The 143743-nt window shown below is 48.9% G+C and overlaps 3 protein-coding genes across 4 annotated transcripts; 1 reads left to right on the top strand and 2 right to left on the bottom strand.

Annotated features, from left to right (window-relative positions):
• Positions 1 to 24120: 24120 nt before the first annotated feature.
• TEKT5 (tektin 5) lies at positions 24121 to 62501 on the bottom strand (the record flags this gene model as incomplete). Its single annotated transcript, XM_082856795.1, has 7 exons — positions 24121 to 24334; positions 28342 to 28496; positions 48429 to 48651; positions 52471 to 52614; positions 58209 to 58279; positions 58932 to 59015; positions 61926 to 62501. 7 exons carry the CDS (start codon positions 62499 to 62501, stop codon positions 24121 to 24123), a joined length of 1467 nt encoding a protein of 488 aa, XP_082712921.1.
• Positions 62502 to 79659: 17158 nt separating this feature from the next.
• NUBP1 (NUBP iron-sulfur cluster assembly factor 1, cytosolic) lies at positions 79660 to 98377 on the top strand. 2 transcript variants are annotated; one of them, XM_082856169.1, is made up of 11 exons: positions 79660 to 79687; positions 79766 to 79870; positions 81776 to 81903; positions 88024 to 88092; positions 90249 to 90281; positions 90873 to 90963; positions 91619 to 91773; positions 93552 to 93662; positions 93911 to 94013; positions 97131 to 97214; positions 97953 to 98377. In XM_082856169.1, exons 1-11 carry the CDS (start codon positions 79669 to 79671, stop codon positions 98009 to 98011), a joined length of 957 nt encoding a protein of 318 aa, XP_082712295.1. In that variant the 5' UTR covers positions 79660 to 79668; the 3' UTR covers positions 98012 to 98377. The 2 variants fall into 2 exon arrangements, with proteins under 2 accessions (XP_082712295.1, XP_082712294.1); XM_082856168.1 differs by having other exon boundaries at positions 81770 to 81903.
• A 639-nt stretch (positions 98378 to 99016) lies between these two features.
• TVP23A (trans-golgi network vesicle protein 23 homolog A) lies at positions 99017 to 136761 on the bottom strand (the record flags this gene model as incomplete). The annotated part of the gene is made up of 10 exons (XM_082856794.1): positions 99017 to 99076; positions 100122 to 100250; positions 101492 to 101620; positions 101853 to 101942; positions 103035 to 103179; positions 129867 to 129976; positions 130240 to 130462; positions 136109 to 136221; positions 136521 to 136610; positions 136717 to 136761. The coding sequence occupies 10 exons, from the start codon at positions 136759 to 136761 to the stop codon at positions 99017 to 99019; spliced, it is 1134 nt and encodes a 377-aa protein (XP_082712920.1).
• Between the last annotated feature and the right edge of the window lie 6982 nt (positions 136762 to 143743).

The raw sequence follows: 143743 nt of genomic DNA, 5'->3' as shown, positions 1-143743 counted from the left end.
AGCGCCACCCCCTGCGGGGCCTCTGATGAGCTCTGAGCCTCCACTTCCTCCTCATGAGATGAGGCTAACTGCACTATCTCAGGATGTTTACGTGGGGATTAGGATTAGGTGAAACTTGGGTATTGAGCACTAAAGAGCAGAACAGATGTAGTTTATTTGTGGTGGGATTTATGTTTGATAATGCAGAGCAGCCAGAGCAAGAGAAGCGATAAGGAGAGGTGGCCCTATGACATCGTCATTCTCCTTCGCAGCTGGTGGCCAAGACACATGCCCGGGAGAGCACCTCCTCATCCACAGAGGCTTTTCTCCTGGTGACGCATGGTGATCACATGCCGGGACCTTGATGCCGAGGCTGATTTGCACCTTTAGGGAGCGCACTGTGTGTGAGAGCCCTGCTTGACCTCTCAGGGAGTTGGCAGTACGCGACCCCTTGGGTCACGTGCCCAATTTGACTCCTTGTTGTAAACGCAGTGTGTTTTGTCCAAGGGTGAATGGGACAATTCCCTCACCCATGGGTTTTCCTCCACCCACCCACCCACCCCCGTCTGGAGGCTCAGCCAGAGGAGACCCTTCTTCCTGACCCACCGCCACAGTAGCATTTGTGGGGAGCCCAGCAAGGCATGTGCAGTCCTTGTAAAGATAGAGATTACATCCAGCTTTCAGTGTGGTCAGGACACAGCCTTCCCAGACTCTGTGCCCAAAAGTTGTGTTTGCAAAGCGATTGTTCAAGACTAATGATTGGGAGGCTGAACTGTTCAGAGTGGTTTAGGCTAAACAATAGATGAGAGGGCCCCTGGCTTCCTAGAGGAAGGGAAGAAAGGACTGTGAGTGAGTTAGAGGCATGGCAAGGACCAGAGAGTGGGCTTGGCCTGGAGCCCACTGGCCATTGTGGTGAATATAGTAAATCATCCTTCCACTCCCTTGCTTGGCATCATTCAATAACTACTGGAGCACTCAGGTTAAGTCCACATTCCTTAGCATTCAGGACCTTCCTGGACTGCTATCTCCTTTCTCTTGCCACTTCTATCCCCTGGCTTTGAACTTGACACTTAGAGCCCCCATCACAAGACACCCCATTTCATGATGCCCACCAGCTTGCACCTCCTGTTCTCTCTGCTTGGAAAGCTCTTCCCCAACCTCTCCACCTGGCTAGGATTCTTGTCCTCCTTACCATGCCTCCTCCAGGAAGCCTTCCTGACCCTCCCCAGTGAGGTCAGCACTCTTCTATGATGAGCAGACAGTTTCTGTTCACATGGCCATTTCCCCCATCTAGGCCATCAGCACTACATGGGGTACTGTCAGGGTGGACCTGGAGGGCCCTGAGGGGCATCTTCCATCCTCTACTCCCCAGTCATCACACTTTACCAAAGGTTATCTGAGGATCTCTGTTGTGAGCCAAGCCTGTGAGAGGTACGGGGGAGAGGGTCTTCCTGCCTTTGAGTGGTGTTATGAGCTGAATTGTGGCCCCCCAAATTCCTAACCCCCAGTACCTCAAATGTGACTGTATTTGGAGATGGGGTCTTTGAAGAGGTGATTAAGTTCAAATGAGGTCATGTGGGTGGGTCCTAATTCCAATATGACTAGTGTCTTTATGAGAAGAGGAAGTCAGGACACAGACACATACAGAGGGAAGACCATGTGAAGACACAGGGAGAAGACACCACCTGCAAGGCAAGGAGAGAGGCCTCAGAAGAAACCAACCCTGACGACCCCTTGATCTTGCACTTCCAGCCTCCAGAGCTTGAGAAGATAAATTTCTCTTGTTTAAGCCTCCCAGCCTGTGATACTTTGTTGCGGCAGCTCCAACAGACTAATACAAGGGGCTTATAGTTCTGCTTCTGCCTTCATAAAATGGAGATAATAATGGTCCCTGCCTCATAAGGTAGTTGGGAGGACTGAATAAGTTCAATGCATGTGAAGCAGAAATCGACAAATGCTAGCTTGTTGATTGTTGCTATCACCATCGTCATCCAGTTGGGACAGACAGGACTTAGCAGTGAGAAACAGGAGGATGCCAGAGCCAGGGAGAAGCAAAGGATTCCTGAATGTAAAAATCTGGAAAGGCCACTTGGTGTCCCCCTCCCTTGTTTGATGAATAAGGAAACCCCAAAGAGAGAAGGAACTTGCCTAAGGTCTCATGTTAATGGGAAAACATCATGACTAGAACAGAGCCTCCAGGCTATACTGTCCTGCTGGTTGTAGGTTTCAATTATTAAGCAAAATTCACGCCAGTTCTTGGTTGCCCAGTACTTGGTAGCCGGGCTTGCATCAGGCCAGCCCACTCTGGGGTACAGGATTGATCCTTCCCCGATGAGACACAGGCCTTGAGGAGGAAGCTGTCTGGCCACTGGGGCAAAGGAAATAGCTGCTCCCAGCTTTCGCATCTGCTAAGATACTTAATTCCAAGGGCCTCTCCATGCATCCAGGAACCAAGAGCTCCCGCTCACATGGGAGCTTTGCCCAGGATCTGGGGCTGAGCTGAGAGCCTGAGGGGGCCTCCCTCTAGACAGTGTCTGGGAGCAGGGAGAAAAGGGGACCTCATGGGCTGACCTTGAGCTGGTCCAAGCCACAAGGATGCAGAAGGCAGGCAGGGCCCAGTCCTTCCTCTGGCCAGTGGCTGCCCCTGAGCCAACAGAGTGTCCTGCTGGCCTCCTGTTTGCAAGAGCTGAGCCCTGCAGTGTGGGAGTGACGGCTGCTTTCCAGGCCACGTCCAGACAGACGGTCGGCTGCCTGCCAGCCAGGCGCCAAGCTGCAGCCCCAGAAGCCCCTCGGTTGACTAGGAGACTCAGGCTGCAGAAACCCTCAAGTCCCCAACTCTGAAGTTATGGTGTGCCGCCCCTACTTCCCCATCACCCATCCTCAGCTTGAATCCCTCTCAGGACGGGAAACTCACTACGCGACCAAGCATTGTATCCCACTGTTGCAGAGTTCTAAATCAGTGCTATCCAACAGAAATATAACATGAGCACATTCATATTATTTTAAAAAGCAAAAATAATAATAATTTTAATCATATATTTCCTTTAACTCAATACATCCAAATATGATATCAGCATGTAATCAACATTAAACAATTTAGTGAGATTTTTATATTCTTTTTTTTTTTTTTGCACTAAGTCCTGGAAATCCAGTGTGTATTTTACACTTCACCATTTCTCGGTCGGACTAGCTACTTCCATGCTCCATGGCCACATGGGGCTAGTGGCTATAGGATTAAACAGTGCAGCTCTTAACCCTGGAGTTTTTTCTTATGCTGAATTCAAATCCAACACCCTGCCATTTATTTATTTATTACTATTTTATTTATTTATTTATTTTTGTCTGCGTTGGGTCTTCGTTGCGGTGCGCGGGCTTCTCATTACAGTGGCTTCTCTTTTTGCGGGGCATGGGCACTAGGCCCGTGGGCTTCAGTAGTTGTGGCTCGCGGGCTCTAGAGCGCAGGGTCGGTAGTTGTGGTGCACGGGCTTAGTTGCTCCGAGACATGTGGGGACTTCCCAGACCAGGGCTCGAACCAGTGTCCCCTGCCCTGGCAGGCGGATTCTTAACCACTGCGCCACCAGGGAAGTCCCCACCCTGCCATTTTTACACATTGGCTTTTGTTATGTCCACTGTGCTTACAGACTTATCAGCTATTGGTTAATAATTAGTAACTACAAGGGAGCCGCAAGAGGGAGGAAGATAATGGGGATATATATAAATGTATAGCTGATTCACTGTTATAAAGCAATTATACTCCAATAAAGATGTTAAAAAAAAGAAAAAATAATAATTAGTAACTACAAATAAACAACTTTGTTATGCTCTTAACTCTGAGCCAGCCAGTGAGCCGAATGCCTTATGTGGATTCCTTTTAAAACCCACACAGCCCGTAGTGCCATTCTTCAAATGAAGACAGGGGAGATCAAAAAGTTCACACAGCTAGCAAATGAGAAAACCAGGACGTGGCCCGAAGCCTGCGGCCCATTCTCTCAGCCTCTAACACTGTGCTGTTCAATATGGTAGCTGCCAACCATTTGTAACTATCGAGCACTTGAAATGTGGCTGGCTGGAGCAGAGGTGCACTGCACAAGCATCCCTCAGAGATGTGGCAGGTTCAGTTCCAGACCATCACAATAAAGCGAGTCACACAAATTTTTGGTTTCCTAGTGCATGTAAAAATTATATTCACACGACACTGTACTCTATGTAATGTGCAATGGCATATGCCTAAAAAAGCAATTTAATACCTTAGTTTAAAACACACTTAATTGCTAAAAAAAATGTTAACCATCCTCTGAGCCTTCAGTGAATTGTGGGAGTGACATCAAAGATCATCCGTCACAGATCACCGCAACAAATAAAATTGTAGTGAAAGAGTTTGAAGCACTGTTAAGAATTACCAAAATGTGACAGAGACAAAAAGTGAGCAAATGCTGTGGAAAAGTGGCACCAAATTTGCTTACCGCAGGGTGGCCCCAAACCTCCAATCTGTTAAACACACACACACACACACACACACACACACACACAATAACTGCAAAGCACAATAAAATGAGGTATGCCTATAAGTGTAAGATACATACCAGATTTCTAAGACTTAGTACCAAAAATCAATAAATAATTTTTATCTTGATTACATGTTGAAATGACACTATTTTGGTTAAGTAAAATACATTATTCAAATAATTTCACCTGTTTCTTTTTGCTTTTTTAAAAGTGGCTATTGAAAATTTTAACTTTCATATGCAGCTGGCATTATATTTTATTGGACTGTGCTGCTCTCACCTATTTCCTTCTGGGCTGAATACTCACCCTGCCTTCAACCGTTCGCGCATGATGTCACTTCTAACCCCTTCCGGGAGGTGCTCCTTTTGATCAGTGCTTCTAGGAGTGAACACTGTCTGGCTGACTGTTCTTCTGTGATTTGCTTGCATGTGTCCTCTACCCGGTTTGGGTTTGAGTGGTTTTTCCTTTTGTCCCACTGTCAGACCTCTTTGCACTTAGAGGTGTTTATATATATTTGTTGCAATGTTGCAAATATCTTCTCTCCGTCATTGTCAGTCTTTCAACTTTTTCTGTTGTATCTTTGACTACACAGGCTCTGTTTTCAGGCAGCCAATCCACAAACGGTTTCCTTTTGGGGTTTCTGGATTTTGTGTCACGCTAAGGAAGATCTTGCCCACTCCCAAATGTCTGAAAAAGCATTATCTTGCATTTTCTTCCACTACATTCATTTTTTAATACCTTCTTATTTCATCCAACTGGCATCTGTTTCTGTCTGTGATATGCGGAAAGGATCTGATTTAATGTTCCCCGAAATGTGTAGCCAATTGTCCCATTTAGTGAACAACTCATTCTTTCCGCACCACTTTGAAACGCCATTTAAAAAATCATCTTTAGGCTCTGTTTTCCCTCTGTTGGCTGGCAACTCAGCCACCAGCAGGTCCAAACTTACATCTGCCCAGCTCAAGAAGCTCAGTATTGGGCGATTGGGATTGACATGTATACACTGATGTGTATAAAATTGATGACTAATAAGAATCTGATGTATAAAAAAATAAATAAAATAAAATTCAAAAATTCAAAAAAAAAAAAAAAGAAGCTCAGTATATAGGGGTCTCCACTTCTCCACCTGTCCCAGGAAAACCCCAGGGCTGACTCTCAGTGGACAGCTTGAACCAACATGGCAGCAGGGAGTACGCTGACTGGCCAGGGCTGACCCACTTGTCTCCTTCTGGAAGAGAGGGGTACAGTCACTTGAGAAAGTGGGGAGGGTGTTTCCTCAAAGGGAAATTGGAATGCTAGTTGCCTACCATAGTGTATACCCTCCTAGCCTGTCCCTGGGTGACCCACAGCTCCAGCTCTGTAGGCATTTGGGAAGAGAGGTCCTCAATCCCCTCTGTTCTAGCCTGCTTCCCCCTCAAAAGACCAGCTAGGGTTGTGTCTGCCCCGGGAATTCAGATCTGACCCCAGGTGCCCTTGTAGGGGGATTCCCGGTGGCCTGGAAAATCAGCCCAGCAAGGCTGGGGAGGACTGTCCTGCCCACTGCTACCCCAGGACCCTTGGCCAGATTTCACCTCCCTGCCAAAGGAGGGAGAGCTGGGGGGCGGGGTTGGAGGAGGAAGGAAGGATGCCCGCAGGGCGTAGCTGCTGTTTACAAACAGAAAATGCTCCTTCCTGCCCGCCCCTGAGAATGGGGCTATCTGGGCTGGCTCGCACAATGGAGCTCCTGCAGGGAGGGTCCCCAAAATGCCTCTTCTGGCCTCCCTCTAAAGGCCACCAGGGAACAGCCTGAGAATCCAGAGACTAGGCTCTTCTGTGAAGAGGTTTTGCAACACAAACCAGAATATTGACCTTGGGGAGCTGATGCCCATGTTTCTACATAAGGTGCCCCAGCCCTCGCACCTCACGCCACAAGGCGGCACTGCAAGCCCCTCCCTCTCGCTCTAAGCCTGCGGGGAGCGGGGTGAGATTTGTGGTGGAGTCAACGGATAAGGCCTGAACCCCAGTTCTCTTTTGGTGGCTCTCCATCTCCATCAGCCCTTCCAAAACCACCCATAATAATAATACACTGACCAGAACAATAGTAAATGAAAACTCCATAGCAAACAAGAATAAACGTCTCTTTAGAAAACTTGGCTCCATTGTTTGACATGGAATAGAATAACTAAAGGAAAGCAGGCTGCTTGCCACATACAGCGAGGATGGCTGTGTTCAAAGCTCAGCTCTGCCGCTCACTGGCTGTGACCTGGGCAACTGTAAACATTTGTGCCTTTGTCAACACCTCTGTATAATGTGGCTGAGGACACTCCTCACCACACCTTACAAAGTCATTATGAGGATTCAAGAAACAAATGACTGCAATAAGTGCCCAATAACAGAAGCAACGTGTTCGGTGATTGTAGCACGTGGATCAGGGAAATGGGTGGCAGCCACATTGTAAAGGAGAGGAGGGAGAAATTGGGAAAACTCTCTGAAGTAGTGTAGTGCTATTTGAAAGTGGACTTAGATTAGTTGTGATGGATACTGTAAAGCCTCAAGGGCAACCACTAAATTTTTAAAAAATATAATTGATCGACTAATAGAGGAGAAGAAATAGAATCATATAAAACATTTAAAAGCAGAAGGCATAAAGAGAGGGGGAGATTTTTTTTTAAAAGGAACAAGTATGCTGAATACAGTTATAAACATGGTAGATATCAATGCAACTGTACCATTATATTAAATGTGAAAGGTATAAATACACCAATGAAAAAACAGAGACTGCCAGAATAGACTCAACCACATGTCTGTCAACAAGACTCAACCACATGTCTACGAGAAACCCACTTTAAATATGAACGAGTGGGAGCTCTAGCAGAAAGTGAAAGGCTGTGGAGCCAAACTGCCCAGGACTGATTGGGCTGCTGCTTTAACCTTGCTGAGACTCAGTTTTTTCTTCTGTAAAATGGGGACAGTATTAGTTATGATTGTGTAGAGGTGTTGTGAGAATTCAATGAGCTAATTCATATAAAGCATTCAGAATAGTGACTGGCACACAGTAAGCACTATAAGAGCATGCTGTTTTTGTTGTTGTTATTATTATCAATTGTAGCTTCAGGACAAGTTGCTCAGCTCTCACTACCAACCAGCTTTTCACTTCCAAGCTTCCCCTAAATAGAAACTCCAGAACCACCACTTTTTCCTTGAGTTTTAAGCCAAGATCGCCTACATAATTTTTAAGGTCCAGTGCAAAATGAAAGTGCAGGACCCCCTATTCAAAATATTTAGGAACTCCAAGTAGGTCCTGGCAGAGCATTAAATCAAAGGCAGGGCACGTCTGTGTGACCGCACAGGCCTCATGCCCATGAAGCTGGCTCTGCGGAAGACCCACAGACCGAGAGGGCTAGGTCAGAATCCAGGAGGCCAACCATGCAGCCCCTCCCCCTCCCCCTCCCCTGCCCCAATCTGCTCCACCTGACAGGTCAGAGACACTGTGACCTCCTGGCTGTGAGCATACCTCACTCCTCCAGACCGATGGAACCCTGGCCCAGATGTGCTCCTTGCCAAAGAAACACTTTGCTGCCTGCTTTCTTTTGAAATCCTAAACCCAGGACTCTTAAGGGGCCTCCTTCCTAGACCCACTGGAGCAGAACTGGGGCCCAGGTTTGGGAAGGGGGATTGGGGAGCTAATACTGATTCTGGGAAGCCTTGCTCAGGGGTGGGCTGAGTGTTCCTGGTTTCAGGGGGACGTCTGCTCCAGGGAGCCCTGGGAAGGAACAAGTCCTGGCCTGTCCACGCACTCCCCACCCCCCAGTCGCCCAGCTGGGCGTGCACAGCCCCCTGCCCTCTCCAGGGGGGTGAGGCTGGTGGAGACTTCGGAGATTTTTGCCTCTCAGGGGCTCTGTTTACCAGGCCTGGTAAAGTCCATGGGCTCCAGCTCACTCTGGTCCTTGCCTATCCTGCCCCCAGGGTCACCACCCAGAGGCCCTTGCCCTCTGGGGCACTTGAAGCTGCCCCCAGAGATGCAGGGGTTCAGGCAGGGCAGGGGAGGAGGAGCCACTGGCACAGGCAGCGCGTAAGTTGCCCCGGGGTGCCCAGTCATGCAGGCGATTCCCAGCCAGTGTGGGCAGCAGGCAAACAAGCCTTCAGTGTCAGCGCAGCCCACCCAGCTCTGAAACACGTCTTTCTGTCTTCTGGGGGTGGGGCCTGATAGTAACCCCTCAGGGCCCAGGGACTGGAGGGTACTCGCCACCTCCCACCCCTATTTTACATACCCATCCATCCTCTCCTTCATCAAGGGGGAGGGACTCCCCGCAGACCTGGGTGCAGGCCAGCTGGTTCTTTATCTCAAAGATCCTGTCCATCCCAGCTTGGGCAGGGCCTGGGGAAAGCCTCTGGCTCCTCCCACCCTCTCTTTCCATTTCCTGCCCCCTCAGAAATGAACCTCGCAGGAGTCCTGCCAAACTCAAAATCTTGAACTGAAAGCCGCTGCCTCCTGGGTGCCCGGCTTCGGGATGGGAAGAGCTGGGGTGAGGCTGGCTCCCCCTGCGGCACCCAATCCCTCCTCCCCTAACCCCTACACTGTCCACCCTTGCATCTCTCCCCACCACGACCCACACCCCGACTCTAGGGCGGTGGCAATGTTTTCAGAACCCAAAAGCAAGAGCATGGTGTAAGAGGCAGTCATGCTTGCATGGAAAGATGGCGGTGGGGGAGGGGGGCTGTTTGAAACCCAGGACCCAGCAGGGTGGAAGGAGGGACGATGGATCTCTTCCAATTCAGAGCTTAACACTTGGTGGGAGTTGAGGGGGAGGAAAGGGAGAGGAAGAGGGTGCAGGGCGGGAAATTAAGGTACTATCTCTGCCCAAACAGCTACCAGATTGCATGAGCTAACTTGTGTAATCTCAGAGCAGGGCTAGCGTTACAGGGATGCCAAACATGCGTGTCTTACTTATTATTATTATTATTGCTGCTGTTCTTGTTGTCACCCTGTCCTCTCTCTGGGGCCTCAGTTCCCCACAGGTGTACACAGTGTCTCTGCCTCCACCTGTACTGGGGGGACGTTGCCTTCCCAGAGAAGGGGGTGGGTTTAGCTGCCTTAAGAAGGTCTCCAGGACACTTCTGTCCTCTGCTTGGGGCTCACAGCACAGGCAGGGTCCCCAGCTTGGGTTTATTCTTATCCTGTTCACTCAGTTGAGGGACATGTCAATCCATCTTGGGATTCTCCTAGTGTGCTGGTCTTGTGTAGGCAGGGAAATAAATACACTTGGAATTGAATTAAAGTTAGTCACTGAAACTAATTCTATTCATTCTATAGTCATCCATTCATTTAAAAACTATTTCTTGAGGCCTATCGTGCGCCAGATGCCGAGCTGGGGGTAGGGTTGCAAGAGTAAAGAGGACGGTGCCCACTTCCAGGCACTCGGAGCCGAGCAGGGGTGGGTGCACATCTATCAGCCACCCACCCACCCATGGTGAGGGAAGAACACCTGAGGGGCTCATTAAACAGCGCCCAGGCCCCTCTCCTGGCGTTTCTGACTCTAAGGCTGGGAAGTGCCCAGGAACTTGCATTTTTAAAAAGAACTTCACATAGTTCTTATTATCAAGGGAGTTTGGAAACATTGCCCTAAGGAATAGGATTTACACCCAGAGCCAGGAAGGAAAGGAAGCTGATAGGATCCTTCTGAGAGATCAGGTAAGGCCTTCCTAGGGAACTGACTGAGAGCTGTGAACTAAAGCACAAGGCTGTTAACTGGGAGCAGAAGGGACTCATGTTCCTGGGACAAGAACAGCACGTGCAGCGGTCCTGCAGCGGGAAGTGAAAGTCCAGTGTGGCTGGAGAGCAGGAGAGAAGGGAGCTGGAGAGGTGGGTCAGAGTTTAAATCGGGGTGGAGGCTGCCCTAGGAGCCAGGGCCCTGGGGAGCCCTGGAAGGGTTTTGTGCAAGAGGGGCTGTCATGACTGCTGCTTTGAAAAGATTTTTCATCTTCAGATACACACACTGAGCCTTACAGGTCCATCCAGCTCCTGGCAGAATGAGGTTTCTCACCCAGCTGCCTCCTTCCTGGGGCCCTGGCAGAGGGAGGAGAGGGACACAGGTAGCCTGGAGGCCCACCTCGGCAGACAGGAGGCTCTGGACTTGGTTTCTGCTCTCACGAGCTGTGCCCACCTCTGCATCCCCTAGGGCCCAGCAGCCAGGGGCAGCTCCGGAGGGAGGGAAGCTGTTTGCCAGTCCCATTGCCAAGATCCACCTCTGGCTTCCTTGCCCCTCAGAATGCGGTACCAGGACCAATTCTTCCCCCCTGCCCACCATTCCACCCACCTCCTCTGCCCTCTGGGGTCACCTGCCAAGGTGCTAACGGATGGGAGCAAGAGAGTGCAGAAGAGCAGACATTCAGGCCCTCAGGGGACTCTCCTCCCCTCGCCAGCCCCTGAGTGAGCCGTTCTCCCACCACCCACACGCCCTGAAGTCTGGCTGGCAGAGGAGGAGAGGAGGGTTCTCAGCCTCTCTTCAGTCCGCAGAGGTTGTGGGTAAAAGGCAGTGGGAGAAGGTAGGCAGCGCCCACAGGGGTTGAGCTGCCAATCACGCTTGGCACGGAGTTGGCCTGGTGCCCTGACATCAGCTCAGGGGCTTGGGGGTCGGGGCGCGGCTCACGGGGTGGGGCTACAAACTGGGCCTTATTTGTATGCAGCCATGAGGAGTGGGGCAAGGCAGCTGGCATAATTCTCGATGCCATCTCCCCACCTCCACAGTGGCCAAGCCCACTGCCCCCATAACCTGGGGGACACTGTCCCCCACCCACCCAGTGTCTTTATCTCCTCTTTGACTGGATTTAAAGCTCCTGGACCAGTTCCTGGGATCCAGGGAGGGTGGAGGGGAGAAAAGACTCACATCCTTCAAACTGATGAAAATGCCCCTGGGAAGGCTTCTGGGGAAAATTGAGCCCACTGGGGTTTATGAGAAGCCAGGATGGAGAGGCGGGGTGAGGCTGAGCCAGGCTTTTCTGCGTCATTCCATTCCAAGGGTGATGCGTCTCCTTCATGTCCCTCCTGGGTGCCGCATGTTCTGGGGCAGCGTGGGGACCCCAGTCACCAAGCTCACTTCACGATTTCCTAAGTCGGCGTGTGGATCAGCGAGTCCGAGGCTAGCCAGGCCTCTGAAGGGTCTCCCTGGCCTGCAGCTCTCTGCCTGGCTGAGGTCCCTAACAGGTACTGGGCAAGCAGGACCCCCTTAACGATCCCCACCAGCTAGGTGTCCCTGCTGTGCTCCAGTCTCTGTGGCCTGCATTTCATAGACGTTACCCCAGATAACTCACTAAGCCCCCCATAAGTAGAAACTATTATTGTTGTTCCCATTTTACAGATGAGAAAACCGAGGCTCAGAACAGTTAAGTGAGTTGTCCACAGTCACCTAGAGAGTGAGTTGCAGTGCCTGGATTTAAACCCCTGCAGAGGGGCTTCAGACCCCTTACAATGGGTGATTTTAACCCTCAGGCTGACCCACAAAGAAGGTTAAAGTTGTCCTCCTCACCTGTACCCAAAGGGAAAAGTGTTGACAGGAGACAGAAGCCCAGAGCACCTCAGGAAGTGACTGGGGGTGAGAGCAGGACAGGTAAGGCAAGCGAGGAGCAAACATGAGGAAGCCCTTGGGCCCCTGGGAGTGTGGGCCTTGTACTTGCAGGCACCTGAGTGGGAGGGTCCCCTTACATGCCTGTGTATTGAGTTATTCTGTAAGATTTCAAGATATTTTCCAATTTTTCAATTAATATGTTTTCTTGTAGATAAAGGAAATGTTCCAGAGTCCACACAGATATTTACTTAGGTACGAGAATAAGGTTGGAAGAAGGAGGGAATGGGTTGGGCCACGCCAGCTGTAGCTGATTTGCTTTTTCTTTTCTTTTCTTTTCCTTTTTTAAATTGAGGTGAAATTCACCTAACATAAAATTAACCATTTAAAGGTGTACAATTCAGTGGTGTTTAGTACATTTACAATGTTGTGTAGCCATCACTTTCCTAGTTTCAAAAAGGAGGACGTATAACCATTAAGCACTCACTCACTCCCCTTCCCTCCTCCCCCCGGACCCTTAAAGAGTAAGGTGAACCTGAGCGGTACACCTCCTTGTAGCCCCGTCCTGCTAGGGCATGAGAGCTCACTGGCCTGCTTGCGGTTCCCTATCAGGATGGCCCCTTATCAGGACAGGAGGCCAGACACCCTTTGGAAAGGCCAGTTCTCTGACTCACATCCTCCGCTGATGGGTCTCCCTCATCTTCTGAGACCACCAACAGCCTGGGGCTGAGCTGTGGGCGCTGCAGAGACCCCCTCCCAAGACACACACACACACACACACACACACACACTGCCGGGCTCAAACCCACTAAGCATGTGGCAGGGGAGGGGCCATGCCAGCAGCCTCTCGGACACGCCCAACCCAGGCTATCCTGGGCTCTACTCCCCATGGGTGCCCACACCCGGGCCTGCCCGCGGAGGAGCGCCAGGAATCCCAAGCAGCATAGCTGGGCGGGGAGGAGGGAAGGACCAGCTGTCTCTGGGACACAGAGAATTCCTCCACGGAGCCTGTCTGCAGTCACAAGGGACCCAAGAAGGTGCAGCAAAAGGCTCAAAGCCCAGCTCCCAGCCCAATATAGAGACCAAGAATGTTTTTTGTGTTTTCAGGGGAGGAATAGAAGGACTCTTCATAGTTCCTTAGGAATTTGAATTGTATGCCTTGAACCTGCCTCCCATTCCTGCCCCGCCCCCCTCAGCCTGTGTGAGGGGACACTTGTCAAGAGCGCCCGGGGAACCACAGGAGCAAACAGCCAGGACTTTGTGTGATGGTGACGCACTGACATTTCTGGGCAAGGCAAAAAATGCAGCCGCCTCCCTCCCAGCGCCTTGTGGCCTGACACTGGCTGGGGGAGAGCGGGGGATGGGGGGAGCCACCTGGGGGTCAATGCCAGCTCATCCTAGCTGTGCCACTGTGGACCCTCCGTAACAATGTGGTTGGAAGTATGAACTCTGAGCCTACTGCCTGGGTGTGAATCCGGGTTCCACCATCTCTGTAACCTCAGACAACCTCCTAAGCCTCCCCGTGCCTCAGTTTCCTCATCTGTAAAATGGGGATAGGCGCAGCAGCTACTTCAGAGGAGGAGTGTGGGATCACCTGAGAAAGAGGGTAAAGCACTTGGCATCTCACAAGCTTTCAAGATGTTATCTCCTGTTATTATTATTATTATTATTGCCTTTTGCTAGCAGAGAACAAAGAAATGCTGTCCCCCCAGGTCAGCTGCTTGGTGAGTAAGGCTATGGGGTCCTCTGTTCCTTTAGACTACCCTGAGGCGGGGGACTTGCTGATGGATTAAATGTAGGGTGTGAGAGAGGAGGAGCCAAAGATGACCCCCAGGTTGGGGGCAGTGAGTGGGGGTGGTTTACTTAGAGAAGGACCGGTGGTCGCACTATTTCTGGACAAATGAACCTGGAGATGTTGTCAGGCAGGGACACAGGAGTCTGGGGTTGGGAGACAGGAATCTGGGGGTCAGTAGGGGGTGAATGGAATTAAAGGAGGGATGTAGGTGAGACTGCCACAGAAAAGGTGCGTAAGAGGGAGGAGACAGCAGCCCCAGGGCCTGCTGCTGTCAGAGCTGGGAAATTGTCTGAACAGACTCTAGATATCTGGGGTCCCTGTTCCCCCAGTGGTTGGCTTCGGCCCCCAGAGTGGGAAGTGAGTCTTTTCACGTTGATTGACACCTGTGTGGGCCACGAGGTGGGCATCAACAAGTCTACAACTGAGGGAGAGTTGCGGGGGTGAGGTTCCAAGGAAACGGATCCTGGGGGCACAAGGGTCATATTTCTGGGATCATCTCAATGGAATGAAGCCAGGCCTTTTGAGTATAAGATGGCTAGCAGTGGGAGTGAATAAAGCCCTAGAGCTGGGTTTGAGTCTGAGGAGGGTTCTGCTCTCTAGTTATTGCTTCCTGAAGTGGGAATTAAATGCACTACCTGACTCAAGCCTGGACATCTAAGTAGATGTTCTCAGGTTTCTTCAAACTCTGTAGTTGATGGATAATTTCGTCTTTGTCTGGAGTTTTTAACCTACACCTAAGCATCATGACAGAAATGGGTTGTTTATAGTTTCATTCATTCATTCATCCTGCTCTTGTGGATTTCAGGTGGTGATAAGTTCTGTGAAGTATGTAAAACAAGGTAACGGGACAGTCACAGAGATGGGAGGTGAGGTAGAGTAGTCACGGCAGGCTTCACGGAGGAGGTGGTATTTGGGTTCAGACCTGAACGACAAGCTGGAGCCACACACACACAGAGTATTCCAGGAAGTGGGGACAGTGAGTGCAAAGGCCCTGCGGCAGGCAGAGCTGGGTGTGTTAAGGGATGGAGAAAAATAGAGGACGGTCAGCACATAGTGAGTGGAGAAATGAGGAGGAGCTGAGGCTGTGGAGGGGAGCAGAGGGCAGATGGTGCAGGTTTGTGGAACGCCAGTCAGAGGCCTGAGTTTTATTCAAATCACAATGGGAAAGACAGTGGACTACTCAACAATAAAATGAACCAACTATTGATGCCTGAGACAACATGGACGAGTCTCAGAACAAATATGCTGAGTGTAAGAAGCAAGACGAAAAAGGGGCGCACGGTGTATGAGTCCATTTATATGAAATTCTAGAAACCACGAACTAATCAGTGTGTGCCTGGTTGAGGGAGGGATGACCAAGGGGGTGAGGAAATTTTGGGGTGATGGATTCATTCACTATCTTGATTAGTGGTTGCGGTTTCTTGGGTGGACACAAATCTTAAACTGATCATACTGTACTTCTTAAATATGTCGTTTACATGTCAATGAAGCTGGGAAAGATTGCGTGGGAAGCCGCAAGTGGATTTCAGCGGTGAGGGGACATGATGTGGTTCAGCGAACAGACCTGGGGCAGAAGCCCGGGTTGCAGCAGGGCCTGGGGATGCTGCTCAGGCAGAGAGGAGGGTGGAGGGGTCCCCGTGGAGCAGGCGGAGCTCAGCTTCAGGGAATTCAGACCCCGGTGCCCCTTCTGATCCAGCTGTTGAGTAAAAGAAGACCTTGCAAATTCACCTTTTCAAGAGATGAGTGTACATTTGAAGCCCATTTATTAAAATCTCATTTGACTCCTCAGTGAAACAGAACTGTTTTCCCTGGGTTGTTTGACAGACAGCTGTGGCTGTGAGTTCTGTGAAGGCAGGACTCAGTCAGGCGGAATCCCTGCTGGGGCCACAGTGCCCAGCACACGTGTTGGCACGTGCCAGGTGCTCGGTGAATATTTCAAATGAAGACATGAATGAATGAATGAATGAAAGCTTATATCGAGTAAGGCAGCTTCAAAGGGCAACCCTCCCGTGTGTCCTAATCCATAGCCACCTTCATTCCCAGACCAGATGGTACAACTCTCGGCCCTTCAAAGTCATCAACAGCAAAGACAGGCTCAGTGTGACCCCTCAGCTCTCCTTAACCAGGGGGAGAAAGTGGGCTGAGGGTTTCCTGCAACAGGTCTGGAAGTTCTGAAGAGAACAGGGTACCCGCTCCACCTCTAACTTGCTGTGTGACTGTGAGCAAGTCACTGTGCCTCTCTGGGCCTTCTCTTCTGAAAAAATGGGTGGTTGAAAGTTTCACCTCCTGAGGCCCTCATGAGCTCCATCTATTCCTTCATCCATTCACTCAAGAAACATCCTGTGATTCTAAAGGTTAAAACCATAAAAAAAAAAAAAAAAAAAAGGACCTCCAGATCACCCTTTTTAACCAGAAAGTAAAAAATCCCCAATGCTTTCGCAGTCCTAGAGCATTCCTGTTGAGGTTTTACTATACTTTTCCTGGACTCAGTTTTGCTGAATTAGTGAAATGGAATTGGGAAAGAGAATACAATAGCATTCAAATTAATAAGTGTCCTGGCCCCCAATGGCTCCAGCCTTTATGTCTCATACCCTATGCCCCTTCTTTTATTTTTAAATTTTTTGTTTTTGCCCCTTGTTTTAGTGCACCCCTACCGGGGAGTAGACTGACAGCAAGGTCAGAGAGTCACTTTTGGTGTTAGGCATGATAATAAATTCTGAACAATTCACACAAGGAGAAGCCTGTGGTCATAGGAAGTCAACCAGAGAGGAGTCAAGCAAACTGGTCCCCACCCCAAATCTGCCTGCTCTGTAGTCATGTGACCCCACTTGAAATGTGACCCCTTCTCCTCCGCAACCCCTGAGCCTCAATTTTCTAGGCTGGATCTTCTAGAGGGTCTTTCAGGAGCCTCAACAAGGCAGAGTGACAAAATCAGCTGCCTAAAGGGTCAGCAGGCATTATTTGTGAATGAAGCAGGACTAGTGTGAGACAATAGGGAGCGGTGGGGACTGTGGCAAAATGAATGCTGCAAGCTCAGTATAACAGCTACAGGGGGAGTGTGCACGCAGGGTAGCCAGATAATCCCATCTTTAAGAGAAGCCAAATGTGTGTGTGTGTGTGTGTGTGTGTGTGTGTGTGTGTGCGCGCGCAGAATGTATTATTTAGTTGTCAGCAATTAATTCAATTCAATACATTTTTGAAGGCTTCCTACTAATCAAGACTCTGGTCCATGCCCATCAGTCTTACATTTTCAACTCTATCTCCTTTCTTGTGGTTTCTCACTTTGTCTCCAAAGCCTGCTGGATTTCTAGCACAGGTCTGGTCTTCTGAGAAATGCTAAAATGCTGGGTGAGGCCATGGAGACAGGAAAGGATACAAGTGTGAGCACATGCTTCCACACGCGTGCACACACACACACACACACGCACACCCTGCTTAGGGAGTGGTGTGTTCCCTGGAGCCAGCTGGACAGCATCCCTCGTGAGCCCACAGGGAGAGCAAGTCAACTGGGAGATCCTCCAACTTCTCCCAATTTGTTCTCAGGCCTGGCAGGGAACCAGCACTTGGGGTTGTCTCTAGGATTTCCTGCCTGGGCTGCAGCAGGGGAGACATCCTGTAAGGCTGTGGTCAGCGTGCCAGCTTCTGAGAGCCACAGTGGGAATCACACACTGGTCCCTCAGTTGTAAACAGCAGATAGGAGGCTTACCTTCCCCACATCATAAAGCAACTACACCCTTTTCCTCCTAAAACTCAGAAATCATCCCTCCTGTCCAAGATGGATATACATGCATTTGTATATATTTGTTTGCCTATTTACTATGTGCCCAATAAAGTGTTTATGGGACACCCACTGTGTACAGGGACTGAGGGTACAGAGCTGACTAAAATCTCAGGGCATCCCCATTCCCTCCACTTTGCTTTCCTCCCCCATCACTCTGCCAAAACCTATTCTTACAGTTCATCCAAAGCCTCCTGGGGACTAAACCCAATAATCTGTTTTTCTTCTTAAAGTTTTTTCTTAGCAATGAGCACATCCAATATCATTAGGGAAATGCAAATCAAAACTACCATCTCACAGACACCATCTCACACCCATTAGGATGGCTACTATAAAAAAGAAAAAACAGAAAATAACAAGTTTTGACAAGCATATAAAGAAATAGGACCCCTTTTTGGTGGGAATAGTATGGTGGTTCCTCAAAAATTTACAAACAGAATTATCATATTATCTAGTAATTCCTCTTCTGGGTATATGCTCAAAATATTTGAAAGTAGGGTCTCAAAGAGATATTTGTATGCCTGTGTTCATTGTAGGATTATTCATAGTAACTAAAATGTGGAAGCAAACTGAGTGCCCATTAATAGATGAATGGATAAGCAAAATGCAGTACAATGGAATATTATTCAGCTTTAAAAAGGGAAAGAGGGGGCTTCCCTGGTGGCGCAGAGGTTGAGAGTCAGCGTGCCGATGCAGGGGACACGGGTTCGTGCCCCGGTCCGGGAAGATCCCACATGCCGTGGAGCGGCTGGGCCCGTGAGCCGTGGCCGCTGAGCCTGCGCGTCCGGAGCCTGTGCTCCGCAACGGGAGAGGCCACAACAGTGAGAGGTCCGCGTACCGCAAAAAAAAAAAAAAAAAAAGGGAAAGGGTTTTGCAATATACTACAACATGGATGAGCCTTGAGGACATTATGCTAAGTGAAATAAGCCAGTCACAAAGAGAAGAGGCAACTACTGTGTGATTCCCCTTATATGAGGTACTTAGAAGACTCAAAAATCATAGAGACAGAAAGTAGAATGGAGTTGGCATGGGGAAATATGGGGAGTTATTGTTTAATGGATACAGACTTTTAGTTTTATAAGATGAAGAGAATTATGGTGATGGGTGGTGGCGATGGCTGCACAATATTATGAATGTATTTATTACCAATGAACTGTACACCTAAAAATGGTTAAGACGATACATTTTACATTACGTGGATTTTACCACAATAAGAAAAACTGAAAAAAAATCTTATTAATGAGCACCCCCAGCACCCAGACTTCGGTTTCTAAATGCCATTCTCCAATAAAAGGAAACAGGGCTCCTTGGAGAAATGGCTGATTCTAAGGCTGGAGCAAAAAAAAATTCAAGATGAGGCTTGAATTTTATCTGGCATCTTATAGGGCCAGAAAGTAAGGAAGTACTCAAAAAACAAAAGGATGGGGGGTGTCAAAGAGACACAGGAACCAACCCAAAAGAGCTCCCAATGCCCAAAGCTGGAACAATTTGAGCAACACAAGAAATAATGTAGTATTTTTCTTATAGAAGAATTACAAAATACTCCCCTTCTAAGAGGTGGAGCTTAATCCCCCCATCCTTGAGTGTGAGCTGGACTAATGACTCACTTCTAAAGAATGAAGTATGGAAAGGGGAGAGCAATAACTGTACAAGGGAGAAGGCTGGCAGATGCCACCTTAACCACGTGATCAGTTTTACATCAGCAGGGATGTCATGCAGACATCATGAATGCCCTCATAGGAGGGGACGAGAAGGGTACTGCACCTCCGGTCTTCCCTGCCAAAACTGTAACCCCAGACTAGTCATGAGAAAAACATCAGACAAACCCAAGTTCAGGGACATTTAACAAACACCAACAAATACAGGGACTCTTCAAAACTGTCAAGGTCATGAAAAACAAGGAAATATGGAGAAATGGTCATAGACAGAGGAGGCTGATAACTAAGTGCAGCGTGGTACCCTGGATTGGACCTTAGAACAGATCAAGGTAAACAGGAAAAACAAATTCTGGAGTTTAGTTAATAGTAATGCACAAATGTTAATTTCTTAGTTTTGACAAATGCACCATAACAAACAGTTATATAAGATGTTAACATTAGGGGGAGGTGGGTGAAGGGTACGTGGGAACTCTCTGTGTTGTCTTTGCAACTTTTCTGTGAATCTAAACCTATTGCACAATAAAAAGTCTATTTAAAAAAGCATTTCCTGGGCTTCCCTGGTGGCGCAGTGGTTGAGAGTCAGCCTGCCGATGCAGGGGACACGGGTTTGTGCCCCGGTCCGGGAAGATCCCACATGCCGTGGAGCGGCTGGGCCCGTGAGCCATGGCTGCTGAGCCTGCGTGTCCGGAGCCTGTGCTCCGCAACAGGAGAGGCCACAACAGTGAGAGGCCTACGTAATGCAAAAAAAAAAAAAGCATTTCCTCCTGATTAAAAAGGAACACAGGTTCACTGTAGATAATTCTTAATATAAACAAATAAGAAACCAGTAGTTACTTACCATCAACTCCGTTAACATTCCAGTGTATTTCAATGCAATCTTTTTTCCTGTGCACAATTTTGTTCTCTGCACTTTTTTCTAAAATTGAAGTATAGTTGATTTACAATGTGGTGCTAATTTCTGTTGTACAACAAAGTGATTCAGTTATACATGTATGTACATTCTTTTTAATATTCTTTTCCATTATGGTTTATCACAGGATATGGAATGTACAGTAGGACCTTGCTGTTTATCCATTCTATATATACTAGTTTGCATCTGCTAACCCCAAATTCCCACTCCATCCCTCCTCCATCCCCCTCCCCCTTGACAACCACAGGTCTGTTCTCTTTGTGAGTCTGTTTCTGTTTTGTAGATAAGTTCATTTGTGCCCTATTTTAGATTCCACATGTAAGTGATATCACATGGTATTTGTCTTTCTCTTTCTGACTTGCTTCACTTAGTGTGATGATCTCTACTTCCATCCATGTTGCTGCAAATGGCATTATTTTGTTCTCTTTTATGCCTGGCGTACTCCGCACTTCTAGCCTTGCAAGCATATTCCCTCAGCACTCAAGCATTCGGCGAGCTTCATTTTGGTAGCTACTTAATATTCCATGACTTGGTTGCGCTGCATTTTACTTAGCTGCTCTCTCTGCTGTTGGACGTATCTTTCAGAGGTTTCCTATGATAACTAACTCTTTAGTGCTTAATCTGAGCCTGCATCTGGGATAGTTTTCTAATGATAGAGTCTTAAGGAAGACATTTATAAGTTGAAGGGTGTGGGTATTTTTAAAGCTCTTGACACTTATTGCCAATTTACTTTCCAAAAGTGTACACCCATGGGTACCCAGGTCCATGGTGTGTTTAGGATGCCTGCTTCCAAAGGGCTTTCCTTATTCTTCATCTGAATACCCTCACTCTTGCACCTCTTTCTGCAGTCCCCTTGACGTTGCTTCTTCTGGGCTGTTTGCCTCTCTCTGTGCTCACTCTGTTCCCTCCTTGGTCCTCTGTTCACTCCAGCATCACATTCCTCCAGTGAACCTCTTTCATGCTTTAGCATCTCCTGCACCAGTCCATCTATCCCTGAGGCTTCGGATATCTCCTGCATCCCCAGGCACAGCCTCACTAGCCTCTCTCTTGAGCTCTAAGTTTACATTTCCACTCTCCTTTCAGATAGTTACACCAGGACATCCCTTAGGCGATGATTCAAACTCCACGCATGAAAGGGAAGTTGTCTACATTTTCTCTGCCTCTATCCATCACCCCACTCACTCCACTGCTCAAGGGCACAGCATCCCCAAGCATCAGCTACTCAAGCCAGCCATCTCTGCCCCATCCCAGTCTCCCACTTGCCCTCTTCAGTCCATACTCTAAGGATTTGGGCCTCAACCACATGAGTGCTCCTCACGCACCTGTCCTGATCCAGAACTTCTGCCTCTTGTGCCTGAAATTCTAACAGCTTGGTCTCCCCACCTCCCTCCATCATCCCTCTGCTCCTCATGAGGAATTATTTCTGAAACACTAACCTGGTAATTTTCACATCCCCACTTTAAAGATCCTATGGGCTCCCTACTGCCCATCGCCATGACTCCTTGGGTGCAATGCATTCAAGTCACCCAATAGCATTGCCACTCATTTGTAGGAAAACTGACTCTTCTATCCTCTTTCAAGCGAAATTTCCTCAAGCACGGAGGTTCTATTGGATGCTAAGTAGCCTTTCACACCTCTTTAAGACTCTCTGATCTCCTTTTTGAACCAAAGAAGACTTCAGACAATATTACCTTGGGCAGACAATATTACCTAAACAGACACCATTAGCAGTATTTTGTTTTTTCAACTCCTGGCAAAGCAGGTTTCCTGTTTGCAGTCATGCTATAAATCTGCCTTTTAAAATAAATTTGTCTTTTTTTAAAGTGCAACAATCTAAAAGATTGAGTGAATAACAGTAAAGATGGTACAGACATACCTCGGAGATACCATGCGTTCAGTTCCAGACGATTGCAATGAAGCCAATATCGCAATAAAGCGAGTCATATGAATTTTTCTGGTTTCCCAGTGCATATCAAAGTTATGTTCACATTATACTGTAGTTTATTAAGTGTGTGAGTGCTATGTCTTTTAAAAAGTATATACCTTATTTTAAAAACACCTTATTGCTAAAAAATGCTAACCATCATCTACGCCTTCAGCAAGTCGTAGTAGTAACGTCAAAGATCACTGATCACAGGTCACCGTAACAAATACAATAATGATGAACAAGTTTGAAGTATTGTGAGAATTACTACAGTGTGACACAGAGACACAAAGTGAGCAAATGCTATTGGAAAAATGGCACCAAGAGACTTGCTCAATGCAGGGTGGCCACAAACCCTCGATTTATAAAAAACGTATTATCGGCGAATCACAGTAAAGCAAAGTGTGATAAAACAAGAGATGCCTGGACTTGGTCATGGCAAAAATTGTGGAGGTGTTATTTGCTACTCAGAGTCTGGTCCCTAGACTATCAGCATCGTCAGGGAGCTTGTTAGAAGTTCAGAATCTCAGGCTCCACCCGAGACCTACTGACTCAGAATCTGCATTTTAACAGGATCGCCAGGTGATCCGCACATGCTTTTAAAGGGTTGGGAAGCACCGATGTGAATAATGAACCAGGAAGAAGTCAAAGCTATTTGTCCTTCACGACCTGGCCTCATCCAGTCCTTCTAGATGATTCACAGCCTTTCCAAGGGCCTCTCCATCCCGGGCGCAACTTTCTGCCTCAACCCATGCCATTCCTCTCACCAGAAATACTGTCCTTTTCTCCCTCAACCTTCTCATCATTCAGGACTCAGCTCTAATAGTAAGTTCTTTTTTCTGTTGTTTGAGATGAATTTCACGTAACATAAAGTTAACCACCTAAAGTGGACCATTCTATGGCATTTAGCCCATTGACAATGTTGTCCAGCCACTTCTACCTAGTCCCAAACGTTCTCGCCACCTCAAAATAAAACTCTGTACCCGCTAAGCAGTCACTTCAATCCCCTCTCCCTGGCAACCACCCATCTGCTAGTTCTATGGAGGTGCGTATTCTGGGCATTTCATATCAATGGAATCATACAATATGTGTCTGGTTTCTTTCACTGAGTATGATGTCTTCAGGGTTTATCCGGGTTGTAGCAGGTATCAGTGCTTTGTTCATTTTTAACGGCTGAATAATATTCTATTGTGTGGGTAGACCACATTTTGTTTATCTGTGAACCCACTGATGGACATTTGGGTTGTTTCTACCTTGTAACTATTGTGATTAGAGTTGCTATGAACTTTCGTGGACAAGTATTTATCTGTTTTCAATGCTCTTGGTTGTATAACCAGGAGTAGAATTGCTGGGTCGTGTTTAACTTTCTGAAGCAATGTCCCTTCTTCACAGAGCTTTCCCTCAACCCTGACCTGCTTCCTCCTGCCCCAACACGGAATGAATTTTGCTGCCCCCTTCTCCCACTGCAATTTCTAAAAATGTCTAGCAAGGCCAGGATCCAAACCCAGGACTTTTAACTCCAAATCCTATTTTTTTTTGCACTGCCCTACATGGCTGACAGTTACTTCCACCTCAGACTGACCTCGTTTTATAGAACAGGCTCAGTCTGGGAGCTTGTTCAAGGCCACTCGGCTCCTGAGTGACAGCTGGTCTCTGGACTCTCAGCTCTGATGTCCAATCTTTGGACACCATGGTCTATACTGTGCTCCTAAATGGACAAACAGGTTTAGAAAAGGTGGCCTCTTCCATTCCTGGCAAGGCTGACAACCTTACAATGCTCCGTCACCGAGAGGGGGTCACAGTCTGTCTCCTCCTGGGATCAGCCAGAAAGGTGGTGCTGCAGCAAGGAACGAGCTCCAGGATTCCTGGCATGGCACATTTATTTTAGCTCTTTATATATATATATTTTTTCCCATGATAGGAGGAAAGGAAGAAAATGACTCTTTTGTTTTTCTGACTTTGCAAATTCTATGCTGTGTAAGGAACGTGCATGGAGCGGGGCACCAGGGGCGCCAGGAGCAGCGGTGGCTCAGGGGCAGATCCCCAGGCAGGGGGCGCTGGGGAAGGTCTTCCTCATGCCCATGCACTTCTTGTCAATGCACAGGGTGTTGGCCTTCATGGCCAGCTCGTGTTCCAGTCGGCACTTGGTCATGACCAGCAGCTGCTGCGTGTCCTGCGTCTCCCGCAGCCTCAGCTTGAGGGTCTGCACGGTGTCGTTGATGGTGCACACCTCGCTCATGAGCCTGGGGAGAAAGCAGAGGGGAAGGCACGGTTCAGCCAGCCGGGCGGCACAGGTCTCCCTTGTGTCAGGAGCCAGGTGGGAGGGGCTCGGCTGGCAGAGAAGACAGAGGGGGAGCAAGCCGACAGGTGAACACACAGCAGAGCTGCTGAGGGCAATGAGTGCAAAGGGAGAAGTAGGTGAGATGTTCAGGAAAACAAACTGGCAGTTCCTCAGTTAAACACAGACTCGCCAAAGGACACAGCAATTCCACTCCTGAGTATGTACCCACAAGACCTAAAAACAGACACTCAAATACTTGCACAAATACTCGTGGGGCACTAATAACAAGAGTCAACAGGTAGACACAGCCCAAATGTCCATCGACAGATGAATGCATACACAAAATATGGTCTATCCCCACACTAGGATATTGTTGAGATGTAATGAAAAGAAATGGAGCAGCGGTACGAGCTACAACATGGATGGACCTTGAAGACATGATGCTGAGTGAAAGATACCGACACCAAAGCTTATATATTGTCCGATCCCATTTATACGAAATGATCAGAATAGGCAAATCCATAACAAGAGGTAGTAGATTAGGGGTTGCCAGGGGCTGAAGGGAGAGGGATAGGGAGTGACTGCTAATGAGGATAGGACTTCCTTTTGGGTCAAATGAATGAAAACGTTCTGGAGCTAGCTGCACATTGTAAATGTACTAGGTGCCACTAATGGTATGTTACTTTATGTTGTACGTATTTTATCACAGTTTTTAAAAAAACCCAGATAACAGGGCCAGCCTCATGTAACTAAGATGGTCAGGTGTGATGTCTGCTCTTGGCATCCATCTCAGGTCCCACCTGTGCCCCAGCTGCCGGGAGTGTTGGCTGTTGATGGCTCCTAGGTCCACATGTCTCCAGGGAAGCCAATGGCTCACCAACGGCAGTGGGTACAAAAGGCCATCCCCTGCCTCAGGGTGGAACCAGCTCCGTGGTATAATTCACGCTCCAGAGTTCCCCGTGGGATCAGGCTGAAGCGGGGCTCCCCTATCCTGAAGCTCTGCTCCTGTGGGACCTTCCCAAGGCACCAGGAAAAGCCTTTCTGAGGAGGGAACGTTTGAGCGAATGAGCTGGCTGTGTAAAGATCAAGAGGGAAGCACTCTACAGCCGCTGATCTAGAGAACTCTGTGCGATGCTAGTAATGTTCTATATCCGCACTGCTGGATCCGGCGGCCACTAGCCACGCGGAGCTCACGAGTAATCGCAATGAAGCAAGATCAACTGAGGAGCTGGATTTTTCATCGTTTTTCATTTTAAATCACTTACATGTAAATGGAAGAGCCACACCCGGCTGGTGGCTACTGAATTGGACCGTGTGGCTCTACAGAGAAGAGCACATGCAAAGTCGATTGGTCTGGATTTTGTTCTCAGGGCAACGGGAAGGCACTGGTGAGGCAGTGGGCGCTGAAATGGGGAATGATGTGCTGATTCAGATTTAGGACAACCTCCAGGCTGCTGGGTAAAGATTAGATTGGACGGGGATAAGAGTGGAGGCGGGAGAGAGATTAGGGTTATTTCAATATCCAGATTGAGTGGGTTGAATAGTGTCCCCCAAAAGATATGTCCAAGTCTGAACCCCAGTACCTGTGAATGTGATGCTCTTTGGAAGAAGGGGTTTTTGTAGATGTAATTGAGTTAAGGATCTTGAGAAGAAATCATCCTCGATTTAGGATGGGCCCTAAATCCAACGACTGGTCTTGTAAGAGAAAGGAGGGGGAGATTTGAGACACAGAGACACACAGGGAAGAAGGTCATGTGAAGACGGATGCAGATGCAGTGATGCAGCTACTAGCCAAGGACCGCCAGCCACCACCAGAAGCCAGTTGAGGGGCCGGGAAAGGATGCTCTCTCAGAGGCCCCAGAGAGAACCAACCCTGTCGATACCTTGATTTCAGATGCTTGGCCTCCGCAAGTTTGAAAAAATAAATTTCTGTTGTAAGCCACCCAGTTTCTGGTAATTGGTCAGAGCAGCCCTAAGACAGGAATATACCTGGTGAGCTGTGACGGTGGGTTGGTTTTGGGGCTGTGCCCTGGGACCCACCTTGGGGGTGGTGGGGAGGGACAGTGAAACTGTGCTCAGGACTGGAGGACACGCTGCTGGGAGGACTTGGGTTGATATCCCAAGGATGAGCACCCCCATGACAAGCCTGAGCTAGAGAGAGGCGACAGAAGCAGCCTGGAGATCCTTCTTTCCTGGGGGCTCTCTTGAGCAGTGCTGTCCAGCGATGGAAATATTCTGTTCCGTGGCCCCGGCCACACGTGGCTCCTGACCACTTGATATGCAGTTTGTGTGAATCAGGACCTGAATTTTAAATTTTATTTCATTTTAACTAATTGAAATGCAAATCTAAAGGGACTTTCAGTCTGAGGAATGGAGGGATGGACAAGGAAGGGACCTGCATGCTCAGAGAGGGCCAGGAGAAGAGGGGCCACCTGTGGGAGGTAGAGGAGAAAGACCCAGAGGTGGTAAGGGAGGGGATGGAGGGACAAAGAATGTAATGCATGGACGGGGCAATTAAGCTGCTGCAGAAGGCAGACAGCTTGAGTGCTGTTGTCCGCTCAGTTCCCAACACACGTGCATATAGTTGTGCACACACACACACACACACATACACACACACATGCGCACACACACACATACACATACACTGCCCAGGACTCTTGAGCCAAACACGCCTCATCCATGTTCTCTGTCTACACCCCTTGGTGACACAGTTGGTGGACGGGGAGGCAGGGAGTGTGTCCCAGAGCAGTAAGTCCCCCGGGACAACATCTGGTCCCTCCCCTTAAAGCTCGGTTGTGTGTAAGCCTCCCTGGGGTGGACAAATGGGTGATCAGAGCCTCTGCACCAGGGCTGCTGGAGCCCAACCTGAGCTGATGCAGGGGCAGGTGGAGGAGGGGTCAGGAGAGCTTCCCCAACCCCTCACCCAGGACCTGGACCCCACCCAGCCCAGGTGGGGCAGGACCCTGGCCACACGGCACCCGCTTCTGGGGTGAAGACTTTCCAGGGCAGCAGCGGGCTGAGGAGCAGGTAGCCAGGCCTTCAAGCTCAAAGCCAGGCGTCGCTTTGCACCCCACCCCCGACACAGCCAGCTTTTCTGTGTCCCACAAGATTATCTCAGGCAGTAACCGAGGCCGTGCAAACCTCAGCACATGGAACCACCTGGCGTTTTCTCTCCAAATACTTTCCCTCCTCCTTACTTCTCCAGCGCTCTTCTCCACATCTCAGCTCGGAAGGAAGACAAGCCACTGAGTTGTGGGGGCATTTGTTATGCAGCAATAGAGAACGAAGACAGTGCCCCTAGCATGGAGGGAACAGAGCAGCCAAGTGACCAGCCCCAAGTCACACAGCATGTTCATGGGAAACGAATCCCCCATGGCCAATGACCACTTCCTTCCTTGCCTGGTCATCATCCCATTCCAAACCCCTCCTCCAGACTCACAAATCCTGTCTCTGGGGCTGCATGAGTGTTTTGCCCCTCTCCTGTGAGGAGGCCCTTTGTCAACAGAAGCAGCCCTCCTTAGCTAAGCGGCACAGGCAGGGTTAGGCTATTCCGAGGGCTCTCAGCTGAGAACTTCACAGAAAGGGCGGTGGAGGATGACTGAGGTGTGGGCTGGGCGCCTCTTTCATGGGAGCCTGGAGAGAGAGAGAGTGACGCCCGCAAGGGCAAGGGCCACATCTCTGGGCTGGGTGGTTCCCTCTTGTTGGCTTTTAGGGGACAGCTGGAGGGTTCCCAGAGCAGAACAGAGCTACAAAACCATCCTCACTTAGATGAGAGGGCTGCAGTGCAGGGGGGCGGTCTCCGCGGTGGGGAGGCCATCAAGGGCACCCCAGAGCCCCAGGCCCCCACCCAGTGCCCTGTGGAGTTGTGGGCCTGGACGTCCTGATTGGTGGAGGGTCCGTTTTCCAGACCCAGGCTTCCTGGCAGCTCCAGAGACCCACCCCTCCCCTCTGGCCTCCACCACTCACTTGAACTGGGGCATGTCCCTGCACAGCTCCACACTGGGCCGCCGGGTCCGGCACTCCAGCCTTGTCTGCGCCACCTTCAGCGGGCTCTCCTTGGCCATGATGGACCTTTCCAGCAGCATGATGGTGTTCTCCGTCTGGAAGATCTCCTGCAGCGTCTGCAGAGAACATTTGCGGTATCAGAAGGAACCTGATCTTGAACTTAGCCAGCCATGAGTACCCCCAGAACCGAGTGTTCTCAACAGATGTCACCTCACTGTGGGTGAAACATGCATTCTCCTCCTATCATCACTGGATGCCCTAGATCTGCGAGCAGTTCTAGTTTTCATGGGGCCCCTCCCCTGCGAGAAGGCTCTTTGCGGGTGGGCTGTGCTAACACCCCTCTCAGACTCAGCAGGTCCCAATGGCGAGGTGACATGTGCTCTGTTCCTGACAAGCCTAGAAGCTGTACCCTGCCATGGTGCCCCCCAACATCCTTCCTTTGGCTAATCTATTCGTTTGCTGTCTGTCTCCCTCACTAGCACGTAAGCTCCCAGAGGTCAGGGGCTTTGCCTCGTCCGTTGCTGTATCCCCCATTGCCAGGAACAGAGCTTGGTGAGAGCGAGGGCTATCAGATAAAATACAGGACACCCAGTTCAACGTGAATTTCAGACTCACGACAAAGCGTTTTTTATCATATGTCTCAACTACTGCATGAGACATAGTTCCACTAAAAAACCACTTGTCGTTGATTTTGAAATTCAAGTTTAACTGGACATCCTGCATTTTTATTTGCTAAATCTGGCAACTCATAGTAGGAGCTCAATAAATATTCATTGAGCGAATGAATGAATGAAGGAATGAATCACAGTGGGATCCAGGAGTGTAGATTTTTAGCTAGCTCCCCAATGGTCCTTGTGCACACTGAAGTTTGGGAACAGTGTGCCCTGAAATTTATCTGGTCCTGTCCATCTCAGATTTTAATGTGGGGAGCAGTACTTACACGTGAGTATGCCAGCACTCCTGAATGCAGTGGGGACTGCAAGTCTAAGACCCCGTCTCACCTTCAGGGACTTTACAGTCATGTTGTCTTTCTCTTTGCCATGAGCTATGAAACATTCACAAATTATAACAGGTACTGGGATGACTATTTTAGCTGGGTTGGGCCCATATTCTATGGGCAACAAGAAACTGCTTAAAAGATGATTTTTTTCCAAAGAATTAAAGTCCTGGCTTCCCTACTACCTTAAGAAAAAAAGCCTACAAAGAGAGCATTTCTCTACTTCAAGAGAACAAAAGGATGTCCTTTTCCTCCTGGGGGTGAGATGGAGGCAGAGTCGTCTGAGGGCAGGGGGCGGCACTGCCTCTTTCAAAGCCCACCGAGGAGGAAGACTGACCCCTCACCTGGTCCTCAGTGAGCCACCCAGACCAGAGCGACGCCAACCACACGCTGGTTAAACATTATCCCATGAATGTTCTGTGCCCAACACGTGGGAAGGTAAACACTCCAGTAAGTGGGGGGAACACCTCTCCTAGAAGCCCTGGGGATTTCCCTCAGAAACCTGCCCTTTGGGTATGCAGATATGCAGAGCTCAGAAAACACCACCCCAGTGTCCTGTGGAAGAAAATTGAGCCCTTCTAAACAGGAGAAATGCTTCTCGGCACCACAGTGCCCCGACCTACTACCTAGATGGCCCTATTGGGGGGTACCTACTGCTGGCGTGCAGTGAGGGGGACATTACTGAGGTTTGGGCTGCTGGCGGTGCCCAGCCCGGGATGCTTCTCTCTCGCCAGAAGGCTGCTGCTGGTGGAACCAAAGCCAGTGGCCTGTGGCTGCGCCTACCTTGGCTTCTCCTCTTTGTTCCCTCTCCTGCCCCTCTGGCCCCCAGCTTGGGGCCTGAAATGTTACAAGAGGCCTATCGCTCTGTTTTTAAAAAAAATTTTATTGTAGTACAGTTGATTTACAATGTTGTGTTAGTCTCAGGTCTGCAGCAAAGCGATTTAGTTAAGTATATTCTTTTCCATTATGGTTTATTACAGGATATTGAATATAGTGTCCTGTGCATACAATAGGACCTTGTTGTTTATCTATTTTACATATAGTAGTGTGTATCTGCTAATCCCAAGCTCCTTATTTATCCCTCCCCCACTCCCTTTCCCCTCTGGTAACCATAAGTTTGTTTTCTATGCCTATGAGTCGGTTTCTCTTTTGTAAATAAGTTCATTTGTGTCATATTTTAGATTCCACATATAAGTGATATCATATGGTATTTGTCTTTCTCTGTCTGGCCTACTTCACTTAGTATGATAATCTCTAGGTCCATCCATGTTGCTGCAAATGGCATTATTTCATTCTTTTTTATGGCTGAGTAGTATTCCACTGTATATATGTACCACATCTTCTTTATCCACTCATCTGTTGATGGACATTTCGGTTGCTTCCATGTCTTGACTATTGTGAATAGTGCTGCTATGAACATAGGGGTGCATGTATCTTTTTGAATTAGAGTTTTCTCTGGGTATATGCTCAGGATTGGGATTGCTGGATCATATGGTAACTCCATGTTTAGTTTTTTAAGGAACCTCCATACTGTTCTCCACAGTGACTGCACCAATTTACATTCCCACCAACAGTGCAGGAGGGTTCCCTTTTCTCCACACACTCTCCAGCATGTATTACTTGTAGACTTTTTAATGATGAAAAGGCCTATCTCTTGAGTCTAAAAAAAGGGCTGACATTCATTCACGTGTTCAATCATTTCTTCATTCACTCATTAATTTACAGATTCATTGATTCGCTTGTTGACTTAACTGCTGTCTCGGCACCTACTGGGTGCTAAGCACTGTTCTAGGCAGTGGACACAGCAGTGCACAGAACAGGCAGAAAGACCCATCTTCACAGAGTTACATGCTAGTGGATTATTCACCCATTCCTTTGCTCCTGTATGCAACATTTATTCAGCACCCACAAGCCGTTACTGCTGTACAACTGCAACCATCTTTACCAGCACAGAAGTTCAAGTTCCTTTCTGTCTGTTAAAAACACATGTTGGATGCCTTCAGTGTGCAGGACATTGGTGGGAGGTACCATCGCCTAAGAGGCATCCAATACATTTCAGTGTTCCAGGAACTCTCGTGTGAGCACAGCAGAGGGACAGGGACACAGCAACACAACAAACGGGAGCTCCTGGAGAACTAAAACCTACTAATTATTTTTTCAAACCTGCTGACCACCTGCAGGAGGGTGAGCACCGCCTCCTAACACTTGCTCATCCCCCTTGATTGACAAAAAGCAGCTGGGAAATCCAGAGACTTCTGCAGGCAACAGGCTCCAGCTACATTTTAACAAGCCTGCTCTGCCTTGTTATATGTCTCTTTCTAGCTACTCTCTACTTCTGGCAAGTGCTGTTCGTTTTCCAGCTGTAGAAGTAATATGCATTTTTTTTTTTTGCGGTGCGCGGGCCTCTCACTGTTGTGGCCTCTTTCCTGGCGGAGCACAGGCTCCAGTAATATACATTTTAAACGACTTGATTGAAACAGAAGTATAAAGTAAACAGCAGCCCAGGTGGCACGGGGGTAAAATCGCGAAGGCCGCCCAGGCGTGACTGAATTTGGAAAACCCTGTATCATACTGTGTGTCCCCCCTGGGCACCTAGACTCAGCAGGTGAGAGAATTGAGAGGGAGCTGCAGAGCTCGGGGGCGGTGATGGTGGAAGGAGGGTGGTAAGGGGCAAGGGCCGCTGTGCAGCCCCCTGCCCCCAATCTCCTCCTCGGGGCTGGCTTCTGGAGGTGCTGGGGGAGGCGGGGTGGCTGGAACCAACTCTTGGGTTTTCTTCACCACCCGCTGTCCCCACTGGCATTTCTTGAGCGGGCCTGCCTGGGGATGTTCCACAACAGTAGGGGTTTTCCAGAACTGGCTGCTCTAGGACCCGCTGAGGCCTCACAGCCAAAGCAAATCTGCCCAGGTGGGTCTATACTCTGACATAAAGGTTCTCCGGAACCTCCTGTCCAGCCTCTGTCACTCACTGTCAGGGTCCTCTTCCTTGGAAGGGAGAAAAAAGACACACACACACACTCCGTCATGGGGGCAGCCCCTGATGCCCACCCCAGTCCTGCCAGCCTGTGAACCTCCAAAAGCCCTGGGGGCAGTGACTCAGCCTCCAGAAGTTTGAGGAGTGTGACCCCCAAGGGCCAGGAGGCAGAGACCACATGGGCTGACCAGAGGCAGGGGCTGGAGGCAGAATAGCCTTGACCTTCATGCTCAGGAGGAAGTTAGAGTGCCAACACCGAGCTCTGAGCTCCAGGACAGCCTGGTCCCTAGACCCCAAATTCCATGATAGCCCCTAGGAGAAGAGCCTGAATTCTAAGAGGGTGACGCACACATCTCAGCATGTCCACTCCTGGTATATACTGTAGGAGCTCAGGACCACTAAGGAATACACCTGTCAAGAAGGTTCAGTGAGCTGGCAGCATCTGGGTGCCCATGACCATGGAGACAGACACATTAAAAAACGGTAAATGAGCCGATAGAGGATTTCGGCAGCCAATAGGTGGAGAGCATTAACCTCACACAGGAACAACGGTGGGTCTTTAAAATGACGCAAGGGGAGAAAGCCAGGAAACAATGAGCTATTCTATACAATCCCTTTTGAGGAAACTAAAAATCCATGCACATATAACGGTCATCCACATTTTGTGAGAACACATTTAAATCAACAGTCCATATTCACTCAATTAAAGAGGTCATATTCACTCATTCATTCATTACAATGGTCATCTATGGAAAGTCATCTATGGGACAAAGGGAGTGACCACAAAGAGTGGGGATAAAAGGGAATAAAGAAACGAGGGGCTTTGTACAAACATATGTGCAAGGAACCAAGGAGTATGATAAGCTCACCTCTCTTCAACAGGGTCAAAAGGGAAAAAAATCCCCACAATCCTACCAGATCTAAGGTTTCCTTTTAAAATAACTTTTTTAGTTTTTTTTAAGGGAGAAATTCAATTAAGGACAAAATACTATCTAATAGTAAAGGGTATTAATTCTTAAATTGGTTTGCGCATTAGCGTTACCTTGAGAGTATTTTAAATTGTGGATGCCTGCCCCCTGCAAGAGGTTCAGATTTCATTGGTCTGGGGTGCAGCCTGGGTGTCAGGATGTTTTAGGAGCTCCCTACAGGTGTAGCCAGAGTCAAGAACCATTGGTGCAGGTGAAACAGAGACGTGCAAACGTTACAAAGTCTCAGAGGAAAGGAGATGGATTACGGACCACAGTTAGGGACTTGAAGTAGCAAATCAAAGCTGTCTGTCTTGGCAGGAAACCCCAAATGGGGTCAAGGGAGTAATTTCCTCCCTAGGTAGAAGATATTTTTGGAGATATACACGTGGGTGATCTGTTCGCTATGGGCTTGGGTTTCCAGGAAGGGGTCTAGGGAAGGGGTCGCTGCCTCATCACAGGGTTTTCAGGTTTCTGGGGGAAGTCCGATGTCAGCAATTTGAAACCGTGGTGCTCCAACCCCCAGTCCCAGAGCTGAGCCCTTGTCCCACCATGGCTACCCAGGCAATCCAGACCCCTGCCCAGGCAGGCAGGAAGCTCAGGGCGCAGGCAGGAAGCTCAGGTCACAGGCAGCCTTCCAAGGTGGGAAGGCCTGGGCAAGTTTGCACATGCTCTGCAACTTAGAATCCCTCAGACCCAGGTGCCTGTTACGTGCATGTGCACACGTGCGCGCGCGCACACACACACACACACACACACACACACAATGAGTGTCTCAAACCTCCACCTCCCTCTGCAGGGGGAGGGAGGTGGAGGTGTTTGAGACACTCACCCACCTACCTGCCCCCAGAGCTGGTGTATCTCACACATCCACGTCAAACCCAGCATACTCCCACCACAGGGCCTTTGCACGGACTATTCCCTCTGCCTTCCCCAGATATCCACATGGCTCATTCCCTCACTCCCTTCTGGTTGTGGCTAAAATGCTCAGAAGGCCTTCCCTGATCATTTCCTTTAAAATTATAACCCCCAGGAATGCCCTGGTGGTCTAGTAGTTAGGACTCCACGCTTTCACTGCCAAAGGCCCGGGATTAATCCCTGGTCGGGGAAGTAAGATCGCACAAGCATCGTGGCGTAGCCAAAAAAACCCTAAAATTACACCCCCCAAGCCGGCCAGCACTCCCAATTGTCCAAACCCTGCTTTATTTTCTTTCTAGTCCTTACCCTTCTGTCACACTGAGCTTTACTCACTAGTATTGTTCATCATCCCCCACCACAGAGGAAGCTCCATGTGCGGAGGGATTTTTGTTTTACTCACTGCTGAATCCCCAGTGCCTAAACCTATCAATGCCTGGGACACAGTAATAATAATAACAACAACAACAATATCATCTAACACTTAAAATAGTGTTTACTGTGTGCCAGGCATTTTGCTAAGGGCTTTGTGTATATCGACCAATTAGTAGGTGCTTAATGAACACTTCCTCCCTGGGTGGACCCGTACACACCATGGGGTGTTTGGTTAAGAAGAGAGCACAGACGTTGGCACTAGACGGCCTGAGTCTCTCCAAATCCCAGCCCCAGCACATCCAAGCTGGGTGACCTTAGGCAAGTGTCCTAGGCTCTCTGAGCCTTTCTAGTAAAACGGGGATCATTGCCATTCCCACTCCATAGAGCAGAGGTGAGGCCATTACTGCCAGGCCTGGGAGAAGGAGCTCTTGGAAACCTTAGCAAGTGTACAAACCCCTTCACTGCGGGCACACAAAACTGGTGACACTCACACTCATTTGCAGTAACTTGAAAAGCATTGGTACCAAGTCCTGCTCTTCCCAAAGCAAGCGTGTACCTGTGTGTGTGTGTTTCTCCCACAAACACACCCTGGAAAGTGCCACGAGGAAGTCATCCTGCCCCTTCTCCCATCTTTCCTTGGCCAGCTGGAGATCTCTTTCCCTCCTTCCCTCTCTTCCTCTCTCCCCAGTCCCTAAGCTGGGGAAGGGCTGCCCTGAGCCCCAGGAGCCCCCTCTCCCAGAGTCCCCAGGGATGTTAGCCTTTCTGCTCCCACAAAACCAAGGAAGTAGGGGGAAAGCTGCCCTGGGGCAGGGCGCAGGCTGGCTCACCGGAGCAGCTGGGCGAGCCGCTGTGGGATTGGCCCAGGGGGTCACCCCATGGGAGGAGTCTCAGCAGCCTTGGCCGGAAGCTGGGAAGGAGGGGGTGGGAGTGGAAGGGTCACCTCACTCCCCTCCCCAGGCCCTAGCTCTGGGCCCTGTGCTGCAGGCTGCCTGCCAGTCAAGGTTGCAAGACTATTCTCAGCCTCCCACATACTGTGCATGGGGGCGTAGGGAGGGCAGGTCACTTCAGCTCACTGAGTCCGTGATCACACAGATCTAGGTTCAAATTCCAGCTCCTGCTTTTCCCCGCTGTGTGACCTTCAATGGGTCACTTAACCTCTCTGTGCCCCGTGCAATCATGCATTCAATATCTACTGAGCCCTTCACTCAGTAGCCCCTTCTATGGGGCCAGACACTGTGCAGGGCACTTGTTCTCTCGTCTGTAAAGCCAGTACAACAATAACAACTCACCCACCAGGTTGCTGTGCAGATTAAATGAAATAACGTGTATGAAGTGCTTAGTCCAGTGCTGGCATATGCCATGGGCTGTCCTGCCTCCCCACCCTACCCCCAACTCCCATCCTGCAGCGTTCAGTCTGTTAGGAGATTTTTCCTCTGTGATCATTGGTCTTTTTTTTCTTTTTAATGTCAGGCAATCTGAAGAAACTCAGATTCGTTTGACAGAATTTGTCTTTGCAGGCAGACCTCCAGTCCAGGGCTCAGGGTCAACCTCCATCAATCCACTTCTTTGGGCGTAAAGGGTCAAGGCAGGGGTCACCTGCGCAGTCGAGGAGCGTCCTCTTTCTCAGCCTCTGGAATGTGGCTCAGAGGCGAGTCAGCTCAAGGCAGAAGGTGGGCCACATCCCCCCATCCCCCCACCGGCCTGGGGAACCAAAGGTCTTTCTGTTAACAACCCCTACCTGCTCCGCTCCAGGCAGATTCCCAGCCACAGAGGCCTCCATGCAGGCTCTTGGAGGTAAGAGCCCTGGGAGGGAAGTCAGGAGACTAGGGTCCTGTCTAAGCCCCAGTGCAAACCAGCTGTGGCGCTCACACCCCACTCAGAGCCCTGGGCTGTGGGGAGGGGCCCAACTTCCTCATCCAGTGAATGAGGACTCGAGGCCTGTCTTCCTCACTGGCTAGGGCACTGCAAGTGCTCCCGGACCACGTACGTGCTCTAACCCATCACCCATCAGCCCCGCGTGCCCAGAGCCACTGCCTCTGAGATCCGCCTGAGAGCTGTTAGCCGCAGGTATGGCTGTGTGTGTGTGTGTGTGTGTGTGTGTGTGTGTGTGATTTTAAGTCTTCAAGTCAACCCCCCTCAGATGGCTGGGAGTCCCCAGCACGCAGCCTTCCGGAGCCTTTTGAAGATGCTGTAGACAGTGGACGCGTTTTTCTGTAAAGGTCTGGGTGGTAGATATTTTAGACTTTAGGAGCCATATGGTTTCTGTCACAACTGCTCAACTTGGCCACTGCAGTGCAGAAGTAGCCCCGGACAATACGTAAATGTATGGGGGGATCTGTGTTCCAGTAAAACTTTATTTACGGAAACAGGCGGAGGCGGGGTGCAGATTTGGCCCTGGGGCTGGTAGTTTGAGGCCCCCGCTGTAGTCCCTCACAGAGGAAGTCCTGGTCCCTCTAAGCAGCCCAGCGCACACAAGGCTGCTGCGCCTCCGAGGTTTCCCACGTACAGAGAGAACAATTTCTCTAGCTCCTCGCTACTCAAGGTGTGGTCTGTAGACCAGCATCACTGGATTCTGAGCGCTTGGCAGAAATGCAGAGACTCTCAGGCCCTACCCCAGACCTACGAAGGTACTGTGCATTTTAACAAAACGCTCAGGTGATCACAGGCACATTAATGTTTTAAAGCAGGACATAGTCATGTTTGTAGTTTGAGGCAAATCTCTCCGGCTGCCATTTGGAGGGTGGACAGAGGGGACAAAGGAGGGAAGAAGATGGCCAGTGAGGAATTGAGAGGCAGGAGGGCCCACACCAAGGCAGGATGGAGAGACACAGAAGGAACGAGTTCACAAGACTATACAAATGGGGAGCACTGGTAATGGCTGGGGTGTGCCAAGGGAGGAGGGGCAGCCCCTAAAATCAGGAGGGGCCTCCAGCCTGTGTTCAAATGCCAGCACCACAGGACGGAGCACGTGGCCTTGGCAAAGTGCCAAGCCTCTCCGATCCTCAGTTTCCCCATCTGTATAATGGAGATAATAACAGTATCTACCTCAGAGGGTGACTGCAAGGATTGATTTAGGTACCCCATGTTTAGCACAGTGGCTGGCACCTAACAGGCACTCTATAGACCTCAGCACTTTCTATCCATCCATCTATCTATCCATCCATCCATCTATCCATGTATCCATCTATATACCCATCCATCCATCCATGTATCCATGCCTCCATCCACGTATCCATCCATCTACCTACCTTCTACCTTTTATCCTTTCTTCTTTTTTTCTTAAGTCAAACCAGGAGACCAAGGCTTCTCAGTCCTGGCACTATTGACATTTCGGGCTGGGTTATTCTCTACTGTGGGGCGTCCCATGCACTGTAGGATGTTTAGCTGCATCCCTGGCCTCTACCCACTAGATGCCAGTAGCACCCCCTACCAAGTTGTAATAACCAAAAATGTCTGTAGACGTTATCAGATGTCCTTGGGGTATAAAACTGCCTGTTGGAAGGCCACCGATCTAGTGGTTATTATTATTGTTGTTGTTAGGCTGTGGTGGTGGGAGTGGGGGAGATGTTCACATTAACTTAAAGAATGAACTCTAGAGCGGAACACCTAGATTCAAATCCTGGCTCTGCCATTTACTTGCTGCGGTGGGTGGGGGTGGGCGGCTTTAGGAAAATACTTGTCTTCAGTTTCCTCATCTGTAAAATGGGGCTAATAGTAATCCCTTCTTCATGGGGTTGTAGGAGGGAAGATGAGTTAATGTTAGAAAAGCACTTAGAACTCTGCCTGCACAGAGTAAGGTTAATATGTCTTTTGTGGTGATGGTGAATTTTTTTTCTCTCTCCTGCTACTTGTAATCGGATGGCAAACTAGACCGTGATCGTCCACGCTCAGACCTTGTTGGGGTCCCCAGTGTGGGGAAAGGGTGAGGTCTGAGCTGGAATGGTCTCTGGTCTTGAATGGGGTGTGAAAAGCACTTGCCAGGTCTGCCTCGGACGAAACCAACCTCGGCTCAGTGGAAAAGGGCGCTGATATTCCTGGCTGGAGTAGAAATCCTCCCAAAGCCTTTGAAAGGGGGAATGTGTTTGGCAGAGTTGTTGGCCATGTAAAACTATCTGCCTGCATCTTGTCTTGTGACAGTAGAGAAAGCTTCTAGGCTTTCTCTAGGGCTGGGAAATTATTTTTGATGTGGAGGGAAAAAACAGATTTAGCAGTTCCAGCCGGCTTCTGGGTGCTTTGTGCAACCTTGCAAATTTATTGTTTTTCAAATTGCATGAAGCCAAGGGGTTTCCAAGGAGATGCCTGGCTCAGTGCGGCTCCCCAGCTTAGGAAGGCAGCTTGGAATCCTTTTTTTTGGTCAAACGGTGGAAGATTTTCAAGAGCGGCCAAGCCCAGGGGCAAGAACTAGTTGAGGAGGGCTCCAGAGGGACTTGGCCAGAAATGCAGGGCGTGAGAGTGCCAGAGCATTTTTTTTTTTTTTTTTTACCATTTTTATAGTTAATAGTCAAACTCGGCACTCCTGACGTTTGGGGCCACAACTTCTTTGTTGCGGGAGGCTGTCTCGTGCGTTGCCGTGTTTAGCAGCCTCCCTGGGCTCTACCCACTATCTATCTGGTAGCAGCACGCTGCCCCCCGCAAGTTGTAACAAACAAAATGTCTCCAGACATCGGCAAATGCCACCGGGGAGTAAATTCAGCCTGGGTGAGGATTACGGACTCTGGAGGAGAGATGTTGAGTCAACCCTGCTCGCAGTTGTTTCTGTCCAGAGGCGGCCGGCTGCCTTCAGACAATGCCAGGCCAATACAAGTATCAGCTGCTCAGAGGCCGTCTTGGGTCAGGGGTCCTGAAAGTCCTGGAGGGGTGGGAGCTCCCTGCTAGAGAGGACACTTGTATGATTCTGTGAAAATTCATGGAAATCTACTAGCTCAGGCCCCCGAGGTTCTTCTTCTTAATGCTTATCACAATTTTTAGTTAATCATGTATTTACTTATTTTTTTTAGATTGGTCTCTCCCACTAGAACATAAGCCCCACTGAGAGCAGGGATCATTGTGCCCCCAGCTCCTAATTCAGAGTCTAGCAAACAGGATGTGCTTAGTAAATACCTCTCAGGGAGGGAGGGAGGAGAGAGGAGATTAGAAAACATTTGTTGCACGTCTACACCTGGGAGGCACATCTGGAGAACTGGTTAAAACTCAGATGGCTGGACCCCAGAGTTTCTGATTCAGAAGGTCCAGGATGGGGCCCAAGAATGTGCACTTCTAACAAGTTCCCAGGGGATGCTGATGATGCTGGTCCGGGGACCACACCTGGAGAACCACTGATCTGAACTCTGAACCTTTAGCTCTCAACCTTGGCTGGGGAGTTTAAAAGGTTGGATGCCCGGGCCACACCCCAACCAATTAAATCAGAATTCCTAGAGATCAGGGTGATTCCAGCGTGCGAGGGTTGAGAACTGCTTAGCTGTACCTTTTCTTTCAATCCTCGCAGGATTATTCCTCTCTCAGAAATTAGGAAATCGAGAATCAGAGGAGTTACTTTACCAAATCCAACACTGGTCTTTTGATTCCAGAGGCCATATTCTTTCAGTCACTTTGCTTATCCCTCCCCATCAACAGGTTATAAATCAGACCACAGTTTTGTTTTTTTTTTTTTTTTACCATTTTTATAGTTAATAGTCACTGAGCACTTACAAGGCGACCAGTCCAGTGTGGATGCTCTTATTCTCAGAGCAAATATTTGCCAACCATTATTGCTCCCGTTTGACAGAGGGAGAAACTGAGGTACAGAGAGGTGGGGCAGTCTGATCTTGGTCACATGGCCAGGAAATGCTAGAGCCAGAATTGAACCCAGCCATCTGCACTGCACTAGGGGGCTCACATGTGGGAGAAGAGTGTCAAGATGGAAGAGGAATCTGGACCAGGATGAGGCAAGCATATGTGAAAGCCAGGAGTATAGGTGAGGCTGGGCAGCAGGTCCTGAGTAGGCAAGGAGCTGAGGACCCAAAACTGAACAAGTCACAGATTGGAAGAAACTAGGAGACTGCTGGGACACACCCATACCCAGGAGGTGCCAAGGCAACCCTCTGCCTACGCCAGGCTTGCATCTTACATTCTTCTTGTCTCAGCAGCAACCAATCCCGGTGATTGCCCCACCCAGGGCTTCCAGTCAAAGCATCCGATTGGCTAACACCAACTGCAGAGGGCAGTAATGGCTTCCTTGAGTATCAGTGGTCCACAAAGTGAGCTCAAAACTACCTCATTTGCACTGTCCTCAGCTCCTACCCGGGCCGTGCTGACCCACGCTCATTTTCGGCCCCCTCTGCTGTCTGGTCCCTCCAGCATCCTGCATTTGTTGGCTGCCTTCCCAGCTCTGGACCTTGGCCCTGTTTCCCTGATCCCAGCCGTTCCTCTCTCATTTGGCACAGTGTCACCGTGGACAGACAGCGGTGACCCAGCACCCCCGTCCCATCATCCCGCCGTTTCACAGCCCTCAGAACTGCCCGTATCTGAGCTCTCGTGGACCCCTCAACCGGGTGTCCCCAGGTCCATACCTCCCAAGTACAGTGATGAGACCTGAGCCTACATGACACCAGGGAGCCTTTGATTCCTCTTGGTACTAAGGTGAGCATCAGGCAGAGAGACCTACTGAACACAGCCCCGAGGCCTCTCCTGAGGGTTACCTTGGAAACCCTCTACACACCCACATACCCAAGCATGTCTGAACAATTATTTATCTACTTCTTCAAATCAACTCCTTTTTCAGCCTTGAACAAATGTATTTGAAATGGCATCTTTATATCATTGCCACACATGGAAAATGAGTATCTCTTGCCATTGATAGAAAGTACCATCACAGTAGAAAAGATGGAAAGAAAGACCTTGATTCTAAGTTCTGTTGTCTTTCAAAGGTTCAGTGCCAGCTTGAGGCTTGAGGCCTGGCTGGAAAGGGGGATTCCCAAACAAAAGAGCGATGGCAAAGACAGATTAGCGTCACATCAAGCCTTGTTCCTCGACACTGTTGGGAGGATTGATGGAGGGAACTTGAAACGAGAACTTTCTCACTAGGATGCAATGGTGTTTAAGGCCTGGCCCGGCCCCTCCTCACCAGAGGCAGGCGGGCCGGCTCCACATCCCCTGGGCTGGGCTGGTTTTAGAAATGAGCCGTCAGGAGCTTGTCTGCGGGCACTGGTGCTGGAAGGGATCCGACTGCTTGCAAAGCACAAAAGCTTTTCCCACTCCACCACGGGTTCCAGGCCTCGTCAGACAAACAGAGGGGCTGGCGGCAGGCGCTGGGGCCCTCATATGGCGACTGCGGGCCCTCACCCCACAGACACGCGCCTTCCTGCCCTGGCGTTGCCTCCTGGGGCAGGAGAGGTTCTGCTGGTGTTAATGACCAATTGGAAGTCGAAACCCCAAAGAAACTTCAGAGTAAAAGCAAAACCTTTCAAGGGGAAAACTCAGAGCCCCTCTGGGTTCTCTACAATCCTTTCCAGGCCTGGCTGCTTTCTTGTGTTTCCTCCAATGCACAGAGCAGAACGTGCCAAGGTACAAGCCTGCTGGAATCAGGCAGGTGATGCAAATGTGCAAAGGGGGCCGTGAGGGAAGACCGTGGGGACTGAGCCAATCGGAGGGCCCGGGCCCTGTCCAACAAGGGGCTGTGGCCATTCAACTCCTGTTTGTTGCTCCCCTGTAGGAAAGTGGGCTCGGAATTGCTAGAGCCACCCATTTTTCCAGAGATTCTAGAAATCTGAACTTCTACATAAAATCTCCGTTTTTTACCAAGATATTAAAAAAAACAAAACCTGAGAATGCATAGAAAGGTATGTACGTGAATGTTCATAGTAGCTATATTGGTAACAGCCCCAAATTGGAAACAACCTTAATGTCCATCGACAAGTGAATGGATAAACCAATTGTGGTATATGGATACGATACGTACCAGGGGTGTATACATACAATACGGTATCCACACAAGACACAGGAATAAGAAGGAACAAACTAGGAATCTCGACTACGCTGAGTGAAAGAAGACTAATGAAAAAAGAATGGATAGGGTATGGTGCCCTTTATGTAATTATTCTAGAAAATGCAAATTGATCTTCAGTGACAGCAGATCAGTGGTTGTGTTGGAAATGAGGGAGGGAGCGATGACAAAAGACATAAGGAAACCTTTTCGTATGTTCACTACCTTGATTGAGGGGTGGCTTCACGACATATATATGTTAAAGCTTCTCAGATTCTACACTTGAAATATGTACAGTTAATTATGTGTCAAGTAAAAACAGAGCTGTTATAAGAAAAATGTGAGAGGCCAAATAATAGGTGGGTCAAGTTTAACCCCTGGACTACAGGTGTTTATCCCCTGATTTAAAAACTAGTCCGTCTGCATTACCTTAGACTTCACTGAGCTCCATGCATTTTGGGAGGCGCTGCCATTGCAAAGGTGAGGGGTGCTGAGAAATTCTCATGACAGCAGCGGTGCAGACAGGCCTGGCCACGGTGAAGATGGTGACCCAGGGACACCAGCAGAGAGAGCCTGTCACCTGCATTCTCCAGCTAAACTCTCAAGGTTTTCTGAAAAATCTAAAGCAATTGAACTTTTTCCCTCTGTCAGTCTAATCGGCCTATTCAAGTATCGAATGTCCTCTCAACAAGCCTCCAGCTAAACAGGTGGCTGTATCAAAAGCAAACAGAGGGCTTCCCTGGTGGCGCAGTGGTTGAGAGTCCGCCTGCCGATGCAGGGGACACGGGTTCATGCCCCAGTCCGGGAGGATCCCACGTGCCACGGAGCGGCTAGGCCCGTGAGCCATGGCCGCTGAGCCTGCGCGTCCGCAACGGGAGAGGCCACAACAGTGAGAGGCCCGCGTACCGCAAAAAAAAAAAAAAAAAAAGCAAACAGAGCCATTAGGAGAACACAGCAATGGTCCAGGCAAGAGATGGTAGAGGCCTGGGGCAGGGCGGAAGCAGAGGAGGGAATGGGGAGTGAGGAGATTCCGAAAGTAGAACGAACAGGATTTGCTGGTGGAGGGGATGTGAGGTGGTAGAGAAAGAGGAGCATCTAAGTGGACTCCAGAATTTGGGATTGAGCCCCTGGAAGCTTGTGGAAGCATCTGGAAGTGAGAGCCACCAACTGAGATGGTTGGAGCTCCAGGTGGAGGAGGCAGTAGGGTGAAAGTTGGCTCCTGTTTGCTACAAGAAAGCCTACAGCTTGCAGGGGGCGGTGTGCTGTTGAGAGGAAGCAGAGAAATCCGACGCATCTCTCCGACAGCCCAGTCGAGGCCGCGCTTCTGGCTTATCCTCCCCAGCTCCTAAGGTCAATTGCCCCGACCACATTAATAACCAAGATGGAAAAATGAGATTTTGATTCAAGGGCATGCATCCGGAAGGGGCGGCAGAAATCCCAGAGGGGTGTTTGCATCTGCGAAGTCGGGCGGGGAAGATCTATGGGATGGGCCGAGCGGGCCTGATCCCTCGAGGGAGGAATGGCTGGGCTTGGCTGGGAAGCTTGGAAGCAAAATGCAATTAGAGAAAATCTGGTTAGAATTGGACGACTGTGGCTTGCCTTTTGGAAGGATTTGGTTCCCCCAATATTTTGAGTTTGGGAGAGAGAGGCAGGAAGAAGGAAGGAAAGAAGAGAAGGAGACAGCTTCTTTGTCAAAGCCAACTCGCTTTACAACCTGCACTCTGCCTTACCTCCCACCGGTGGTATTGGCAACTTCCTGAGGCTGTTCAACGTGCATATGCTCTGGCCCAACCCCAGACCTGCTCAATCAGAATCTGCATTTCGATGCAGTCTCCAGGTAACATGGGTGACTACTGCACACAAAGTAATACCTGAGATGCACAGGTCCACTTTGCTCTTCTCCAACAGTCAGGTTTTCACCTACCATCCTTACCATTATGGCCATATCCCCTCACATACACCATACACCACTTGTGACATGATTCACAATCTTCTCAAGGCAACTGGCTTTTTAAAAAACAAAAATACAAACCTTAAATGCATTTGTTTAAAAATAAAACTATATCACTATTATCAGTGGAAAATCAGCATCATTTGCCATAATGGAAATAACCATAAAAATGCACGAACAAGATGAAAGTAAAACCATGTGACTGAAACTCTGGCTGGATACAGCTGCCTGCCCAAAGCTCTCAGCCCGAGGCCGGCGCTCTCTGTTTAAAACGGAGATCAGACGGGGTTAAAGAGGTGAGGAAGGCCGTCTAGTATCCGATCAAGACTCTCCTCTCGAGAGCATCACAAGGATTGAAAAAGGACTGAAGAAGGAATAACTTTCTCACTGTGTGATTCGGTGATATTAACGCTGCGTCCGTGTAACACACCTACCGGCATTTCCCCTGCTGGGGCCTCGTTCCCACAAGTGTAGAATAAGCGCTATGCTGTAGCAGCGTCCCTGCCCCCATGCCCCCTCCCCCCAGGTCCTTGCACCTTGCCCTCCACATTGAGTCTTCCACTGAAAGGCACCTTGGACTGGGCAATTGGATGCAGGTACTTACGCTTATCTGGAGACACGCCCCTCCCCCACCTCCCACCCTGCACTGGGCCCCTGGTTCTCAGGAGCCACCCACTCTGTGGCTATCAACTGACTCAGCCCAAAGAGGTCACCAGCCCTTCTTTAAGCAGTGGTCAGTATGACTGGTTGATACCCCAAGGCCCCAAAGTGTGAGGACCCAGGACAAGTTACAAGGCTTGGGGTATGGCCTTGGGGATAGAACCCCAGGATCATGGTGAACATGACCAAGACAGCCCTAAACCACTGGGGCATTCAAAGTCTGCATGGGGAACTGTGGAGACCTGGCCTTCCAAAGTGGATTCCTATGACCACCTGGGCAATAATTGCTTTGCAGCACAGGTAGGGATGGGGGCCTAGAATTTTCCAGAAATGCCTCTTGCCAAGGGGAATCAGGCCAAGCTCAACAATTAACAGCTGAAATTTTAAAGAGAGCATTCAAGTCCTCCGGCTAAAGCAAACTGTTGAAAGGTGAAATGGTTGCTATATATTTATTTTCATTATATCAACTCTTTCCTTTACTATCTTAGAAAAACACTATGTGAGATGGTCACCAATCAGAAGACAAGTGAAATGTCAGTTGTGTCATGTTGGGGTCTGGCGTATTTCAAATGGGTGCTCACTTACTTGCAAAGCAGCTGGTTATTAAATAATGACTTTTAATAAAAATCCACGTGGTAGAAAAAACTCTGTGATCAGCAGTGATGGAGCTGCTAGTAATAATTCCAAACTTCCGTGGAGAAATGTGGATGGGAAAAGGGTATGCACCCCACCCCACCCAGAAGATCCGTTTTCTCTCCATCAATAATATTAATACTTACATTTACCTTTTACCGAGTGTTTACTGTGTGCCAAGCACTAACAGCTCCACAGAGATCAACTCACTAATCCTTACACTATCATCACCAAGTAGGAATTCTTACTCCTTGTTTCACAGATGAGAAACCAGCCACCAAGTCCCACCAAAGGACTTGCAAAAGAGTTCCCAAGTCACCTCCAGGCCTCAGACTCATGTGGTAAAACTTGACAATGAACTGTATTTGATCCACTATAGAAAATGCCTCATTAAAAGAAAACACTTGCGCAACAGCCAAAAGGCGAAAGCAATCCAGGCGTCCATGGAGGAATGAACGGATACACGGCATATACATCCATGGAATATCGTTCATCCTTACAAAGGAAGGACATTCTGATGCAATCTACAACATGGGTGAACCTTAAAGACATTGTGCTAAGTAAAATAAGCCAGACACAAAAGGACAAATACTGTATGGTGCCACTTACATGAGGTACCTAGGCAATTCATAGAGACAGAAAGTAGAACTGGTGGTTGCCAGGGGAGAGGGGAATGGGGAGTCATTGTTTAATGAGTACAAAGTTTAAACACAGGGTTCTTGTCACTTTGGGAAGATGAAAAATTGTTCTAGAGATGGATGGTGTTGAAATCTGCGCCACATGTGAAGATACATAACACAGAACTCTACACTTAATAATGGTTGCTATGGACTGAATGTCTGTGTTCCCCCAAATTCAGATACTGACACCCAATCCCCATTGTGTGAGTAGTAGGAGGTGGGGGTCTATGGGAGGTGATGAGGTCATCAGCTCATCAATGGGATTGGTGCCCTTATGAAAGAGAGATCCCGCACCTCTCTGCCGTGTGAGGACACAGGGGGAGGACAGCATCCATGAACCAAGAAGTGGGTTCTCACCAGACACCACATCTCCCAGTACCTCGATCCTGGACTTCCCAGTCCTCAGAAGTGTGAGAAATAAATTTCTGTTGTTTATAAGTCACCCAGTCTATGGTATTTTTGTTATAGCCGTGCAAACAGAGTAAGAAATGGCAAATGTTTTGTTATGTATAGTTTATCACAATAATAGAATGATTTTTCAAGGAAAGGAAGAAAGAAAGAAGGAAGGAAGGAAAGGGAAGGAGGGAAGGGAAGGGAGGAAAGGATGGAAGGAAGGAAAGGAAGGGAGGAAGGGAGGGAGGGAGAGAGAGAGAGAGAAAGGAAGGAGGGAAGGAAGGAAGGAGGGAAGGAAGGAAGGAAGGAGGGAAGGAAGAAAGAAAGAATCCGCAGGAGGTCCCTGTGCCTGCTCCTTCCTCCAGCCTCATCCCACATTCATCCTCTTGGGAGCACTCGCCCCACCCCATCCTTTGGCTGCCTAACTCCTTATCCTCTGCTCTTAATGTCAATGTCACCTGCCTGTCCGATCTACCTGGTGTAAGAACTCCAGGAGAATCTCTGGCGAATCTCCTTGCTTCCTCTCATTACCACTTATCATAACCTTGCAATTATTTTAGAGAAACTTGTTTTATCTGTCTCTCCATACCCCAGGCCAAAGGGTGGCCTATGTGGGTGGGCTTAGACTGCCCCTGTAATTTCCATTAAACCCTGCCTGCAGCCCACAAAACCTCCCCAAATATATATACAGTAAAAAGGGGTACTGTTTTGCAAGTTCAGGTTCAAGACTAGTCCCCTGTCTCCCCACCCCCTTCCCACCAGATTGTCATCCCTAAGTCCTTCCTGTGTACCAATTGTGCAGCCACCACTGCTCCCTGACCAGAATATAAATCCCCTGAGGACAGGCACCAGGGGACTGTTTGTGTGACTCCTCTTTTCATTCCAGTCCCTAGCACAGCATCTGGCACCCAGTAGGTGCTCTAAATTGAGCAGAGTATAAATTCCATGCAGAGAGGACTCCCCCAGGGGTGAGAAACAGCATGACGTGTTCAAATACAGGAGCAGGAAAAGGGCATGTCAGTGTGGTAACAGCAGGAGATGGTGGCAGGATTAGGCTGTCCTTCCCGCTCCTCAAATTCAAAAAGCACCCCACCCCTCCTGACGCTCTTGAAGCCTTTGAAGGTCAAGAGGTTACATTTCCAAAGATGCTGATGTGGGCGCAAAAGACCTGCTCAGACCCGTTTCCTGGGGCTCTGATACTGGCACCCACCCTCGTTGGTCACGCTTGGCCACATGCGCTCAGATGGAGAAAAGAGACCTGGGGGCCATCGGCAACACCTTTGGGTGTTGCTGTGACAGCCAGGCCAAGCTCCAAGCTCCATCATCCAGTGAGCAAGGAAGATTCACACCCAAGATGCTGGAATCCCCCAAAGGAAGCTCACAGCCTCTGCCCCCTTTTGGGTGGACAGGCTCATAGACCGTGGGTTGCTGGGACCATTTCAGCAGCAGCAGTGGGGCGGGCAGCTTGACCAGAAGCTGCTGAGACCCAAGGGCGAGGGCCGGGGGCCTGGCATCATGGACGGTGGTCCGCACAGGCATCTCGCTTACCTTAGCCAGCTGCATCTGCAGCTTGTTCTTCACATCTGTCACCTCGGCGATGCGGGCATTGAAGGCCAGATTGGTGTTGGTAAACTGCTTCCACATCTGATCCAACAGCACATCGAAGAGGTTCTGGGCCTCCTCCCGCAGCTGGACAGAGTTGGCCTGCATGTTCTGCGAGTGCCTGATATTGTCGTTACTGAACTTGGCCCATGTCTCGGGAACGGAGATCCTGCAAGAGGCACGAGAGAGAACTTACCAGGCGAGGAGTCGGAGGTCTCCAGCAGGCTTGGAGATCGCTGAATCCGGGGTTTCCCAACCTTGGCACTTCTGACATTGGGGTCAGGATAATTCTCTGTTGGAGGGGGCTGTCCTGTGCACTGTAGGATGTTTAACAGCATCCCTGGCCTCTACCCACTAGATGCAAGTAGTAACGCTTCTCCAGTTGTGACAATCAAAAAAGTCTCTAGACGTTACCAAATGTCCCTTGGGGGAGGGGGCACAATTGCCCCCAGTTGAGAGCCACTGAGCTGACCCAAACACCTCATTTACAGATGAGGCAACTGCAGACTAGCTGGTTTCCCGAAAGGGCACTTGGTGAGTTGTAGGAGAGGAGAGATTCCCCCAAAGAGCTTTTTTCTCTAACACTCCCTCCACCATCACCAAAAACAGAGAGACAGGCCAAGAAGCGGGCATCGGGCATGATTCAGGGATGAGTCTGTGGCCATGCTACTTGCACTGACTTATTCATTCAACAAATGTTCTTTGAACACCTACCACATGCCAAGCCTTGTTCTAGGCACTTGGGATAGAGTGGGCAACATCCCTGTCCTCATAGTGATAAATTTCCGAGGGAGGCGGGAGAGATAGACAATAAATAAAGAAGATGTTCACACATTGTGTTATGTTCTATGAAAGAATATAGAAGCAGGATGATGGAAGAGAGACAAATGGAGTGGGTCATTACGTGTCAGTCAGGGCCATAAAAGGAAATGGAATTTATTCTCCGATAGCGCCGAGGCGCTCATAGACTAGCAAATGCACGAAGTTGTCACCACCCCAGGTGTGAAAGGCAAGAGAGGGAGCCATGTAGAATAAATCCCCAACATCTTTCTCCTCCATCTCATGTTGGTGACCCTCCTATTGGCTGAACCCAACTGGGAACCAGATGGCAAAGACCCAGGAGAGGCAGTCTGTAGAGGGCAGGCTCCTCTATAGGACTCACAACAAGGCAGCTAGAGAATGGATCTGGGAGGACAAATGGAGCTCAGGCTATATTGGAAAGGGCAAACTAGGGAAAGGGCAGACTGGGAAGGCTTCTTGGAGGCAGTGACACATAAGGGCTTCAGTTTAGGGAACAGAAAGTTCTTCCTGGCCGAGTATGTAAATTCAGGCAATAAGCAATGAACTATTGTACAGGAGTTTTCTCCTCTGGGAACCTTTTGAGAAACAGAGACACATGCTTCTTTGAGCTGACTTCAGTCTCCGGATAAACCAGATTAGATAACTTTTCAAGGTCTTTTCTAGCCGGGAAGTCTCCAGTTCTTAAAATAAAGCAGATTTTTATTCTCAGGCAGTAGGAAAAAAAGAGATTCAATCATCTGAAATAGAAGTCTCTTTCAGGACATTTTAAAGCACACTTAGATTACATAGTGAATAGAAATATTTTTAAAAACATACAAAATGTGGTTGTTTTGTCTGGCTTTTGCAGGAGTTAAAATCAGGCCTCTGGAGAGGCCTTGGGCTCCTAAAGATGTGAGAGGGCACTGAGTCTGATCCAGAGCGTCCATCCAACGAAGACCCGAGGCTCAGGGAGGCGAAGTGTCTTCTTTTCCAAGGTCACACGGCTACTCACCATCAATAGAGGAATGAGGAGGCAACAAGGACAGCAGAGAGTGACCTGCAGATTTATTCCGAGGGTACCTCCCTCTGCTCAATGGGACACTGTCAGTGGCAAGGGCAGCAGCCGCTAAGCCCTCCCCTGGAGCAGACAGCTGAGCTCCCCAGGGAAAACAACCCGCTTAATCACACTCTCCCTGGGGGAATTTGCCGAGGCAGCCTGTCTCCTCCCAGGTGATGTGCTTCAGTAGGGGGAACGTGCTTTCTGGAGCCTGTGTACTCTAAAAACATAGGACCCAGCAGGCTTTGCTGGGGAGGCAGGAAGGCGCTAGGGTAAAACAAAGGCCCAGCGTCCAACGTGGGCTCAGACTGTGGCTCTGCCACTCGCTGTGTGAGCTTGGACCAGTCACTGCACCTCTCTGAGTCTTAGTCTCCTCTGTAAAATGGGGATAAAAATGGTACCTACCCCCAGGGTTTTTGACCAACTGTGAAACCCCTATCACGGCACCTGACAATAGTAAGCACTTGATAAATGTTTATTATTCACGAGACCGTGGAAGCGCTCAGCACAGGGCTCAACCTATAGCAAACAGCAGGTAAAAGGCATCAGCTCGCATCTTCATCTTCATCATCAGTGGTTAATCCGTGACAATGAGACCTTCGGTGAACAGAGATACGGCAGCACAGAGCCTCCAAACGTCCTGTTGCCTGCCCAGACATGGCCCCGCTTTAAGAAAACCTCACATACAAAGCCCTGAGCTAGTACATCTGGGGAGCAATTAGTCACAAATGGCAGCTCTGGCTTTCCAGCTGGAGTCGCTGGATGGAGGACTTTAAACAGCAGACCCCTCCTGGGCACGGAAATCAGAGTCTCTGCCAGCCAGCCTGGCTGCCCAGCTTTCAGGGAGGCATCTGTTTGGGAAGGGAAACTTCCAGACTCCCTGTCCAGGTGGGCAGCCGTGGCTGAGAGGACTAGGCCCCCTGGAGGTCTTGTTCACTTTGCCAGCGCCGTGGGCAGTCAACCTTGTCAGGAGGAGGAGAAGGGTCCCCAGGAGCTGTCATCGCAGGAAACCCCAAAGGGTCCTTTCAACACCTGCATATTTACTACGATCCAGAAAGCGACCCTGGTGTGGGCCAAGAAGACCTTCCCTTTCCTTCTCTCCTTTCCCTCCCTTCCCCCTTTCATTCATTCTTTCATTCAACAAATATTTATTGCACACCTACTATGTACCAAGCACAATGCTATGTGCTAGAGATTTTTTTAAAAAGGACCAAGACAGACCCCTCCCTCTGCATGTACCCAGAGCCTCTCTCTCCAGCCCTCATCATCCCAGACCTCGGACTGCCGATGGGGAAAGCACGCCTTCGTTCTGCACGCAATTCCGCGATGCTAGGACGTGTCCATGGCAGTGTCAGGCAGACAGGAGACGCCACCCTTATAGCTGTTGTGACGAGAAAATGAGGTCACACAGCAAGCACTCGATAAATGTTAGCCGTCGTCATTCCCCGACACGAGGCTCTGTGCCTAGCACTTCACACGCCCACCTTTCCACACTCACAGCAACTCTGGGAGGTGGGTGCTATTTTTATCCCAGTGGTAGAGGTGATGAAACGGAGCCCAGAGAAATTAAATCCTTTGTCCCGAGGGTTAATGTGGAGGCTGGATTTGAAGCCAGACAGCCTGGCTCCAGAATCCACTCTTAAGCCACTGCCAGCATGGGCAGGCATCAGTTGGCTCTCCCAGCCAAACTTGAATTCCTCCTCCTTCTGGAAATTCCTCTTGGAATTTGTTTGGTGGACTTGCCAATCCAGGTGTCTCAGCAGCAGCAGCTGTGGGACCCTCACGAGCCAATATCTTGCCCTCTCTTGCTGGAATTGGGATCTTGGGTGAAGTGGGGCAAACGTGGAAAGACAGTGGCGCTCCAACAACAAGGCCGATTAGCTCTCTCTCACTGGCTCCTTCAGGCTGCCAGAACCTCCCCTCCAGCCTTCCCCTGGAGCCAGTGGCTGCCCAACAGCCTTCCAGTAAATTCCATCTTAAGTGAGCCAGAATCGGATTCTGTAGCTTGCAACTCAGGATCCCCACTCAACCACACAGCCTCACACTCGACTGGTGCGCGATGCCCCTTTACGTTTCCTTAGCAGGCTCAGACCCAGAAACCCCTGCTGTCCTCGGGCACGGCCAGGTGAAGACTGACAGCCCGGTACTTACGTGCAATCAATTTTCTCCACGCCGTGGAAGAAGCTGATGCAATCTGATGTGTTCCGTAGGTTAAGGCACTTCTCATCGATGAACTCGGCTGAGTTTTTGTCCTCGAGGTCCCTCTCCATGACATGCTGAGCATCCCGGTTATCCCTGTGGGGGCAAGGACATGTCCCTAAACTGCACTCACCCAGCGTACCTCACCCAAGGTCACAGGGGAGGTCGGTGCAGAGCCACTGCTGGAAGCCAAGTCTCTGGACCCCCAGGAGGGTGCTCTGTCCACCCCCAGTGGCTTCCAGCCCTCTTCCCGCCTTGATGCCTCCCCGCACACCCAGGGCCTCCCTGCACTACCCCACCCTCCCCCTAATCCAAGCAGACCTGTTGTCACTTAGAAAACATTTACTGTAAAGGGTCAGATACTACATATTTTAGGGTTTGTGGGTCATATGGTCTCTCTTGCAACTACTCAACTACGTAGGAAAACAGGCATAGATAATGTGTAAATGAATGGTTGTGGCTGTGTTCCAATAAAACTTTATTTACAAAAACAGGTGGTGGGCCAGATTTGGCTCTCCAGCTGTAGTTTGCTGACCTAATATAGAAGATATGAATTCACACTTTGGACAAAGCCAGGTTTCAATTTAAATTAGTTCACAAATCCTTGTGTCTGATGCTATGCCAGGCACAGAGGGAAGACATGAATAAGCCTCAGTCACTACCTTCAAGTGGCTCACGGATTTGTGTAAATAAATACCATAAAAAATAAAGAAAGAATGAAAAGAGCAACAGTGCAGGTTCAAAAAGGATACACAGTAACACAGAGGAGGAAGCCATTAACTCTGGGTGAGGGGTGGTCAGGGAAGGCTTCCCCAGAAAGTGTCTGAGCTGGGTTTTCATAACAATAGGAGCAGATATTATGGACAAAGTTGGGTTGGGGGGATGAGAATTCCAAGCTGAGGATACCACAGAGAAGCTAGAGACATCCAGGTATTTAGGGACCCATAAGCAGCTCAAAAGGCTGGCAGAATCAGGGACTGGGTGGAGTCAGGGAGTGGGTGGAGTCATGGACTGGGCAGGGTCAGGAATTGGGTAGATTCAGGGACTGGGCAGAGTCATGGCCTGGGCAGGGTCAAGGAGTGGGCGGAGTCAGGGAGTGGGTGGAGTCTGGGACTGAGCCAGGTGAGGAGAATACAATTGGGTGGGGCCAGGACTTGAGCCTGAAGGGCTGGTATCTTGGCTGAGAAGTTTAGACTTAAATGTCACTGTGTGCCAAGACTCCAGACATTGGAGACCCACTTTCATGATTCTTGCCATATTCCCAAAGTACCTGTACTATTATTTACCTGCTAATTTTCTTTTTTCAATCATAAATAAATAAAATACATAAATAAATGCATTTTTAATTCAAAAGGAGTCATGTACCACAATGCTCATTGCAGCTCTATTTACAATAGCCAGGACATGGAAGCAACCTAAGTGTCCATCGACAGATGAATGGATAAAGAAGATGTGGCACATATATACAATAGAATATTACTCAGACATAAAAAGAAACAAAATTGAGTTATTTGTAGTGAGGTGGATGGACCTAGAGTCTATTATACAGAGTGAAGCAAGTCAGAAAGAGAAAAACAAATACCGTATGCTAACACATATATATGGAATCTAAACAAAAAAAATGGTTCTGAAGAATCTAGGGACAAGACAGGAATAAAGACACAGACGTAAAGAATGGACTTGAGGGCATGGGGAGGGGAAAGGGTAAGCTGGGACGAAGTGAGAGAGTGGCGTGGACATATATACACTACCAAATGTAAAATAACTAGTGGGAAGCAGCCACATAGCACAGGGAGATCAGCTCAGTGCTTTGTGACCACCTAGAGGGGTGGGATAGGGAGGGTGAGAGGGAGACGCAAGAGGGAGGAGATATGGGAACATATGTATATGTATGGCTGATTCACTTTGTTATAAAGCAGAAACTAACACACCATTGTAAAGCAATTATACTCCAATAAAGATGTTTAAAAAATAAATAAATAAATGTATTTCAAAAGGAAAAATCTACATCACTGTCTTTAAAAGAAAACCAGTAACTGTTTCCAAACCTAAATGCAAAGTAAACACTAACAGAATGCTAGCTAGAATCTGTTGTCTCCAGTAGGTTCTAAGCCTGAAACTTTTTCTGTTTCTTTTTTGGTTGAAAAAAGGAAATTAAAGACGCATAAGCATTGATTGGGAGTTCTGCCTTGATGTCTTTTTTTTTTAATTTATTATTTTAAAAAAATTTTTATTGGAGTGTAGATGATTTACAATGTTGTATTAGTTTCTGCTATACAGCAAAGTGAATCAGTTACACATATAGATATATCCACTCTTTTTAAAATTCCTTTCCCATATAGGTCATTACAGAGTATTGAGAAGAGTTCCCTGTGCTATACAGTAGGTCTTTACTAGTTATCTAGTTTATATATAGCACTGTGTATATGTCAGTCCCAATCTCCCAATTTATCCCTCCTTCCCTTTCCCCCTGGTAACCATAAGTTTGTTTTTCATCTGTGATTCTATTTCTGTTTTGTAAATAAGTTCATTTGTACCATTTATTTATTTATATTAGGCTCTGGTTTTTCTCTTACTTTCTTTTTATAAAATTTAAAAATTTTTAAATTTATTTTATTTTTGGCTGCATTGAGTCTTCATTGCTACGCGCGAGCTTTCTCTAGTTGCGGCGAGCGGGGGCTACTCTTCGTTGCAATGTGCAGGCTTCTCATTGCAGGGGCTTCTCTTGTTGCAGAGCATGGGCTATAGGCACGGGGTTTCCATAGTTGTGGCACGCAGGCTCAGTAGTTGTGGTGCTTGGGCTTAGTTGTTCTGCGGCATGTGGGATCTTCCCGGACCAGGGCTCGAACCCGTGTCCCTTGCATTGGCATCTCCCTTCCTCTCCCTGTCTCTGTCCCTCTGTCTCTCTCATCTTTATCTCCTTCTGCCTCCTCTTGCTTGGTTTCTCTCTGTCTCGGGGCCTCAGTGTATGTCTCCCTCTACCTCTCCCCTGCCTGTCTCTATCTTTCTGCCACGTTCTTTTTCTGCTATGGATACTGAAAGCTGGTGAGAGGTTTCAAACAGGCTAAGAACAAAGAAATTAAATCCTCATGCTGGGTCTGCACCCATCAGGATGCACAGAGGGTCATGTTGGAGCAAGGAGAGCCATCCTGGGGCCCTTATGGCCTTTGGAATTGGCAGAGCCGTGGGGAAATGGGGCCCCATCCTGCCTCATGAGGTGGAGTGTGAAGAAAGACCAGAATGTAGAAGAGAAACGTTCCAGAGCATCAGAGGGGAACCTGGGGCCTCAGAATCCCGGGTCAGCTGGTCCAGCCTCCTGGCCCTGGCTAATGAGGCCTGGGGAGGGAGACGACGGCCCCATCTCCCCCAGATGGAGAGCCTGGCCAGTGCCAAGACTCGCCTTGTTGTCAGCCCACAAGGAAAAGCCTGAGCCTGGCTCCTGCCCAGTCAGGAAAGCCTTTTCTGCTTTGCTGGGGCACCTGGTGAGGTGAGGACACAGCTCTGAGCAGATGCAGGCCTCAGGCCTCGCCTAGAAAACCATGAGTCAACAGCCCATCACCTGCCTGGGGCCAGGGCGGCCACCTTAGCAGGTTATCGGCAGAGCTTCCCCAAGGGCAAGGTCACACTGAGTTCTGCCCTGTGGATGAGGCTCTGGCCACTTCCAGGTTAATTAGGCTGCCCCCTCAGCAAGAGCTTCCTCCCTGCAAGATGACAGGTGTCCTCTGAAAAGGGGCCGCCGCCCAAGGTCAAAGGGCCTCTCTCCAGGGTGACTGGGCCTCTGGTCCTGGCAAAGAGGAGAGTCCCTTCTACCCGCTCTCATCCGCTCCCCACCCACACTGCCTCCACTGCTTTCCTCCCAGCCTCTCCTCCTCTCTTTTCCTCTTTCTCTGTGTCTGTCCCTTTCCATCTCTTCGTCTCTCTCACCTCTTGATCTCTCTCTCTGCCTGGCATGTCTGTGAAACTCTCTGTCCCTCTGTCTCTCTACTCATCTCTCTCTGTTTATGGCTTTGGGTCTTTCTCTTTCTGTCTCTTTTTCCCTCTGACATCAGAGTTCACTGTGTGTCTCATTCTGTGTCTCCCAGTCGATGAGACCGTCTTGATCTTTCTACTTTTCCTGCACAAGCAGCGCTCCACCCACCCCAGTTTCAAGATTTCCCTTCTGGAGTCCAGCTCCCCAATTTCAAGTGTGGGCTTTTGTTCACTCTTCCGGCTCAAACTGTCCCATTTCCCAAACCTCAGCCCTCCCGTCACTCTAACACCAAGTTTTGTCACAGCCCCACATCAACCACAAATGGAAAACCATGCTCTTTTGCCAAAAAATAGGTGATTGTAAACATAGGGCAAGAAAAATACAACAAAGGCATTTGCTTGCCCAAAGACCTCCCTTTGTTAAAACGTTCCTGTTTAAGTACAAGTATCGAAGAGTTTTAAGTGGATTAATGTATAGATGAATATTAGGCAAACATAGTCCAAGTGGTAGGTCGGAATGTCAGAAGTCAAGACAGAGGCACATAATGATGGAATTCAAGCGCGCTTTCATCCATTCAACTGTCACCTCAGTCACTGCTGCATTTGCATCTCATTTCCACTTTTCTCCACCTCTGATGTCTCCCTGGGTTTTCCCAACTCATCTGCCCCTGACCACACCCTTAGATCTGCAGGCAGCTTTTCAACACTGTCCTGGACGCTCTTTATTTTCTTTTTACAGGATAATTCTCTCCTACCTCTGCCACCCATTCTTACAGCCTCAGTGGAGTTGAGGGGCTGCTCTGTGTGTGTGTGTGTGTGTGTGTGTGTGTGTGTGTGTGTGTGTGTGTGTGAGGTAGGGGCGACTGCTGTTTCTGGGGAAGAACAAACCAGGGCACCAAGCTCCCGGAGCCTATCTGCAAGCTTCCTTACCCCTTAGCATCCCACGCAAGCTGCCTACATCCTCCACACAGCGGGAAGGGGCAGCCCTGGCCAGGTTGCCAGCCCGTATTGTTAGCTATATCTGAGTAAACAAGAAGGCGAAACCAGCAGAGCAGCCTGCCTGCAAGTGTTAAAGACAAGTGCCCAGCTCAAGGGCCAGGCGGGAAGGCTGCTGCCTCCGGGAGAGCTGGGTGCCAAGGGCTCATCTATGGGTCCCAAGCCCGGTAAAACTCAAGCCTCCCTTTAATTATGGGGGAGCCTCCTGCCTTGTCATGATACCAGTTACATAATCTTCCAAGAACAAAAAGCTGATTCCTTTGAAGACTAAAAGGAACAGTGGCTCAAGGTGTCCACCAGCTCCCCTCTGGAGAGGCCCGGGCCCCTCACCTTGATGTCCAATGCCACCCACTCTCTGCCATGTCCCAAAGTTCAGGACTCGCATGGGGAAGCCACAGGCTAAGAGGAGCCTCAGCAAGGCCAATTTCTTTTGCCAAGGCTCTCACCGCAAACAAGAAGCACCAATGCCGTGCTAACTCATGAAAATCAGTAGTGTGCATCTCAGTAACATCATACTGATAGACAGATCAGCCATGGTGGTAGCACTTACCTCGCTGAAACTGACAAATGCGACAGATCAGGACTTTTTTCTTTTCCTGGAGAGCTGGTTGTTAAAAGCTCGCCAGCACACCACTGATTGAAAGAACCACCTGGAGACGCGGGACCCCTGAAACCTGGGAGACCCAAAACAAACTCCAAGAAAAGGGAGAGTAAGCAGCTCTTACCGCATCTGGATGTCAATCCTCTGAGCTAGTTTTCTCAGCTGCTGTTGGCAACATTTTAGCAAATCTACTTCCTGCAATGAAAGATGTCAGAAAGAGTGAGGCCCCTTAGAAACTCACAGCCTCCTGCCTCCCAGGCCAGTGTTCCACCCCTCACCTCTCACTGCCCACCCTCCATCCCACGAGGTGAAATGTCAGGGTGGGGGTCCATTTCCTGCCTCGACCAGCATGATCCCCGGGCCAGGCACCTGAGGGTCGACTGTGGAAGCTGCACATTCTCTGCCCTGCTGTCCTTTCTTTTTATGTACTTCCAGAGTAAAAGAAAAGGCAGCACCTACTATGCACCAGGGGTTCATTCATAGACCCTTTATTTATCATAAAATATGATACATTCCTATTTTATCATTGAATTAAATAATACATATGAAGTGATACAGTGTGTGGCATATAACAGGTGCTCAATAAACACTGGCTGTTACTTTTGTTATTTATTGGTATTACTATTATGATGCCCATTTTGGAGAGGAAAAGACTGAGGGTCAAATGACCTCCTTTCTCACTGTTTCTAAATTGCAACCTAGGCCCCCACCCACGCTTTCTGAGCCCTAATTTTGCATGGGGTGACACGTGTGTCTTCTGCTCCTGACAGGCAGCTCAGAAACCTCTCTGACCAGCTGGGTTTCCCTCCTCCCTCAGGCGGCTGGCCAGACCCAGGGGGCATCTTACCCGGATAAGATTTTTCTCCACGTTGTCATGGACCAAGTCAATCCCGATCCTTTTCTCTCGCTGGTACAGACACTCCAGGGCCACCTGTAGGAGGCGTAGGGAATCATGTATTCTCCCTGCAGCTGTAGGTAGACCGTGAGCAGAATTGACTCACATCTACCTTTGCCATGGTCTGTTTCATTCCTGGGAAACCTGGATGCTTCATGTGGTCCCATCACTGTGCGTTTGGATGGGCTTCTGCCCCCCCTTCTCCATCAGTGAGGGCTGTGGGATGCTGAGATGGTAGATGGGTGCAAAATCGGTGCACATCTCAAGCTGGCCATGCTGGTTAAGTCAGTTTGACAAATGTAAAGCGCTTAGAATACTGTCAATAAGAATTACCTGTGAATATATATGAATACCCTTTTTGGAGATCTCTAAATGGGGGAAGAGCTTTGGAAAGTGACATCGGCCAAGTGAGACCCAGGCAACCCTGCCACATGGACCTTATAACCATCATGGAGACATGAACAGAGCAGAACAGAAGCCAGGGGAGTGGCTGCTCGGTGGAGCTCCTGCAGCAGCACACTGTCAAAGAATTGTGATGGGTCACTGGCCTGTCATGTCACGAAGAGCAGCGGCAGTGAGAAGGAGGCAGGGGAGCACGGCATCCGGTGTTGGGATGCAAATGTATCTGGGAACTCAGAAAGGAGGGCGAGCACTTGACGCCACAAGAATTTACTGCCCCCTTCTCTGTGTCACACTGGGGACACTGCAGTGAACTAAACAGTCCCTGCTCTTATGGAGTTCTAACAGAAGAGAGAGAACACACACAAATGAACATAGAAGAAACTCAATCGTTTCTGACTGTGATAAGGGCTGTGATGAAAATAGGGAGCTGTGGGTGGGTGGGGAATAACAAGCAGGGAGGGAGGGAGGACTTCTCCAAGGAGGTGGCAGACCGAGACCTGAATTATGAGAAGCAGCAGAAATGAATGGGAATAATGCACCAGGAAGAGGGAACAGCCAGTGCAAAGGCCCTGGGGTAGGAGGAGCAGCAGACAGGAAGCCATTGGGCCTGTGACAAGGAACTCAGATGTTAACTAGGATGCATTAGGAAGCCATTGAGGGGGTTTTAGCGGGGAGGTGCAGAGATCTAGTTTAATATTTAAAACCATCCCTCTGGCTGCTGTCTGGAGAATGCGTTGGAGGGGCTAGAGGTCAGGAGGCCAGGAAAGAGGCCGTCACCATTGTCCATTGAGAGGCACCTGGAATGAGGTGGTAACCTTGGAGTTGGAGACAAGTGGATGGAAGTGAGATGCCTCTGGTCCCTGTGCCCCCTTGTGGCTGTCACAGGGGGCCACGTGATGGGGCAGAGCTGGGCTTTCCAGACAGGCTGGGGGAGTGAGGAGAGAGTCGGGGAGAGGGGAGGAGCGCTAGATTTCAGATTCTGCTTTGGGTCTCTGAGCAGCAGCCCTGCCCACTGTCCTTCCAGGGGGGAACATGGGGGCATAGGGAAACAGTAGGGACCCCCATCCCATAGTGGTCAGAACCTGTGCCTTGTCTCCAGGGGAAACATGGAGGTAGGGCCTCTCCTACAGAAGCCCCCACGCCAGACACAGAGCAGGCGCGGCTGCAGGAGGTTTGCAGGCAGGGGTTCTGCATTCGCACACGCTCCAGGGAGCAGCAGAACGTCATCTCGTGTGGCCACAATGATCTCCCACAGCAAAGGCAGATAATCCCAGTTCCTCACCCAGTGTCCACTCCAGGACCCAGTGAAAAATGCTCACTTACCCAGACTCCTTTGCACCCAGGGAGCCCACGTGAGTTCTGGCAAATGGGCTAAAAATGGAATCACATAATGGACCTTCTGGAAAATTGATATTCCCTGATAAAAAGGGACAGACACAGTTGGCATTTTGCCCCTTCCCTACCCCATCCTCCTGCCTCGACTGAGAATTTCCAAATGCTCCTGGCAAGCGGGAGTTTGCAATATGAGATCTGAAACGTCCTTGAAAGTAGTAGGACAAAAGCCCCGTGTTAAGGATGGCCAAGCAGACAGGAGCCTGGGTCCCTTCTGGTATCACGTGGAGGGTGCAGCATCCTCCTCTCTTTTCCTCTGGAATTCTCATAACAGAAAATGAAATTCCTATTTGGCTGAGCTCCTGTACTCAGATAGCTGTTTACATGCAGCCTAAAGCTATCCTAACTGCTCCAGGATATGGCTGGAGACTGGGAAACCAAAGTGTGGAGGATGTCCACATTCAGTTATTTATTCAACAAATACTTCTTGAGTGTCTGCTGTGTGCCACACACTGTGCCAGGATGGGAAGACATTCAGAACATTGGTCTAGATGACAGGCAGTCAGCACAGACACTGCTCATTGAGGACCAGCATAGACATACTGGTCCCCCACAGCTGAACAGCAGTTCTTGGTGAAAAAGCAGACAAATCCCTGCCCTCATGGTGCCTATACTCTAGTGTGTAGAGCAAAACAAGAAGTACATTGTACAGTATGTTAGCAGGTCTTAAGGGCTACAGAGAAAAATAGAGCAGTTATTTGAAACACATCTTCTAAAGACCATCACATACACTAACACACAGGCTTGTGATGTCTTTATGAAATCCCTGTGATTTTGATGTAACCCCAAGGAGAAAAGGAAATTCCATTCAGTCTGAGGAACACTGATTGGACTGGGATTATTGTCAATTGACTAAGTTTTATATATATATATAATTTATATAATATATAATAAAATTATATATTATATAATTATATAATAAAATTATATAATTATATAAAATTATATAAAATTATATAATATATAATAAACGTTATATATATTATATAATTTTAGCTTAAAGCTGATTATAGATGATGATGCAGCTCAAACTGAGCTGCACGGCGCCCATCACCTTGATCTTCACTCAAGGGGAGTGTGGGGGGCTGCATTGCAGGCGTGGTATCCCAGCGGCTGTCAGGCCCCCCCCCCCCACCCGCATCCCACACTCACCTGCAGTGGACAGTTCAGTTCCTCGGCCGCGCACTCCAGCCGCCTCTTGACTTCATCCAGGCTGTGGTTCTCGTTCAGAAGCCTCTCCAGCTCATAGCTCAGCTCCGACTTCCAGAAGCCAATGTCCGACAGCCTCTGGCCCAGGTTCCGGCCGGTCCCCTCCTGCATCTGGCGCGTCAGCTGGTCCTTGTTCTGCATGAGCTGCATGGAGTCGCCCATCAGTTGGTTGGCCCACAGCCGAGAGGCCTCGGCCGTGTGTATCTGCAGCTGGTTGGACTGGTCCCAGTCATGGGGCCTGTAGCGACAGAAGAGCGCTGAGCGGACGGCCGGCAGGGTGGTGGGCGGCCGCAGGGCGCTGCGGCACGTGGCTCCCTCGTCCAGGCAGGTCTGGGTGTTGGAGACCTTGCAGAAGAGGCTGGGACTCCATGAGTTCAGGTAGCGGTACCCAGGCAGGTAATAGGGCTGGTAACACCCCTGGCTCACCGGGGCCGACGCAAGCGGGGGCAGCGTGCTGATGCGACAGGCTTTCTTGGGGCCACAGTAACTGGCAGTCTGAGTGGTTCCAAGAAACTCCATCTTCCACCATCAGCTCCGCTAGGGCAAAACTGTGCCTAAGGGGGCCAAGGCACCACAGGAAGGGGAAGGAGCTTCTCTGAGGGATGGGCAGAACCTCTATGACTCGGCACTGTTGTCATAAAGCCTGGGGGGGTGGGGCCTTACTGGACCCCTGCTCACTTGCCCCAGCTGAGGCCATAGCATCACAATCAAAACCCAGGCCAGTGCTTCCCTGGTGGCGCAGTGGTTGAGAGTCCGCCTGCCGATGCAAGGGACACGGGTTCGTGTCCCGGTCCGGGAGAATCCCACATGCTGGGCCCATGAGCCATAGCCGCTGAGCTTGCGCGTCCGGAGCCTGTACTCCGTGGCGGGAGGGGCCGCGGCAGTGAGAGGCCCGTGTACCGCAAAAAGAAAAAATGCTTTGCCAAAAATTTTCGGAGAGCTCGGGGGTTTTTTGGGGGCCTGAGCCACCTGTCTCCTTGCATGGCCCTGCAATAAACCTTTCTCTGCTCCAAACTCCAGCGTTTCCGTTTGTTTGGCCTCACTGTGCATGGGGCACACAAACTTGTGCTAACAGGTGTGGAGAGTAGGGGAGACGCTTGATCAGATCTGCAGATCACTGCCTTGGCCTCCACTCCAACCCGCTTACGAAATGTCAGTCACTGAGTCAGTGACAGCGGTTGAGGGGCTCTCATGGCCAGGAAGGTCGCATGTGAGGAAATCTGCTCAGTGCTCTCCGGGCAGAAGAGGCCTTTCCCTCGAGTGGAATCCCAGCTCCGTCCCCTCTCCCAGCCTGAAAAATGCCCAGGATTGTGCCTCCCTCGGACACTGTGAGAATCAAGTAAACGCAGAACAAGGTACTTAGCACCTAGTGTGTGATCAACAGTTGTTATTGGTGTTACTATTATTATTAGACTACACTTTGCCACATCATTTCATGTAATCCTTTTGCTCACGCCTGGAGGTGGCGTTATTCGAGCCCTCATTTTACAGGGGGGCAAACTGAGGCTCAGAGAGGTGCATTTGTTTGCCCAAGGGCACACAGCTAGTCTTGGGAAATGGCTCAGGTAATGCCGCTTCCCCTGAGGATAAGGAGAGCCAGATAAAAGCCGTAGATGTGCTTTGCAGTGGGGCTGCCAGGGAGCTCAGAGAACATCTCAGTGAAGTCGTTTCTATTTTTCTGCCAACATTTTATTATAAACAATTTTTTTTAAATGCAGTGGTTTTAAAACACTCTAATATGGAAGGTTGTCTTCAAATAAACTCTTGCACAGAAGCAGGGCACGTGACACAGACCCCTAAGTTGCTCTGGCTGGAGGGAGCCAGAGGTGCGGGGGGGTCCCTTCCCCCAAGTCCTTAGGGCTCCACAGAGCACAGTGGGAAGACCGTGATTCAGCCCACCCCCCTCCCCATTTCACAAGAGAAGAGGCACGAAGGTCACCTACCAGGAAGTGGAAAAGCCAGACTCCATGTCCACGTCTTCTGAAGTCACACTAATTACCTAGAGAAACGCTATGATTGTTATGATCATCAAAAAGCGTTCTGTTAAATTTGGAATCATGTAACTAGATTTACTGTGATCACTCTGTAATGCAGATAAATATTGAATTATTAGGTTGTACACCTGAAACTAATATAACATTATATACCAATGTTTCCTGAGAAAAAAGAAAGTGGAATCATGCCGTAGGTGAGTGTGGTGTATTGGTTTCCTATGGCTGCTGTCACAAATCACCACAGAGTTAGTGACTTGACACTACACAGATGTATTCTCTTACAGCTCTCGAGGTCAGAATTCCAAAATGAGCCTCAAGGGACTCAAATCAAGGTGTGAGGAGGGCTGGTTCCTTCTGGAAGCTCCGGGAAGAATCCGATTCCTTGCCCTTTCCAGCTTCCAGAAGCTGCCTGCATCCTTTGGCTTGTGACCTCTGCCCGCATCTTCAAAAGCGGCAGCTAGCATCTTCTCTCCCCCTCCCCCGACCCTCCTGCTTCCTTCTTACAGGACCCTTCTAATCACATCAGACCCACCCAGATAATCCATGGTAATCTCCCCATTGGAGATCCTTAACTTAGTCACACCTGCAAAGGCCCCTTTACCATGTAAGGTAACATATCCACAGGTTCCTGGCATTAGAATACGGACATCTCTGGGCGGGGGGGGGGGGGGGGGGGGGGGGGGGGGGTGCGCTATTATTCTGTCCACCACAGTGAGCAATGTAAAAGAATACTGGGTGATAAGAAAGGCAAACAAAAGTACCGTGCTGTGGATTGTCCAAATGTGAAGACCCAGGGTTAAGGGGGTGAATCAGAGCATCTCCTGAACCATTGCTTTTCCCAAGGTCTTGTTTATTTATGATGCATTTGTTTTAAGTTCTAAAAACAATACTGTGTGTGTCTCACCTGGACTCTAGTCCCCATCTAGTCCTTTCAATCTGCTCCTCTCACACGTGAATGTGTCCACAAATCACCTGAGGACTGCATTAAAATGCATATTCTGATTGAGTAGAGCTGGGGGCAGGGCTGGAGGTGCTGCATTTCCTACAAGCTCCCAGGTGAGGCTGGTCCACAGACCACACCTGGGGTAGTGGGGCCCTGAAATAAGTCCTATGAGGGAAAGGACCTTATTTGCTTTTGCTCATATTTGTACCCATAGCACTTAGAATAATACCTGGAGTATAGTAGGTGCACAATTTGGGTTTGTTAAATGAATTAAAAAATGGATGGATAGGTGGATGGGTGGATGGGTGGATGGCTAGGTGCGTAGATGGATGGATGGATGGATGGATGGATGGATGGATAGATGAAGTGACAAAATTTCAGATGCCATTAAATGAGAAAGGTAAATCCAAAACAGTTGGCCATGGTTCAACCAAAACTCAGCGAAAAGGAATAGTAAAACCTGACAGCTCAGTCCAAAAGACTCAAGGAATCACCTTCTAAAAGTTTAGAAAGTGAAAATACTCAAATACTTTGTGTGTGACTGTTAGGGAACTCCTGAGCAGTGACTTCCAAAGCATGGGGCAGTGGAGTTTTTAGGGTTCATCCATGGTGAAGCAGGTGTCAGTACTTCGTTCCCTTTCATGGCTGAATACTATCCCAATCACATGTCTAGACCACATTTCGTTTAGCCATTCATCCGTTGATGAACATTTGGGTTGTTTCCACTTTTTGGCTATTATGAATAATATTGCTGGGAACATTTCTGTACAAGTTTTTGTGTGGACATAAGTTTTCAATTTTCTTGAATAGTTACCAAAGAGTGGAATTGCTGGGCCCTATGGTAATTCTGTTTTGATTACTGTTGAGTTTTAATAAAATGTAAATCAGCACATTTTATTACTTAGTTTTTAAATAAATATTGTATTATCCATAGAAGTTAATTCAAGGAACTCTCAACTACACAGTCAGCCACCACACACACAGGCTGGGCCACACATGTTTGGTTGGACAGTAAGTTCCTAACGCCTGGGAATCTCTCTTTGGGCTCAGTTAGTGTCTCCAAGCCCTTGGGGTGCTTTGCACCCCTGCATCCAGACAGTAGACTTAGCACACACAAGGTTAGCCGTGATGGGAAAATGAAACCGGAACACGGACTGCTTCCATTCTGTCATTCTATGTGACACTGGGAGTTTTTATTTGTGTCTAGGATGTAAAGCAGTGAAACAGAGTGTGACCTGCAAGGTGTAATATTTTTGTTTGGAACATGGACGTTTTAGTTCATGCATGACATCTTTTACTGAACTCAGTATCTTTAAAATCGAAATGTAATCTTTGTATCTGTCAACTGTATCAAAACTAAGAAAGTAACCAGGAATATAATTATTACTGGGAATATTATTGTATAGAGGAGGAAGGTGTTAAAAAAAAAGTCTGCTCTGGGTGTTGAATATACTACACACGTCACTGGTTAGAGATCCCTCATCCACCACTAAAAGATGTTTTTTCAATCTCTTGTAAAAGAGATTCTTTCAATCTCTTTACGGCTGATGGAAAACTCATTCAATTTCTGAAATCCCTACGGGAAGTGGACTAGGAGATGCTGGGGAGATGGGGGAGAGGGGACCCGACTGACCCCCGGAATGGGGTTCGCAATCCTCCACCCCAGCTCCGCCTCCCGATCATTGGGGACCCCTGGCCTAGCATTGCATTAACTCTATTTTTTTTTTTTTTTGCGGTACTCTATTTTGCGGTAACTCTATTTTTTTTTTTTTTTTGCAGGCCTTTCACTATTGTGGCCTCTCCCGTTGCGGAGCACAGGCTCCGGACGCGCAGGCTCATAGGCCATGGCTCACGGGCCCAGCCGCTCTGCGGCGTGTGGGATCTTCCCGGACCTGGGCACGAACCCGTGACCCCTGCATCGGCAGGCGGACTCTCAACCACTGCGCCACCAGGGAAGCCCTTACTAACTCTATTTCATTGCCATCTCTGCCTGCAGCTGCAGCATTGAGATGGCTGCCTGACTTTTTTTTTTTTTAGAAGTTGGGGGTAGGAGTTTATTAATTTTTTTTTTTTTTCTGTGTTGGGTCTTCGTTTCTGTGAGAGGGCTTTCTCTAGTTGCGGCCAGCGGGGGACCACTCTTCATCGCGGTGCGGGGGCCTCTCACTATCGCAGCCTCTCTTGTTGGCGGAGCACAGGCTCCAGACGCGCAGGCTCAGTAGTTGTGTGGCTCCCTGACTTTCACAGGCTGCGAAGGGACAGCTCCACGTCTGTGAATTTAATGTGAAATCCATCCGCCTGCAGAAGAAAGGCCTGGAGAGACTGTCTTAGGTGAAGGCTGGAGCAGCGCTGTCCAGTGATAGAACTTTCTGCAGCGGTCACCTCAACGAGTCAGCAAGCGTTCCTTGGGCGCCCCCTGCAGGTAGATAGGAATCTGTCACTTGTCCTTCCCACAGCCAAAATCTGTGACTGGAGGTGACTCCAAAGCAGTGCTTAGAAAACTGGAAAAATAGGGTCACACACAGGAAAGAGAGAAAAAATCCAGGAAGAAGCTGCTTTCAATTCAACATCCGTGTCAGTTTGTATCATTCAAAAACTGAAGTTATATTTTACAATATAGCTTTTTTTCTTTTCACTTTGAATTTCGGAAGATATCTTTTTGGTGCTTAGAGCACTGGCCCTGGCTGGTGTCCAACAACTCAGCAATCTTTCTGGAAATCTACCTGCGGATACACACATACATGTGTGCTAAAACACATGTATATGTGCTCACTGATGCATTGATTGTAGCAGGGAAAAAGTGCAGCTAACCAAATGGCCCTCAGTACAGGATGGCTAAATAAAATATACGACACCTATTCTATGGAGAACTCTGCAGCATAAAAAGAAGTTAGGCTTGTATTTGCCGATATGAAAAGATTTCTGAGATATCAGTGTAAGTGAAGAAAGCAAGATATAGAAGAGTATATACCCTACGGTACCACTTGAGCAGATATGTAGGTAATTGTATATGAACAAACACTTCTGGAAAGATACACAGGAACCAGTGCCTGAGTGATTACCTTTGGACAAGGACAGGAGTGGAACGGAGGCACAGGGGGAGACTTTTATTTTTTGATTAAGCCTTCCATACTGCTATATATACACAGTCGACCCTGGAACAACGTGGGGGGCAGGGGCGCCGACCCTCAACATGGCCGAAAATCCGAGTATAATTTATAGTCGGCCCTCCTTATCCACCATTCCACATCTCAACCAACTGTAGATGGTGTAGAAATGTTGTATTTATTATTGAGAAAAATCGAGGTATAAGTGGACATGGGCATTCAAACCCATGTTGTTCAAGGGTCAACTGTAATTTTTCTTAGTATATATGTAATATATGCAATATATATAGTATAAGTAACATACTATATATGTAATATAGTCACATATATAACCTAATAGGACATCTACTTCCCGCCAAGATTGGGTAATAGGGATTAGCTGTACCCTCCCATCTGAAACTACTCAAAATATATGAAATGATGATTTTCAAGACACTGGACATCAGGCATGAAGGACAGTCCTCCCTGTGAGATGGGAAACAAATGAGGTGAGTCCTCCAACTACCACAGCTCACTGCCTGGACAGAGTTTCCAGGCCATGGTGCAGGGAGGGGGACTGTCTCCAGTTAAGGGAGCCGGGCAGGTGGGACACCAATGTGTCTAGAGTCTGAAGGACAGAGCTCGAAGGAGGAGGGAGCTGCCCAGAGAGAGCTCTGTAGACTTGCAGATGGTTCCCTTGGTGTCCAGCAGAGAAGGATCAGTGCACACCTGTGAGGAAATGACCCTGGGCTGGGGAAGAACAACCCCAAAGCATCAGAGGGAACAATCCCAGAGCTCCCCCAGGCTGGGAATAGTTCTCCATCCCACCAACCACAGTAGATTTCATCATCTGTGCAGCATCAAGTCAAATTCGCCTAAGTATTAGGGCAAAATTAGTCCCAGACTCATTACCTCTCTGGTCCTGCCTAATAAAGCTTAAAAGCAGAACCCCAAAGATTAAAATGTTTTCAGTCTGTTTGCTGGTGTCCCAGAAAGAAATCGAGAATGTTTGTAAAAATACAAACATTTTCAGCACTCAGTAAGGTAAAATTCACAATATCTGGCATCCAATAAAAAGTTGGATCGCAATTGAAAAAACTGCAAAGAAGGAGGAAACTAAGACCCATAATGGGGGGTGGGGGTGGGGGTGGATCAATCTAATGAACCCAAGCCAGAAGTGATACAGATAATAGAATTAGTAGACAAGAACATTGAAAAAGTTATGGCAACTACATCAGTGTGTTCAAGAAGACAGAGGAAAAATTGGCCACATTAAGTGGAGACTGGGAGGATGTTAAAAAACAAAACAAAATACCTGAATTGAACTTCTGGAGAGGAAAAGCACAATGTCTGAGATGAAAAATATACAAGATGAGATTAAAGGTATGTTTTAGTCGACCAAGGCTGCCATACAAAATACCATAAACTGACAGAAATTTATGTCTCACAGTTCTGGAAGCTGGAAGTCCGAGATCGGGGCCAGCACAGTCGGGTTCTGGTGAGGTCTCTCTAGTTGGCTTACAGACAGCCGCCTTCTCACTCACTGTGTTCCCACATGGCCTTTCCTTGTGTGGAGAGAGAGCAAGCTAAGTGTCTCCTCTTATAAAGACTAATCCCATCATGAGGACTCCCTCTCCTCTCCATGACCTCATCACCTCCCAAAGGTCCACCTTCCAATACCATCACATTGGGGGTTAGGGCTTCAACATATGAATTGGGGTGTGCAGAGTGGGGCAACACAAACATTCAGTCTATAATAAGGCAGATTAAATACTGCAGAAGAAAAGATTAGTGAAGTTGAAGAGAGAGCAACAGAGACTACCCAAAATGAAACAGAGAAAAAAAAAGACCGAGAAACAGAACTATAGAATAGTGCTGAGAGAAATCTAGAAGGACCTAAATAGAGAGATAAATCATGTGTGTGGACTAGGAGACTCAATATTGTTAAGAGGTCAGTTCTTCCCAAACTTAAGGTTAGATTCAATGCAAATCCAACCAAAATCCCATAGACATTATTTAACTGATTCTAAAATTCAAATGGAAATTCAAAGGACCTAAATAGCCAAAACAACTTTGAAAAGAAAAACAAAGTTGGAGGATTTGAGGTCTCCGACTTCAAGACTTATTATAAAGCTACAGTATGGTATTGGCACAAAGACAGACAAAGATCTTATTCTGAATAAAGAATTCAGAAATATATCTACATATTCATGCTCAGTTGACTTTCAGCAAAGGTACAAAGTTAATTGTGTGGAGAAAAAATAGTATTTTCAACAAAAGATGCTGGAACAATTGTAGATATATATATGTGTGTGTGTATATATATATACACACATATCTATATCTATATATCTCAACCCATACCTTGCACTATATACAAAAATTACATACAAAAAAATTAACTCCAAATGAGTCATAGACCTAAATTTAAGGTCTAAAACTATAAAAATTCTAGAAAGAAACATAGGAGAAAATATTTGTGACCTTGTGTAAGGCAGATTTCTTAGGTATGTTTTCTAAAACACAATACGTAAAAGAAAAAATTTGATAAGCTGGACCTCATCAAAATTAAGAACAGCTCTTCAAAAGACATTCGTAAGGGAATTTTCAATCTCAAGCCACAGACTAGGAGAAATATTTGCCAGACATATAACTGATAAGGAACCTGTATCCAGAACATATACAGTATTCTCAAAACTCAATACTTAAGCAACCAACATTTTTTTAATGGGCTTAAAATTTGAACACTTTGGCAAAGAAGATATGCCGATGGCAAATGAACACCTGAAAAGATGGCAACATAATTTCTCACTAGGGAAATGCAAATTAAAACCACAATAAGATGCCACTATACACCTATTAGAATGCCAAAAACCCAAAAGATGGGTTACACTCGCTGTTGGCAAGAATATGGGGCAACTAAAATGCTCAGACACTGCAGGTGGGGATGGACAGCCACTCTGGAGAACACTTCACCAGTTTCCTACCATCCCACTCCTAGGTGTTTACTCCAGAGAAATGACAGTGTGTGTCATTATGAAGTCTTATACAACAATGCTCACAGCAGCTTTATTTGTAACACTCGCAGGCTGGAAGCAATCCAAATGTCCATCTACAGGTAAATGGATTAACAAGCTGTGGTGTACTCATACAATTAAATACTTCACCGAAGCCAGAAGAAATGAACTTCACACACTCAACAACGTGGATGAACCTGAAATAAACATGCTGAAAGAAGCCAGATGAAAAGGAGCACACACCATATGATTCCACTGGTAAAAAATTCTAGAAAATCCACACTCATCTGTGGAGGCAGGAAACAGGGCAGTGACTGCCGGCGGGGCTCAGGGGCAGGTTTGCAAAGGTCATGAGGAAACTTTGGGGGATGATCTGTGTGTTCACTATCTTGACTGTGGTGATGGTTTCACAGGTACAATATATATAAGTCAAAACTTATCAACTGTACGCTTTAAATATGTGCAGTCTGTTTATCAGTTGTCCATCAATAAAGCTGTTTGTTTAAGAAATTAACAACTGCTAACACCTATATACTGCACAAATGTGTGAGGAATTTTCAAAAAACTTGTTTTACTCATATTAACTTATTTAGTCCTTCCAACAATAATCCTCTGAGGGAGTTGATATTATCGTTGCCATTTTACAGGGGAGGAAACTAAGGCATGAAGAAAAGATTTGAAAGCTGGTAAATGGGGAGCTGGAATTTGAACGCAGATGGCTGGCATTCAAAAATCCACGTTCTTAACCAGCAAACGAGTCAACTTCTCCATATATAATGGATCTGAACCTTATTTTTCGACTCAGTTATATATCAAGCGCCTGCAGTGTATTCGACTCAGTTATATATCAAATGCCTGTATACACTGCAGGCGCTTGATATATAACTGATATTAGATATCTAATATCTTCGTTAGATATTTTTGCTGGATCCAAGGGAAGAGGTGGAAATTCTCTACTCCAGAACTTAAAATTTTTTCCACGTCCTGACTTTGGTCATAGATGGGGTAGGAGTGCCACCTGGTGGTACATTGTGGAACTGCATGCATCTCCTGTGCATTTCACAGGGTAGCGTTTTCACCACCTGCAGTGTGTTTAAGATGCTCCAGTCCTGCTAGATCACCATCTAAATTCTTAACCTGTTTGACCCAGGTGCTAGTCTTGTTTCATTCACTAACCTGCTATGTGATTAGGGACAATTTTCTCTGTCTAGGCCTCAGTTCCACCATCTGTAAACAAGGGTGCAGGATCTCACCTCTGCAACTCTCACCTACAACCCCAAGTTTACTTAAACACAACTGTGTATTGGACCTTTGCTCTGTACTTGGTGCTTTTTATGAATGAAATTAATTTATCCCCACAGCAACATCATTGGACAATTGCTCTTTTTTTTTTTTTTGGCCGTGCCTCGCGACTTGTGGGCTCTTAGTTCCCTGACCAGGGATCGAACCTGGGTCACGGCATTGAAAGTGCCGTGTCCTAACCACTGGACCGCCAGGGAATTCCAGGTGCGGAAATTGCTCTTATTATCCCCATTTTACAGATGAACAGGCTGAGGCTGGAGACCAGAAGGGACGTGCCCAGTGTTATTCAGCTCATTAGAGTCAGGATTTAAACACATGTCATCTGACTTCAGAACACGAGCTGTAAACCCCTGTGTCATCTGCCCTCACCCATCTCACCCATCCCAACCATGGAAGTCTGTAGTGCCATCGCTTAGAAACCCTGAGGAGTTTTTTAAACATGCTGTGATATTATGATTTATAATAAGAAACATATATTTGGTCTTTTTTCCCATGTCTGGCACAGAGCTCCTAAAATCCTTGGAATTTCCTAAGGGCGGAGAGCAATAAAGGTGTCTCTTGTTATGTTAATGAACCTCAGTTAAGGATGGGGGCTGGTTGCCAGGGGAACCAACCTAGCGATTGGAGGGTTGGAACTTCCAGTCCCACCTCCCCAGCTTGGGACTGAACCAATCGCTGATGACTTACTCAATCGTGACGGGGTAATGAAGCCTCCATTTAAAAGGACAGGTTTTGGTGAAAACTTGGAGATTTGGGGAGAGAGGTGCCCCTGGAGAGGGCTTGGACTCTCTGAGCTCTTTCCTCATGCCTTACCCTGTGCCTTTCTTCCACCTGGCTGTTCCTGAGTTATATTCTTTTAGGATAAACCGGTATCTAGTAAGTAAAATGTTTCTCTGATTTCTGTGAGCTACTCTAGCAAATTAATTGAATCCAAAGCGGGAGGAGGTCATGGGTACCTCTGACTTATAGTCAGTCAGTCAGTCAGAAGCACAGGTAACAACCTGGGCTTGCAACTGGCATCTTGGGGAGGAGGGCAGTCTTGTAAAATTGAGCCCTTAACCTGTGGAATCTGATGCTAACTCCATTAGCATCAAAATTGTTGAATTGTAGGACACCCATCTGGTGTCCGGGGCATTTTTCGCTGGCATGGGGAACCCCCCCACACACACCTCCTACCTACATTAGAAACTGGGTTCAGAACCTCTTTATAGGCCCAGGCCCCATGCACAAGTTTCTGATTTAATTGACGTGGAGGAGGAGAACGGCACATAAAATATCCCAGGTGATTATAATGTGTAGCCAGGTTGAGAAACCCTGCTGTCGAAAGAATATACCCAGTGTCCCACCAGTCTCAGTGCAGATTTGAGCTCTAATAATTTCAGAAGTATAAACAAATTTTGTTTCTAGAGCAGTTTTAGGTGTACAGAAAAAAAACTTTCAGAAAGTTCAGAGAGTTCTGATATATTCCCCCCACCCCGTTGCCCCCATTATTATTAACATCTTGCACTGGTGTGGTATGTTTGTTGTCATTGGTGAACCAATATCGATACATTATTATTAACTAAAGTCCATAGTTTAAGTTAGGGTTCACTCTTAATGTTGTACCTTCTACGAGATTTGATAAATGCATAATGTAATGTCCTGTGGCCACCATTACAGTATCCCACAGAATAGTTTTACTGCCCTGAAGTCCCCTGTGCTTTTCATCCCTCCCACTCCTAACCCCTCCCCCAAATCCTGGCAATCACTAATCTTTTCACTGTCTCTGGTTTTACAAACTTATTATTTTTTTTTGTGTGTGGTACGTGGGCCTCTCACTGCTGTGGCCTCTCCCGTTCCGGAGCACAGGCTCCAGACGCGCAGGCTCAGCGGCCATGGCTCACGGGCCGAGCCGCTCCGCGGCATGTGGGATCTTCCCGGACCGGGGCACAAACCCGTGTCCCCTGCATCAGCAGGCAGACTCTCAACCACTGTGCCACCAGGGAAGACCCTACAAACTTATTTCTTTAATCATTTAAAAATTTAGCTATTTGAATCTACAACAACACGTTTTTCAACTTTAATTTTGTTTTTTCTTTTTGGCCGTGCCACACAGCTTGCAGGAACTCAGTTCCCCGAACAGGGATTGAACCCAGGCCCCAGCAGTGAGAGCCCAGAATCCTAACTACTCGGCCACCAGGGAACTCCCTAAATTTTCATTTTGTTGTTTTAGTCATCATGGCCATCTACCATCAGAGGGACTGAAATAAAAAATTTAAAGTCTATTGTTTCAAACTCAGGAAGCGAAATGAATGTAAAGGAAATGTAAACTTTCAAAGGCCGGTTTTTGTAAGTTTGTTCATGCTTCAAAAGTTCCTAAAGGAGAAAACTGGGCTCAGACTTTTGGAACACGCTGTACTCGAGAAAGGAGAACCAGTTGCTTCCACAGGCCAGGAACAGCATCTGTGAGAAGATGGTGTTCAGAGGTCTCTCACGGGGGACTGGGTAATGGCCGGACAGGCAAGGGCTGGGGGAGGGGTGGGCAGCGGGGACATTCCTGGCAGAATGACCAGTGTGAGCAACAGAGTAATGGGCTGGGGTCCCCGGGGAAGTGCCGGCTGTTCAGTGGTCAGGGCCCAGCCTTCACCCTGGCCCAGGGCAAGAAATGAGCCTGGACGGGGATATATGTTTATGTATAGCTGATTCACTTTGTTATACAGCAGAAACTAGCACACCATTGTAAATCAATTATACTCCAATAAAGATGTTTTTAAAAAAAAAAAGAAAGAAAAGAAAGAAATGAGCCTGGAGTGGTCAGATGGTCACCAAGGCCACTGAAAACCATGCGAAGATTGGATGTTAGCCTGTGGGCCATAGGGAGCCATTGAAGGTTTAAGAGCAGCAGAGTGACACCATGTGATCTGCATGGGAAAAGGTCAGGAGCAGAGAAACCCTGTGAGGAACTACAGGGGACAGTGCAGGGCCCACTCCCTATGCCTCTCTGGGTATGACCACGGAACTCAATCTTGCCAGGGGAAAGTGAGCACGTAGGTGTCACATCTCGGGGGACGCATTTAAGCAGCAGCGTACAATTCACACTCTCCACCTTTGAAGCCTTGTGTTCAGATGGCTGCAACGTAAGGTGACAGTGCCTCTGCCTGTATCCCTGAGCTACAGTGAGCAGGGGCCTCTGTCGACGAAGCTGTATATGAACAGGAGCAAAAAATAAACCTTGCTGCCTTGAGCCTGTGCAGCCTGGGGGATGTTTGTCTGGCAGCATAGCCTGGCCTGATAAAGAAACTTGCAGGCCCAGGAGGACAAAGGCCTGAGCCAAGGCAGTAGGAATGATGGAAGTTGTGGCCTGGGACTTGTTCGCCACCCCAAACACAGTGGTTTAAAGCAGTGTTTATTTAGCTCATGAGTCTTTGGGTTGGCTGGGCGGCTCTTGTGGACTTGGCTGGACTCACTCATACGTCTGTTGTCATCTGTGGGTCTGCAGCACTTGGTCCTGTGTGTCTCAGGGTCAGTGGCTGGGACCGCTGGGGAGGGGGTGCTCGGCTCATCTCCATGTCTTACCTTTATCAGGCTAGGCCAGAGATATCCTCACAGCCATGGCGGAGGGGCAGGAGAGGGAAGTGAAAACAGGCAAGGGCTTTTATGAGGTTTTTCTTAGATCCCATCTGCTAACATCTCATTAGCAAAGTAAGTCACATGCCTGAGCCCAGAGTCAAGGGTAGAACAGAATGTACTGCAAAGCTAGATAGCGAAGGGCAAAGATAAAGAAGGGGGTGAAGAATCAAGCCACTTGTGCAGCCAGGCCGCCACAGCCCCCAGCTACAGGACTTGATGACTGGCTGTAAAGGGAGATACCATGGGTGTCTCCAACAGTGGCCGCCAACACTTACCCCCATCTCTGTACCTGCCTGCCACTCCACCCATCAAGACATGGTGTCTGTTTCCCCACCCCTTGAACCTGGGCTGCTCTTGGGACTTGTTCTGACCAACAGAATGTGAGAGAGTGACCCTGTGCCAGTTCTCAGCCGTGCCCAGCTGCAATGGAAAGATGCTCAGGCTGGACCACTGAATGATGAGAGGCCACATGGTGGGGAGAGGTCATGTGGAGGGAAATCCAGGCAGACACAAGTGAGAATCTTAGATTTTCTAGTCAACTCCTGCCTGAATGAAGCCACATGAGTGATCCTGGATAAAACCAGAGGAGTCATGAGAAATAATAAACCATTGTTGTCTTAACTACTAGGTATTGGGGTAATTTGTTACACAGCAATTGATAACTGATACAGGGGAGATGGAAACAACTAAGCAAGGCTGGTGCTCCGATTGATGACTTGAGTTCTTCGGCAGTGGTGGTGTCAGTCTCTGAGATGAGAACTCCAGAGACAGGAACTGGTTTGAGGAGAAAGTTGTGGACATGAGTTTTATGTTCATAGGACAGCAGTGCAGTAAAATCCAATAAGCATCGACTGAGATACATGTGTCTGAACTTAGGGAGAAATAGGGGCTGGAGACTGGGGAATGTTTCATATGGAATATCGGAGGATGCCGTGGACATAAAGCTGCTCATGGTGGGAGGATGTGGCAAGTGTGACTAAAAGTGGGCCAAGAACAGTCTTGAGGAGTGCTCATTGTAAGAAGTGGTTCTCAAACTTAGTGGATGTAATTACTATCCTGTGAGAATGTGAAGATACAGATTCCCTGGCCCAGCCCTCCAGTTTCTGAGTCAGGAGGTCAGGGATGGGCCTGGGAATCTGCTTTGCCACCTGGCTCCCACCCTTCTGCTCCCAAATACAACAGGTGGAAAGTTCCATCCCAGGTGAGACAGGAATTTGGCTGGGAGAGTAGGAGAGAGACCTGGAGCCAAGTTGAGAGGTTTGTTTGATTTCACCATCATTCTTACAGCCTTGTGGAGAGGAGCGAGTAGAGAGGGGAAGGTTGAAGGACAGTAGACTTTTTCCTCCCTGCCACTGAGCAAAGACCCACTGAGTGCTGAGTGGGAGGGCCCTGTGCAGTTAGGGACAAAAGAGCTCTGAAGTGGCCCTGCCGCTGAAAACAGCTAGGGGGAACGTGCAGGAAATGTCTTAGGGGACATCAGGAAGGAACACCTGAAGTGGGCTGGCCTGAGGCTTCTGCAGTGTGACTGGGAGAAAAAGAGCCTGTGCTCAGAAGAATTCAGTGGAGCCTGCTGGCTGTGAGACCCGGGGCAAGGCTCTCTGAGCCTCAGTGAAAGGAGCATAACTTGCATCCTGCCTCCCAGTGTACAGCAGAGTGGTTAAAAGCCCAGGCCCTATACCAGACTTTGTTGGAGTCCCAGCTCTGCCACTTACTGGCCCTGAGACCCTGGGCAAGTCATTCTCTGTGACCCAGTCTTCTGACCTGCAAAACAGAAATCACAATACTCCCTGCCTCATAAGAGAACTCCTCTGACCACCAGGCTTTGCTCAGGCTGTTTGCTCAGTTTGAAACGCTACTTGCCTCCACCCTACCCTGCCCCAATCTGGGTGTCTCCTACTCAGGAATTCTTTCCTGACCCCTATCACTCTGATCCTCTTCTGTCGTAGCACTTATCACATCGCAATTACGTGCTTCAGTATCTGTTGTCCCAACCGAGTTGGGCTCCCGGAAGACAGGAAGGAACTAGATCAGTTTGGTATCGCCAGCACCATATGTTATGGATGAGAGTTCAGGCTCCGGGGCCAGACAGCCGAAGTTCATCAGTCTGGCTCCCTCGCTATTATCTGTGTGACCTTAGGAAAGTCGTTTAATCATTGTGAAAGGCAGTTTTCTCATCCAAAAATAGAGATCGTAGGACCTAGAGGACAGGATTGATGAAGAGCATAAATTAGGTAATTCACATAAAAGCACCAGGTAATAGCTGGCGAATCGTAAGCATTCCACAAGTGCCAGCTATAATCGGTGGCAGGGATAGGCAACTGATACATTATTTTTAATGAGTTTCTATATCCTTAGTGCCTGAGGCTGGGGAAAGTTTGTTCACTCATTAAAATTTGTCCCAAACCTGTAAGCAATGATACTCCAGTAGCAATGAGCAAATAGCATCCACATCTTGGATGGTTTCTAAAGACAATTCTCCAGGAAAAGCAACCAGGGGTCCTTGGAGAAATAGCTGTAGCAAAGAAAATAGGAGAGCCTGGAACATCCTATTGTCAGAAAGCAAGAAAGTGCTCAAAGGGGTTTGATTAATGTCCAAGACACAGAAGCCTGATGAGGCTTCACTGGCCACATTTTGGGGGAAAATTGACCATAAAGAATAATGATAATTTATTCTTAAATACAGAATTTTAAAAAAACCCATGAGTCCATAGTGATTCTCAAAAAAAGGGCGGGAGGGAAACTTATTTACTGAGGAATGCCAATTAATTGAGATAAGGATAAGCACTGGGAAAAAGCACAATTTTGCAAACACCTATGCAACTGATCCAGGCAAGGATGTTAAAACCACTGAGTGAAGGCTGATCGAGAACAGGATATTCATATGATCTCAATGTGTCTCCCCAGAGAGTCTGTATTAATTACAAATGGAAAATGGTGCCATTCCCTGGAGAAACAGGACACACACCATCTTTATCAAGTGATCAAGCCCTCACGTCACCAATAATGGAACCAACTGGCATTACGTGCTTCCTGCTGTGACACAACTGTAAGTGCATTCTGCTAAAAACGTTAACCTGGGGGCTTCCCTGGTGATGCAGTGGTTAAGAATCTGCCTTCCACTGCAGGGGACACGGGTTCGAGCCCTCGTCCGGGAAGATCCTCCCGGACCAGGGCTTAGGCACGGAGCAACTAAGCCCATGTGCCACAACTACTGAAGCCCGCGCACCTAGAGCCCAGGCTCTGCAACAAGAGAAGCCACTGCAATGAGAAGCCCGCGCACCGCAACGAAGCGTAGCCCCTGCTCACCGCAACTAGAGAAAGCCCGTGCACAGCAACGAAGACCCAAAATAAAATTAATTAATTTAAAAAAAATCCTTGAATCTAATCAAGGGGGGTTGGGGGAGCAGGGGGCTCTTCCTTAATCTGAATACAAAGTGAATATTAGCTAACAGTTTTGCATTAATGTTAAATCTCGGATATGAAAATGGTATTGAAGTCATGTAGGACAAAGTCTTTGATCCTAGGAGATACATGCCGAAGTATTTATGATAGATATCTGCAACTCAATTTTAAAAGGAACAGAAAGAGAATCCCAAACTCCCATCACAAGGCTCGCGCGTGCGCACAGCCCTCTTTCGAGACACAATTTCGCGCAGCTGGAGGGTCAGATTGGGCGCCACGAGGCGGAAATACGTAACGGCGGTTTCCGGTGACCGCGTACGCGTCCAAGGCAGCGGGATGGAGGAGGTGCCTCATGGTGAGCGCGCGGAGGGGGCGTGGGGGGCGGGCCTGAAAGGATAGGAGCCACTCTAACTGTGATCTTGTCTTCGCGCAGACTGTCCCGGGGTCGGCAGCGCCCAAGCAGGTCGAGGGGCCTCATGTCAGGGGTGCCCCAACCAGGGGCTCTGCGCTTCTGGAGCTGGTGCCGCTCCGGACCCGGGTGAGGAAGGGGCAAGGCTCCAACGGGAAGTGAGAAGCGCTGTGCTGGAAGAGGCGGGACGTGGGCGGGTTGTGGATGGTGTTGGGATAGGGGCCTTAAGGATGAGGGGCAGGGGCCCAGAGGAGGCGGGTCGTGGAGTCGTCTTCAGGATAAGGGGCGGGGCTTGAGGGATGAGTGACAGGAGCGGGGCCCAGAGGGTCAGGGCTTTTAAAAGGCTAGGAGAGGAGAAAATTGGCGGGGTGGGGGCGGAGCCTGAACCCGTGACTGGTGTGGAGTCAAAAGGGGTCTCAGGAGCGGCGGGGCATGGGAGAAAGTCGTAAGAGGTGAGGGGTGGGACCAGCGGTTTGAGTGACAGTAACTGGAAGTGGTTGGGAGGAGGCCGGCACCAGAGGGAATAGGGTATAAAGTTTGAAGTCAGGGAACTTAGGCTTAAATCCTAGCTCCGCCAGCTGTTTTCTTTGGACAAAATTTCCTTCCTTTTGAGGAGCGATTCTCCCATTAATTCAACAGAAGTATCTATTGATCACTTGCAGGCACAGTGCTCTGTGCTGGGGATACGGCTATGAATGAGACAGATGAGGTGATTAAAAAGCCTTAACCTCTCTGAGCCTCCGTTTCCTCATCAAAAATGGGGGGAAGGGCTTCCCTGGTGGCGCAGTGGTTGAGAGTCCGCCTGCCGATGCAGGGGACACGGGTTCGTGCCCCGATCCGGGAAGATCCCACGTGCCGCGGAGCGGCTGGGCTCGTGAGCCATGGCCCCTGAGCCTGAGCGTCCGGAGCCTGTGCTCCGCAACGGGAGAGGCCACAACAGTGAGAGGCCCCCACACAGCAAAAAAAAAAAAAAAAAAAAAAAAAATGGGGGGAAAATAGTTACAGTGTTGTTTTAGGGATTTGAACTAGGATGAAATATTGAAAGTGTAATAAATGTGTAATAGTGATAGTTATCAATGACAGGTAGCTAAGTGCCTGCAATGTGTCAGTTTCTCACTCTTGGCACTACTGACCCTCAGGGTTGGATAATTCTTTGTGGTGGGGATGTCTGCCCTGTTTCTCTGCCCAGAACATTTAGCAGCATCCCTGGCCTCTACCCACTACCTGCCAGCAACACTCCTTCCTGTGACAACCAAAAATATCCCGAGACATTGCCAGATGTGCCCTGGTGGGGTTTGCCCGCAGGTTGGGAATCATTGCTGCATTGAAAGTTCTGTTCTGGAACTGAGAATGTAGTGTGAACACTTCAGAGCCCCCCACTTCATGGACTTTATATTCTAGTAGGGGAGACAAACAAGTAAACCGATAAATAAGGAAATGTCAGATGTACTCGTAGCCTTGGGTTTTGTTTGGTTTGGTTTTGGTTTGGGGTTTTTTGGTAGCACTTATTACTACCATTGATGAGGTGCAGTTTCACTCATGATCCCTTGAAATAGCCCAAGGATTTAGCTTCTTCCAGCCCATGGGAAGAATGACATTCAGAGAGACACAAATATCATATGATATCGCTTATATGTAGAATCTAAAAAAATGGTACAAATGAACTTATTTACAAAAAAGAAATAGTCACAAATGAGAAATAGAGAAAACAAACTTATGGTTACCATGGGGGAAAGGAAGGGGAGGGATAAATTGGGAGATTGGGATTGACATATACACACTACTATATATAAAATAGATAACTAATAAGGACCCACTGTATAGCACAGAGAACTCTACTCAATACTCTGTAATGGCCTATGTGGGAAAAGAATCTAAAAAAGAGTGGATATATGTATAACTGATTCACTTTGCTGTACACCTGAAACTAACACAACATTGTAAATCAACTACACTCCAATAAAAAATTTTTAAAAATAAAAAAAGATTGAGTCAGGGGCTTGGTCATCTGAATTGCTTTCTTTGCAGCCATAGAGGAAATCAAAGAAAAAATGAAGACCGTGAAACACAAGATCTTGGTGTTGTCTGGGAAAGGCGGCGTTGGGAAAAGCACGTTCAGTGCCCACCTGGCCCACGGCCTAGCGGAAGATGAAAACACACAGGTGGGACCTTAAGGAAAAACTGGGAGAGGCTCGTGTCTTAGGGCTCATGATGGCTCGTAGGGAGCTGACTCGTTAGTGTCAGTTTATCTGGCCTCTTTGGAATCTAGATCCCTGCAGAGAGAACGAGGAAGTGCAAGGCAGTCGAGCAATGAAATGACTATTTCATTGGATTCTCTAGCCATGAACATGGCTGGCAGGTGTACATTTCTCTTGGCTTGCTGATTATTTATTATGTTAAGTTCAGGCTTCTTTCTCTTAATGAACCCCTTCTGCCTTTTTCTAGGTCAGGGGTCTACCAACGATAGCCTGTGGTCAAATCCAGCCCATCTCCTGTCTTTTTATGGCCTGTGAGCTATGAATGGTTTTTACATTTATAAATGGTTGCTTTTACAGTGTTACGTTAGTACTTCTTAATCCTTGATTTTGCCCACAAAGCCTATAATACTTTCCGTTTGGCCCTTGAAGAAAACGCTTGCCAACCCCTGCACTAGGCCATTCACTTACACCCACGTACACAGAGGAGCTTGAAAACTCAAATTCCCCAGTACTGCTCTCAGGATTTCAGCTTTAATAAAAGGTGTGGTAGGGTGAGGAAGAAAAAAATTACTTTTACGAAAAAGATCAAATGGAAATTTGCAGTACCTGTGATTTAAAAAATACAGGTTATTCATTGGGACTCATGATGGTTTTGCACTGATCTTAGGAAATGATCCCAATATTCACTTTGATTACAATTTTATACCTGATGAAACCATGAATGCTGCGGGGTTTTTTTGTTTTTTGTTTTTTTAACACAGAACACGTTCCACCATTTGGTTTTGCCAAAATGAAATTATGTTCAAAATTCTAATTGAAAAAAATATATATACGTACCAGAACTGCTAGAAAAGCTTCGGTGTCTCTTAGACGCCACTGCTCAACACGTTGAGCCCTGAAATACGAGCCGTGGTGAGGACTTGTGTGTTGGTGCTGTGTGTGCGCTGGGTGAGAGAGCCCACCACACTCTGTGTGGATCACCAACCAACTCTGCTGTTTTCCCGTCAGAGCGCTGTTTGGGGCCTGCAGAGGAGTTCCTTGTAACATGGAAACAATTTCATTGTGTTCATGTTGAAACATTGAACAAACATTGAAACAGCCATTCCAGTTCTTTCCTTGGTCTTGGTGCGTGCCTTCTTTCCATACACTGATATATTTTTGAAAATTAGTTTTGTTTTTGTGCATTTTGAATGTTGAAATTTATTTTTATATAAATAAGGACTAACTAACTTTCAGTTCACATTTATTTTATAACTGGCAAATGACCTTTCACTTTTGTTTGGCTTTTTTTTTTTTAAGATAGTGCTAGTGGGGAGTGCAAAACTGCCACATATTGCCAGTTATTTTTTTTAAACTCTAATAACTGGATAAACTGCATACTTTCTACTTGTGTGAGATAAACCATTCTATTCCAGTATGAAATAGCGCCCTAAATTCTTAATAAAATAAAGGCTTTATTTCCTCCACAAAAAACCCAGTAAAGGGGCTTCCCTGGTGGCGCAGTGGTTGAGAGTCCGCCTGCCGATGCAGGGGACGTGGGTTCATGCCCCGGTCCGGGAAGATCCCACATGCCGCGGAGCGGCTGGGCCCGTGAGCCATGGACGCTGAGCCTGCGTGTCCGGAGCCTGTGCTCCGCAACGGGAGAGGCCACAACAGTGAGAGGCCCGCATACCGCAAAAAAAAAAAAAAAAACCCCAGTAAAGGTAGCTACCTTGGGCAGGGGGATCAAGCCCACCATTCCGACCTGCCCTCAATATGCTTGAGCGTGTGCGTGTGTGCACGCACACACACGCGCGTGCACACACACACACACACACAGATAAACAGTGGCCTCAGATACCTCACCGAAGGCTCCAGGAATATATTTTTTTAAATCGTTGGGTTACGAAAGTAGAGTTTACTTCAGGGGTCAGCAGACTTTTTATATAAAGAGCCAGACGGTAAATATTTTAGGCTTCGTAGGCTATACAGTTTCTGTAGCAACTATTCAGTTCTTCCCTTGAACATGAAAGCAGCTATAGACAACCTGTGAACAAATGAGTGTGGCTGCGTTCTAATAAAACTTTGAATTTCATATAATTTGAATTTCATAATTTTCACCCTGTCGTGAAATAAATGTATTCTTTTGATTTTTTTCCCCCCAACTCTAGAAACGTAATAGCCATTCTTAGCTATGGGCTGTACAGAAACAGGTGGCATTCTGGGTTTGGGCCCTGGGTTGTGGTTCGCCGGCCCCTGGTTTGGTTTGTAGCTCCAGAAGCACTAGTGCTGGCTGGGGAAGAACTTCTTTGGGGGAGGATTGAAACGTTGGGGAGGCCGTGGCCTTGGGACAGTGCAGAGGCTGGGCTAGGGGACCTGTAAAGCTTGGTGTTTCTCTCACTAGGGCTCTGAATCCTGCTTATAACTCATTTCTCTTCGGATCATTTTATGACATGTGGAGCTGCGTTTGTTGGCCTACATGACTGACATGGGCTTCTCTGGAATCTGGTATCTGTTACCCAAGATGTGCTCTAGGCATCTGGGGAAAGGGAGAAGTGACTGGCAGGGGACAGCTGGGCAGGCTCGTGGGAGAAGGCGGCCTTGGACTCTGATGGCGGCTGATGGGATGTGGCAGGAGGAGGTGGAGGCAGAGGCGCAGAGCTGGGACTGCCGGGGCAGACAGGCTGGGCAGGCAGGGCTGCTGCTGCTGCAGCAGAGGGGCCGAGGGTGAGGCTCAGCCTGAGCCAGACCTGGGAGGCTTTAACGCCCTGGGAAGATGTTCCAGCGGGAAAGAGGCATGGTTTGAGGGTTGCTATAGCAGCAGCTGAGTGTGTGATCGAGTGTCATCAGAGGGTGACGGTCAACCAGAAGGAGGTGTTGCTCTTGTCTCCATGAGAGGCCACGAGGACACAACCAGGGCAGTGCTAGAACCGACGGCAGGAACAAATGGAGCAGCAGGGCCTCCAACTCTTGGAGAAGAAGGAGGGTCAGAAGTCTAGCTGAGCGTTTGGGGCAGGAGGTGGGTGCAGACTAGCGTGGTGGCCAAGGACACAGGCTCTGGAGTCGGTCTGCCCACGATCACATCCCAGTGCCGCCGATACCACTGCTGTGACCTTGGGCAGGTTATCAGACTGTCTCTGCCTCAGTTTTCTCATCTGTAAAATGGGACTCAGGACCGAGTGAGATGATGCTCGTAACAGTAAAATGCTTAACACGATGCCTGATGCATAGGAAGTGCTCAGTAAATGTCCCTGATAGAATATGGAGGGGTGAAGACTATTTCTGCTTTGGTGATAATGAGTTTGTAGCCCACCCAGAGTCCAGTGCCAAGCAGGTTCACATATACTTGCCCATCTGTTTTTCTGTTAGTCAACAATCTTTTGCCGTCTGAGGGTCAAGTTTGTATTGGCCAGTTGGCCAGCCAAAAAATCTGTTTTCTGCGATGATCCATGTTACCCAGAATAATCTTTGCTTTCAGAAGCTGTCAGGCATTTTCTTAAACAGCTGTCTGGAGATGTACTTTAACCAGGCCAGCTACAAGGAACCACTTGTGAATAGACAGATGTTTACATAGAATCACGCTTCCGTGTTGTTACGTTCTGAAGTCCCACTGCGCACACGTTGAAACTTTGCAGTAAACTGAAGGGAAGCTCACCAGCTGTGTGGAAACATGGCTAGATGAGCTGGATTTTTTTCTTGCAGTGGTGCTTAAAAAAAAAAATGTCAGCACTTAAAGTCTGTCTCCCCTCAGGCAGACCTACTGGTGACAGAAAACATCACTGTCTCCAAAGGGTGCCCGGTGTGGGCACAGAGTACACACCGAGTGTCTTGTTGACTAAAGTCAAGCAGCTCACACCCCTCCCTGCCCTAAATTCAGCAGGGTGGTGAGGACTGCCCTGTCCTTTTCTGCCTGCCACCCGTGGCAGCTCATTACTGACTGCAAGCAAGGCTGTTGCATGATAGCACTTGGTCAGGCAGGTGTCTGATGGTTTGCAGAGGGCCTTGAATCGCAGGGTAGCCCCTGACTAATCACAGGTGGGCCGGGGAATGTGCAGGTTGGAGCGAAGGGAGGAGGAGGAGCCTCTATGGCGCAGACCTGAGCTGTGAGACATCCAAGAATCACGTGCCTTCTTCCCACCGCAAGAGTCAGCAGCTCCCGTCAGTTCCCAGCTTATCATCCTGCCCTGTGAGCTGAAAGGCCAGCTGTGTCATTAAAAGGTCCAGGCTATAGTGTCTGAGGCCCTCTCGGGGGCTTGTAGACTCGAGGGCTGGAAGGAGCCTAATGATCTCCCGAAACACTAGTTTCGCAGATCAGAAGCTCAGACAGATCGGGGAGGAGAAGCAGCTTGTGCGAGGCGACACGGCCTCAGAGTGCCAGGAGTTAGTGCTGAGCCCGCTTCCTGTGACCTCTTCTTAAGTGGAAGTATGGGGTGCTAGGTAGGGAACGCTGTGGATCCTGACAGCCCTGCAGCACCCACTCCACCACTTTCTAGCTGGGAGAGGTGTGGCAAAGCCTCCTCTTCCCATCAGTCTTCTGGCACCTTCCACAGACCCTGTGAGGATTATTGCAGGCATGTTTCTTCCAGCTGGGGTTCTCTGGTGTAACTGGGGCAGAAAGGGAATTAATTGGATGGATATGGGGGTAGCGGCAGGATCAGCAGAATGTCTGAAGGGGACAGGACACGGCCACTGGAGAGCTGGGTAGCAGGAATGTGCCACAGCCTTTTCGGGTTCCACCGCAGAGTGAGTGCATGTGATCTCTTTCTTGTATCATTTCACTCAAGATACCCACTTGGTTGTGGGGAAGAGGGGGTGTAATTCCTCCAAAGGAAACTGATTAAACTGTTCCCAAAAGAGTGAGATTTTCTAGACCAAGTGGCTAGAAACTCGAGATTATTGACGAAAGTCTCCGTTAGGGTCGTAGCGATGGTATAATTTCCCAAGTTGTGAGGCTCTGATGTAAAACGTCTGGATCATTAACCACACATCAGCCTGAAGCATCAGGAAGGCCACGGAAGTCAGGTCTTCAGGATGAGGTCTTCACCCTGATGGGTCTTCAGGGTGAGCGTTGTTCTGTTGCATTCTTCTTGAGGTCCAGCAGAGGGCGCTTGAGGCAAACGACTATCCAGTGTATGAAGGAACCGCTTTCCTGACCTGGTGTGAAGTCATGTGAGGATCATAGGAGGTTGTCCAGAGGATTGAAGAGGAAAGCAAGAAACTAATTTGGGGCAAGTTAAAAAGTTATCCAGAGGTGCTCTGCTTTGGATCTAGGATGTGAGAGCTTTCAAGATGAGCACGGCCCTGCTCCTTAGAAGGTTTCTGAAGGCTGTCTCAGACCTTCTCACGAATCAGATGGGGAAAGCAGGGCGTTTGGGGTAGAAGGAGTCATCGAAGGCTGCACGTATCACTAGCAAAGAACTTCTGTAGATTTCCTTATTTTCACTTTCTTTTTTAGAAGTTGAGCCTAAGCCACCATTAACCTTCAGCATCACAGGAAAACAGGGCTTGGTCAGAGCTCAGCTAGAGGGTCCACTCAGGCCCTCCTTGCCAGGCCCCCGGGGTAGTGGGAAGAGCCCTGGCGTTGGAGTCCAGAGACCTCAGTTCATGTCCCAGCTCTGCTTCTTGCTTGTTGAACAAGTCTCTGGGCCTCTCTGAACCTCAGTTTCCTCTTCTGTAAAGCAGAGATAATGATCCTGAACACACAGGTGCGTGCGCAAACACACACACACACACCCCCCAATACATGGTAAGGGCTACGTAAACAGTGGCTGGGCCTGAATCGTCAAGCGACCTGATACCCTGGACCATAAGCTCAGCCTGAAAATGGGCCATACTGAGGGTGGCTGGGGTGCAGCAGGGCCATGGGCAGAGCGGCGGGGGTGTTGGTGTACTTTGCAGGTTCTTGTTAGGAGTTTCGTCTGGGTCTCTGTGGCCCGGAAGATAAATGTTGTAACTCTCCCTCATGAGATTCCGCTCGGTCCAAGTTCAACCCAGTTTTTCTTCACCTTCTCCCCTCCCTCCTTTTCCTGGAACCCCGTCCCCTCCCGGTTGTGCACATCTGGAGGACTGTACATCTGCTTATATCACGTCTCCTCTTTTCCCCAGGTGGCTCTTCTAGACATTGATATATGCGGGCCGTCAATTCCCAAGATCATGGGATTGGAAGGAGAACAGGTAATAGTGACAAGGCAAAATGCAGGGAAGCATTTTCTTACGGTAAACTGTAGCGCCAAGCCGCTAACCCTAGGCCAGGGGGTCAGCGGAGCCCGTGCCTTTTTACCGGGACGTGACGAGATCAGGAAAAGGTTCACTAGACCGCCTGTCTCCTTTTAACAACAGCCGTGAGTTTGGGGGCGGTGTGGATTATATTTAAATTCATTCAAACCTTCTGAGAATTGTTAGTTTCAATGCCTTCTTAGAGGGGAAGGGAAACAATACGTCAAATGCAGAAGTCAGACACAGAAACTTAGCCCTGGCTGGGAAAGCTAGACCAGGGCTGACTAGGGTTCTGTACTCTGGAAGCAAGGAAATATCTCTGCTCCTGTGGTCACCAGAGGGGAAGTGAGACTGCGAGGCAGGCAAAGAATGCGGGCGGGGGTGGAGCAGCACGTGCTGTTCCCTCCCTTCTAGGTGGCACAGAGCCATCCAAGAAAGGTTCCCCTGGGGGGTGCACCGAAGCCGGGCTGGAGGACTAGGCTTTTCCTGGGGTGCTGGGATCCGTACATTCTTTACTGAAGCGCTGGGTGCTGAGGTTCAGAGGAGAACAAGGCAGATAAAGACCCTACCCTTGTGGGAGGGGCAGGTGATAATAGGACACTAAGCAGGGTAAGGGGACAGACTCGGCAGGGCAGGGCGGCCAGGGGAGCTGCTCTTTGGGAGAGGGTGGTCAAGGGCACCCTGCTCAGAGAACCCAGAGAAGGGTGCGCTGGGATGGGGAGCGCGTGCAGGAGTGTCCTCGTGTCCTCAGCAAAGTGGCCCACGGGGACGGGGCAGAGGGACGGGGTGGCAGAGAGTAGCCAGAGGCAGATGGAGCCAGTCCTTGGGGACTCTGCTCAGGGCTTGGGACTTGCTTCTGCCCGCTGCGAAGCAGCAGGAATCGCAGTTCTGAGCACATGCCCCCCAGCACGGGGGTCCGTTACCGTCAGTCACGTGCATGTACTGCTCACTGGGCCAGGACACAAGTAGTTACAAAAATTGAAAACTTTAAATGGTGAGATAACAGAAGTTCTACTATTTTCTCCTCCTGTGCTATTGGATCATCGTGTTTACCCCTCTTTCAAAACCAGTGACTTAGAGAATTAGTATTAATAGGAATCAATGGGTTTTTCTTTTTTAAGTGTGACTTCAAAGCCAGTGACAAAGGACCCCATGTTATCTGATTGCAATTCTGTGAAATGTCAGCAGCAGGCACACCTGTAGACACAGTAGATCCCTGGTCACCTAGGACTGGGGGGAGTGTGGGGATCGGGGGTGACACTTAAGGGGTGCAGGGTATCTTCTGAGAGTAACGAAAGTGTTTTCACGTTGATGTGGCGATGGATGTACAGCTCTGTGAATATCCTGAAGCCGTTTAATTGTACAGTTTAAATGCGTGAGTTGTGTGGTATGTGGATTATATCTCAAAAGACTGTTTAAAAAAGTAAGAATTCATCAGGAAAAATGGGCTTTCTGTTCTGGGTCCAGCGTTACTTGAACCGTAAATCTAAGATTGATGTGTGGTTGGAAGTTGCGTAAGTTCCTGTTTCATAGTAAAGCATTGATACGGACTTGAACCCTGGCAGTTAGTGAACACCTACTGCGAGGAGAGGGTCTGGGTCTTGCAGTAGCCCAAGCTTCCCGCTGACACCACTTCCCCAGTTGTTGTCCCCTGGGGGCAGCAGCTCAGCCCTGAAGTTCACACCACTGATGGGAGGGTTCTGTGTCTACTGTTTCACTAAAGGTCATCCCTCCACTCCTGGACTTGTACAGAGACTGCCTCGCTGCTCCACAGTTGCCTGCATCTTCTCAGCAACCCCCAACTGATTTCTGTCACACTTTTAAAATATCCCAAATTATATTTGGACTCCGGTAACATCGGTCCCCTGACCAGATATCTAAGCAGTTTCCAAATAACCCAACCTGGGAGGGAAAAAGCAAATGAATTCTATCATCCATAACCCAGCCCCTGACCCCCCTCTGTTCACTCCCTATTGAGAATTTAGTGGTAGCATTTAAGACAATGAATTGTCATTTATAAAACTGCCTTCTTACTGCGTAAACTTCGTCTGTGAGAGAAGCGTGACCAGCGCGTATAATTTCTCACAAATAAGCATGGGCTTCTGTTCCTGCAGGTTCACCAGAGTGGCTCGGGCTGGTCTCCAGTGGTGAGTGCTGACCCCCTTTTCTTCAGGATCTCTTGTCGTATGTGTACATAAAGGGTTGTAACTGTTTATCGTCAACAGATATTTATTGAGGCACTTTCCTAGGCACAGGGAATCCAGTTCCAACCTGGGATTGGCACACTTTTTCTGTAAAGGCTCAGAGAGTAAATATTTCCAGTCTGTGGGTCATACAGTTGCCACCGTCATGGCTGGAAAGTAGTGATAAGCAAATGAATGACCGTGGCCGTTTTCCAATAAAACTTTATACAAAACCAGAAGTGGGGCCATAGTTTGCCAACCCAGGTTAAGATAGTAAAGGAGACGAGGTTTGTTTATTTCAGCTGAGTTCACTGTCGTTGCCGCATAAGGCCGTATGGTGACTCTTTCAATCCCTCCAATATGGTAACCTTTTTCTTTAATGATTTTTTTCGAAAAAAAGAAAAAAGATTTAAGGATTCAAAGAGTGAATATACTCACAGATCACACAGTAATTTTGTCCCCCCAATTTTTTCAGCCGGAGCTCAGACAAAAGACATAGGGAAGTGCCTTGCACTGTGGTTTTAAGTAAAATGTTTCTTGCGTCATCCTTTCTAGTTCCTGGAAGACAACTTGGGGGTGATGTCGGTGGGTTTCTTGCTCAGCAGCCCCGATGATGCCGTTATCTGGAGGGGACCAAAGAAAAATGGTTTGCCACTCTGCTTTCTGTCTCTTATCACGTCCTTCCAAGGGCAGAATTGCATCCCGTCCTGTCAGGATGGCCTCAGGCTCATCCTGCTGGGCTTCCTAGAGGATTATTTTTATGCATCTGGTTGCCTCTTCATTGGTTGAAGAGAGCCAACAGAAATACCAGTTTTATTTAATAAAATGTTATAATTTTTAAAATCTATTAGGGGTTTTTCTCTCCTGAAAATCTCCCTAGCCCTGAAATTATTCCTAAGGTGGTTTGTGTTCTTATTTGTGTCAAAGAGAGAAGTATGTGAGGTGAAATCAGTAGCAGGTTGGCTAGGCATTGAGGCTGCAGGTAATGATGCGAAAGTGCCTGTCTGGGCAAGGTTCCTCAGCCTCGGTGCTGTTGGCGTACTGAGTCAGATAATTCCTTGTTTGGGGAGGGTGGGCTGTCCTCCATGGCACAGGGGCTTAGCAGTACCCTGGCCTCTGTGCTCCAGAGGCGAGTAGAACTCCCACCCTAGTCATTGACAAGCAGACGTGTCCCCAGACGTTGCCAAACACCACTGATTGAGAGCACAGGTGATCCGTACATAAAGGTCACGAGCTGTGCTTCTGTAAAGAGAGTCAGAAGGACGGGAGAGAGGAGGCATCCCCGCGGCTTCTCCTTGCAGGCATGATCAAGCAGTTCCTCCGGGACGTGGACTGGGGCGAGGTGGACTACCTCATCGTGGACACCCCCCCCGGGACGTCGGACGAGCACCTCTCGGCCGTGCAGTACCTGGCCGCAGCGCACATCGATGGGGCGGTGATCATCACCACGCCGCAGGTGAGCCAGGGCCCCCCACCCCGGAGGGCCTCTTTCTCCCACAGCCCAAGACCCTGGGCTCTGCAGCATGCCCTGCCTGGGATCCGCAGAAACCTTACATTTACCTTCGGTCCAGCCGCTGTCAGCGGACAGGGAGGCATCAGGTGGCTGGGGCGGGGGTGGGGGCCAAGGGCGCCTGGCCCGAGGATGGCGCTGGAGAGAAGACGAATTTGTTGTTAGGAATGTTTCCTACTGAATTTTTAAAGAGAGGCTGGGGCCCACCCTTAGACCAGCAGTGCTCTCAAGAGTAGGTCCCAAAGAAATGACCTATGAGAACAGTGGAGTGGGGACATCCGCTCTGATGCGGGTGCTGACAGTGGGCAGGGCTTTCCACGTGGGGCAGGGGTACATGGGAACTCTGTGCTTTCTGTGAACCTAAAACCACTCTAAAGGTCAAGTCTAAAGCAACAGCAACAATCGAGTTGACACAAGGATGGCCTCTCTGATACCATATTTACTGTGAAAGGAAAGAGAGTCCCCTTGGATTCAGGAGGAGGGGAGCAGACCGAGCCGATGCCGGCCCTTCTCCAGGAAGCCTGGGGGGACGCCCCATGTTTGTGCACCTCTGTATGTAACTTCTCTAGAAAATGTGACTTCAGGCTGGGGACGCCCACTTTCTCGGAGCCCTGCACGTCCAGCAGCTGGCTTTCTTTAGGGGTCATTTTTATTTTTTTGTGAGAACTGCATTTTTAAAAATTAATTAATTAATTTTAACATCTTTATTGGAGTATAATTGCTTTACAGTGGTGTGTTAGTTTCTGTGGGGTCATTTTTGACAAAGCAGGGCTTGTAGAGGATACCAGGGAGAGAACCACAGCTGCACTGCGGTGAGACGCTTAGTAACAGCCAGTTTACTTTCTAGCTAAATGCCCCTCCGTCTGTACCCCAGCCTCAAAGGGCTCGAGGGCCAAACGTGGGCCTCGGGAGAATAGAGGACTCAAAGCCAGGACCCTTTGAAGGCCTGTGACCGTTAAAGCCACAGATGTTAAGGAGTGGCCGTATTTGACAGCACACGACCCTTGGACACGTCTGCAGTAAAATTAAATGGGGTACTGGGGTGGGTACTAGCCCTGATTATCCACAGTCCTCACGCTGTAAGATGCACACTGAGAGTCCAGAAGTGAATTTGAAGGGATCCAAACCTGGTAATAGTCCTTATTTTCTTCTTGTGCATAAAGTTGCTTGGGTTCATGATAACCAGGATCAGAGGTTGATGTACTTTTTCTGTGAAGGACCGGAGAGTAACTGTTTCAGGCTTTTTGGGTCACACGGTCTCTGTCACGGCCCTTTAGCTGTACCATTGTGGGGCGAAAGCGGCCCGAGATACTGTGCAGAAGAGTGGGCCGGGCTGTGTTCCACAAGAACTTTATTTATGGAAATAGGCGGCCAGCTGAGCCCACAGGCTGCCCTGACCTGGAAGGCTGTGCCTGCTCGGGATCAGCCTAGTACATTGACGGCAAAGTGGAGCATGGAGGTGTGTTAAAGGGTCACTTCCCTGTAGATTCGTTGGACATTGGACATTTGCCTGTTCAGGTTTATCCTTTGAGGTTTGTGGGAAGTAAGTAGCACCTGGAACAGGGCTCGCCCGTGGTCGGCACGAAACAAATACGGAACACGGGGCACGGTCTCTAACGCTTCACGGTGGCGATGCCACGGCCCTGCAGCCATCCCTCCACCACGCGGATGTTCTCTTTTTATGCTTTGACTTTGACATAACTGGACTTCTTGAACCTTGACAGGAGGTGTCGCTCCAGGACGTCCGGAAAGAGATCAGCTTCTGCCACAAGGTGAAGCTGCCCATCATCGGGGTGGTGGAGAACATGAGCGGCTTCATCTGCCCCAAGTGCCAGGTGAGAGTACGTCCAACCAGGTCCTGTCCTCCGTGCCTGAGGAAATCGTAGGGGTGGATCTCTGGGAAACCGTTTCTATTTTCCCCATCATTTCGGGAAGTGGAATCAGTTAAAACCCTCTGTTGCTGATTTAATGAAAATTCTTTTCACATTCAAAATAGCCATTTTTTAAAGTTGCTTTAAAATGTGGTCCATCGTATGATTCTGAAACAAAGTCAGGATTCCTCCCCCTTTAATTTGCCTCCCAGAAGGAGACTCAGATATTCCCGCCGACGACTGGGGGTGCGGAGGTCATGTGCCATGACCTGAAGATCCCGCTTCTCGGCAAAGTGCCTCTGGATCCGCGCATAGGTGGGTGAGTCCCCGGTGGAGGCTGCACACCCTCCCGCTGAGAGGAGCAGTGAGACGCGTGTCGGCGCGTAGCCGAGGGAGCAGGAGAACTTCGGGGCGGCGGGAGGGGCCTGCAGAGGAGAGGAGAGACTGGTCAGGGAGACGCCCGGTGCAGGAGGGCAGGAGGAAAGGAAGTCACTAAGGGGAGGGGCCAGGCCGGGGGTGACCTGGGGAGGCGGCAAGGGGCGTGCCTTCGAGTCTTCTCTTACACAGGAATTAGGTTCAGACTCAAAGCCGGGTACAGAATTAGCCTTGAAGCCTCCCGAGGAAGGTGCCCCGCATGTCCAGTGTACAGGGAATCCCGCCGCAGCCCTCCTTGCACCCGGCTTCTCTCGGTGAGCGTGAGGGGAAGTCGCTGGCCTGCCTCCGGGGGTCACGCTCCTCTCTGAGTGCCACAGTCCTCCGGGGACCCCACCTCCACCCCACACTCACTCCGGGGCGTCGGCTCGCTGAGTGGAGTGGTGAGGACACCCACCGCCAGATTTGTTTCCCCACAGTAGCAGGAGTTGGCCTTGCTGAAGTTAGGTGTGAGCCCCCCCATGAGGAAGTGGGACAGTTAGGTTACGCAGAGGTGCCCGGGCCTGAGGGAAGCCGACAGAGACCGACGGCGCTCGGGCCCCAGTTGTTAGGAAGTGAGAGCCTTGGGAGCATGGGCGCCGTGTGCACCTAGAGGCCGAGGCCGTGGCGGCTGTGCCGCAGGAGAACGGGGAGGAGGTTAGGGCTGGACTGGGGCCTGGGCGTTGCCAGGGAGGGGGGTACACAGAGAGGGAAAGTGCCAGGATTTGAGAGGTGTCACGGACATCCGTGCTGCCCAGTGTGAGCCACCGAGGAGACGGGGGCAGCACCGAGAAGCGGCTGGCTCCCTCCTGGCGCTGTGTGGAGGCGGGCGAGGCCTTGGCCTGGTCAGCGGGCTGGGGAGAGAGGTCAGGAGTGGAGGGGGACGTGCCCGCGACGGGGGGTGGGAGGTGCAGAGAGGAGGGGCCGAGAGCGCAGCTCGGAGGAGGCCTGCCTTGAGGAGGTGGACGGGAAGAGCCCCCGAGAAGCCCGGGGGACCTGGGGGGCAGCTCCGGAGATCGCACCTCGCTTGTTTCCACTCCCAGCAGCACTTCTGGTATGTGGTTTCCCCAAGAAACAGAGAACTCGGCTGCTTTTCCAGCCTTCCCCACTGCTGTAAACTGTCTTCGCATTGACCAGAGCTTCCCTCTGGGCCATAGGAGCAGGTACCTCCCCTCAAAGGCCTCCAGAGGCAGGCGGCCCACATGAACTTGTGGGGGACAGTGAGTGGTGGCAGCCTGTCACCGCCATCCGCTCCAGGCTGTGCTGCCGCCTTAGTCCTTAGAGCAGCTTACAGGAGAGGTGGCCTGGTGCAGCCTCTGATCCAGTGACGTCTAGCGGGTACATGTCTAGCGTGACAAGGTTCATGTCCCCAGACCTCACCTCTGGTTGTAGCTGCAGAGAGCTGGGCCGGCGTCGGAAAGGACAGGCGGTTAATGCCGTGACGCGCTGCGGCGAGGCGGGCAGGGCCAAGTGAGGTCGCTGTGACCCTCTGGAGCCGCTTCTGTCTGGTGAGGGAATAGCCACATTACCAGGAACAGACAAGAGGCCGCGAAGGACGCGCTCAGCCCCTGTGGGAACGTGCAGCAGAGGAGCGGCCGGGCTCTGGCACCGTGATCCTCGGCCTCCCCAGCCCCGCACGCCTGAGGGTCACGCGGAAGCACGTCTGGGCCGGGCGCCCTGGCCTAGATCCGCGCTGCCCCAGCGCTGGCTGCGGGCTCCGGCGGGTCCTTGCCAGGCACTGAACCTCAGGCCGCATCTGCGAGGTGGGCACGGTGATGGAGCCACTGCCAGGGGCTGCACAGATGGAAGGAGGGCCACAAGGGGAGCCTTGGACAGGGCAGTGCCCAAGGGGTGCCGCCTGCAGGCGACAGGCAGGAGGGGGGAGGTTTGTGGAGACGGGGGACTGACCAGAGCGCATTTATAAGGGGACAGGCATGTCCTCTGGGGAAGGGAGGACGAGGAGTGAGAGGACGCTGGATGAACATCAGAAGGAAGTGGCCCCACGAGCCTGTTGTGGGACCTGTGACTTCCCAGACCCAGTCCAGCGACCGTGAACTCGGAGGCTTCCCTAGCTGCTTCCGCCACAGTTCACAGTGCCCGGGCCACATGGGGGCCCACTCTGCCCCCCGTCTCGGGTGTCCCTGTCCCACCGGGCAACATGCTGGGGAGCTGAGGCGACGACTGCTCCACGGTTGGCCTGGCTAGGATCCCCCCAGGAGGCTGGGGAGTGGCTGTGGGTCGTGGAACCACTGATCCTGCTTCTCCAGCAGGGGGGGCGGGGGCAGAGGAGCTGGCAGCGGGGTCTACCCAGGACCAGACGGGAGGGGAGCACGCCGCGTGCCCAAGGTCCCGCCCCGTGCTCACCTGGATGCGAGACCACCTATGTGTCCCGAGGCGGCACTGCAGTACACAGAGCAGATGGATGGATGCCAACCTGGAGAGACCTTCAAGATAAAATTACACATGGAGAAAGCAACGGGCAGAATACGTGTGTCATACACTCCCAAGCATTTTTTTTAAATACATGAGTGTGTATATGTATATATATGCATATATTTCTAGGATACTTGAAACACTGGTAGCCTCCTTTGAACTCATTCTTCATGGTATAACCTTTTGTATTCCATACTCTTACTGTGTGCCTTCATTATCTTTTTACTGAAAGAATGAATTGGTCTTTTAAATGCAGGTTCCTGGGCCTGCCTAGGAGCTGCTGTATCTGATCACAGTGGGGGCCCTGGAACCTGCATTTGCTGCACATGACCCAGATGACTCGCAGGCACACACACTAAACACCATCAGCCAGGTACAGGTCAGAACTGCGAGGAAACGCTAGCCAGGGTCCCTGCTGGATGGGGGGGGGGAAGGTGAGGTCCTCGAGACCCCGACATTCTGTCTCAGCTTTGATCTTCATTACAAGTGAGGTGGGCTCGATCTTCAGTGTCGTGGGCACAGAAAGAGCCCCAGGTTCACATCACCACTGTGCTTCTTCATGGATTTTCTTTCCTTTGTTTCTTTAAGGTAAGAGTTGCGACAAAGGACAGTCTTTTTTGGTTGAAGCACCGGATTCACCAGCCACTTTAGCCTACAGAAGTATAATTCAGAGTAAGTGTGGAAGTGAATCTTGTGAATCCAGACGGCACGGGGCCAGGGAGTGACTTAAATGAGCAGAGTGGGCTGGGTGTGAGAAGGCCCCGTTCAGGACCATACGTGGTCACTGCAGCCATGAGTGGCCACACAGCTTTGGCGGGGACACTGGGGTAGTGAGGTTTGGGATGACCCCATCAGCCCGGGAAGCCAGGAGTCTTGAAAAATCTTCTGGTACCTCAGTGTTGTGAACTAAGTCATAGTTTAAAAAACACGGTGAAGTTTATGGTATAGGAAATACACCTCAATAAAGCTATAAAAAGAAATGAAGAAGAAAAAAGCAGCACAGTGAGCCAGACCCAGCCCACGTGCAGGCCTGATTCAGTCAACGACAGGCAGCCGTCAGGGGCGCTGAATCTAAGGCACAGGTGTCGTCAGTAGTTAAAGCTTTAGTCTCCCGGTTTGTGGCCGAGTCCTTTTGACCTAGTGAAATGGTGCTGAGGGTAAATCACATCATTTCCGGGATTCTTGATCTGTAGAATGGGCCAGCGTGAGGCCTCCAGTTGTGGTTATAACCACAGGTGGGCAGTGGGCAGTATTGGGCTCACTTTCAGATTCAGGGCATAAGCCGAAATGGGACTATTGGGAGAATTAAGCCACCTGGGGACTCCACCCCATCTAGACGCGGCCTCGCCAGCAAAGGGCAGGGCCACCAAGAGCCGCAACTGCTTCCTTGCCTGCTGTCTTGTTTTCCAGGAATCCAGGAGTTCTGTAGTCTGCGTCAGCCAAAAGGGGAGAACCTCGTCGGCTCCTGAGACAGGAGGACGTTAGGAACACAAGCAGCACGTCCCATCACACCTGACCAGCTGAGTGACAGAGCAGGGGTCCCAGGCAGAGAGGGACCAGCCCCAGGCGTGGTGTGAAGTCACTTTTTCAGAGACACTTTAATCATCTAACATTTGTACACTTTTCTTTAGAACATATGTAAAGGGCATTCTTTACAGATGTGCCGTTTCAAAAATAAAAACATCTCAAACCTCTGCCCCAAGGCCTGCTTCATGTAAAAAACCAGCGGCTTGTGGGTCATGGAATTTTCTTCTCTGTCGGAAGCTGTTCCATTACAGAACCTCTCACTTGAGACTTCGCTGCCTCGGAAAATAAGCCTGAAAAAGAACCAAAGGGACAAAGGGGTGAATGTGTGGCTTCGCTGCAGATATACAGTCACAAGTGCAGACAGCGTAGTGCAAACGCTGTTCCTCAGGTGGAGGAAAAATTAAAGCAGTGATAGATCCTCCTGCTGGGGCTTGTCCTGAGGTCAGTGCACACCCCGTGGCTGGGCACAGTCAAAACACCCTCGAATCACCCACATGAGAACAGATTTGGGGGTCAGTGTCGACACCCTGTATAGGAATGTGTGTTCACTATATCCAGCAATTTCCAGTGTCAGACAACTTACAGGGTTTTTTAACATTACATAAAAAGAGAGATGCAAACTCCAAGAAGATCCTCATTGCCATGAGACGCTCACTCTGGAAGACACACAGGAACTGAGAGCAGCGGAGGGAAGAGTAAATTCCCAGTTCCCATCTTATTCCAGGCATGGAAGTGGAAGGTGGGCAAATGCCTTGCCCTCCCCTTCTCTCGTCGCCCACCCCGCTTGCCTACATAGAGTCAAATCCACCTGTTCAAGGTGAGGAAGGTGGGACCCCTCTAAAGGGCCCACCCAGACCACAGGCCCAGCTGAACCCAGGGGAGCTGCGCTTCCACGGGAGCCCCTGGCCCTGCACCGTCCAGGCCGCCACCTCGATCCCACCTCTTACCTAATACTTGTGAATCTCCAGCCCCTCAAGGCCAGGCTTCTGGAAGTCTCTTGGACAGGCCTGCAAGGGGAAGAGGCTGCCCTGGCTTTCTGTCTCACATGTGTGTGGCCTGATCCCGCTGATTCAAGGCCAGAGCAAACCCACAGTGAACTGAAAGCCTGTAGGGCTGGTTGCTCCAGGTCTTGGTGTGAAGCTGCACTGTTCACATTTAATATGGTTCAGACCATTTCAGGAAGAGCCTGGTCAAATTTAGAAGATCTATTTCTCTCCTAGAACTAAGGCTAGGTTTTAAAAAAAAAATACGTTATGGTTCTTAATTCTGTCGTTTAAAGAAATCACTCAAAACCGACAATGGCAGTCACAAAAAGACAAGCGCTGTATGATTCCACTTAGGTGAGGTGCCTAGAGTCGTCAGATGCATGGGGACAGGAAGTAGGTGGTTACCTGGAGCTTGTTGGTGGGGGGAGGGTGGGGAATGGGAAGTTAAACATTCAGTGGGTACAGAGTTTTGGTTTGTGAAGATCAGAGTTGTGGTGACATGATGATGTGGATATACTGAACTGTACACTTTTTTTTAAAGAACTCTGCCTTTTTTTTTTTTTTTTTTTTTTTTGGCTGCGTTGGGTCTTCGTTGCTGCACACCGGTTTTCTCTAGTTGCGGCGAGTGGGGGCTACTCTTCATTGCGGGGCGTAGGCTTCTCATTGCGGTGGCTTCTCATGTTGCAAAACACAAGCTCTAGGCACGTGGGCTTCAGTAGTTGTGGCTCGCGGGCTCTAGAGTGCAGGCTCAGTAGTTGTGGCGCACGGGCTTAGTTGCTCCGCGGCATGTGGGATCTTCCTGGATCAGGGCTCGAACCCGTGTCCCCTGCATTGGCAGGCGGATTCTTAACCACTGCGCCACCAGGGAAGCCCTGAACTGTACACTTAAAAATGGTTAAAAGGGTAAATTTTGTTGGGTATATTTTAACCACACACACAAAAATGCAACTAACCATGGAGGCCTGGCTGACATGGAAAACATCAAACCCTGCCATTGCCAACAGGCCTCCTTGACTTTTAAGTGTCTGGAGGTCAGGGGTCCAGGAATCAGACTTCAATAACTCACCGTCTGGAGCACCGTCTGGGACAGAAAACTGGCTGTGACTTTGCTGATGTCACTCTCGCCTCCCATCTTACAAAGGACGTAGCCGTACAGGTTAGCGGCTTGGAGAGAAATCCCAGCTATCACAAGGGCCTGCGCTCAGACAAAGCAAATGTAATTCTCCTAAGAGCACGTATTGAAATATTCCTCCCAAAGCAAGTAGGAGTGGCTCCGGCCCACACCTGCTAGTAATAGCCAACCTCTATGGAGTGCTTACAAATACTCATGGACCCCTTTTAATCACCAGGAACCCGAGAGGTTGGGGCCGTTATTATCCCATATTACAGGGAGAACATGGAAGCTCAGGGAAGCTAAAGTTGCCTGAGGTCGCAGAGCTGGAGCGAGGCTGAGCCGTGATCCAGACTCCAGAGCCCACACTTTTTTTTTTTTTTTTTTTGCGGTACGCGGGCCTCTCACTCTTGTGGCCTCTCCCGTTGCGGAGCACAGGCTCCGGACGCGCAGGCTCAGCGGCCATGGCTCACGGGCCCAGCCGCTCCGCGGCATGTGGGATCTTCCCGGACCGGGGCACGAACCCGTGTCCCCTGCATCGGCAGGCGGACTCTCAACCACTGCGCCACCAGGGAAGCCCAGCCCACACTTTTTTTATGCTGTTGCTCAGACTGTCCATAGATATCTTGTTTCCTCACTGAATGACTCAGATCATGGCAATGCAATATGATAACTCTGAAATAAAACTGCAGAACCCTGAGGCTAGCTTATTCCTACTGAGGAAGGGTTCCCTATCCAAGGTAGGACGTCATGCACTTTTTCTAAAAACTCCTCTCTCAGCAGCATTATTCAGAGCCAAAAGCTGGAAACAAATAACCATTGATTATCTCACTGATGGATAAATGGATAAACAAAATGTGGTCTAATACCGTGGAATAGTATACATCCATAAAAAAGAAAGCAGCACTGACACCAGCTACAACAGAGATGAACCCTGAAAACAATATGAAGTGAAAGGGCTCAGTCACACAAGACTGCATGTTATATGATTCTTTTACAGAAAATGTCCAGAATAGCCAAATCTATAGAAACAGAGAAATCAGTGGGTGGCAGGGGCGGGGGGACAGGTGTATGGGGAGGGTGATGGCTGAAGGGCTCAAGGTTTCCTTCCGGGGTGATGAAAATACCCTAAAACTGATTGTGGTGATGGTTGCACAACCCTGTGAATAGACTAGAAGCCCCTGAATTGTACATATTAATGGGTGCACGGCCTGGTATGTGAATTTTATCTCAAAGTTGTTTCGATTGATCGGTCGATCAATAGCAAAAACACACTCCTGCAACCACCGGTTCTGTACAGACGTTTCAAGCAAATGTTGCCTTACCAGCCACTTGAGCTTCAAGGAAAATAAGGAGCTAAAAAAGAACACGATCCAAATCATGGGGCAGATGATGAGGCCGAGCCAGAAGACCCGAGCTTCCGCCTCTGTGGCAGCCACGGTATTTGGAGAGACCTGTGGCGGGAAAGTGATTCGGTTTCAATACTAGCGAAAATGGTTGCAAAGGAGCGTGCTATGATTTTTGTTCACGTCACACGTGCTTCTGCCACATGTGACTTTGAACGGAGCGCCAGCATCAGTGGGCTTTGTGTATGGCGGGGATCAGATCCCACAAAGCTCAAAAGGAACCCATGGGAACTTTCCACGGCCGTTTTCCCGTTCTAGCTTGACACGTATTGGAGAATACCTTTCTGGCTTCAAAAATCCAGTGGCTTTTCCCATCTTCGTCGATCTGGTTCCACCAGCGAAGGCCCACCAGGAGTCGTCCGGTTACATTCTGAGGAAAATGGACAGAATGTCTCCAAGCAGGCCACGGGTCATTCATTGATGAATAAAAGTCACCATTTTATGCCAAACTTGCACCGTGACAAGGAGGAGAGGGGAACTGAACTGTGGGGCTTTCTCAAAATCAGTTTTGAGGCCTCTAATTCTTAACTAAGCTTACCTTAAAAAGCAACCTAAATGTCCATCGACAGAAGAATGGACAAAGAAGATGTGGTACATATATAAAATGGAATATTAGCCAGCCATAAAAAAGAATGAAATAACGCCATTTGCAGCAACATGGATGGACCTAGAGATTGTCACACTGAGTGAAGTAAGTCAGAAAGAGGACAAATATCATATGATATTGCTTATATGTGGAATCTAAAAATGTGGCACAAATGAACTTATTGATGAAACAGAAATAGTCACAGATGTAGAAAAGAATCTTATGGTTACCAGTGGGGAAGGGGAGGGAGGGATAAATTGGGAGATTGGGATTGACATATACACACTACTATATCTAAAATAGATAATTAATAAGGACCTACTGTATAGCACATGGAACTCTACTCAATATTCTGTAATGACCTATATGGGAAAAGAATCTAAAAAAGAGTGGATATATGTATATGTATAACTGTATAACTGACTCACTTTGCTGAACAGCAGAAAAGTAACACAACATTGTAAGTCAACTATACTCCAATAAAAATTTTAAAAACAAAGTTTCATTCATGAAAAAAAGGACTCCCCAGACACACACACACACATATATATTCATATTATATGGAATTTTAAAATAAATTATTTATAATATTATGTCATATGTAAAATTTACAAAACACCCAAAGCCCTATGGAGTTGTCACCCTCGTATACTACATGTTTGCAAGCATGACAGAAGCCATTTATTCGACTAAGCAATGTATTTTTTTCTCTAATTTTAAGTGACAGTATTCGGCTTAGTATTCTTAAGTACACATCAGCAGTTTAAACCAAAGTGCCTCTGAGCCCAAATCAGCCACATGCATCAGAACTGTGAGCATCTGGAAACGCAGCCACGTGTTTCAGGAGCGAGGCTGTCACAGGTGAGGGGGCCTTACCTTCACAGACCAGAAGTCGAAGGACAGGAGGAGAAGCACGGTGACAAAACAGCCCACGAAGCTTCTGCTGAACCAGTCACAGCCCACATAGGTGATGGTGGCACTCACTCGGAAAAACAGGTGGAAAAACGTGGCCACCGGGTGCCTAGGGAAGAACCCAGAGCCCCCTCACTCCAGGGCCCAAAGGGCAGTGGCTGAACTCACTCTGTGGTTTCCGTGTCCCACGTGTTCCGCATACATTTAAACCCAAACTCATTCAGGCTGCAGCGCTAACCTAGACGGCTCGAAACAATCCTCATCACACCAGCATTTTTCCCCATCCTCTTAAAGAATCCAGTACTTTCCCCTAATTTGACTCCAAATATCACTTGCCCTGTTTGCAAACGGGTCACCTTTGAAGTAAGCTGTGTCGGTGACAGTGATCACCACCTTCCTGCCTAGCAGCGACAGTGACCAATTCCCCAAAGGGAAATGCTGGGTTATTCCGCCAGTGACTGAACAGCGTGGCCATGTGCAGCCCACGGGTGCAGAAGCCTCACATCAGCGGGGGCCTCGTGTTCCTGATGGAGGGAAGCGAGCACGACATGCACAAGTTGGCGCCAACCCCCGGCCACTTGTGATGAGCTGCATTTCAACGCTGGAGCCAGAAAGCCGCTGTGCGCAAGGAGGAGGGGGTGGGGGAGGGATGGGCTGGGAGTTGGGGATTAGCAGATGCAAACTATTATATATAGGATGGATCAACAAGTCCTACTGTATAGCACAGGGAACTATATTCAATATCCTGTGATAAACAATAATGGAAAACAATATGAAAAAGAATGTATATAGGGGCTTCCCTGGTGGTCCAGTGGTTAAGAATCTGCCTTCCAACGCAGAGGACACTGGTTCCATCCCTGGTTGGGGAACTAAGATCCCACATGCCACGGGGCAACTAAGCCCGTGTGCCGAACTACTGAGCCCTTGCGCCTCAACTAGAGAGAAGCCTGCGCACCACAACGAAGAGCCCGAGCACCGCAACTAAGACCCGATGCAGCCAAAAAATAAAAATAAAATAATACGAATTTTTAAAAATTATTAAAAATAATGTTTATATATGTATAACTGAGTCACTCTGCTGTACAGCAGTAATTAACAACATTGTAAATCAACTATAATAAAAATTTTTTTTAAAAACTTCTATACAATTAAAAAGAAACTATCTTTAAAAAAATAAAAAGCAACCCTGCGAGCCCCATGACGGGTGGCAATACATTGCTGGGCGGGGAGGGCAGGCGACTCTACTCAGCAAACCTCACCTAGTAGTGCCAGATCCGATATCTTGACAGGAAGCCAGAAACCCAGACTTTTCATGGGAAATCGGATTTTTACACAAAGGTCACTAATTATGTTAACAAAATGCCACAGGCTGTGCTGCACACTGGCCTGTGAGCCGCCGGCTTGCCACATCGGGGGGAGCAAAGGTAGCCAGCAGGCCTGTGGGGGACAAGCCTGCTTGACCTTCCGAGAAGGAAGGTGGTCAGGGTAAGCACCCAGGAGGCTCCTAGAGAACCGTGGGTTTCTGACGCCCAAGGGAGCGTCAGCTAAGATTCAGAGGCAGGATGTGTAATGACATCTGCATTTACTCCTCATGTTCTAAAGGAAGAAGGGGCTGTGCGGAACCCCAGCTGTCCTCCAGAACGTTCTCACCTGTGCCTTTCAGATGCTGAGCTCTCCTGGCGACCGTACCTGGCATTTAAGAATTAGACCTGATCACGTAGCACTTCCAAACCTGGAATGTTCCAGAAGTTAAGACTCTTGGGAGTCTCTTATACCCTTTTCACCTTAAACCTTATTGAGGATCTTTCAACTAATTGTCTAAGTACAATTTTGCCCCCTTCACTCCAAGATAAATGAGTCCTCTTCCAATAACTGAACATCCTTCGAGGGCAGAGACCATGTTTTCAATAATTTTATATCCCCCAGAGCACCTGGCATTAAGATTCTCGGCAAATATTTGTTGTGTTGAACCTTCAGGCTCACTGGGGACATCTGTCCTTTTTGGCACCAGAGACAGATTTCATGGAAGACAATGTTTCCGTGGACGAGGCGGGGGTGGGGTGTGCTGGGTGGGAGAATGGTTCGGGCGGTAATGCGATCGATGGGGCGCGAGCGGCAGATGAAGCTTCGCTCGCTCACCTGTGGCTGTGCGGCCTGGTTCCTAACAGGCCATGGACTGGTACCGGTCTGTGGCCTGGGGGTTGGGGACCTCTGTTGTAGAACAATACAGACTTAAAAGGTTTACAAGAGACCCAAGTGTGCACTGATCCAGGGTGAAACCTGGAAGTTATGCATTCAAATAAATCCCCTGCCCACCCACTGGTTTTCTATTTTTGACTGTGGTTTCCTGAAATAAAATGCAGGAAAAATTCCACCTGTTGGAAGGTTCTGTTTATTTAGTTGAGTCCTGGTTGACTGTTTCCGTAACTTGAATGGAAGGTCTTATTATTGTTGTTCTTGCCGTTGTTATAATTATCCAAAGCAAGTAGAAAAGGATGCCCGTTGTACTTCCAAACATTGTTTTGATCCTGTTTTACGCGGGTTGTTCTCTGGGCAACCCTCCAAACCCTCACTCTGTCCACCTCTGCAGTTTGCCCAGCCTGTGCCCCACTGCTAACATGGATGTGGTCTCAGATCAGCTTTCTAGTTTGGAGAGTTTTGAAGGCCATGGCTTGAGCCTGCCCACCCTTCCCTGACATGGGGTCCTCCGTCCCCCCCAGCCTTTTCTCCTGCCACCTCCGCAGCCACGGAGCACACACGCGCCGACAGTCACCTCCACCTCTCAATGCCACCGGCTTCCAACTCCCCCCTCCCAGGCATCCACCTGGTCACCCCCTTGAGAGGCAAACAGTACAGAGGTGCCTGACTGCCAGGGTCCAAATCCCGGCTCCAACCTCTGAGTAGCTCCTCGGCTGTCCCTAAGCTACGGAACCTCTCACCGCCTCAGTCTCCACTTCTGTAAAATGGGAATGCCCACAGGAGCCACTGCCGAGGGTATTCGATTAAAAAGATCAAGTGAAGGTAGCAGGTATGTAATGCCTGAAACACACACCATGCTCAGTCATTGTGAACAGCTGACAGTCTCACTGTCACTCAAAACCGTTCCAAGGAGCCAAACTGTAAAATTCCCCCTCTGACCACAACCTTCTCTCTCTCACTCCCCAGGGGCTGACTTTTCAACTGTGCAGGGATCCCCCAAGACTCCTGATCTCCCCATATTCCCCCAGCCCCTCCACTTTCACCAAGGAAACTTCCTTATCCTCAACGGGAGTATTTTCTGGTCAGTATCCATCTCGCTCCCTCCACCCGCCAGGCAGAAGCCTGTTATCTCAAGAGGAGGAGGAGAGAATGACTGATGGAGAAAGGAGAAATGAGATCACCTAAGTCAAGGTGGGGAGGGTCTAGCTGGGCTTCTGTTTAAATTTAAATCCACTTTCACAGTTCTGGGCCCAGGACATGCCTTGTCCCCCACCTTGGAGGGAAACCCAGTAGGTTCTCATGGAATGTGCTTGAAAGTTACCCGAGGAGGTCTTAAAATGCACGCAACACTGCCCTGGACCCGGGACACGCAGATTCAGATCTGGAGTGGGGCCTGGACATGAACTTCGCAAAGGAAAAGCACTGTTCTACCCTGGATTCACAAACTCCAGCCCAAGGGCCAAATCTGGCCCACTTCCTATTTCTGTAAATAAAGTTTTATTAGAACGCAGCCATGCTCACTCAATCGCTGGCAAAGCCGAAAGTATTTACCCAGAACTTGTGCCAATCCCTGCTCTGGATGGGCAAGAAGAATTTGGTGATAAAATTAGGCTCCATTCAAAACAAACCAAAATGAAGCAAACTGTCACTAACGGACTCTTCTCTCCGCCCGCACCCCCAAAAAATCCCCTTTCCAAAGCTGCAGGGTGGGAGCTGCCCGACTGGCAGAAACAATGGATTGTGCTAGAGGTCAGAGCAGTGTTATCCTGGGGATGGTAGAGGGCCAGCAACTGGGAAGGCGCACAAGGGGGCTGCCAATGCTGGAGGTGCTCCGCATCTTGACCTGTGTGGGCATGTGTATAAAAATTCATCCAACTGTGCATTTAGGATTAGTGCCCTTTACTGTATGTATGCTACACCTCAATAAAAATTCTGATCGAAGCCATTGACCAAAGAAGAATCTCTGCAAGTCACCCTAAAATTTCTACATGAGCTACAGCCCAGCAACTGCACTCCTATTTACCCAAAGGAGTTGAAAACTTACATCCGCACAAGAACCAGCACACAGATGTTTCTAGCACCTTTAGTCATAATTGCCCCAGAATGGAACCGACTAAGATGTCCTTCAATAGGTGAATGGATACATCATAGTACATCCACACAATGGAACGTTATTCAGCGCGAAAAAGTAATGAGCTCCCAAGCCATGAAAAGACATGGAGGAACCTTAATGCATATGACACAGTAAAAGAAGCCAGGCTGAAAAGACTACATACTGTATGATTCTAACTCTATGACATTTTGGAAAAGACTTAGCTATAGAGATAGTAAAAAGGTCAGTGGTTGCCAGGGGTGAGGGGAGAGGGAGGATGAATAATTGGAGCCCAGGGGATGTTTAGGGCAGTGAAACTAGTCTGTATGATACTGTATTATACATTTGTCAAAGCCTGTGGAAGGTACAATACCAAGAGCGAACCCTGATGGAAACTATGGACTTTAGTTAATAATAATGTACTGGCTCATCATAACAAATGGATGACACTAATGCAAGATGTTAATAATAGGGGGAACTTTGTGGTGGGGAGGGGCTTATGGGAATTCTCTGTACTTTTTGCTCAGTTTTTCTGTAAACCTAAAACCGCTCTAAAAAATGGACACAGTTTGGGGGCGGTGCCCTGTCTAGACAGAGTATAGTCGGTGGTGGGCGTGGGGAGGACTGCATCCCACAGGCACCCTACGCATCCCCCTTCCCACAAACTAAAGCACGTTTGATTTGGGGCCGGGTGGGGGAAGGTGGATTTAATCCTCAATTCAGCAGTGATCTAACAGTCTCTTTAAAAGTTGCCCTTTATTGGTTTCAAATACTTTGAAGACTGACTTCCTCATCAGACGTCCTATTTTAAATTCTCTTTCAGACACTCTGCAAAGTCTTATGCTTTTCACTGTGGCAAAGGTCTGGGGAAAGATGGTATCTTTTCTCCTTGCTTCACTTTGCTATGAAAATAGCATCTGAGATGATGTCTAGAATTTGTTTCAAGATAATCCGGGGGTGGGGAGTGGACGGGGGTGAAGACGAAACAGGCTGGTCACGTGCTGATCATGACTGAGCAGGGCAAAGGGAATACCAGGGTCATTGTTCTCTGTACTTTTATGTAAATTTGAATTAAAAAATAGAACAACAAAGAAATGATCAGAGGCAGCCTCAACTTTGCATTGAGGCAAGACACGTTTCAGAAAAAAACGAGCCCATTGATATTCTGGGGGCCATCTGTGGTCCAAATAAAAATAAATTCAGACCTAAAAATCCCCAGTTGAGTAATTGGCCATTACAGTTGAATGTGTGAGAAAATTCCAGAAAGCAGGTCCTTTCGTCTGGGCTTACCAGTCCCTATGCAAAAAAAAAGGGCCACCACTCTCTGTGGAGTAAAAATGCCCACTCTGGCCCCTACCTGGACAGTGGGTACAGTGGAAGCCAGAGAACCCTGATCCACATTCATGCTCCATCCTTGCTGCATACATGGTCCTGGACAGGGCACTAAACCACTCAGAGCCTCAGTTTACTCATCTATAAGATGGGAGAGTTACATTTACCCTCAGACGTCCAAGGCCTCTGGGATGAAAAATACCGACGATTCCAGACCAGAGGGGGGCCTCAGGTCGCTGTGGTTCATGTCACTCTATTTATTGTTTGATTCATTCACGGTCGAGATCTTTGAGAACAGGAGAAAGTGAGAAAAAGCCTCGGCAGGTGACGATCTTTTTGGATGTCTTCTGTTAGATGTTTTTCCCTGTTGTTGAAAAGAAGTACGATGCTGCTATTTATTTCTTCAGCCCCGACACCCACGTAGAGTCAGGTGGCTCTTCTGCTAACAGCAGCGTAACACCAGGAAGACGTGGGAGGAAGGGGACTCCGAGGTGTGACGGGGAGACGGCTAAGACCACATCTGCCCAGCCCTCGGCCCATCCACCTGCTCCCCACGGGCCCTGGAGCTTGTTAGAAAGGCAGGATCAGCAGCCCCACTCCAGGCCCCCCGAGCCCGAATCTTCATGTTAACAAGACCCCAGGTGATCTGTATGCTCACTGCCATCCAGGGGCCCTCCTTCGTTCCATTTTCAAGATAAACTCAGTTCGGGGAACAAAGCAGGAAGGAAGGAAACCACACCCAAAAAAGCAGAGGACCCTATGAGCCCTTCAGAAACCGTGTGGGCCTGGCTAACCCAGGGCATGCGCCATGGGGGCTGGACTGTTCTTCTCTAGAATGCTCCAGATGCAACAACAGCTCCGTCATCCTTCTGACTCCAACTTCTTGCTTCAAATGACAGCACATCCTCCTCCTCCCCCGACATCTGGGCCCGGGACGGGCAGGTTTAAGGCTGTTGGGATGTCTGAGCAGATGCTGATTGCTAAGTCCTCATAGCTTTGATTCAAAGGTCAGCACAATAGAGGTTTGAGTGTGGAAGCGAATAAAAGGACAGACATCCCTCTGGTCACTAAGTCTTCCCTCTAGTTTCTGTTCTTTCTTTCTTTTTAGAGAGACACCCCAACTTTATTGGCTGGGTATGCGTGGCAGCAAAACGCCGGCAAAATGTCAGCGGGCCCCTGGCCGCTCAGCCCTGGATGGGCCCTGTGCAAGGACCCTCACCTCTCCCCTGGGGGCACCCAGGCCAATTCCCCTACCTCCACCCCAGCTACTGCTCACTGCCCCCTGCTGCTGCTGCTGGAACCACGGGCCAAATTCCTTAAAGACCCAGAGTGTTCAGAAGAAATGGGAAAACAAAAGAGCTGAAAACAAGCCTTCAAACAAAAACGTGTACACGCATGTCCACGGCAGCAACATTCACCATCACCGAAAGGTGGAAACCACCCAAATGTCCATCAGCGCACAAGCAGATGAGCAAACCGTGGCCTGTCCACGCAATGGGACGTCACTCAGCCATAGAAAGGGATGAAGCTCAGATACCTGCTACAATGTGGGCGAACCTTGAAAACCCTAGGCTCAGGGAAAGAAGCCAGACACGAAAGCACAGATACTGTATGATTCCACTTAACCTAAGCTACCCAGAAAAGGCAAATTCACAGAGACAGAAAGTAGAATAGAGGCTCCTGGGGGCTGGCGGGAGGAGGAGATGGGGAGTGATTGCTCCGTGGACACAAGCTCTCAGTTTAGGGTGACGAAGCGGTTCTAGAGATGGATGGTGGTGACGGTGACACAACAGCGTGAACGGACTTATTGCCACTGAGTTGAAAATGGTTAAAATGGTAGATTTTTTTGCTAGGTACATTTAACCACAACTTAAAAAAAAAAAACATGAAAAGAATTACTGGAGTACTGATGCATGCGACAACATGGAGGGACCTTGAAAACATACTAAGTGAAAGAAGCCAGACATAAAAGGCCCCATATTGTAGGATTCCATTCTTGAAATGTCCAGAATAGGCCAGTTCATAGAGACAGAAAGCAGATTACTGGTTGCCGGGGGCTCGGGGGAACAGGGAGTGTCTGCTCAATAGCTATGGGGTTTCCTTTTGGGGTGATAAAAATACTCTGGAATGGAATAGTGATGATGGTTGCTTAACATTGTGAACGTCCTAAATGCCATTGAATCGTTCACTTTAAAACGGTTAAGGGACGTCCCAGCGGTCTGGTGTTTAGGATTCAGCACTTTCACTGCCAAGGGCCCAGGTTTGATCCCTGGTTAGGGAACTAGGATCTCACGAGCCACGTGACGCAGCCAAAAAAATGAATACATAAAATAAAATGGTTAAAAACGTCCCTTGGACGCTATGTGTATTTTACAATTTAAGAGAGAAAAGAAATGGCGGGAGAAAAGACGCGGCCTTCACTGGCTCTCCTTTAGAGAGAGGGGCTGGGCGGTGAGTAAAAGGTCCTGGGTACAAGTTCGGAGACAAATTAGCAGATTCAAATCCCAGCTCCACCACTGAGGACCTGTGTGACCTTGAGCAAGTGACTTAACCTCGCTGTGTGTCACAGTTTCCTCATCTATAAAATGGGATAATAAGAGTCAGGGATGCTGAGTTGCACAGCACCAGGGGGCATCATTCCATCATAGTCAGTGTGAATCGTGTTCCCTGGAGTAGTGCAGTGCACACATTGGGAAGTACCGAGTGCACGGAGCTGCCGGGAAGATTACATGAGAATCATAATGTACATAAAGGGCTTGGGATACTGCCTGGTGGGCAGTGAGAGTTCAATACCAACTATGAACAGAAATAATTGTGCATTTGCCCTGGGGGCTAATCATTCCGCCACCTTCCTGTTATATAATGCAGTGCTTCTCCACATACAAACCACCCGGCTCTCTTTTTAAATGCAGACGCTGATTCAGGAGGTCTGGGATGGGGCCTGAGATGCATCTTAATGAGCACCCAGGTGATGCTGATGTTGCAGGTCCATGGACCACCCTCGGACTAGCAGGGAACAGGGGAAAGCAGTCACTGCTGTATCCATTTCCCAGGGCTGTTGTAACAACGCACAGCAAACTGGGCAACTTCAAACACCAAAATCACGTTGTCTTAGAACCTGCCTTTTTCGCTGTGCTCAAAAAAACAAAGCAAAATAAATAAATAAATAAATAAATAAACAAAGCAAAACAAAACAAACACCAAAATCTCTGTCTGCAGGATTGGTTCCTTCTGGGGGATAATCTATCCCAGGACTCTCTCCTACCTTCTGATGACAACTGGCACCCTTGGCCTTCCCTGGCTTGTAGCTGCCTCACTCCAACCTCTGCCTGTGTTGTCTCATGGCCTTCTCCAAGTGTTTGTCTTCACATGGCCATCTTTTTATAATGACACCAGTCATACAGGACTAGGGGCCCACCCTACTCCAGGATGACCTCATCTTAACTAATTACATCTGCAAAACCCCTATTTCCAAATGAAGTCACGTTTTGAGGTACTGCAGGTTAGGACGTCCATATATCTCTTTCGGGGAGGATACAAGTCAACCCATAACACCCGCCTGGGGACAAATGAGCCCAAAGAAAATAAGCGAGGTTGGAAAGGGACAGAGAGCCATTTTGCAGATGAGTCGGGAGCTCAGGGAGGTGAAGTGAACTGCCCCAGGGTCAGAGCAAAGAAGCAATTGCCCAGGTGATGCGCTGCTGGAATCAGGTGCGTGCTCTGCTCTCCAGCTGCAGGCCCTGGAGAGAACTGCCTGCCCATGGAAGGACCATCTTTTCTGATTTGCACGGAGGAGGCGCATCATGGGCTAGCAGCTGCTCTGAGTGGCAGAATCAGCCACGCTCAATCTCAGCCCAGAGTTTCATAGCTGCCCCTCCTGTTGGCTGCCCCGATGAACTGCAGGTCAACTGAAAGGGACCCGTGCTTGGTGACAACAGTGAATCCCCAAAATACGTCCACTAAGAGATGCTATCAGCCCTGCTTGATGCACTTCCTAGCCACAGAGCCAGAGAGCTGGCACAGGAGAGGAAACCAGACTGTGGCTTCTAAACTCCATTCTCCAAAGGAGCCAGGGCTGCTTGGAGAAATGGCGATTCCAGGCCATCCCAGCTTGATGAGGCTGGGACATCGGAACATCCCAGGTTGCAAGGAAGCTGTCAAAGACCGTGAGAGCCAGGTCAAGAGACTCAGCGGCCAATGGGTAGAGCCTCCCACTGGCCAAAGATGGGACAACTTGAGCAGCAATAAGAATGTTGTAGCCCGTGAGTCATGTGATGCTTAATCAAAACCCGCAGTGGTCCCTCATGGGGGATGCTGGGGAACAAACTCATCACTTGAAAGCGGAAAGATGAAGAGCAAGCATCAAACGTTTATTGTGTCTTTTCTCTGTAAAGTGTATCTTGCAATGACTAAATATTTGAAGAGGGGGAGTTTCTCGTTCTGGATTCCTTCGGCTTACGAATGGAGACAGAATGATAGCGCTAGAATGCCACCATGCTGAAGCCCCTAGTGCATTCAAGAGAAGCAGCTGAGGACAACCAGGCATTGGGAGCCCCTGATGGAAGACCCCACCCCCTCCCTTGAAGTCAGCTGTGCCCCCAGAATATCACACCTGAATCTCACCAAGCTCAAGAAACATAGGGAACAAAGGCAAAGATTAAAGGACACATCAGGGTTGCGATCAGCAATTTTCCAGATTGTGAGAAGCTCTACAGAACAACAAATCAATTGCAAAGGGGGAAAAAAATGAGAGAGCGCAAGGAGAGGACTGGGAAATCTACAGATGCAAAGGGACCTAAGAAATCCAGCCACCAATTGCAAAATGTGGAAGATATTCAATTGTGGTTCCAACAAATAATAAAGTTATGAGACAATCAAGGGAATTTGGACCCCGGGTATTTCTTGATTGAAATATCATGGGAATTGTTAACCGTTTTTAAAGTGAGAAAATGCTATTGTGGTTTTGCTTTTAAAAACCAATTCTTGTCTTTTAGAGATAACATCACAATATTTATGTTTGAAGTGATGTAATGTCTGGGGTTTGTTTCAAAATAATCAGGGGGAGGGGGAGAGGCAGGGTATAAATGAAAGAAGATCGTTCAGGAGTTGATCATTTCTGAAACTGTGTGATGGCCACATGGGGCTCATTTATATTATTCTATTTGGTATACGTTTGGAACTCTTTAATAATTTTTTTTTAAGGAAGCAGACTACTGCCTTTCAAATTCCAGTTCTGTCATTTACTGTGTGACCTTAGACCAGTGACTCAACCTTTCTTGTTCAGTTTCCTCACCTGTAAAATGGGGATAATCACACCTACTTAACCTCAGGGCCTGGAGTACAGTGGGCACTCTGTAGACACACATGCATTTGTTCCTTTTTTGGGCTGGGATCTGTAAGTAGCCAGCCTCTGAATTGGCCCCCATGATCCCGACCCACTGGCATTTATACCCTTGTACAGTCCCCTCCAACAATGAATCACTGGGGCTGGTCTGCATGACTGATGGTACACATTAGAAGTAATTGTTTATCATACCTGATATTAGGTCATAAAAGACACTGTGGCTTCTGTCTTGGTCACTCTCTTTTGCTCTCTCCCTTGCTTTCCCTGGGGGAAACCAGCTGCCACGTTGGGAGCAGCCCTATGGAGAGGTCCACATGTCTAAGAAACTGAGGCCTCCAGCCAACAGCCACATGAGGGAGCCCTCTTGGAAGCAGCTCCTCCTGCCCCAGTCAAACCTTAATATGACAGCAGCCTCATGAGACCCTGAGACAGAACTATCCAGCTAAGCTGCCCCAGTTTCCTGAGCTTCAGGCACGGTGTGAGATCATAAATGTTTGTTGTCTGAAGCTGCTAAGTTTGGGTTAACTTGTTATACAGCAGTAGCTAACACATACAGGCTCTAAGGTTGAAGAGTTTAAACTCTGTATAATCCACATTATGTTTTGGCCGGTGGTTTCAAAGGGCAGAAAGGGCAACGAGAGTCAGCTTCCTCCAAGAATCCGGGTGATAAAATGAAGAGTTGCAGTCTTACTTGAAGACAGCTGGTGGTGGGGGGAGATCACGAGGGCAGCTGCAGTTACGCTCACCTCTTTTAAACAGGAGACTCAGAGTTATTAACTGAGGGCGAGAAAAAAGCAGAGAGGCCAAGGACTGATTTTTCCAGAAGGTCAGAGCAGAAGTCAGCCAGCAGGAAGGCACTTAGAGCAGGTGGTACCTCAGGGAGGTTGAAGGAGGTAAGAAACCTGTATTCCTGTTTGTCGTCACCCTCACTCTGAGTGAGATGCTTTTTTTTTTTTTGCACTGGAAGCAGAGAGTAGAATTCACCTATTTAATGTGCTTTAGCTACTAGATTCTGCTCAACAGTGGGCAGGATCTGAAGTCATCAAATACCCTTAAGTGAGGTTGGGTCTGTAATCTGGTTCTTGGGAGCATCAGTTTCCTCATCTGCAAGATAGAATCCTGTCTTTCCCTGCATTTTCATTTTTGACCATTTTAAATTTTAAAAAAATATTTATTTTCCTTATTTTTTTGGCTGCGTCAGTTCTTAGTTGCAGCACATGAGATCTTCGTTGAGGCGCCGGGCACCAGGGCACGTGGGCTCTGTAGTTGTGGCGCGTGGGCTCCAGAGCACGTGGGCTCTGTAGTTTGCAGCACACAGGCTCTCTTGTTGAGGTGTGTGAGCTCAACAGTTGTGGCATATGGGCTTAGTTGCCCAGCGGCATGTGGGATCTTGGTTCCCTGACCAGGGATCAAACCCACGTCCCCTGAATTGGAAGGCGGATTCTTTACCACTGGACCACCAGGGAAGTCCCTTTTTTGACCATTTTAATGTGTCTGGAATCAGGATGCATCCACTAAAGGATGCAAATATTAATATGGTGTTTATTCCCCACCCCCAAGAGCTATAACTGAACCAGTGTACCTTCAAATGATAGCATCTTATGCAAACTATTATACATAGAATAAACAGTAAGTTCCTACTGTATAGCACAGGGAACTATATTCAATATTATCCTGTGATAAACTATAATGGAAAAGAACATGAAAAAGAATGTGTATATATACACACACACATGTATAACGGAATCACTTTGCTATACAGCAGAAATTAACACAACGTTGTAACTCAACTATATGTCAATAAAATAATTTTTTTAAATGATAGCATCTTAGAAACAAAGAGCCTTACAGGTTATTTAACAAGAGAATTGAATAAAATCATATTAATTCATTTAGCAAACACTGTGGGAGCCTCATTAAACTAGTTTTTCTTCTTTAGAACAGCCTGTGACACTTTAAAAAATATCTGTGTTTGCTGGCAACAAAAGGATGTTCCAGATGCAGTCTGACCAGTTTCTGCCTCAAGATTTGGAAGTGGCTCCTCTCTAAGGAGCCTGGGTTCTTTGAGCAGCAAAATGCAGGTAAGATGTGGTGGAGGGCAAAAAAAGTGCCAAATCTGGGCCACCTTTAGTAGTGACAGAGCTTGAAAAAAAGGCCTTTTAGAACACAACATCATTTCTGCCAAAAATCATGACTTGGATCTAGTCATGAATAATATAAGACAGACCCAAGTTCAGGTACATTCCTCAAAATAGCAAACCTTTACTCCTCAAAACTGTCCATGTCACGAAAGACAGAAAAAGGCTGAGAAAAGCTCAAGAATAACTAACTGCAGGGACTCCTCTGGCAGTCCAGTGGTTAAGACACCACGCTTCCACTGCAGGGGGCGTGGGTTCAATCCCTGGTCAGGGAACTAAGATACCACATGCCATGCAGTGTGGCCAAAAAAAAAAAAAAAAAAAAGAATAACTAAAGGTAATGGGTGATCCCAATTGGATCTTGAACTGGGAAAAAAAAATTACAATAAAAGACATGGGAATATGGACTGAAGATTAGGTAAGTGTCTCATTTTGAATCACTGTCCTCTGTTTATGTAAGAGAATATCCTGTTCGTAGAATACACATTGAAGGATTCAGGAGGAAGTGAGCATTATATGTTCATTTTACTCTTAAACACTTCATAAAATAAACACACACACAGCAAAGTGTTAACAATAGCTGAATCAAGGTAAAGGACACGTCTCAGTTCTTTGTACTATTCTTGCTACTTTCCTGTAAGTTTGAAATTATTTCAAAGTAAAAAGTTTTTTAAGTCGTTTTAAGGACATTGCTTCCAAACATGATTTTCCAATTTAACATATTTTGTTGCTATATTTTACAATTCTTTAACCTGGGGTCTCATCAACCACTAAAATTCCCCATCACCCTGAAAGCAGTAAGTTTTGTAATTGCTGTGCATGTGTGTTTATCATTTGCAGGATAATTCGATATTCAAAATGATGACTAAAATGGAAATTGCAGTTTAAATTGTCCAACAACATAAAATTAAGTTCATAGTCAACTTAATTATAGATGCTTTAAACTGATTTTCAAAATTGCTTAAGAAATAAGGCAGTTTGAGAAATTGGGCCTAGAGCAACGGCTCCACGTTTATTGAACACCTATTATTTACCAAGCACCATGCCAGATCCAAGCGAAGTACAGTGAACCAAATGCACCAAGTCCTGCCCTCATGAACATCACTGGGGTGGGGGGCATGTGGGGGAGGGAAGCAAATGGGAAATTTCTTTTTTTTTTTTCCCAACATCTTTACTGGAGTATAATTGCTTTACAATGGTGTGTTAGTTTCTGCTGTATCACAAAGTGAGTCAGCTATACATATACATATATCCCCACATCCCCTCCCTCTTGTGTTTCCACCCTCCCTATCCCACCCCTCTAGGTGGACACAAAGCACCGAGCTGATCTCCCTGTGCTATGCGGCTGCTTCCCACTAGCTATCAGTTTTACATTTGGTAGTGTATATACGTCCATGCCACTCTCTCACTTCATCCCAGCTTACCCTTCCCCCTCCCCGTGTCAAGTCCATTCTCTACGTCTGCGTCTTTATTCCTGTCCTGCCCCTAGGTTCATCAGAACCTTTTTCCTTTTTTTTTTTTAGATTCCATATATGTGTTAGCATACGGTATTTGTTTTTCTCTTTCTGACTTACTTCACTCTGTATGACAGACTCTAGGTCCATCCACCTCACTACAAATAACTCAATTTCGTTTCTTATTATGGCTGAGTAATATTCCATTGTATATATGTGCAAATGGGCAATTTCAACTCAGTCTGAAAGGTGTCATTAATGGGGTAAGCAGAGTCATGATCAAAATATTCAACATGGCATGGCCACTATCCTGTCAGAATGGACAGTGGTGCAGGGTGCCCCCAGCTGCCCCTGCTATTCCAGGGGCTAATCCTTTAGTTATGAGGGCAGGGTATCCACGAGGCTCTTGGCTATTTCGTAACATTTTAGCAAACCCAAGAGGTGGACACAACAGCTGGCCACCAGGCTGGGGTAGACACGGGGGCACTTGGGGCTGACAGGAGGGGCACCTAGCTCAGAGTAGGGGATGGTTCTTAGTGATGAGGATGAAGATCTAAAGGACATGGGGTTTCTTTTGCAGGTGATGAAAACATTCTGGAATTAGACAGTAATGATGGTTGCACAACCTTTGGAATATACCAAAGGCCACTGAATTGTAGCCTTTAAAGGGGTAAATGCTATGGTATATGAATTATATCTCAATTAAAAATAAATGAATTTTTAAAAAATATTTTAAGATCAGGTTAAATTAGGAGTTTGGGATTAACATATACACACTACTATATATAAAATAGATAACTAATAAGGACCTACTGTATAGCACAGGGAACTGTACTCAATATTTTGTAATAACCTATAAGGGAAAAGAATCTGAAAAAGATTATACATATATATATACACACACACATATACACACACACATATATATAGTATAACTGAATCACTTTGCTTTACACCTGAAACTAACACAACATTGTAAACCAACTATACTTCAATAAAAATTTTTTTTAATTTTTTAAAAAGATAATAGGGATTTGGACACACACAAAAAATATTTTAAGATCTAAAGGACAAATTTAGGCAGCAGAGAGTGAAGCATATAAAAGGCCAGGGGATGAGCAGGAACACGGGGGCTCAGGGTAAGTGGGCTAGGATGGCCATGTACAGCCTGACCCCCAAGGCCGGACTACTGCAAACAGGCCCCTCAATCAGCTTCAAGAGGTTTGCGGAGAAAACTACAGCATTAGAAATTCCAACTCAAAGCTTCTTGCACCTCTGGAAAGCCTAGTAGAAATGCTATTGTTGGAGTATTGTTGTTTCTTCCCCATTGTCCTTGAGGGGTGGCAATGGGGGTGCTGCAAACTCAAGGTACTTAGAGGGCTGAGCTGGGGTAGGAAATAAGTCAGCTCGTTGGGTGAGAGCTGGGGCTCACCCTGAAGGGACAGGTCCACCCTTCCAAATCTAACAGCCATTCACAAGAAGTCAGCAATCCAGAGTAAAGTTAAAAAAAAAGATTTAATTGCATATTACTAAGTGAAAGAAGCCACTCTGAAAAAGCTGCATACTGTATGATTCCAACTATATGCCATTCTAGAAAAGGCAAAACTATGGTGGCAGTAAAAAGATCAGGGATTAGGGTGGAGGGACGGAGTGAACAGGTTTTTGGGGGGCAGTGAAACTATTCTGTATGATACTGTGATGGTGGATACATGTAATTATATTTGTCCAAACCACCAAGGTACACCACCAAGAGTGAACCCTAATGTAAACTATGGACTTTGGGTGATGGTGACGTGTCAATGTAGGTTCATCAATTGTAGCAAATGCTTCCTCTGGCAGGGGATGTTGATAATGACGGAAGCTATTTGTGGGAGGCGGGGAGGAGGGTATATGAGAAATCTCTGTACCTTCCCCTTAATTTTGCTGTGAACTTAAAACTGTTCCAAAAAAATAAGGTCTCAAGTATTTTTTTAATACTTTAAAATATTTAAATATTTTAATTTAATATGTTAAATATTTAAATGTAATATTTAAAAATAATACAACAAAAAGTGTATCAAGGTGAAATTCACATCACATAAAATTAACCATTTTAAAGTGAAGAATTCAGTGGCATTTAATACTTCACACTGTCGTTCCAAAACATTTCCATCATTCCAAAGTAAAACCCCATACCAATTGGGCAGTTTCTCCCCATGTTTTCCTCTCCACAGCCCCTGGCAACCACCAATCTGCCTTCTGTCCCTGTGGCTCATCTATTCTGAGAAAGTCAGATTGCTAATGTGACCTGTTCCAGTATTTAAATATAAATTCACATTCATTTAAAATACCCAAAAGAGTATATCTGAGGCCCAAAAGAGTATATCTGAGGCTTGGAGTCAGTCGGCTGACTGTCCCTTTGCACTTCCTATTCTACAGTATTTTACGATCTGCAGGGGAGATACATCTGTACTGTAATGCCAGAAAAAATAAGGATCCATTAACACGATCTCTGGCTGCTTCTGAGTCATTCTGGAAGCCTCCTTACTCCTGTAATGAGTCAGGAGTGAGTCATTGGCCGTGGAACACCCAAGGCTGAGCCCCTGTGTGAAGAGAATTTCCTTAGGGCTGGAGTAGGGCCAGACCCAGGCCTTTCCCCTTGGATTCCAACCCGAATTTATTGAGCTGGTCTTTACTGAGGAAACGTCATTAGGGTCACTTGCCAGAAGATATAGCTGAGCCTTGTATCAACACCAAACCCCACTCCAATGAAGGTGAACACACACACACACACACACACACACACACTCACACACCACACACACACACACACTCACACACACACCACACACACACACTCACACACCACACACACACACACCACACACACACACCACACACACACTCACACACACTCACACACACACACACCACACACTCACACACACTCACACACACCACACACACACACTCACTCACACACACACACACACACACACACACACTCCCTACTTAATCCAGAAATAGACAACCTAGAAAACTTCACCAAGTCACTCGGAGCAGAGCAGAATCACGTTGCAGGACCCTTTCACACCCATCTCAACACCTACTGAGTCAAACCTTCAGGGATGGAGACCCTGAAGTTTTGGCCCTTCGTTTTGCTGAGTTCCTGAGGGATGCTGATGAAGTTGACATCTCCTGGGAATGCATGTCCCACAACCTGCATCTGGAACCCACCGCCTTCAACCATCTCTGTCCAATCTCAGAAGTTCCAGCAGCTGGCAGAATTTGGATAAAGACCAATTTGAGCCAAGATCCCATGTGTGTCCCTGGAGTCCAGCCAGCCCAGGCCACCAACATCTTTCACCCTGACCCCTCCACCAGCCCGTAACAGATCTCCCTGCTGCTGTTCTTCCCCTACAGGCCACCTGGCAGTCACGGGCAGCTTTCTCAAGTGTCAATCAGATCATACCTCTCCCCTGCTCAAATCTCTCCAAAGACTGCCCATCAAAGCAGACAAAATTCCAAATTCCCATCAGAATTTTCAAAGTCCCCACATCCTTTCCCTAACAAATCTCCAAATGTCTCCTCCTCCTATTATCCCACTTTCTACACCCTAGCCTGGTTCCAACAATCCCTAGAATATGCTCCCACCTCAGGGCCTTTGCACCTGCTGTTTCCTCTGCCAGAAGTCTCTTCCTGTGCATCTTCCCGTGCCTGGCTCCTCCTCCATATTTGGGTCTCAGACCAAATAATGCACCTCCTCAGGTCTCCTCTGACCCTCCCCTAGAATCTGAAGGGGCCTCAGCCCTGGCCCCCTTTTTCATGGCACTTACCACTCTCTGATGTCACTTTGTTTAGATATTTGCTTATGTGTTCACCGTCTCTCCGTGACAGGAGAAAGTCAGCTCCATGAAGGCAAGGACCAGGCCTGTCTGGTTTTCTCTGGGGCCCTTAGAACAGTGTCTGGCACGCAAAGGTCTTTGAAAGGTTTTGTTGACTTAATGAATAAATGAATGAGTGAAAGAATAAATCAGTGCTTCTCAAATGGAAGTGATTCAGGGTTCCCCACCAGCAATGTCTGGAAACATTTTTGGTTTTCACAACTAGGGGGCTGCTACTGGCATCTAGTGGGTAGAGGCCGGGATGCTGCTAAACATTCTACAGTGCACAGGACAGGCCTCCACAGCAAAGAATGTCCAGCCCCAAATGTCAATAGCATCAACCCTGGAATAAATGATTGAGTGAGTTAAACGCTCCAGGTCCACACAGTCCAGCTGTGCTCCGATACTGAACATCAAGGAACCAACTTCTGACCAAAGTCTCCTTCTGGTCCCAAATGCCTTCCCCAATTGTGTGGGTCACAGTTTAGAAGAAATCTCCCTTTGGTGACTTTATTGCTGGCGCTGCTTATGCAATCAATTTCATGGTAACAAGAAATATAAATAAGGGGAAGTAAAGCAGCTGGAGATGTAAGGGGTTAATTTCAAAACATGTAATCCCTCACCCTAATCAAAGAGAACTGAAAAGAGGGAAGAGATATGGGAACATGTGTATAACTGATTCACTTTGTTATAAAGCAGAAACTAACACACCATTGTAAAGCGATTATACCCCAATAAAGATGTTAAAAAAAAAAAAAAAGAGAACTGAAATCTGTCTAGTTCCTTGATTCTGAGGATTATTTTCCTTGGTAATCATGAACCTTCCTTAAATTTAAACCATCAGCCATTGGTGAGACCTGCTTATGTGTCATTATTTCTATATTTTAAAAATAGATTTTAGAGTGGGAAGAGGGGCAGCGTGACTTGTTGCCCAAAGTCACCAGGGACAGGGGTCTGGGCGACGGATCCAGAGGCAATCAGACTTATCAAAACAACAAAGAAAAACCAAAATTATTCTTATCTGTGTGTTGTAGCACAATGTGTGTGTGTGTGTGTGTGTAGCAATTAGAGATGTGCTTGTGTTGATTTCTGGGAATCATGGACGGCCACCAAGGTGCATCTGTACCATCACCTGCCCCCCTCCTTCCTTGGCCCCCGCCCCACCAGCTTCTCTTGGGTCAAACACAGAGGTCTCAGACCTCTGAGTTCCCTCAAATGCAAATTTAATTTCTCCAAATCCAAACCCCAGAGAGAGCAAGAGAATAACCCAAATCAGGGTTCTCAACCGGGGGCAGTTTTGCCCCTAGGGGACTTCACTTGGCAATGTCTGGAGTCTTCTTTGGTTGTCACGACTGTAGAAGGCAGTGTCACTGGCACCTAGTAGGTGAAGTCCAGGGATGCCGCTGAAGTCCTGCAATACACAGGACAGCCCCCACAAAGAACCACCCAGCGCCATGTATCACAGTGCCGAGGGTTGAGAAAGCCTGATCTAAAGAGAGGGCAATTCCACATTCTCACGTACACAAGGAAAATATAAAGTACTCCTCAGAGGAAGCACACGACGGAAGGCCTGAGAATGCCGTTCCCAGGGCAGAGCCTGTCCCCAAGCATCCCTCCCTGCACGAGCATCTGTGCCCCTAAGCACAGCATAACCTAAGATGCAACTCCAGAGCCGGATCTAAGGGTTCAAATCCCCACCCCACAATTTCACAACTGTGTGACGTCGGGCCAATCCCTCAACTCTTTCCCTCAATTTCTTTCATCTTGAAATTGATAAAAATCATAGTATCGACTTCATAGGTTTGTAATACAGCTTAAATGAATTTTATGAGTAAAACACTGAGAACAGTGCCTGCGCCTAGTAAGTGCTAGGTGAGTAAGTGTTTGCTATTGTTTTTCATTCAATCTAACTTCCCCTAAAAAGCAGCCAACAATTTCATCTGCAGCTCATTTTGAGGAACAGCTCTGGCATCCAACATGGGAAGATGAATGGACGGTGGGTGACTTCCTGAAAGACAAAATGTTATTCTACTTGACAGGCTAGATGGGGATTTGCAGGGGCAGTTTTGATTCTATGTGATTTCTGCCTTGGGTCCTGGCCCCACTAACATGTGACTCCCAGTGGCACCTGACACCAGAGAGTGGGATTCCCCTCAATTTAATGCCCACTGTGCTGAATGAGGACCAACCATGGAACACTGACCAAACCCTGCCAATACACCAGCCCTGACAACTGAGACCAAAATCAGATCCAATAACTCTGCCTGGGGCAAGAGGACATCATCCTACTTTGGGTGGGAAGCCATTGGAAACCACGACCTTTGGGTCCAAATGAATTTTGTGAAGACAGTGCCTTGAAAGCATAAACCAATCTTTCCATATGAGGGACAGTCTCCAGCTCCAGGGACAACCCCAGTGTGATGTCCTGTTGCAACTGAGGACATGCCTCTGCCCCAGCCCTGCCCACACAGTCAAGACACTGAAGTACACTTATGATAGCAAGTCCCATTTATGAAGGACCTACAAGGTGTCAGGGGTCCCGCTGGATTCGTTACATACATTCGTCACCCAATTGAGTCCTCTGACGGAGCTAACATCATTCACATTTTACAGATGAGAAAATGGGGGATCCGGAGGTGCCCTGATTTGTTCAAGGTCACTGTGAGTGAAGGGTTAACATCAGGACTGCCCGCCTGGGAATGATCTGGGTCTCCCATGGCAGTGTCCTATGTGCCTGCTTGTGGCGTGGAACTGCCCCTGGGTTGGAGGATCTGTGAGCTGGCAAGCAAGCCTTGGACCTCGGTGAACAGAATTCTAGAAGAGGTTGGCAGGAAACAGAACTGAAGCTTTTATGCCTCAAGGTGACCCACAGTCTCTGGCTCTTGTCCCTGATAGCCCAACAGAGCCCCCGTAGTGACAGAGCACAAGCAGCTGTGTGTGTGGGTAGCCGCTGAGTCCCTCGATGAGATGAAGATGCTGTGTCTCTGCCTCGTAACCTTCTAGAGACCCAAGCAAACAGGTGTATATGAAAGCCTGTTTGTGTCTGGTGAGGCTGTCTGCCAATCTAACCCACAACCGCCGTTAGTTGGCTGGGGAATGGAGGAACCAAGATCCAAACCTGGGTCTGTCTGACCTCGAGTCCAGGCTTCTCCTGCTCCTCAAGGCAGCTGGAAGCCCAGAGTACTCACTAAAAGTTGGTCTGTAACACAGCATGGCTAAAACACAGAGTTACCATTTGGCCAAGCAGTTTTGATTCTAGGTTGATGCCCAAGAGAACTGAAAACATATGTTCATACATAAACTTGTACGTGGATGTTCACAGCAGCGTTATTCACAAGAACCAAAAAGCAGAACCAACTCAAATGCCCATCAACTTACGAAGGATAAGAAAAATGTACTCTATCCATACAATGAAATATTATTCAGCAGTAATAAGTAATGAAGTACATGCCAAAACATGGATGAACCTTGAAAACATTATACTCAGTGAAAAAAGCCAGATGAAAGGCCACACACTGTATGATCCCATTTACATGAAATGTCCAGAATAGGCCAATTCAAAGGAACAGAAAGTAGATTAGTGGTTTCCAGAGGCTTGGAAGAGAAATGGGAACTGACAGCTTAATGGGCACAGGGCTTCCATCTGGGGTGATCAAAAATTCTGAAACTAGACAGTGATGATGATTGCACAACCTTGTGAATAGACTAAAAACCACACTGAATTGTATATCTTAAAGTGTGAATTTATGATATGTGAATTATATTTCAGTAAAAACATACACTCACACATACAATATGACACCAAAAGCAAGACAACAAAAGTAAAAATAGAGAAATGGAACTATATAAAATTTAAAAACTTTTGTGCATCAAAGGACACCATCAACAGAGTGGAAAGGCAACCCATGAAATAGGAGAAAATACTTGCAAATCATACATTTCATAAGGGCTTAATATCCAGAATATATAAAGAACTTCTACAACTGAACAACAACAAAAAATCCAATAACCTGATTAAAAACTAGGCAAAGGACTTTGGATAGACATTTCTCCTAAGATGATACACAAATGGCAAACATGCACATGAAAAGATGCTCAACATCACTAATCACTCGGGAAATGCAATCAAGTCCACAATGAGGTACCACCTCACATCCATCAAGATGGATACTCTGAAAAAACAGAAAGTAACAATTGTTGGTGAGGATGGAGAGAAATTGGAACCCTGTGCATTGCTTTTGGGATTGTAAAATGGTTCAACTGTTATGGAAAATAGTATGAAAGTTCCTCAAAAAATTAAAACTAGGGACTTCCCTGGTGGTCAAAGACTCTGCGCTCCCACTGCAGGGGGTGTGGGTTCAGTCCCTGGTCAGGGAACGAGGATCCCACATGCCACTTGGTGCAGTCAAAAAGTAAAAAAAAAAAAAAAAAGAAAAGAAAGAAAGAAAGAAAAAATAAATTAGAACTAGAATTATCATATGACCCAACAGTTCCACTTCTGGGTATATATCAAGAATTGAAAGCAGGGTCTTTAAGAGATAATTGCATATCTATATTCATTGCGGTACTATATGCAAGGGCTAAAACGTGGAAGCAACCCAAGTGTCCATTAACAGACGAATCGATGAACAAAGTGTGGTCTATACACACAATGGAATATTTTTCAGTCTTTAAAAGGAAGAAAATTCTGATACGTGATACAACATGATGAACCTTGAGAATATTATGTTAAGTGAAAAAAGCCAGTCACAAAAAGACATATTCTCTAAGATTCCATTTACATGAAGTATCTAAAGTTGTCAAGTTTAGAGAGACAGAAAGAAGAATGATGGTTGCCAGGGGCTGAGGGGAGGGGGGATGGAGAGGTGGTGTTTAATGGGGACAGAGGTTCAGATTTGCAAGATGAAAAAGTTCTGGAGATCTGTTTTACAATAACATGAATATATTTAACACTACTGAACACTTAAAAAAATGGTTAAAATGACAAACTTTATGTTGTGGGGATTTTTTTTCCATGATAAGAAAAGGTAAAAAAGAAAAAAAAAAGTAGCACACTGGGGAAAAACACAGGCAGCATACCTAACATTTCCACTACTTGCTATGGACTCACATCCTTCACTGATTCTGCAAGGTGCTCTCCCCACCACACTGCACTTCACTGACCTGGAACCAGGGACAGGAAGGGAAGGGACCAGGTCTCTATCCCCAGGGCTTAGCTAGCACCTGTACACAGATGCTGGGTAAATATGTACTGAACAAATTGTATAGTCACCACGTGAGGAGGTCAGGATGGTACAAGTACCCCCATTATACAGATGGGTCAAGGCTCAACAAGGCAAGGTGAACACTGTCCAAAATCACAAAGCCAGCAAGTGGTAAAGGAAGAAGTGGCCCTGAAATCCCAGACTCTTGTTATAGGGCCCCTTCCATCACTTCACCTCCCTTCAAAGTCAACCTGGAATCCATTTCAACATGGAATTGACAAATAACAATTCTCACCTGATACTAGTGATTCTTGTTTGGATCACGGACCCATTTGACAATGTAATTAAAGTTTGAGTCCTTTTCCTAAAGCAGCACACATGTGAAACTTAGATAATAGTTTACACAGGGTTCCTGAACCCTGTTAAGCCCATATATAGACCCCAGTTAAGAACCTCCTTTCCATCCTGCTATCTGGGTGACTTCATTTATGCTCAGGATTTAAAGCCATCCCTATATTCTTCTTGAGCATCAGAATCAACTAGAGATGCCCATCCCCTGTGAATCTGGTTACGCAGGTCCAGGCCTGGACCAGAAATCTGCATTAGGCACAGAGGATTCTAGGATGGGCAGCTCTCAAACACACACACAGCCATGAGCTGCTGCCTCCCCGATCTCTGCATTCAGCCCAGATGACGCCCCCAGAGCTCCCAGCCTCTCTTCCCTGATGCCCATCACACCTGGCCATTAGAACATTCTACCACAACCCAATGAAGATGACTCTGGGCTCAACGTCTTTCCCCCATAAGTGCTCCTTCATCTGGGTCACTAGGCCAGAGGCCTGGGCATCACCCTTGACTATTCCCATCCGCAGCCCACATCTAGATCATCACCGAGGCTGGCTGATTCTGCCTCTTCTGTGCCTCTGGGCCCCTCCACTTCCCTCCATCACCCCTGCCCGCGCCCTGGCCCAAGCTCCCAGCTTCTGCTTTGCAATTCCTTCTACTCTTACAATCCACTGTCTATTGTATAATTCTGATCATGTCACTGCATTGTGAAAATTCCAACTCTAGAATTGCACTGTCCAGTATAGTAGCCACATGTGGCTATTAAAATTAAATATCCAAATGTCTGTCCCTCAGTCACACTAGCCACATATCAAGTGTTCACCAGCCACAGTGGCTGGTGGCTACCACGCCAGAGAGCACAGACGTAGTACATTCCCATATGTTGTAATGGACAGTGCAACTCCAGAACTTCCCTTGTAAGCCCTTCCGGTGTGGCCCCAGCCTCTGCTCAGACTACTCTCCACTAAAGCAGTCTCAGCTCCCTAAACTCATGACCTCACCTCTAAGCCTTTGCATGTGTCCCCCCCTCGCTCCTCCCCCGCTTAGTTAACTCCTACCCATCCTTCAGGTCTCAGCTTAGCTGTCACTTCCTCCCCTGACCAGCATAAGTGCCCAAGCTTTTGCCAATCACAGCATTTAAAACACTGAATCAGGGCTTCCCTGGTGGCGCAGTGGTTGAGAGTCCGCCTGCCGATGCAGGGGACACGGGTTCATGCCCCGGTCCGGGAAGATCCCACATGCCGCACAGGGGCTGGGCCCGTGAGCCATGGCCGCTGAGCCTGCGCGTCCGGAGCCTGTGCTCCGCAACGGGAGAGGCCACAACAGTGAGAGGCCCGCGTACCGCAAAAAGAAAACAAAAAAAACCCCACTGAATCATAACAGCCATGGGCATGCTTACACCCCACAACCCCACACTGACAGTTTGCAACCCGGGGCGAGTCTGCCTCCCAGGGAATGTTTGGCAGTGTCTGCAGACTCTACTGGTGGGATACTACTGGGCATCTGGTCAGTAAAGGCCATGGCTTTACTGCTAAATATCCTACAATGCACAGGACAGCCCCTACAGCAAAGAGGTATCTGGCCCCAAATGTCAGCAGTGTCGAGGGTGACCATCCCTGCTCTAGACCAGGCGACTCCACAGAGGCAGGGGGTGTGTCCTGTATACTGTATATCCCCAGCCACCAGCCCAGGGGGGCATACAGAAGAAACTCAATAAAGACTGAACATATAATGCAGTTAGATGTTCTAGAAGATTCCCCAGCATTCCAGTTCTCTTATTGTGTCTTTTCTTAAAAACAATCATTGGCCATTATGATAAGCTCAATAATGGCCCCTCAGTCCAGGGTCCTAATCCCTGGAAGCTGTGAATGTTACCACATACTGAAAAAGGGCTTTGCAGGTGTGATTAAATTAAGGCTCTTCAAATGGGGAGATTACCCTGGATTACCCAGGTGGGCTGTAAATGCAATCACAAGTAACCCTGTAAGAGGAAGGCAGAGGGAGATTTCACACAGAGGAAAAGGCGATATGAAATGGAACAGAGAAAGACTGGAAGATGCTACACTGCTGGCCTTGAGGGGCAGAGGAAGGGGCCACCAGAGGCTGGAAAAGGCAAAGAATAGATTTTCCCCAAGAACCTCCAGAAGGAGTGTTGTCCTGCAGACACTTTGGTCTCAGCCTAGTGAAATTGATTTTGGACTTCTAGCCTCCAGAACTGTGAGAGAATAAATCTCTGTTGTTTTAAGCCAACACTATGTCTGGCTGGCTGGAGCTGAAGCAGGGATAAGAATAAAAATTCAAGCCCTTGTCCACCTCTCCAGCCTCCTGCCAACCCCTGTCTTCTCCCCCACTACCCTCCAGATACAGTGGCTTTTCTCTGACCTTCCAAACACAGCCTGGGGCCCTTGAACCTGCTGTTCCTTCTGCATGGAAGTCTTCCTGCAGAGTCTCCCATGCATGGCTGGCTGCCTCTCATCATTCAGGTCCCAGCCGAAATATCACCTCCTCAGAGAGGCCCTCCCTGGCTGCACTAAGGCAACTGGCCTCCCCCAATTACTTTCTCTTTCATCATCCGGTTGATTTTCTTCCCAACTCTTCTCACACTAATTATCTTGTTAATATCTTTGTTTGCCCGTTCAATGTTAGTCCCCTCCCCTCAAGACTGCAGGCTCCAGGAGGGCAGGACCTTGTCTGATCTGTCCAGGGTGTGTCCCTTGCCCCATGCCTGGCACACACCAGGTGCTCAATACATTCTGAATGAATGAATGTGAATGAATGCATTTGCAGCTCTGGGGATGCTTGCCCAGTGCCCAGTCCCAGCATACCTGATCTTGGCTTTCCGAAACGCCAGTTCCTCTTCGTTGCCAAAATCCAGGGACACATCCTCAGTATCGTCCACCAGGGCCTGGGGGACACCAAAGGCGGGTGAAAGACCCTTACGCGGTTCACAGGCCCTTTGGCCCCAACCCCCTCTGCTGGCGGGACCCCTCCCCTTCTCCACCTTCGGCCCATTTGGGGTCCAGAGCAGGCCCAAGCCCCGGCTCCCGCATCCCTCCTCCTCCTCCCCGCTTCTCCCAGCGCTCCCGCAGGCTCCTGGCGTCCTCGCCACCACCCTCCCATCCCCACATCCCCGCGGCCCTACCTGCTTCATCCCTCCCAGAGCCCACCTGGAGCCCACAACCCAGCCTCCGGCTCCACCTCTCGCTGCGGAAGGGCTGGGATGCCCGGCGGGCAGCTGCGGCTAGAGGCGCGGTGGGGTCGGAACCTGAGGCCCTCGGTGCGGCCTCCGCTCTGGTCTCCGGTGGGGGCGGGGCGCCCGGGGCCCAGAGCGCAGTCGCGGGCTGGGGAGGTGGGCTCTGCTGCCCGGGCGGGGGCGGGGCTTGGGAGGGTCCCTCGGCCCCGGGCTCGCTGGGGACAGCGCCTAGGAAAGAAAGAGCTGGCGCCCAGTGGAAGGATGGAGGGCGAAGACAGAGCGGAGGCAGGGAGGGGACGATACGGGCTCAGAGGAGGACTTGGGAACCGAGACCAGTGATCCAGGGAGGAATAGAGCGGGTGGGTCAGTGAATGAGGTGGATGGTCCATAGGTGTCGAATGAGCGAGTGAGAGGGTGAATGAATGAATGTCAGTGTTGGGCAGCCTCTTTCAGGGTTTGGAGAAAGTCAGCGTTTCCCAAAACTCTCGGATCCCAAGAATTCCCTAGGGCCATTATTAAAAGCAGTTTCCCAGGCCCAACACTTCAGATTCATAAGGCCTGGAGTGGAGCCCGGGATTCTGCCTTTTAACAGGCGAATCTGCTGCAGCCTCAGCTTGGGTACCACTGCTGCCCACAGTTGACATCTGCATGCATCGTGGTGCCAGACACATATTGTGCACAAAATAATTTTCTTTTTTTTTTTTTTGCGGTACGCAGGCCTCTCACAGTTGTGGCCTCTCCCGCTGCGGAGCAGAGGCTCCAGACGCGCAGGCCCAGCGGCCATGGCCCACGGGCCCAGCCGCTCCGCGGCATGTGGGATTCTCCCGGACCGGGGCACGAACCCGTGTTCCCTGCATCGGCAGGCGGACTCCCAACGACTGCGCCACCAGGGAAGCCCCCAAAATAATTTTTATTAGCAGTAATAGTAGTGTTTCTGGATGTAAAGGCCTTCCCAGGAAAGAAGGCTTGCCACCTGAAACTTTTTCCTGGCCCAGGACAAGTTCACTCCTCTCCTTTCTGCCCTCTCGTCCTCCTGGCCACTTACCCAGGGACAGAGGGCCTAGAGTCTAGATGCCAAGGCCACTACTCCTGCCCTTTGCCCTCCTGCCACGGACAATAAGTACCTGTTCCCCCATCCCTGGTGACCCAGAAAAGGACTAGTGGTCCACAAGCTCCTGAAACAATTAACCCACTGCTGGTCCCCACAGGGGCGGCCGCCTGGGCTGTGCCCTGGAGGAGGGGTAGGGAGCAGAGCTGCAAGAATGTACCTAAGCTCTGAGCCCTGGTCAGGCACCCCACTCAATGCCCTAACCTGAACCCATGAAGGGTCTGCCAGGTTTTGAGGAGGGAAAGTGTTTTCTCCTGGGAATGCCATCTTCAGGAGTCAGGGGATCTGGGAGAAACCTGGGAGGCTGCAGCTCTAACAAGTGCTCAGGTGATGCTGACGGTGCAGGCCTCTGGACCACCCTTTGAACTGTAAGGATCTAAACCACCAAAGCCTGGCTTTCTAGAAAAGCCTATTGGCTCTTCCAGCTCAAAGTCGGCTCCAGGCACAAAAGAGTGTCACACTGAGAGACTGGGGTGCCCTAAGCTCCCCTCCCCCTCTGGGCCCCAGCTGCCCGCGAGGGGTAATAGGGGAGGGGTGAAAAAGGGCCACAGCAGAGGGCAGGTGGAGATGAGAAGCCGTTACAGAACATTTAGGGGCTTTTCCTCTCTGAGAATCACCAACTGTTGGTATCTGGCAAGTTGGGGCTTAGAGAGTCCCCAAGGGGGAGAGGAGGTAGGAAAGCCCCCTTGGAAGCCCCATTTGGGGACAAACTGTCATTCTCAGTCATGGGGTTGGGGGGTACCGTCAGAAGAGCCTCAGCTCCCACCATGTGGAGGTCACATGCTCCTGAGCTGTACTCAGGGGGACACAGGCTGAGGGTGCAGATGTTGGGGCCTAAAGCGGGGCCTCCAGGGGAAAGCGCCCTCCCTCCCCCATACACCTGGCTGAGCCTCTGTGGGCTCAGCCTGTGGAATGTGAGAGTGGGCAGAGCACCCGAGGATTCTGCAGGGAATTCATCATTGGCTTCGAAACCAGCTGCAGTGGTTTCACCTGGGGCTGCTGGTTAAATGCATATTCCAGGGCCCCACTCTGGGCCTTCTGAAGCTCCAGGGCCAGGCTGGGCATCTGCTTTTAATAAGGGCCCTGGGGAATCCTTGGGTTCAGAGACTTCCAGGAAACACTGACCTTCTCCCCTCACACTGGTGCCACTGAACATGGCCACGGAAACCTGCCTCGAGTCACCTCTGCTCGTCTTGGCCCAGGAGGGGCTTGGGGAACAGAGCTTTGAGAAGCAGCCCCATCTCTGACCCCTGCAGTGTGGCTTCCAGCCCTGAAGCCAGAACAACCCAAGGGCAGGGTCTCCAGGCTCAGGCAGCCACTGGCCTCTAGACGGCCCTCGGAGGTCAACTCTGGAGTCAGGCAGCCCCAGCTGCGAATGTGGCTCCACCATTCCCTGGCTGGATGGCCTTGGGCAGGGGGCTTCACCTCTCTGGTCTCGTCTCCACACCTGTAAAATGGGACTGCACCTCCCCTCACCTGGCAAGGATGATGCACGGATTAGAGAAAACACATGTGAAAAGCTTGCCTCAGAGTAGGGGCTCAGAAATAGTGGCCCTGGTGACACTGGCTGTGGTCATCAGCAGAGGGGCTCGAGGTCCAAGGAACCCCTGTGGGCTGGGCAGCACACAGGACCTGAGCCTCAGGCCACAGTCATTCCTTCTGCTGAGGGACATCCACCTTCATGGGGGAACAGGAGCTGCACATTCAGTTCTGTTGGCCATTTCCCATCTGTGTGTACCCGGCACTAAAGGCAGCTGGAATAGAGGACCGTGCATGGCCCTCTCCCCCAGACAGGACCCCAGGAGCCCTGAACCAGAAGGCAGAGACTTGGATTGGACTAACATGGCTGAACACGGGAGCCCGGAGCATGGCTGGGGGGGCGGGAGGAGTCAGCCTGGCTGGACCATGCTGGCTTTCTGCGCGCAGACTTTCTGCTCTTTATCCTGCAGGACAAGGGCAGCTAGCACAGATGAAGTAGTAAGTAGGGGGAGGGTGTGTAGGGGCTGCCCTCGGGATCCCCATGCACCTTGCCAGGGGGGAGGCAGTGCACGTGGTGAGCCCTGGATTTCCACCCAGATGGACCTCAGCTGTGCCTGGGCCTCTGATTCCCCATCTGTGAAATGGGTAGAGATTCACTGCCCTGAACACTCCCGGGTCCTTCACTCACTCAGTCCTCACCTGCTCTGTGCTTGATATGCTAGTCTAGACACAGGGACACAGCACTTGGTGAGACATATAAGGTGCTTGGCCTCTTTGGGCCGACATCCCAGTTGTAGATGGATAAAAACAACCAAGTTAAAAAAAAAAAGTCACAAGAGCTTTTTGAAAAGTGCATTAAGTGCCCCAAACGAAGCTGCCCTGTCCAATCTGGGAGCCAGGAGTCACTATGGAGCCTTTGAAAGGGGGCGAGACCAACGGCGGTGTTCTGTCGGCATAAAATACACAGCGAGGTTTGAAGACTTAGCAGGAAAAAAGGATGTAAAATATAATTTTAAAGTTGCTCACATGTTTCAATGATCCTGTTTTGGCTCTATTGGGTTAAAGTACAATTAAAATCAACTTGCCCCGTTTTTACTTTTTTAAATGTGGCTACCAGCACATTTACTATGATGCGTGTGGCTCGCGTTACATTTCTATTCTAGAGAGTGATGGGCTGGGAATTCAGAAGGAGGACAGGAAAGCCACTCTGAACTGAGTCTTGATATTAAAAAGAATTTTTATGCCCAAATTGAAACAAATATAAAGTAAATAGCCTAATAAACCCTCATGCACTTGTCCTGATTAAAAATTCTCAACTCATACAGCCCATCTTTTCGCATTGATCCATTCCCTCTTTCCTTCTGTATGATTTTGAAGCAAACCCCAGCATCTTATCATTTCACTGTAATATTTTGGTACATAGCTCTAAGAATGGACTCTTGAAAAAAACAAAGCCACAGCAATTCCACTCCTAGGTACGTCCCCAAGAGAACTGAAAACATGTTCACAAAAAACTTTGTACAGGAATGTTCATAGCAACGTAATTCATAGTAGCCCAAAGATAGAAACAGCCCAAATGCCTGTCAGCTGATGAGGAAATAAACAAAATGTACCCTATCCAAACAATGAATAATCTCCACAATAAAAAGGAATGAAGTGCCCATACCTGCTACACCTGGATGAATCTTGCAAACATTATGCGCAGTGAAGGAAGTTGTATGCACATATTGCCTGATTCCATTTTTACGAAATGTCCAGGATTGGCAAATCCCTAGAGACAGAAAGTAGTTAATGGTTGCCAGGGGTTAGGGGGATGACTGCTAATTAGTACTAAATTTCTTTTGCGGGTGATGAAAGTGTTCTGGAATTAGATAGTGGTGACGATCGCACAGCTTTGGGAATATCCTAAAAGTCACCACATGTTACACTTTAAAAGGGTGAATTTTATGGTATTTGAATTATATGCCCATTTTTAAAAGTTGCAATCTCATCACCATGCCTAACACAATGAATAATAACCCCTAGTGTTAGAGATCTTATCCAAAATCCCGTCAGGGTTCATTTCCCAAGTGTTTCGTAAATATTTTTATTTCCCTTGGTTTGTTCCAGTCACATACCAACCAGGGCCACACCCTGCAAGTGATTAACACACAGATAAATCTCTCAAAACCAGAAGGTTCCTCTCCCTAGCTCTTCTCTTGCAATGTGTCTGTGAAGGACCCAGACTGTTTGTCTTCTGCATCTTCCCGCAGTCTGTGTTCTATTGCCTCCCTGGGGTAGGGAACCCCACATTCTCAGCCTGTTAAATAGGGCACTCCACCTTGACCCACCCCTATGGCAGCTGACTTGACAAAGAAATATTGCTGCAAGGTAGGGGCTGGGACAGAGCCCGGGTGCCAGGTAAATAGCAAGGGCTAGGCCTTACCTGCAAACTGCTACAAGAATATTGTCAGAGAGACCAGGACTTCCCCAACGAACAGGACTTTTCCTGGGTCCTCTTATCTTTCCACTTAGCACAGATTTCACAGGGCACTCCACCCCTCCCACCTCTGCCGCCAGAGCTGTATCCTGCCCCGTGCAGAGGCGGGAGCAGGAAACCTGGGTCTCCATCCTCAGCTGAGAGGCTTCCACCTTCCCCCTCTCATCAGGTGGACCCCAAACTCCCACCCTGGCTCATAAGGCTTTGCAGGGCCGAACCAGCTACCCTCTGCCAGCTGGCTCAGAGACTCACTCTGCTACTGTACGCTGGCCAGACCCCCCCTGTCATCAGAACACCCACATGGGTCTTTCCTTCCTCGGGGCCTTCACACGTGCTGTTTCTTCTGCATCAATGCTTCCCAGCACACACGCTGATTTTTCACAGGGCTGATAACATACAGGCTCCAAGCCACCCTTCCTGATGTCCTGCCTGCTGTCCCACCCAACCACTATCTCTACGCCTTTGCTCTCTCTGTTTTGAGTTCTTGAGAGACCTTGCATGTCCCTCCTAACTCTTTCCTTTTGCTTGCTGTGTTTGGTTATTCTTATTCTCTCTGAACTGGAATCTTAGCTCCGTGAGGGTGGGGCCCTGCGTCTAGATTTGAGCACAGAAGAGATGGATGAGCAGGTAAGTGAAGGACCCAGGAGTGCGCGGGGCAGCGATTCTCTGCCCATCTCACAGATGGTGAAATAGAGGCCCAGGCACAGCTGAGGTCCGTCTGGACAGAAATCGAGGGCTCACCCTGTGCACCACCTGCCCTTGGGAAGGTGGATGGGTGCTGCACGGGCAGCCCACAGGAGGGACCCACTTTTCCCCCTTGGCCATCTGTTCTGCCTTCCTGGGCACCTGCCGGGGCTGCCAGCGTGGAGAAGGACAGGGCCCAGTTCGGGTGGGAGGAGCCCTGTGAGGTGAGCGCAGCTTCTGCGGGGAAGCAGGAAGGTGAGAGGCACAGGGGCAGCTGGGCAGGTTTGTGGGCCTGGATGCACCCTGGCCTGGAATCATAGGTTTGCCAGATGCAATAGAGGACACCAGGTAAACCTGAAGTTGAGATGAACAGCTGACAATATTTTAGTATAACTATGCCCCAAATAGTGCATGGGATATACTTATACTAAAAAGTGGTTTACGTCAAGTTCACTTTCACCGGGCTCCCTTATTTTTACTTGCTAGATCTGGCAGCCCGACTTGGGCAGGACCTGCCAGGCGCCAGGCAGACAGACCTTAGGCACCAGTGGGAAGGCCAGGCTGAGCGTGAGAAGCGGCTGCTGGCCCGGGAATGACAGGCCTGGGGGCTGCTGCTTCCCCCCTGTCTGATGGGGGATCAGGGGCAGCTCAGGGTCTTTCCCAGGCCCAGGCCTGATCACACACACCCTACGCCTACTCACTACGTACCCCTCTGTGCCAGCCGCCCTTTACCGTCAGGATGAAGGCAGAAAGTCTGCATGGCTTAGAGCCCGGCATGGTCTGCAAGTGACTTAGCCGCTGTGTGACTCTGTTTCCCCAAAGGCAGTGCCCACATGATATGGGCCCCTCCCTGGTAGGGTGGTGTGGGTCAATTAACACACTGATCCGGGTTGAGCGCCTGGCACAGAGGAGCTGGACAGTCACCATCCTTCCTGCAGCTGCAATCTCATCCCCTCCTGTGACCCCGCTGGCCACCCGTTTCTGCTGAGGCCTCCTTCTCCGAAGGCCTGTGATGCCGCCTCTCTGTGCCGGAAGCTTGCCCCTTGCTCTGGTCTGCCCTTCCCTGGGGGGCGGGCCGTGGGGAGCTGGCCTAGCGAAGCCACACGCTCTGACCCCAGTGCAAACACAGGCCCACACAGAGACGCAGATGCACACTAATATCTAGACTCAGGAGCACGCAGCCGTATGTGTAGACACATGTGTCCGTGGACAGTGCCAACCCCACACTCACAGGCCCCTCCACACAGGCGTGTGTGTGGATGTAGACGCACATTTCCACCTATGAAGGCCAGTCACTTGTGTCATTTGTGCAGTGCATGGACTGTGGAAACAGCTCCTCCCCAGGGGAAGCCACCTTCTTCAGGGATGGGGCTGAGGAGGGACTCCACGCCGCCCCCCAACTCAGGGATCCCTGACCCTGTGTAGAGTGACAGATCAAAGACACCCTCCAGCAAGTGTAGTGAAGAGGCCATCAGGATGAAGTAGTGATTCTGATGGGGGTCCTAAGGGTCCCTCGGAAGGAAGTTTTTCTCTAAAAAAAAAAAAAAGGCTGGCCGGCCACTCCCCCAAGAAGGGAAATTCCAGACCAGGGGACAAAAGGGACAGCCAAGCTTTGATGCGTCCGGCCTGGCCTCTCAAGCCATCTGACATCTCGCCAGGCTGTAGAGGAGTCGGCAAACAGGCCAGAGAAGGCCTCTTATCACTCAAGGGCTGGGACAAGGGCAGAAATGGCAGGTTCATGGCAGGGCTATATCAGGGACAGTGGGTGGAAGTTGTTACCCATCTTGAGCTCTGGCCTCCTCTTGGAGCAGTGGGAGCTTGGCAGGTCCCTCCCACAGGCCCAGGGGAGATTATAAGGCTGGTCTCTCGCCCAGCAGCTGGAGGTCCAGTTTGGATCCTCCCGCACTAGAGAAGATGTCCCCAGTGGGCCCTGCTTGGTGGGGACCTATTGATTTTTCCCACCTCACTCTCCACCACTCATCATGGTAACACTGGCCAGACTCTAAGATTTCCAGCAACCCCATCCCCCTTCCTGCCTCAGGGCCTTTGCACCTGCTGTTTCCCCTGCCAGGAGTGCCCTACCCCTCCAGGTTTTCTTAGGACTGAAAATATGAGATCTCTCTCCAAGAGGCCTTCCCTGAGCCCCAGCTCATATTCCACTCAATCTTTTTCTAGGGTCTGGGATCTAGACATGTTTTGTCCTGTTTCTAACTCTTTCCATGATGTTTAATTACCTTGTTTCTTATTAGTTAAGCAAACTTTCTCCTCCCCATCTCCCCACTAGAATATTATCTCCATGAGAGCAGGTGCCCCTTCTGTCCACCTAGCACAGTGCTGGGCACATTGTGGACATTCGACCAGTGTCTGGTGAGTAAGTGAATGAAGAGATGAATGACCCTGAGGAATGTGCCAGGCAGCGGGTCTCTGCCCATCCCTTTTTTATAGGGATACCAGTCATGTTGGATTGAAGGCCCACTCTTCATACTGGGGTATGACCTCATCTTAAATATTTACATCGGCCACGACTTTATTTCCAAATAAGGTCACATTCTGAGGTACTGGGGGTTAGGACTTTAACATATGAATTTGGGGACGGGGGGCGGGGGGGGGGAACAATGCAGCCCATAAAAGAAGGTAACTGTGGCTCACTCACAATCTCTACTTGGGGGAGGGAGTGGAAGTATTTATACTCCCCCATGCATCAGCTATGCATGGTTCAGGGCTGCCCCCAGCAGGGACAGGAATTCCCAGGCACTTCCGACTCAGGGCACACACAGGCAAAGCAGGTTCCAGCAGCATGAGGGCTGTCCTCTAGCAAGGAGGAGCAGGTGGTGCTGTTGGGAGTGAAAGCTCGAAGGAGGCTGGTGGGCATGAAGGTGAGAAGGGGATCTGAGGGACATGGGCACCTGCTGTGCCCACCATCTGTCAGATGCACTGAAAGAAGAACCTTCAGCCCACATCTGCCACCCACTTGCTTGGGGTAGATTGGCACCTCCATGCCTTCCTTTATCTACATACAGTCCACATTTAGCTGGACTGGAGCTGCTGGGGCAGGTGTGGAACACATGCACCAACCCCCAATCCATGGGTACCCTGACCCTACTGGCAGGTGGAGGTGTGCAGAGCCCTCATACCTGCCAGCCTCACCTACAGAGGGGCTGAGGAGCCCTGGGAGAAATGGTACCCCCAGCTCTGAAACCACAGCTCATGAAATGCAGCATCTGTAGGCAGGAAGGGGTGCCAGAAATGAGGATAACAGTGAGGAAATGGGGGTCCTAGAGTGGTGAATTTGACTCAGCACTGCAGGCAGGAGTCAGAGAGGAGTGGTGCTCCAGGTGCACGTGAAAAGGTGACAAGATTTGTCCCCACTCCAGCCACCTGGGCACTTAAGTTCTTGTGTGCAATGTGCCTGGGAGGTCCAGGCAGTTTGCTTTGGATCACCTGCTGGGAGCATAACGCAAAGAAGGACGCAGCAGTGCTGTCTGGGAGATGCACACAGACGTCGTGCCCAGGGGGCATCTGGTATCCTGGTGGCGTATGGCAGCCTTGACCTGCGAGAACATCAAGGTTTGAGCTCGAAGTGTCAGCTTGGCCAGCAGAACCAGCAGGGACATCTGTGCACCGTCCAGTTCCATGGATTCCTGGTGGCAGCGGTGAACTGGCCTGGACCACACCCGCTGTACCCCTGACTCTAAACCCACTAGCAGCTGAGGGCGGTCGAGGCCAGCAGATGTGGGAGAATGAACTGAAGCTGGACGTGCCAGTGGCATCAGTGCTTGTGGAACAAACCTCATGGCCATACACCACTGCAAGTCAGAGCTGACACCCCTGGAGTCTGACAATCTGGTTCCAGTCCCAGCTCTGCCACAACTTAGCCCGGGCTAGGTTGCTCTAACAAATAGACCTCACATTTTCTGAGCCTTAACATAATAGAAATTGGTCTCCTGCTCACTTAATGGCCCTGAGTGGTTGCTCAGGCTGGCAGGGCAGTTCTCCACTTGGAAGAATCCAGGCTTTTTCTATCCCATGGCTGCTATGCCCTAGGACCTTGTTGTCTTCCATACCCAGAAAGTGGAAGGGGAAAAGAGGACATGGGGGAGGGAGGTAGATTCGCTCTCTTAAAGGACGCAGAGATGCCACCGGAGTGAATTGGTCACATGACCACACCTAAATGCAAGGGAGGCTGGGAAATGTGGTCCAGTTGTGTGCTTGACTACAATCCTACTTTTATAGAGGATGGAGAAGACAGTTTTCATTGGATATCTATAACATCTTCTCCAAGGTGAGTTAATGTCTCTGGGGTCCCATCTTCTTGACTGTAAAATGGGAACGACAGTCCTTCCTCACGTAAAGTGCTTAGCACTGTGCCTGGCGCATGGTTAACCCTTGATAAATGGGCATCCAGCATTACCAGATACCTGTAGCCACCCTTGGGGTTCTTGGATATTTTGGGGAAGACTGGACCTCCTGCTAGGCAGGAGGGGTCAGGCATATTGAGATTTGGGACTTTAACTAAAACACGACCAACATCGGACTCCATCCGGGGAAACCCAAGCGTCTACCGTTACACAGCTTTCTCAGAATTCAGTTCAACACTCTCCACATTCAGGTGTGAACATCGAGTAAGCGCCATGTTGCCAGTTCCAGAGAATAATCAGCCTTAGCTCCTGCCTTCCAGGGGCCTGAACGAGGTGACCAGCCAACCCCAGGGTTGATTGGACGTGGCCAGGTTACCTCGAACACTAAGTCTTCATTTCTCAGACTCACTTGGTCTCTGTGCCTCCAGGACACAGCATTCTTAATTCATAATGTTAACTCAGTTCGCTTTTGGAAAATCTCAGCCACCCAGCAGAGACCTTGAGAAAGGACCCATCCTGAACTTGATTGGTCCAGGCATGACCACTCCTGCCTGAGGGGATGTGTCAAGACCCCTCCTTCTGCTTCCAACACAGGAAGGCAGGAAGGCCCTCACCCAGCTGCGCTCAGGGTACTTCTGCTCCCGGGACCTCAGTGGAGTCACCAAACATCCCTCTGGAGCAGACGAGACCCAGCTTGCCGCCCTCACTTTTCTGATGGGAAGCTCGCGCCCAGGAAAGGGAAGGTGTTGGCCTGGGGCAACGCTGCTGGGTGAGACAGAGCCGGGCCCTGCATAACTCAGCTCCTCCGCTTTACTCTTCTTGCCCGCCTTCCTGCAGCCCACCCTCTGGACTCCACTCAAGGTGAGACTGTTGTCAGACAGTAACTGGATCCTGTTGGACTCCTGCTTCAGACTCTCCGAAGGCTTCCCATTGTCTGCATAAATCAGATCTCAGCTCTGGGCTCTGCGTGCTGCACCCAGGAGATCCCCACCCAGCTCCTGCCACCTCCCCTCCCAGGCCTACGGCAGCCACACCGCCATCCTTGCTGCTCTCAGAGTGCAGGGAGCTTGCCCCTGCCTCAGGGGGTTTTCTCTTGCTTCTCCTGTGACTAGCATGCCCACCACATGTCCTGACATGCTCATCACAGACTAACTCTGTCACATCCTTCAGGTGGTTCCTCAAATGTCACTTCCTGGAACAGCCACAGTTGGTGACTCACCGGCATCTCTTGGTTCCCATGCTTGAAAGCACATTCCATTCTTTGCTGGAGGCTTTCTCTGTCATCCAGAGGTCGCCAGGCCCAGCGGTGGGGTGGTAAACACTCAAGGGCTCCCCGTGCCAGTGACTTTCAAGAGTTGGTGTCTAAATGCCCCAGTGCCCTTGCCCTTGCCCTTTGGGTGGGTGGGTAGCTCTGAGGCTCCGGTTCTGAGCGGCATCCTGGAGGTCCCCAGCGGAACAGAGCCCCAGGTACCTGATGCTCAAGGTCTCTCTTCTCTGCTTCCCAGCAGTGCTTCCTGCCACCCCCTACAACCTGGCCTTGGGGTCGGCTTCTGGAATGACTCACACCAAGACACATCCTCAGAGGCCTTCCCTGCCCACCGTACCTGTAGGAGGTTGACTTGTAGCCCCAGAAAAGATATGTCCACATCCGAACCCTTAGAACCTGAGAATGTGACCTTATTTGGAAAAGGCATATTTGCAGATGTAATTAAGGATCTAGAAATAAGGTCATCCTGGATTACCCAGGTGGACCCTAGATCCAGGAACTGGTGTCCTTATAAGACAAGGAGAGGACACACAGAGAGAGGGAAGAAGGCTATGTGATGACACAGACACAGAGGAAAATGCCATGTGCGGTCAGAGGCAGAGAATGGAATGATGCCCCTACAAGCCAAGGAATGCTGGCGGCCCCCAGAGTTCAGGAGAGAGGCATGGGACAGATTCTCCCCTAGACCCTCCAGAGGGAACCAATTCTGCAAACACCTTGATCTCAGACTCCTGGCCTCCAGAACTGAGAGAATACCTTCCTGTTGTTTTAAGCCACCCAGTTGGTGGTAATCTGTTATGGCAGCTCCAGGAAACTAAGGCAATATCTAAGTAGCTCTGCACACCAGTTCACTCAACAGACCCCAGTTCACTCAACACATCACTTAGTTGAACATCTTCATCAGAAAGTATGCAGGTGACCTGTTTGCTGTCTGTGTCCCTGTCTAGAATTAAAGCAGGTCCTAACTGTCCTCTTTGCCCCACCCTGTATCTCAGCCCCAGGACTGCATCTGACCCATGATAGGTCCTCTGTACAGAACTGATTAATGAATGAATGAGCCAATGGACCCCTGTCTAGCGGTCCTTGTCCACTCCTCAGCTCCCACCTGATCTAGAAGACAAATATCCGTCCCCAACTAACCTTGGCCTCATTCTCTATAGTTCTGGAGCTCTCAACCTGGTGGCACATTAGAATCCCCTAGAGATTTTTTCACAAGCCCCAGGCCCAGCCCCATTCCTGAGATTCTGAATGAACTGGTCCAAGGTGGGACCCAGGCAGCAGCATTTTTTAAAAAACCCTCCAGGTGATGCCAAAGGGGAGGCAGGGCTGGGAAGCATTGGTTTAGATGGGGAGTGGGGAACAAGCTAGGGTCAGAGTTCGAGAGGGACCCACCAACCCAGTTTGCCTGGACTGAGGGAGTTCCAGGGATGTAGGACTTGCAGTGCTAAAGCCACGACCAACGCAGCCAATCAGGATGAGTTGATATAAGCGTTCCTCAAGCCTTGTGAACGATATTCCACCCAGCCAGCCACATCCCATCCTAGCCGCTTTTAGAAGAAGGAATCCCTACTATCTAGAGCAGGCGCCCATGGGTGCCTGCTCTAACCACGTGGACGTCAGAAAAGAGGGACAGGGCTGCAGCTGGACAGTGTGGGGTGGGGGTGGGACGGGGGCCTGGGACTCAGGCGGCCGGTGCTGATGATGGATAGCCAGCCCCCCACCCCCCCCCCCCCCGAGGCAGGCACGATTCTAACAGAAGAATTTTCTGTTAGATTCTAACAGAAGGATGCTCCCATGTGGTTTGTGGGCACTGCAGACTCATTGTGAGAGGCTTTTGGGGTCAGGCTTGGTTTGCTGCCTCCTCAGTGTTCCCTACTAGGGCCTGGCACATAGTAGGTGCTCAGTCAACAGAGGTTGCATGAATAAAGGCATGTAAGAGATTGATAATCATGTCAGCTGGGAACAACCAGGCCATTTCTGAATTCCTCCTGCCCCAGGAGCAGCCCTGCAATGGAGGATCAATGCCCCAGCTCCCTCGCCATGAGGTGGGACTTCCCTTCCTTCCTGGGATCCCTTCCCAAATGAACGATTTCCATCCACATCCTTTTCTCGGGATCCCTTTCTGAGGAGTGTA

Source organism: Leucopleurus acutus (genome assembly GCF_964270905.1).
Source record: "Leucopleurus acutus genome assembly, chromosome: 16".
NCBI lineage: Eukaryota > Metazoa > Chordata > Mammalia > Artiodactyla > Delphinidae > Leucopleurus > Leucopleurus acutus.
Note: the sequence above shows the minus strand (reverse complement) of the source record. Positions and strands in the feature narration are given on the sequence as shown.

Bases quoted from the DNA above. Each gene is read 5' to 3' on its own strand.
- NUBP1 (XM_082856168.1), top strand. The intron at 90,282-90,872 runs GTGAGTGCTGAC...CATCCTTTCTAG, and splicing joins GCTCGGGCTGGTCTCCAGTG to TTCCTGGAAGACAACTTGGG. The intron at 93,663-93,910 runs GTGAGAGTACGT...TTTGCCTCCCAG, and splicing joins TCATCTGCCCCAAGTGCCAG to AAGGAGACTCAGATATTCCC.